The sequence below is a fragment of the Tetrao urogallus genome, assembly GCF_951394365.1.
Source record: "Tetrao urogallus genome assembly, chromosome: 1".
Taxonomy (NCBI): Eukaryota; Metazoa; Chordata; class Aves; order Galliformes; family Phasianidae; genus Tetrao; species Tetrao urogallus.
Window position 1 is genome coordinate 39469997 of NC_136813.1, and position 144179 is coordinate 39614175.

Below are 144179 nucleotides of genomic sequence, written 5' to 3' on the forward strand. Positions count from 1 at the left end.
TTCAAAACAGTATCAAACTTTGATATCAAGCTTTGCTGAAGTCCCAAGCAGACAACACCCGCAGTCTTTCCTTCATCAGTCTTGAATATCATTGGAGAAGGAGATCAGGATTGTCAAGTAGGAACTGCCTTTCATAAACACGTGCTGACTTGGTCCGATCACCTATTTGTCCTGTATGTGCTATATGATGGCACTCAAGATGATCATGACGGCTGAACATGAGCCAGCAGTGTGCCCTGGTGGCCAAGAAGACCAATGGCATCCTGGCTTGAGTCGGGAATGGTGTGGTGAGCAGGACTAGGGAAATCATCCTGCCCCTGTACTCGGCATTGGTGACGTCTCATCTCGAGTACTGTGTTCAGTTTTGGGCACCCCAGTACAGAAAGGATGTGGAGGTACTGGAGCAGGTTCAGAGAAGGGAAACGAGGCTAGTGAAGGGCTTGGAAAATCAGCCCTATGAGGAGATGCTGAGGGAGCTGGGGCTGTTTAATCTGGGGAAGAGGTGGCTGAGGGGAGACCTTATTACTATCTTCCGGTACCTGAAAGGTGCTTACAGTGAGAGCAGGGTAGGTCTCTTGTCACTGGTGACAGGTGACAAGACGAGGGGAAATGGCCTCAAGTTGCGCCAAGGTAAGTTTAGGTTGGACATTAGGAAACACTTCTTTACAGAAAGGGTGGTTAAACATTGGAATAGGCTCCCCAGGGAGGTGGTTGAGTCACCATCTCTGGATGTGCTTAAGAGCCATTTGGATGTGGTGTTCGGAGATATGCTTTAGCAGAGAGTTGTTAGGGTACTATGGTTAGGCTGCAGTTGGACTTGATGATCCTTGAGATCCCTTCCAACCTGAGTAATTCTATGATTCTATGATTCTATGACCTTCCCTAGCACTGAAGTCAGACTGACAGACTTGAAATTCCACTCATCCTCCTTTGTACTGTTCCTGTAGGTCACATTCATTAACCTTCAGTCTACTGGAATGTCCCCATATAGGCAGGACTACAGGGAAGTTATTGACAGTGACTTGGCAAGAACTTCCACTCACTCCTTCGGTACTCTTGGTTGGATCCCATCCAGCCCCATAGATCTACGTGTGTTCAAGTAGCATGGTAGGTCACTATTTCCCTTTGATTATAAGGGTTTCAACCTTTTCTTTGCCTCTGTCTTCCAGTTCAGAGGATTGAGCACCCTGTGAAGAATTATTAATAAAGACTAAGACAAAGAAAGCATTGAATATCTCAGTTTTTTCTTTTTTCTTCTTGTTATGCTTCCCCTCATGCCAAATAAAGGATGGAGATTTTCCTCCTTTTTTGCTTATGTATTTATAAAAACATTTTGTATTGTCTTGTACTGAAGTAGCCAAGTTAAGTACTAGCTGGGCTTCGGCCTTTCTGAATTTCACCCTACATAACCTCACAGCATCTTTGTAGTTCTTCTGAGTTGCTTGCCACTTGTCCAAGAGGTCATAAAGTTTCTTTTTCTTCCTGAGTACAAGAAGAAACTCTCAGTTTAGCCAGGCTGATCTCCTTCCCCACTGGCTTGTCTTTTGACGTATAGTGACAGCTGGCACTTGTGCCTTCATGATTTCATTGCTGAAGAATGTCTAGCTTTCCTGAACTTGTTTGCCCCTTTCCCCCTTGTACTGCCACCCAAGAGTCTTTGTCAACCTGTGTCACAGTTTTATGATTTCTGGTTATTGGTATTCATAACATCATGCAGTGCACTGGGAGTTAAAGTGTTAATGCTCCAGTTCCAGGCACCTGTCTGGAGGAGAAGAAGAACTGCATACCCAAGGGGGCTTTGCAGTCACAGAGGAGATATAACCTCCGGCAAGGTCACCTGATGTGCTCTTCTTCGTCAGGCTCTCCTTCCTTCTGCTCAACTGGACTGCGCATCTCACCTCAGTGTCATGGTGAGGCCTTTCCACCTTTCAGACACTCTCTCTCATTATATTTGATTTATTAGCTTCAATTCTAATTATATTGTATTATAGTGTGTTATCTTGCATTCCGATACTATATTTAGTAAGTTACTTTGTTTCTCCTCAGATCATTGCCTCTGTTTTTAATTATTTTGGGGTCCCCTGTTTCCCTTTTCCAGAGGCACGGAATTTGCAAAATCCCTCTGCCCCACTAGTCACAGAACTGGGCCGAACCAGCCCGTAAACTGTTGACAACCATGTTCCTAAACTATCAAAATGTGCTCTCTGAAAATTCAAAGTAGCAGTTCTGCTACTGCCATCCTCCCTTCTCCAAGGGTGGAGAACTCTATCATCTCATGATCACTATGCCTGTGGTGGTCCAGTGGGGCTTTCCCTGACTCTTACCCTGAGAGACTGAACCTCTTAATGACCATAACTAAACTCCATGCAGTCAACTCCATGCACTCTTCCCCATTGTAGAGATATACCCCATCTACTGTCCTTCACTGGCTATCTCTCTTGAAGGACTTTTAAGTCATACATTTTAGCATTTTAATTGTGTGAACCATCTTACCACATCTCATTGAGGCCTACAATATCCTAGGCGTGAGACTAGGGTAAAAATTCTAGTTCCCCTTACTTATTTCCTATGCTATGTAAGTTGGGTCCTGTAGTAAAACTGACTAAGTAGATGACATTCCTTTTTGCTGGTAATCAGTTGCTCTCCTGATAATATCTACTCCTTTTCCTCTCTCTGGGCAGCCACTGCTTGATGCTGCCTTCAACATTCTCCTGCCTTGGCAACTTAAGTTTAAAGCTTTCTTGCAAATGTTATGTTTTTGCTTTGGTCAACCTGATCTAGTGGAAGGTGTCCCTGCACACGGTCAGGGCTTAGAAATAGATCATCTTTGAGGTACCTTCCAAATGAAAACATTCTATGATTCTAAAATAAGTTATAGGTTTAATTAGGTTTAATTTTAAACGAAGTTCAGTAACATTTTTGGTAAAACCAATGAGCCTGTAGAATTAAGAAATGAAAATGGAGAGAATAGCTGGTATCCCTCTGGGACAGAAAATTAATTTGAAGAAAGTTGGTCTTGACCTACTGACATGAGTATTTATGTTGAGATGCATCAAGAAAATGCAGACAGTAAATGCTGAGGAAAATATAGGAAAAAAAATATATAAAAAACTAGGAGGAAGTCAAGAGTTACAAACCAAGAAATATAATTCAAACTAAATAAGACACCGCAAAAGTTACTCCAAGATGCAACAAAAGGAAGTCTTCTAATACAAAAATGAGAACATGGAAACAATGATGCATCCTATAGAGTTAGTACCTATGTGTCATTAACTAAATAAATACCTTGTTTTCTTAATAAATATAATGCAGCTAGCTGTAGTTTCAGAAGCCAGATGAATTGTGAGAATGACACTATAAACACAGAATTCTTACAAACTAGATGAAAACAGAACAAATAAGTCTCAGTGCTCTGAAGTCACATGACTATTTTCTCTCGTTCCCAGAACGTTAAAAGAGCAAGCATTTGGAATTACAGGTCCAATAGTGGCTTCTAACAAAAAATGGTATAGCTGAATAAGAAGAAACACAATTTATCAGGGGAGAAAGAAGGAGAGAAATCCATCAGGACAATTGTAAGTCTCTTAGTGGCTACTTTTCCTCCATGTTATAAATTCAGGAGAATATAAAGTAAAGCAACCTTAGGGATTTTTTATTTAAGCCATTTTAATTGCACTTGCACTTACCTAGGAATAATTTCTTCTCATCAGAGTAAGTGGAATTTCTCAAATTTTCTGAATCACCTGTGACTGCATAAATCCTTGAATCAATAACTTTAAGGTCATAAGAAACCAGTACAGTAATACAGTCTGACCAATATTCATGCAATTTCATCCATATTTTCTTCACAGAACCAATGACTTCTTTTTGACCTATGACAAAGATTTTTAAGCATATTGCTTAGATTGGAAGATTCTTGTTGATAGAATCTACATGTCAAGTATGTCACCATGCACCAAAGATATGTCAACACTGCAACAATGCAACCTTCTGAATAACATTAACTTCTTACCAGTCAAAAATTTCCCTTTGCTTTTGGAGACCTATTTATATCAGAGATGTGCAAATAATATTGCAATACCTCTGTTTCAACTCTGTAAATATTTATTATTCATTTACCAAAAGCATTACTTGAAGCTATCAACAGCATTAGTGACATACTCAACATGAAATCAGTTTTCACCTCTGTGCAATTGCAGCATGAGTCATTTACAGTCTTCTTCTGAATGTTGTCAGACACTTTTTCCTTTCATATTTGGATTTTGTGAAGCTGAAAGCTGTGAAACTTTTCAGAAAGACAAGCTAATGTTTAGACTGCATAAACAAAGTGTTTAAAGACGTTAGTTTTTCTTTTGCTTTGTCCTAGCAGGTGTAAAAAAAAGGAGGTTAAAAGTTAAGATTTGTTTCCTGTGGGGAAGCTGAAGAAATGTTCCATTATCTGTGCAGGGAGGCAGACAAATACAAGGAAATGTCACTAGCATAGCATGATATTCTTAAACTAAGTATCATCTCATCCAACAAAGCCACAGGAACACATTATAAGAAAGATCATTGAAGTAAAATAAAAAAAAAAAATTGGAGATAAATTTCTGAGGAGGGCATTTTCTTCTCTCTCTCTGATCTATAATTAGAGTCCTGCAAAGAACAGATAGGCCACCTTGGTAAATGAGGGCACCTTAATACCGTGCAGCATCCAATAAAGACAAAAAGATCTAATATCGAAATCAACAAAATATATATATGAATATTAGATATTTTCAACAAGTAAAAGATGGCTTAGCCTTTTCTGCTACTATTTATGCTATCACGTTAAGTTTTGTAGTGGTATCTGAGAATAGACAAGGCTTTTATACCATCAACTGAACATTTTTTTCTCATTTCACATTGATATCCCAGGAGGAGAGTTGTTGTCTAACAAACATCAGTTCTACAGTTAAGTAAGGCATCTATTCCCTTTTCCCCTCCTATTTCTCCAAGCAGAAACCTGGAACGGGAAAGAAAGAGGAATTTCTCAGTCAAGATTCCCATTCTCCTTCCTCAGTTACCCCTCAGTTTACCTCCTTCATGAATGCCCAGTACATATATTATAGGCTAAATTCTAATTTAGTCCAAGTAGGTCTAATTCTTATCTTTATACATCACATTTTGCAGTGTTTGGTATTAAAAAAAATAACAAAAGAAGAAAACAAAAACCCACAAACAAGATTGGCAACCAAGCAGTTGATCAAAAGCCAATAGAATCGTATTTATAATGTTTAGCTGTTAATAAAAATAAAATAAATAAATGAATAAGTCCTGTCCCCAAGGACCTCTAAGGACAGGCTTACAATGAGTCAGTGATAAATCATGTTCTGCTTCCGTGATATTAAGCAGGCCTGAGCAAGCCAGTCTCTCTGCAGTAGTTTTATCAAGACTGCTTGTTGATTGATAGCAAGAAGCTGAATAGTACTCTGCTTCCTTCTGTACACACAGGATGCCAAATATATCTCATTAAGAACATCTGCACTCTTTTCTCAAGAGAATGTTGAAGAGTGCAAAGCAGCAGGGCCAAACACTATTGCCTTGTAGCTTCTGCTGCCGTTACAGGTAGGCTGCTACACTGCATCAGGCAGTGTTTCTGTGCTGATAACAAAAATGTAGTTAATTGCAAAAGAATGGTTTGTCCATTAATCTACTAACAACTTCTCTTTACTCCACTACTTCCATACCAGACAGTCAGAGGATGATGTATTTTTTCCCCAGAAAGTGAATAACTGAATGAAGAAACTCTCAAGCTTAAAAAAGAACAAAGGAATTAGTTATGCCCTTTCTGATTATACTAACAATTAAAATGCTTGTGGCAGTAGAATTATAAGATCTTTGAAAATGATATGTAGCCACTAATTTCAAGCTGATGAATGATTTTGAAAATATGATGGAAATAAAGTTTTGTGTAAAATTTGGAGGTACCTCATTGTCTTTACCACTGTCAATTGAGATTCATCTTAAAAAGCATTAGGGGTTAGTTCCTAAAAGAAAGTGGTATGACTGTTTCACCTACAAACTCTTGAATTTAGTTTACGGTGAAGCTTTAAAGTAGACTTCAGCTTGCAAAAATAGTTTAGGACAAAAAGTTGGCATCACAACATGTTTATGCCAATTCTTCATAGTTCCTGTATGGTGAATAGATCTTACATGCTAAAAAAGAAAGTTCACATGCATAGAAGGACAGGGGAAGAGGAGATGGAATATTTAGCTGGTTACTATAGAAACACAAATCTAGGCCATCCCACTCACTTGAAAAGTTTATCATACATTTTCGTTAAGTATTCCTAATATATCCTGTCTTCTTGGCTTTGGAAATCCTAAATTCTTAGTTTTGCTGTGATTACTGTTAAAACTCATTTAAAGATTTCCACAGAATTCAGGAATCAGCAAACAAAAGAATCCATCAAAATTGCTAAGGCAAACTTGTTAGGGCATCTGTACACTATAAAGTAGCAATACTGATAGAAAAAGATTGGTAATTCAAGACAAAGATGTCTCACTTCTTCCATTCCATCAGCACTCCAGAAGTTTGTCTGAAATTCTAACAGTCCATTTAAGACTGTCTATTTCTCCCAAACACCAACAGTTTTTAAACTCACATTTTATCATCTCCATGAAGTAGGTGTCAATTTTCCTAGGAAATTTCAAAAATCCATTTGGAGAAGGACATGTAGCCCTCTGAACACTGAACAGAGATATTAGAGATTCGCCTTAAATTACTTCATTAGTATTTGCAGCCAGACAAATGATTATTATGCCTTTGTAGATAAACAAACAAACCAGTTTTGAACCCTGCTATGCTATTTCTGGATTAATGTTGCAGATACAATCAGATCAGATCAGCATGTGGAACTTATTAGATCTTCCATGTAGGAAAATAAGTTGAATTGGCTTCCCTAGCCATATTCTGTAAGCCCTCTTTAAATACCCAAAGGCTGCTATCAGGTCCTCTAAACAACCCTAGTTTCCTAACTGTTTTCATAAGAGAAGTACTCCAGCACCCTGGTCGTCTTCATGGCTTTCTTCTTGACTCCTTCTAACAGGTCTGTATCTTTTCTGTGTGGTGAGTCCCAGAGCTCAAGGTGGAGTTTCATGAGAGCAGTGAAGGGTGACAATCTCCTCCTTCAATCTTTATCAGTCTTTTTATGTCTTTCCACCTAATAAAAAGAAATTACGATTGCCCCATACAAGTTGCAGACCAGCTATTCCATCAAATACTAATTGATTTCAAATTTACACGTAAAACAGAATGACCTTTTGTTGATTCTGTTGCTAAAAATGGTGAATAAATTAGCTAGCTGACAAACTGAGAAATAACTGATATCTGCTGATGCCAATAGTATTCATTCTCCAGTGTGTGTATGGGAAATAATTTTCCCTTGTGTTGCAGTAATTGGAAATATTTCTCACTTTAACAGCATTGCACAGATCTTACAAGCAAATTTGACTTGTAAGTCTACAGTAAAAAAAAAAAAGCCCAACAAGTTTTAGAATGTCTTTGCAACTTCCACTTGAGCAAGCTTTGACTAAAATATGTATCTTCTTCATACAACAAATACTGTTACTGAAGCAGTAGCTCAAGTATTTATTAAGAGCTAGGAAGCTGCAGCACTTAATTATGCTCATTTCAGTATTTATTCATATATTGAAAATGCTATTGTACAGTTTTTAGAGTTAATCCATGGGAAACAAAGCTTTCCTGATCTAAGTTCTCAAAATGTTGCACAGTCTGGATAACATTTTAAAAGCAATACCATGTCTTGTCCTGTTAATAACTGCATAACTTCTTTGTGACACATAAAACAATTGCTTATTTAGCATATGATGCAACATAAATAGGAGATCACCTAAAAGATCCCGGTGGAGTTCAGTGTAGACTCATCAAAATATGATGAGAACATATTTAATGTATTGTCAGCATTTTAAAATGATATTTACATTTTCATATGACAAACTTTGAAAACTACTGAGCCCACAAGACAGACTTTGATGACAATTGCCTCATTCTTTATTACTTATGTTATAGTGCAGCTTCTAATACTTAAAGTTAGTGAGAATTAAATAAAAATCTAATTACTTTCTTTTTTATTTAATAAAATATATCTAATTTTCCAAATTACTAAATACTAGCCAATATAAATGCCAGAACTGTTAGAGGAATTCTCTCAGTTTCATAGAGATTTAAATGTTTCACAGCTATTTAGATTAAGCCAGTTGCTTACAGGATAACTGCAATCATGAAAAAGGTCCTGCATCCTTTTTCCTTTCTCTTTCTATCAGCAAAAAATAGACCCCATGCTTAGCAATCGAGTTTATTTTTTATTGCCATGCCCACGGCAAAATCTCAGATTGGGGTATGCAATCTCAGAAGACAGACAGATCTAATATATTTGTCACCTCATTGACAGGGTGAAAATATTGCTGAAATTCAGGTGTAAGAGATGAGCCTTTGTGAAACAGATGTAATCCTCACAATGAAATGTTTTTCATGTGCTCAGTCATCCATGTTTGATTAGAAAGCATAAGTGTTTGGTCTAATTGGTCCAACTGTGATTACCACATTCACTCCTCACATTCTTGTGTTTTTCTTACACTATTTAATCCAAAGTTATTTAGGCATTGCACCTTGTTTACTGACTTTGCTTAATTTTAAATAATTGCACCTCAAAAATAACAATGTATATTAAAAGTCTGGAAATTGAAAGGGTAAAATCCTTAACTGCAGTAAATTGCAGTAGTAAAAATATAGCTGTAGGCTGATAAAAATAGACTCTTTTTGAAGATCAAACATAGTGTCATGTTAGTATCAGGTAAGGTGTCCAGGGCTTCAGTCTAGAAACACATCTGTAATTGTCTTTTGTCTTTATTTTCTAATTCATATTTGGGGGCTTTAAAGATCTGTTGTAACAGGACTCTTGTTACATTTAATAAGTGCCATGTTGATTGGCGTACTCTAAGTAGGCTTTTCAGTTTGCCTGTGGGGAAATTTAATATAAAAACATTCAACATTCTTTTATTAGTGTTTTTTACTATTCCCAGTCCCATCAGACCTTTGGTGCAAGCAGTGTATTATTGAAAAGCTTATCTGTAAGAAGTGAGCCAAGGGGAAATTCAGCCTTTATTAATATTGACATCATGTTCCTGCACAATGGCTGTCTAAAGAAACTTTTCAATTGGATTTCAACTGCTTTGATGCAGTATAAATGGAAACAACTGAATGCATGATTTAACATAGAACAGTGAAAAATGTTGCACTCTATATGCTCTAACATAAAGCATGTTTTCAGAGATACTACGTGGCTGTATTCTGCAATGTTCCCAGCAAAGTTTTAGCTACAAAACCAAAAAAAGAGTCGTTATTTGCTTGAAGACAGAGTACATTTAAAATGAACTTGCATTCTTTCACTGTTAACAACAATGTTCTGTGGAGTTCATTGTATCAAGATTAGATCTGGGAACTTGTAAAAGCATTCTAGTCCTGTCTCAATTAAAAAACAGTGCAGATTTGGGCTGATTTTTTTATGGACTACATGCCCTGATAAAGCAAAAATTCCACAGGATTTGGAGCCGGAAAACCAGGTTTTCTAGACGAAGTTGTGCTAATGGACTTCTAAATAGCTTTGAGCAAAAATCACTTAAAAGGACACATGTCCTGATAGTATAATACATTTAGGAAAAACTGAGGTTAAATACTCTTTTTAATGTTTCCATAAAGCTAAAATACAAAAATCACTATAAATCTACAAATATGGGGAAGAATACACGCTGGGCGGACTTGGTTTTAGCACTGTTTTCTTTTAAAAATGACAAGAGAGGGAGGAGAGGTGAAAGTAACGTACCATTTAAAAGAAGACCTAATCCAATTATTTCCTCAGGTTAAGAAAGAATGGATAAAAGAAGTAAAGCAAAACTTCATACGCTGGTGCAATGCATGGACACTGTGACCTAGGACCCCCCTGCTGGAGATATGTCACTATGCAGTAATTAAATTAAGATTTACTGGGACAGAGACAGAGGATGTAATAACATCTTGCTCTACAGACAGCTCACTAAAGCACTGATTCAGAACTGCTTGATACTTGAGGCTACAGGTGGTTCTTTATTTTATCTAGTGCCCTTGGTAACTATTCTTTATTTCAGGCTTGGGCCATCCTAGGTTTTAAATTGTTGGTTTTTTTTTTTTCTTTTATTTCTATTTCATTAGAAGTGTTGTTTGAAAATCTGTATTCAAAGTAAGAGTTTTGCATTATGACCCACATGTGGTCTTTTATTTCAAAATTTTCTGATTTTGCTCCCATACAAAATGCATTATGTAGACTCTTTGAGGACTACAGCTATGATCATAGACAGATCAGGCACATGGTGGTGTTGGGTGCTGTGTACTGTAAATAACTACGGAGACACACATCTGAAATAATACACTAATATCTGGTGACTGTACAAATACATTTGACTGTTGGACAGCAAAAACACAAGTACATTTTGGCAGTGGAGCCATGTTATAAAATATTTTCATTACAGTGCAAACACGAAGGCCTGTTAATAGATACCAAATACATTAAAAGGAAAGATTATTTTATATGATTCAAGAAGACAAGCATAAACACTATTCTCTACCCTCTTACTTAATTTCTTTTATATTTTTCAGTGCATTACTGCATTTTTCAGTATTTTCAGGCCTCTAAGCTGTAGTTGTCTCAGAACAGTCATATGCTTTGGGAGAAAATGAAAGCTGCATGTTCTGAATTTCAAAATATTCAAGAGATTATGTCATTGGGCCTAGGGGAAGTGGAGAAGACCTAACACAAAATGCAAAATTTTACTCTTTAAACTTTTTTTCCTGTTTAGTATGCTCATATCTTTCTGAGACAGCTTAATTTAAAATAATGGAGAGTCTAAGAAGAACAGCAACAAAATGTATAGAAATAAAAAATATTAGAGCAGTTTATCTTGGAGAAGTCACAAGCCATGCCAACAATTATCTTCTATGCTAGCTATACAGTATGCCATGTGCAGGACATGAGAGTGGTCAGATGCTGCCTAGGGAGGTGTTTGGGTCTCTGTCCATGGAGGCGTTCAAGAAACACTTAGATGTTGCACTGAGAGACATGGTTTACAGGGAAATATTGGTGATAAGTGGACAGTTGGACTGGATGACCTGTGATTCTATGAAATGCAAAGAAAGAACATGAATGCAGCAGACAAAATTCTGATATTATTTTTTTTTTTCCCAAAGTATTGTAGGATTCAAGATCTAATACATAAATTAATATCAGCTGGAAATAATGTTTTAGAGAGCTCTTAGCCTACAAGAAAAAAAAAATCAAAAGAAAGATAGATCTAACTCATCTTCTAATGTGGATTTTATCTTCACCTAGGTAGTTCACATCTAAGAGTGAAAAAGAATTAGAGTTGAAAAATTCTGAATGCTGTTCCAACTCGAAGTAGCCCCCGATCACCTTGGTTCGCTGCTATGAAGCTGTCCCAGCCAGAACCACAGCAACTGACCACGAGGTACAGGGGGGTTTCGCACGGTTCCTTCATCCAGGGAACCCCGAGATAACAGAGCAGGCCGGCAGCTCTCACGAGAGTGGCTGACGTGAGGTGGGCGTTGCCAGGGCAACGGCTCTGCATCCAAGCACCTTACCTTAGAAAAAGCCTCAGAGAGGGCCACGATGCAGCAGCGCAGTGAGGAGAAGGCAGCATGCATGCAGCACCCTCAGTGTACTGCAGCAGGTGTGGTTACTTGTGCAGCAGGCTGCAGAACTGCTGTCTGTCCTTGCTCAGGAGACCAGCTTACCTATTGACAGTCTCCAAGACACCTTCTTGTGTCCGTCTAGGAAGCAGTGGGGGAGAACTTCAGATTTCTTTTGGAGGTTTGAGGGAGGCCCCTTCTAGACAGGTAGTGTGCCAGAAAGCCCAGCTGAAGTGCCTTTACACAAATGCGTGCAGCATGGGAAATGAATGGGAGGAGCTGGAAACCATGGTGTGCTTGGAAAATTATGATCTGGTTGCTATCATGGAAACGTGGTGGGACGACTGGTATACTGTGATTGAGGGCTACAGGCTCTTCAGAGGACTGAACAGGGTAGGAGGAAAGGGGGAGTTGCACTTTATGTTAGGAAGTGGATAGATTGTGAAGAGCTGTGTCTGAGAAACAGCCATAACCAGGTTGAGAGCTTGTGGGTTCAAATCAGTGACTGGTCCAGTAAAGGGCACCCAGTGGGGTCTGCTACAGGCCACCTGATCAGGAGGAGCCTGTTGACAAGGCCTTCTTGCTTCAGCTGCAGAACTGCTGTGCTTGTAGGCTCTTGTCCTGATGGGAGATTTCAACCACCTGGATATCTGCTGGAATAGTGGCATGACACATGGCAGACAATCCAGGAGATTCCTGGAGTCTGTCAAGGACAGCTTCCTGGTCCAGGTAATAAATGGACCAAACTCAGATGACGCCTTACTGGACATAGTGCTCACCAGTGCAAAGAAGAGCATTAATGAGGTTAAGATTGGAGGCAGCCTGAGCCACAGTGACCATGCCGTGGTGGAGTTTGTGACCTGAAGGAGTGCAAACCTGGCAAAAAGTAGAGTCAGGACCCTGAACTTCAGAAGGGCAAAATTCAGCTGCTCAAGGAACTGCTGGATGGGATCTCCTGCAAGAGTGTCCTTGAGGGCATTGGGACAGAATAGAGCTGGCAGTTCTTTAAGGACACTTCTGTTAGCGGAATCCCCAGTATTTATACAGACGGGGAAGACTTCCTTGAGAGCAGCCCTGCAGAGAAAGACTTGGGGGTCCTGGTGGACAAGAACCTGGACATGAGCCAGCAGTGCGCACCTGCAGCCCGGAAGGCCAACTGTGTTCTGAGCTGCATTAAAAAAGGGGTGGCCATCAGGGAGAAGGGGGTGATTGTCCTCCTCTACTTGGCTCTTGCAAGGCCCCATCAGGAGTACTGCGTCCAGACCTGGGGCCCCCAGACCAAGAAGGATGCAGAGCTCTTGGAACAGATCCAGAGGAGGGCCACTAAAATGATCAGAGGACTGGAGCACCTCTTCTATGAGGAAAGGTTGAGAGAACTGGGCTTCTTTAGCTTGGAGAAGGCTCCGGGGAGACCTCATTGTGATCTTCCAAAACTTGAAGGGAGCGTATCAACAGGAAGGGCGTACTACTGTTTTTAAGGGTGGATAGTGACAGGACAAGGGGGAATGGTTTCAAATTGAGACAGGGGATGTTTAGGTTAAATAGATAGGAGGAAGTTTTTCACGCAGAGGGTGGTAACACACTGGAACAGGTTGCCCTAGGAGGTTGTGGATGCCCCATCCCTGGAGGCATTCAAGGCCAGGCTGGATGTGGCTCTGGGCAGCTTGGTCTGAGGGTTGGCAACCGTACCTGTGGCAGGGGGGTTGAAACTAGATGATCTTTGAGGCCCTTTTCAACCCAGGGCATTCCGTGATTCTATGAACTCAGGTTGTTGGGCTTGGAATGTCTGTGAGGACTGTACTTGATAAACAGTATCTTAGAGCCTATGCCATTAAACTTCTCACAGCTTTGGCTTCTTGACATGATAATATGAGATACTGCTTGTGAGAGGAGGTGTAGGCGTTCATCTCTTCTTGAATCTTATTCCAGATTTGCTAAGGTAACCATCTAAAATAATTTGAATCAATCATTTTTGTAACTGCTTCTCTCCATTGCTTATAGAGAGGGAGCCTAGGTGACTAGCTTGGATTGTGTGACCACATGTAAACAGCTGAAGAGGTAGATATTTAGATGGCCAAAGAGATCACCCTAAATGTTTAACTAATCAAAAAGAGGAATTGCTTTTGCTGGAAAATAGACCCATTATTTTCAGATGCAAAAGCTTATTGACAAAAGACCCTAAGCAGAAAAGGATACTGTAAACAGTAACTATGGAGACATGCATTTGAAATAATATATTAATTTCTAGCGAGTGTAGAAATACATTTGACTGTTGGACAGCAAAGATACAAATGGATTAGGAGCGGGAGAAAGAGGTAGAAATTTCTTTTATGAACAGCAGCTCTATATAAGCAGGAAACTTGGCAGGTCTGATCACACTGTCATGCAGGTTGTGTTTTAAGAACATTCAGAAATTAGGTACTCTCTTTTTAAGTCTCCAAGGCATTTCTTCCTTTTTCAAAGCTCAATTATTTTACAGACTCAATAGATAATATACAATAAAATATCTCTCTTTTTCAAAATATCACCTCAGTTCTTCGTCCTCTGAGAAAAGAGTCCCTAACTGACTCTTTGATACTATCTCAGTGCACTATTTTAGACACTAAGATCCTTTAACAAGAGTGATAAAGGGGCATTGTTCTGGAAGATGAGGCTTGAATCCCTTTTACACGAGCCAGCTCAGGTTGTCACAGCTGTGTTGAACTTGAGTTAAGGGGAGTAATAAAGTAGTGTCTACTGCTAAATAAAAGCCAGCCTGGGCATAACCTAAGGGCTAGATTGAAGTGATCAGCTGTGCTCTTATTGCCTAAGGCTGACCCCACTAGACCACATTTTTTTGGAAAGTACCAGGCTGAATCCATCCTAAAAAAAGTAGGAAAAAATCTAGCAATTAAAATGTGGATGAAAAGGGATGAGTGCTTCAGCATCCTCTTCAGCCTTCTTTTATTTTAGCAGAGAAGACTTCCCAAATAACCTCTCACTGACTCTAGTGATCTTTATGTAGTTGTAAACTGCTGTCCTGTCTTTAATTTTGAGTATACATCGCTGAAACATCCATTCTGGCCATCCCAGAACCAGCTTAAATCACCAGTTTGTTTAGCCGCCCTGCCAAACAAAAGCTGCTTTACTATTTCTGGATCTAAGCTGGCTTTGGTGACAGAGTAACCATGTTTGCAGTTTTGTCTGAGCTAATAAATCCAGCCATACCCATGCTGTCACTGAGCAGAGTCAGCCTGAGTTGTGGCACTTGCAGCACAGCTAGTCCATAAAGCAGGTAAATGAAAAAGGAATGCGTCTGTCTGAAGAAACATTTGCACCTTCTGGCCTGATGTTGCATTTTTGCTTTATAGTCTGCAGTTTTTTGCTAGGAAAGAAACAGAAGATCCCACACTGAGATGAGAACACTTGGTTTCTCAGAATAAACATAATTATTATCATGTAGTTTAGAAAGCAATAATTTATAAATAGAACTTTAATACCTCACAGGAGAACTCTGCCTTTTACAGTCCCCAGTGTGAGTTTTATATACAGTTTCAAACAGAGAAAAACAATTTGTGGGGAAAAGAATACTCTACACTTTTAAGGAGCTCTATCATTTTGTTCTTGAGTTGTTCATAATATCCAGATAAACTTATTTAATGCAGTAGCGGAATGCATTGTCATGAGGGATCTCTAAAAGTTTGATATACAGTTATTATATAAATAGTAGCTATGAGAAATCAGTCAACTTTTCAGTGTGACACGTGAGATTCAGCTTGCTCATGGTCCACAGAATTTAAATTAAGGCAATTCAAAATCTGGCCTTTGTGCTTGTTCCACAAAAAGACGACAGGGATTTTTATTTGTCTTGGGACTTTTGGCAGCCTTGCCTTCTGTCCAGTCTAAAATAACATCCTCAGGTAAAAATTTGCCTTCATTAGATCAAAACTGAAAGCAGACTGCTGGCATATGTGGGGGAGAGAAGCAAGAAAAAGAGCAAGAGCAGATGAAGGGCAGTTTAAGTTAGGAACTGACATCAACAAACTGATAGGGACTAATAAAAAAAAAAAAAAAAAAGAATGCCAAAAAGTGCCTGAACTTGACCTCAAAGTAAACAGTTTTCACCTTGGCAATGTTTAAGTCAACATTCTTCCACACTTGTCTGGCTCTGGCTGTAACTCTAAGAAGCTAGTGAGTGTCAGTATAGTCTTGGGCTGGAATGAGCAACAGTACTCAGCAAAAGGGCTGTAATGTGCCTCAGCACCTTTTCATCATGTGATTCTTCTTTCTGATGGGCTTTCAGAACTGCTGTTTTGTCTGTGCCTTTAAAAAAGCCAGCAGGTCTGTGAAATTCTTTCTTTTCCATTGATTGTCTTCTTTGGTTTCTTATCTGACTTCAGGAAAAAAGATAGAGCTCTCTTGGAGACCAAATGATAGAGATTATTTAATGGGTAATGTGCAATTACCTGGACCCTGACACACCGTGTGAGAGAGAAAAGAGAGGGCAAATTTAAAGTACCAAAGAAGAAAACCAAGAATACAGACATTTAGAGTTTCTCTATTTATTTAGCAAAACACTGTTTTTTTTTCTCATTTAGTATTCCCTTCTGTAAAGTAAGAACAGTAACTTTAATTAACATGGTTACAAAAAATAAATGAAATAGAGGAATGTTCTGAAGTATTTTGTAGAACAATATTCAAGCTGTAGATCCTGATATTGCAAAAAGGAAAATGGGGCCTTCTTTTCAGAAGAAGACTCTTTTGCCTTGACAGACTCCTACTAAGTTAAAAAAAATTATACGTGCGCTCAAAAGGTTATCATTACAAAGTTATGGCATTGCGTTATGGTACAAAAAAGACTTAATGTGGCCAGTTGTGGCATGGAGTGCAGGATGCCTCTCAGAATAGAGAATACAATTTCATAAAAATGGAAATTTTAAGGACAATCTGAGAACATTACAATTTTACACTGCTGTATTTCTCAGAAGCTTAAACCATTGTTTTCTCAACCCTAAAAACCAGAACTCTCTTACTAGAAGGCAGTATTTGTGAAAAACAAATATATACAATTTTTAAGCCATGCACAGAAAGTTACTAATGAGGGTGCTAAAGCTCCTAGCAAATTAGCCTAAAGTTATTTTATTATATATGAAAGCATTCTGTTTAACTCCAAATGTTATCTTGGAAGAATGTTTTTTAAATCCCTGAAAACTAAACAGCAGTTGAAAAACTAGAAAGCCTAAAAACCATTACAGATTATCATAAAGCAGACTTAGATAAAATAGGTTAGCTCATAAATCAGAGCTATAGAATCTACTGCAGGATAACTAAAACAGCGGAAGCAGTACTGTTTGCAAAGGAACTCTAACTCCAAACAATGCATCTACCCAATAGAAAACAAACACATTAAAAGAAAGGAAATTAGTGAAGTCATTACACAAACCCAGCTGGGAACCCAGCTGTTTAAAGATGAAACAAACTCTCTAATTCTTGAACTTTGGGAGTGTCTAATTAGAATACAAACTAAAAAGTTGTTCTCTAAGACAATGTTAAAATGAAAGGTAAAAGAAGAAACTTTCAGAATTAGATTCCTCTGCTGTGACAGAACAAATTTTTAAAAGTCTGAAAAAACAAGCAAAACAGAAATCTTAAATAAAGGCTGCATACATGCACAATACTCTGAAGCATGTATGGCCTTTTTTTCCTTCTTCTTTTTTTTTTCTTACTTACCTGCTATGTTTTTACCCTGCTGTAAAAACCATTAAATAAATGCACTGCAAGCCTACGGTGTTGATCACCTTCCCTGAAGAAACCAATCAGTGAAGTATTGTGTTAAGAGTATAATGGCAAATTGCATTTAGGACTACAGACCATGACCTTTCCAAACAGGGCCAGCTTACCTGCAGGAGATACCATGAAATATGTTGGCTTAATTATTGAATTGTAGACCAACTGTGTAATTCTTTATTTTCATGGCACTACTTACTGGTTAGATATTGATAACAATACACAAAGGAATAAGAAAAGTATTACAAGCATAGAAATTACACTGACAGAGATAGACATGAGAGGAAAACGGAAAAAGGATTTGTAGTAATGTAATAAAGGTAAGGGTAGTCTAACTGAGGAATAAGTGACGTAGCTTCTTAATAGATCCAGCAGTTTTATTTTTGAGAAGATAAATGTTAATAAGCTTTTTTTTTTTAGGGTCTCTATTTTAGGGTCTTTGTCCCCACACATGTTCTAAAATGGACTTCAGTTTTTTTGTGTGCGGTGAGGAGTGAAATATTACAAAACCTATACTTATATAGTCAAAATCTTTTCATTGGTTTTATTTCTTTGTATTATCTTTCATCTACTGCAAAGGCACAATTTATATCATTGTAATGATCACATTTAAAGTGCACTTATAAAAAAATTTTACAATATGATTTTTTTCTAGAATGCCATTGAAATGACAATACAATCATCCAAAAAACTGAGAAGATGAGACTTAATTTTTCAGGTGGTTAAGTGCAGGGGAAGAATCTTGAGACATCAAGAATGGTGTGTTTATATATGCAGTATACTTATATTCAGTTCTGTGAAGTATGAATGTACTGTGAAGTTTTTTAAAAGTGTACTGACTTTTTAAGAATGCTCTGTTTACACTGAATATTAAGCCAGTGCTCAAAGCTACTGGTTAGTCTTTCAAAGACCATCTCTTTCTGTCTAATGTAGATGAAACTGTAGAGTAATTTGGTATAACAGAAGAAGCATTTGGGGGTCAATTTAACAAAAACATGTATCTATTACTAACCAGTTTTTCTGCAAGTTCAGTTAATTGAAAGTATTTCATTAAAACACCTCACCTGTACGTAATGATTTCATCTCTTTTTCCTTCTGTTGGTTCTGCTGTTCATTAAATCAAAATCTCCTTTTCTTCTGAATCTTCAGCACTTTCTAGCTTGGATTCAATCCACATCAAAAGCTGTAAGTTTGAAGAAAGCCTCTGACCCAAACACCTGGCAACATTCTATTTTTCTTTTCCACTGTATATGTAATATTCAAGCTGTTTAGCTTGCTGTTTCAGTCTCCTCCCTCTGATGCCTGCCTGTCTTCCAGGAAGAGAGATATACACATAATTTTCCTGGCAATTAAGCAGATGCCTTTGATGTGGAACTGTAGAGTGGCCATTTTTCCAGATTTCAGGGCCATGCTGTAACAGATTATTATAAACAAGAAAGATTTTTTGAACAACTTAGTCAAAATCTCTCCTGAAATTGCCCATTGTGGTACAGCCAGCCAGCAGGTACTCCAGACCTGTTCAGCCAAGGGAACACCTTACTTTGAGGCTTACCTTTCCAAAGTTCTACTGAACAATTCTGTAAAACATACAAATCCAAAGATAAAAATATAGAGAATAATATCTCTGGTTGTAAAAAAGTGTTAATCATTAGCTAACATTAACTGAATTGCATACAGTAATGAGCAAATATGGTGGGCAGAGCATCAGCCTATTTTTATGAGCTTCTAGCAAAGGAGTATTTTCTATTTTCTTGAATCCATCCACTGATTTCTTCTTTAACAGAACTCAATACTCAATGAAGAAAACATTTTGAAATGTAGAAGCATAGAAATCTTTGGGACCTATACAAAAAATAAAACACTGCTAAAGATGGAGTACGTGATATTTCATTTGGATGATAATTAGCTCTTCTTTTAAATTTTGAAAGAATTATCTAAGCAATCTGATTCTGCCAAGAGAGAAATAAAAGAGATCCTCCAAAATATTTTGTAATCTTAGACAGGTTGGTAAGTTTTTAATTTCTTAATAATCATGTAGCTCAAGTGATAGAAATTTCAGAGATATGAATGTCTTAGAAATGTATATAAAAAGAAGGGATTTTCAGCACAATTTTGCATAAGGAATTGATCTTGCTGCAACATAGCATGGCCAGTAAATTATACTTCCAGTTTGTTTTTTCTGATTATGTTGTTGTTGTTTGCTTTTCTGCCAACTATATATTTGGGGAGGTGCAGGGTTATATATTTTGCTATTTCTGTGTTCTTCTCTTCCACCTGTTTTAAATTGCACTGCAATTATTTGTCATTTCTTATTAAGAAAGAAATTTCTCCAAGGCAGGGAACTTGTCGTTTACTTTTCTTACAGTATTCCGTCTAAATATATGGTATTATGTAAATGATTTTAATTTTAAAATAATAACACTCTCCCATCAAGATTAATTTTTATTTACTCTGCTCCAAGTTGAGTATTTTTTCATACATATTCAAACCCTTACTTTTTCATATTGAGCACCTAAATTAATATAGTTTAATTTAAGCAACTGACTTTCTTATGAGAATTCCCAATTTTAGAGGGCAAAATCAGTTCCACTGCAGGTAATGAGAACTATTTCTTCATCTTCATAAGAGACAAGATTTCACCCACAACCTCAGCAGATAGTGCCGTAAACAGGTATTGTAAGACAATCTGTGATTCCAGTAGTCATCAAATGTGAAAGAGTTTTTAAAAATACTGTCCTCCTCCTTCATTTATTTGATTGTGTAAAATGCATTCCATTCTACTCAACACCACTTTCTTCAACTTTAATTTTTCTTTCTGGTCTCCTCTTTTCAGTTATGCTCATTTCTTTTGCAAGCAGAATGTTTCTGCATGACATTCTTTCTCCAGCAAATGGACCTCCTTTGTTGCTCTACACTTTGCTTTTCTTATGCTTTCTTCATCTCCAGTCTGTTTTCTACAGGTTTCTTTCTGCCTGCTTCCCCACTGATTTTTAGCTTTTCATTTCAAATATTTTACTTTTCTAAATCTTAATTATTCTAAGTCTATTCTCCTCACCCTCATGTTTTCTAATAACAGCATTCTATTGCTTTAAATTAAATAATGGGAAAAATAAAAACCAAAACAACCCCTTGGGAAAAACTAAATATTATTATTATTACCCTCAATTTACAAACAGGAAAGAAGAATAGACAGACAAAGTGATTGGATGAAGCAAGAATTGTTGTTTAGATCTGTGAACAGCACACAGAAAACAATCTGCAACTTATTCTGCAACTGAGATTTTCTTAAACTACTGGGATGCCCCTCCTGTGACCAAATGAATCTATTGCCTGCTAGACTGAAGCAGAGAACAGTCACATTGCTATCTTGGAGCAGGTTGAGCGTTTCTACCTGTGGATTACAGAAGGGCCTCCATGAAATCAAAGATCAAGTGTAAAGGTTGAAAGGGCTAAGACTGGTCTGGGGAGTTGCAGCATCCAGAAATCAAGAAGGACCGATCTTTACAGACCTCTGAATAAGTCTTTGACATACAGGCAATACACACTAGGAATTAATGCAGATTATTTTGTGTCTGTATAAATGAAATTTGTATAAATAAACATAACATAAAAATATAGACTGTCCTGCTATGTAATTATTTTAAAAATGAGGTTACTTGTAAGAATGTTTACAGCACCTTTTGTTAGTAATCGGAATAGAAAGAAATTCTAGTAATTAGTGTATGACTTCTGATGTATTTTTCTGGAAGCAAGTTTATTTAGGACTAGCACAAATGCTACTAAGATGATACTTTGGGAGGGAAAGGATGAATTTCAATAGAACTGAAGAAGAACCATTGAGGATGTTAACTTCTTTTCGACATTAAGCACAGCTGTTATAAAGTTGGCAAAGATGCGTGCCAGAAAGCTACATATCTGATACTACAAACTGTTTGTTTCGCCCTTTATTCAGTAACAGCTGGTAAAATGGTATTTAAGACGGGTTATGATTTAATCTAATGAGAAGCAATGTTGCTATGTACTGTACTGCCTGCCGAAAATAATTGGACAAACATTGATTTTTATGTTGCTATAACAGTTTCATTTTCAATAAATATGAATTTATATGCATAGTTATTTGCCACCATTCCTCTCTCTCTATACAGGCTGAAGATTAGCTTGCAGAAAAAAAAAATCACGCAGCAAAATAAACAAAACAAAACAATCTTGAAATGAAAATTAGTTATTTCAGAGCTTCCGGAACTGGAAAAGGCCTCTCTTAAGTATTTGTTTTTATATTCAACTGACATTAGACCAAGCTGTTGTCAAAGGGAACCAGACAGTGTGATCTGCAGGGGGCCAGAAAGAAATTAGAGCCAATCAACACCAACAAAAAAGGACAAACAGAAGACAGAGAGCATAGAGGATGATAGCATGTTTAGTTTTGTGCCTACACACAATATTAATTGCATTATTTTATGAATCAAATAGATCTTTAATACACTGAGGCATGGTAGCAGAAAAAATGTATGTACAAGGGTTCTAACTCATGACAGCTGTCTTCCTCCATTGATATGGAAGTAAACAGATTTTTGCTTAGTCTACATCATTGTAATTCAAGTGCAGAATTAGACATAAAGATGTATATTAAGAAAAAAAAAGATTGTTACTATTTCACACCATAACCAGCTCCATAAAAAATAAATACTGGGCATCTGCCTGAGAGTAATCGTTTAATGGATCTTTCCTGAATGTTTAGACCACACAGTGTTTTGTCTGTTCTTTACCCCTTATCCATCAGAAGTCCTCCCGTATTGTCCCAAAACGCTTTGGATTCTGAAGAACCCTGCCTGTCCTTATAGCATGATAGAATCGTAGAATAGTTTTGATTGGAAGGGATCTTTAAAATAATCTAGTTCCAACTCTCCTGCTATAGACAGGGATACCTCCCACTAGACCAGGTTGCCCAAAACCCCATTCAGCCTGGCCTTGAAGTTGGGTGGAAACATTCACAACCTCCGAGGGCAAACTATTCCAATGTCTCACCACTCTCACAGTAAAGAATTTAAAATCATTTAATTAAAACCATTAGTTTAAAACCATTAATCTTGCAGATGGCAACACAAGTCCTCACAGCGTTTCAGACCTTTCCAACTGAAAATACGTGCATGAAAATAGACATTTTGTAAAACAACCACAAGGATACCTTCTAGGAGAAAGATTATGACCAAGTCATAGAGAAGTTCACATAAAACAGTGTGCTGAATTAGCCCATACCATTTGGGCTAGCAATCAGGGATCAGACCTATCAGATGTAGCAGTGTAGGCACAGCTGTGGGTACCACCATGAAGATGGAGTTTTCCCTTGAGGTCTGACTGGAAATGTGAACACACAATGAAGCAGTTGCTGGAAGAGCAGGGTTTTTGATAGGTCACCTTTCCTTTAAATACAAATTTAATCCATATCAAATATGTTCAGCCTAAAATGGCTTTAATTCCCCCTGAATCTCATAATTTCTCCATCTCTTGCAATCCATGTTCCAAGACTTGCTTGTTGTCCAATACAGTTGTGTACACAGAAGAACAAGAATCATCATTAGCTACCAGAGAGAGACTGAAAATTATACTGGTTGCAGTGTTATTCTGATTATAGTGTCTTGATTGCTCATGCTTTGGCTGTTCTCTGACAGATCTTTACATTTAATGCCTTGCAGAATACAAATTACTTTTAAATATTAGTATCTAAGTCCTGTTCAGCCCACCTTTATACCATAACGGTCACTTCTGGATCTCAAAGCCTAGTGAGATGACATACCATTCAAAACACCATACTAGCTGTACACACCATTAAAATGTTTTGTAGTACCTTGTTTAATTTTATGTCTTCCCACTTATCCTCTCTTAAAGTCTGATCTTTCACCTTGTCCTAATGTCAGTTATGACTTCTCTCACCTCGTTGAACTGAAATTTTATCTTCTCACTTCTTTCCGTTGTTTTTAAAGAGCCTTCTCTTCTTTGGCACAATTTCTTCTGTTTTCAATGAATGCTCTATTCATTATCATTTTCTTTTCTGTTGGAAATGAGAATGACTTGCATTGCAGTACTTTCTCTTTTGAACTCAGTTTTCTTCTGGAGAAACACAACACCATGTTTTGTCCATACTTTATTTTCCCTTCATTTTACAGAGTAAATTGACTTTCTGATGTGGGAACATGTCATCTTATAAATGGAGGCAATGCATTTGAACTTGTTTTGGAAGCGCAGTAATCACTTTGTTCCTTTTAGTGCAGCTTAAGGAAACCTTTAACTAAATCCAAATTCCTTCAGGCTTTTTTTCTGATCGATTTAGTCAGGCTTTGTGACTTTTGCTACCCTGCCATTATATATGTGGCTCAGGTGCACACACTAGTTTAACATCATACATGTGTGGAACCAAGAGGAATGCAAGAAACCCCACATTTCTTTCACATATGAATTTTCTGTGGGCGATTTAAAGATGCCCATGCCTCAGGAGATCATGGAAGCTATTTGCAGAAACTGGCTTAGTAACACACATCATCAGCTATTTCTAAACTGTTTTACATATTTCCAAAGATACATTTTCCTCTATATTAAGAATGGGTTCTTGTCATGTAGCGATTCCCAGAATGAGAATGATTAAAACTTCAACTTAAGTTTACTGGGACTTTTCAGTGAGACTCTTATACAGGATGAAAAGCACTCATGACATCTGATACCTATTAATTTGGGAACTCACAATTTAAGACCTTCAGCGTTATGAGTGTCTTACTTATTTGTGAATACATTTCAAAGTGTGTTTACTTGTGCTTATAATGACATTATGCTGAGAATATTTTTCCCTCAAAGGAATTTATCATATTTTGTTTGCTATTACCAACATGTTTTTTGAGCTGTTAGTTTGAAACAAATATTTAGACAAGTGAAGGAAGTAGTATTATTATTTCTCCCACTGCACATTAGTAAAATGTAAAGTACTGTGCACCTAGATTGTTATCTGTTTCTGATGAAGCTTGTGATTATATTTTCTGGGTTTAGTTTGAAAGCTAAGACATCTGTTTATCTGGTGCATACAGAATAACTCTCATGTCTCTTCATCTCTAAAATTTTCAAAGGCTTTCATTCTGTTTTAAATCCTTTGAAGAAGCAGTAATCAAAGACAAAAATTATCAGAGGTACATTTTTGTTTTCCAAACAATGAAAATAACAACGCTCATCCTACTCCGATTTCAGGCACTTGCAATGAAACTTCAAACCTGGAGATTTGCCACACAAATCAAAAGTAATATGGGTAGCAGAAAACTCCAAAGTCCTGGATGGATTGCAGTTAATAGGGGTGCACCCCCCAACTTCAATTCATCATATAAATATAAACCAGGAATTTGAATAATAAAGACCAATAAGGCAGTGCAAAGACTTCAAAAAACATATCCCATCACAGCATGACAATGCATCAAAGTTTGTTCTTCTCCTTCTTTTTTATTCCGATGAAGAAATTGAGAATAATGGTGAAATGTCTTTGTAGCACAAAAGCATTCTGGAAACAGAACATTGAACAAACAATATTTTGCCATTCAAAGCTGATTTTCAAATTCAAAACTTAGGTTGAAGTAATGGTTTGTAAAAAGGAATCAAAGCATTCTCTTAAAGAAATTGGCATTACAGCTGAACTGCCTTAATTAAGATGGCTTATTTTTACCATAGCTACTCAAAGTACGATTTTACTTAGCACTTGAGGGGAAAATTAGCAGGGGTCTCTCTTGAAGTACTGAGAAGTTTGCTGTGTGTTTTTCTTTCACTTTTTTGTTCTCACGTGTGTCCATCTCCAATATGATCATGCCATTCAAAATAGACCTTTGACAGAAGAGCGAGAATATTTAGTAGAACTAATAAACAGTGGGAATATTCTTGCAAAAATTCGAATTTATTTGTGGTAGGTTTGGAATTCTTGGACAAAATGCCAAGTGAATTTGGAGTTCAAACATGATCATTAAGGACTTGTTTCTTATCTTTTTTAAATTACAAGTTATTGTGATAGATGATAGTTGCGAATAAATTCTGCAGTCAGTGACAGGATTTCAGCCATCCTGCTTTGAAGCTTTGCACTGTAGTCACCTATTTAAATTATCTTCCTTTACAGTCAGTGCAGAGAAATACATTTCCAGTTTACGATTCACCAGAACTACTGCAGTTTTTTGTTCATTCAGACAGCTGTTCAGTTGCTGAAACTGGGCTGAAAAGCCAGTTATAAGAAGAATGAAAAGGAAGTAAGACAGAATTGTTTCATACCCCAGGGTTTACTCTGAAGTACGCAGGGGATGCAAGGTAATTGTCCTACAAATTCAAAGCCACTCCTGAACCCTGCCCTTACAGCCATAATTGATGTAGGCTCCCATGGCATGCTGTGCCAAGAATGCAGTTTTATTGTGCTTCTCATCACTTTGGGTACCAGTTGCACAGATAGTATGCCAGTTTTGTCTTCACAGCTACGTTGGCCAGAAAGAGCTAACTAAAGGTAATGGTTGTCATAGGCAGAGACAATGATTTCTTAATTCCTATATTTTTCTGCCTTGTTTTTGGTGTGGAGTACATACTTAGCTAGCATGGAGAAATAAGAAACAGGCTTCTACCATGTATAAGAAGTTAGGGAATTGTACTCCATCTTTTTTTTTTAATGGCAATAGTATTTTGGTTAGAAATATCTTCCTTATCTTCAGATTTTTTTTATTGAACAAGCATAATTTGATTAAATCAATAATGATCAAAATAATCTTGGGCAGGAACAAGATTCAGTTCATTTAATTATTATGAAGACTGACTTCTTTGGGAAAGGGGGAGAGAGAGAGAGAGAGAGAGAGAAAGATGGGATTTTTTATCCTTAATCATTTGAAATAAGCTTGTTTTTCTCTCTTGCTTCAAAATGCTCAGTGCTCTCACAATACATTTTTGATATTGCAATGCAGTTTGAATCTGTTTGTTCAGTATAATAAGAACTGCAGCAAGTGCTGGAAGTGGCAGCTTTCCTCCATATTACCAGAGGACCACATCTTTATTGCCTGTAAGATACAGTGCTGCCTCAGACCTGTTGAACCAGGGCTGCATTCACAGTCCCGTGGGTGACTAAGACTGTGGCTTATCAAGAGCTTTGAGATGATCTAAGCCCAAGCTACTACTGAAAGTAATAATTTCCTCAACCTCTGTCTGTATATTCCCCCCTGCCTCCCTCTCCTATCAACATTTAAACAAAACAAATTGATCCAGCTGCAAAGTGTTAATATCAGGGAGGCTGGTTGTTGGATCAGTTTTTGGATCTAGTTTACAAGGTAACCATATGACCTCATCTCTTGGCACAAGGGAAAAGACAGCAGAGGATGGAAGGATGGAGTGATCATCTCTTTTAGCAGCACCTCGTGCTTAAGTTAGATTAAAGTGTTCATGAAACCACAACCTAATTTATTTCATATTTCCAAGGTCCTCGGTGTTTCCAAGATAGATGAACAACTGTCACACTCTCTGACTCTCACTTTTACCTCCTCCCCTCCATCTGGAAACAACCTCAAGACGCTATCATCACAGCAGCAAAAGAGCCCTCAAAAGCATATTTACCTGTCAGCTGGGTAGTTGCCTTCAATTAGAAGTGTGAGGAGTTTTGTCCTCTAGGTCACAGGTAGATTTTATAGCTAGATTAGGTTGTCTGACAAATACATTTGTACCTTGTGACCTTACCTGCATGATTTGCTTTTTCGGAAATAAATGTAGGGTCAGCTATGAATATTTTATGATGTTATAAAAACAAAGCTGTTATTATGATCTGCAGATTACAGTTACAAATAATAATAATAATAAAAAAAAAGGCGGGGGGGGGGGGGGGGGGGGAGGAGGGAGAAGTGGAAAATTGAGAGAATAAAAAGTGTTAGTAAGAAAGGTGTAATGAAACAGCCAAAATATATTGTAAGCCCTTCCCCTCCCATGGACAGGTATTCTATTAAACTTACGGAAAATATATCTTAATAAAATTCATTTCAGCATTAACTTCTCAAAATTGTTAAGAGAGAAAGTTGTGTATGCATGAAGGCTGCTCTGAAAGTAATGCCTCCTATTTATTATATTGACCCACAACATCAGAGACGAATGTTGGTGGTATGACAGATGGCAGCAGAGGCACAGTCTGACAAAATGGCATCTGGCATGGAAGTGCTTATGAGGTGCACAAAGGTGTGTCATTGTATTACTCCATGTGGAAAAAATGGCACCCGCTGACATTCATTGATGCTTGCTGAACATTTTATAGTGACAAAACAGTGGATGTGAGTGCAGTGAGGTGCCGGGTGGTGCATTTCAGCAGAGGCAACACTGGGCCACTTCTTCTGGTGAAGACTGTTACAAGTACAGCATGCAAGCTCTTGTTCACTGCTGGCAAAAATGCATAGCTCATGGTGCTTACTATGTTGAAAAAAGGCATGTTGTAGCTGAGAATTTGCTCTATCAAACAGTGTTCTTGTGATCTTTGTATGTGTTGTAGTTTCCATGGAAACAAGTAGGACGTACTACTTTCGGACAAGAGTACGTATTTGAATTTTGAAAACTTATCTGCTCTAAACCAAAATGCTTGTAAGTTTCCAGAGAGAAACAAACTGACAAAAAGGATGCCTGTATTAAGTCCTAAAATGGTAGCTGGCTTAACAATTATTGTTCCTCCAGGAAATAATCATTTATTCTTTTTTATATATCATCCAGTCATGTTGCTTTCTCTGTGTTGGCCATTTGCTCCTTGCTATACCCAGAAGAACATCCTATTGTTTTGTTATAATGTACCTGAACAAATCATTAACGCAAATACAAAATTGAGAGTATCTGACTACTCTTTAAGGAAGAAAATGCTTTGGAAAGGGAGCTAAGGAAATACAGTAATTTAAAAATAATTTTGAAAACATTAGTGTTAGTGTTTGCCTGATAGAATTAACAAGTAATACCTAAAACACATTCTGGATTCTGCACTACACAGCATTTTTCAGTGCAGTCTGTCCCATTTCTGATCCCCTCTGTCATGTGTGAGTTTGCCTCAGAAGAAGGGAAATCTTCTGGTTTGTTTAACCAGCCTCCAGTGTCAAATATTTTGTATCAGTGTAATGTCCCACTAGAAAAAATGGCTATAGCAGATATTGGAAACCATTGAGCTAAATACAAAAATGAGAAAAGGGCATTTTCAGTAATGGATTTGCATGTATATAGGGCTAAATCCTGTCTTGGAATAGGCTTATGAAAGTGAGAAAAGGAATTGAAGGGCCTATTCCATATGATGTTATTTTAAATGCCTTAAGCTATGTCTATGTTAAGAGACAATGAAAACCGAGATTAAGAGATGCTAAGGACCTGGTAATCACACCATACACATCTCACATTTTTTCACTTTGGACCATCTCTAGTCTGGTCCCTGAGAGAAAATATTCTCTCTCACTGTGTCCATGGAGGACAATTTACAGACTAGTTTCATTCTTAGGACGTCTGATTCTTGTGCTCTGCATCTCCTTTGTGATTCAGAAGATCCTAGGAACCAGAAGATAGAAATGGAGACCATGAAAAAATTTGTTTCAGAAGCGCACTCATGCTCCAAGTGAAAGTGCTTGCACAGATAATCACATCTGAGATGTTCAGACATACAGATAGGCCAGAGACAATGAAAGACCTGCATCTCTCTGAAATAATGCTTGGACAGCAGGCAAGAAACACTAGCACACCTAAAACAGCAGTCACCTCTGCCACTCCCTAAAAGAAAAGAGAACTGGATGAACGCATCTGATGGCAAAGTTAAAGCAAACTTGAGCCCAAAGAGTATGTTGCTGAAAACAAGCTCTTACAGCCTGTGAAAGCAGAACTCTGTGACAATAAATGAGGTATTTATAGATATTTACATAATCTTTTTCTTTTATCTTCTCTGTTTGTATAGGCCTATGAACCTCTGAGAATTATCTGTATTTATCTGCCTGAGTCATCCCATTTGGTTTTGTATCTCCGCAGTTCTATCTTTTCTTTATTTCCAGAAGTCCACATGGCAGCCTTCCAATTGTATTTATCCACTCCAACTAATTGAGTCACATAAATGCAAGTAATTTGAAGCATTATTGTGAGAGATTTCTGTTTGCCTCTTTAATTAAGCAGTTGTTCACAGGTGCATACAGTTACAACAAAATTAATTGATAGCTTTATATTGCTGTTCTCAAGTCTGCTGCTATTTGGTGTTTGCAAATAGTGCCATTGGATACAGTATGTCTTGTCTTGTTCAGACGGAACATTTCTCATCTTCTTTCAGAAAAGGTTAGGACAGATTGACCCATATATTGGAAAATCTATCTAAGCAGTACAGGTAATTTTGCTAAAAAAGAAACAGAGCAAATGTTTATTTATGGAATAGTTTATTACAGATGGGAACAGCTGTAATGCTGCTTTGCATTTCTGTATCTACAGCAAGTATCTTGAAGGTCAAAAATCATTGTTAGTGGAACCTAATAGCTTCTTGTGGAAACTGTGGGCACTCTATTTTTGTCAGAAGCTGTGTTACCAAACAGAATTGTTCTAGGATTATTAATACAATTTCAGTAGCAAGGAGAAATATTATTAAAACCCTGACATTAAGAAAATCACTCACAAATACCTTTTTTTTACCTAGGAAAATATTGAAAGTGCAAGCAGGAAGGCTAGCTTCATTCCATCTGACTCTGAGTACCTAGCTACAGGCTACTAGTACTAATGGGAAATAACAGACATAACCCAGAGGACAATTCAGCCTATTGGTATTGCCATCTTGAAGCAACAACACCTTATGACTTATCTATATTTTAGTTGTCAAGTTCAGTGGAAAGGCTGCAGAAATATCTTTATAACACATAGTTTTCTTGAAATATCTTTTTGTAATTTTATTTTCTGTCTACATCTTCACTTAAGATCAAAATAGGCATTCAAATTACCAGTGAAATACCCTTAGTTTGAATAAAAAAATGGAACAGAATCTGGTGCTCATTCTTTGAACTCTTCATGGCACAATTCTTATTCGTTGCAACATTTGAAAAGAAAGAGAAGATAATAGCAATAAATAAATAGATAGTTCAACACTAACTGTGATGGGAACAATAAAAGTTATATGCTTTTTACTGCACTTAGCGTCAAACTTCTGCCATATGCTCTTTGTGCAGACTCTACTAGTGACAGCAATAATAGAAGCAGTGTTTTGAAATTCTTCAGTATATTAATCATTTCCTACAAAGCAAATTCTGCCTAGTAGAGTCAAATGCAAACTTGCCATCTAGAAATAGAGTAGAAAGGTCACACGGAAATGACAACGAATTGTGCCTATGACTGAAAAATGACTTACGGATTAAAGAGGAGCAACCACCAATTGCTGCCATCCAGCGTGACGGTTTCTCTGAGTTTTTTAATATGATTTCTGCAGCCTCATTGGAATTGCTGGCATAATAATTATATCTCATCCAGAAGACAGTAATTGATTGCCCAAACAAACTTATTTTTCTCCATGTAGCAACAAAACAGGATGATGTACACAACAAGCAGTCATATTTCAGGAAGATGAGGCAGTGACTCACAGCTGAGGGAGAGGACGTATTGTGAACTTAGCATGAACATACAACTCCCCAAAATTTTCAACATGTGGACAATGAAAGAGAATACTTCATTAGAAAATATGTAGTAGATGAGTACTTTGTCCAGTTTGGCTGTCACACTTTATAGTTGCATCAATAATCTGAGAGAAGATCTGAGGGGAGCTACAAAAGAGATAAGTTAAACAGTGATAAAATTACAATGCTCAAGCTGTTTTATTCCTCTGGAAGAGTGATGGTATGATCATAGAAGGCATGGTCCTTATACACTGAGGAGACTTTTACAAGGAGAGCAGAGTCTTAATGTTGCAGAAGACTTGGGAAAAAGTTCATATTGGTGAAACCTGAATATAGACAAATTCAGCCATAAAACAAAGCATGTTGCCCTAGCAGAACTCACATGAAAATCTTCTATATTTTCTACTGTCACTTCAGTTGTCTGTATTAGTTTTGGATACCTTACTAAAATCTATTCTCCAGCTCACCTATAAATTATGAAAGTACATCCTGAATGTCAGACTGAAAATCTGTTTGTATTATTGTGTATACCAATGTAGACAGTTACTACTGTCAAGATGTGAATATATTAGTAGTGAATATGCAGATAGCATCTACTGAATTGAATATAAACCAGGAGATGACATGGTTTTTAATCCCCTCACAAGCTAAATATTGTTTAAATATAGGTGTAAAACTGTTCGTGTTACATTCAGCTCTCCATAAGATGAATCTGAACACTGTGGTGGTTACTGTTTGGTTGTTGAATCCTTTAGAGGTTATGAAGGTTCACAGAATCACAGAATTGTAGGGGTTGGAAGGGACCTCCAGAGATCATCGAGTCCAACCCCCCTGCCAAAGCAGGTTCCCTACACCAGCTTTCTCCTTGAAGCTTTCTCCTTGAAAATCTTTGTGTTTCTAGCTACCTCTTGGCACTTATGCATAAGTGCATACATATATATGAAATTATGTTCTCTGTGGTCTAAACCATTAACTAAGAGAATCCCATTGAGAAGTTAGTACTACTGATATCTCTCATGAACATTTACACAGTATTCATTTGCTGCAATATGTGTGAATTTACAGCAGAACTGGGCATTAAACCTCCTAAAAGGAGATCACCTTTATTCAAGAGAAAATTTGTTCTAATTTGTTACTGTTATAGTCTACTGGCATAGAAAATTATGAATGTATTCTCATTTGTTATTAAGATTTATTCTTTCAGTGGGCAGAGATAATTTCCTGGATAAAAAATACAGCAGTACAATCCATAGTTTTCTTGAGACTTCAGAAAGTTTACTTAAATAAAGTAGAAATCATAAAAATCACCGTGTGGCAAACAATCATCCTGTGGTGATTCATATTGCTGTTTTTATTACTGAGGGGGAAGCTGCAGCTCTGAAACCCACACTGCAAAAATGCATGGTAGTGTTCTTTATTTGCTTATCTCTGTGAATTTGTATCAGATTAGTTACAAAAATATTTTTCTTCTCAACTGCCAACCATGAAAACCTTGTTCTGGGATCTGAAAGTCACTGCCAACAGTGAAGTTTTCTCAGGCCAAATTACAATGATTGAGTAGACACCTTGTCTCCAATGAGGTGATGAAGGTGCAAATAAGGGCAATATTTGGCATTCCAGAGGGAAATTTGGAGATAAAATAGATTCACTGATGACATACAAGTCTGACAAGAACCCAGCTTACTCCCCTAGAGCAATTGGTTCAGCTAAGGGAAGAAAAAAAAACAAAAAAAGAGTAACGAGTCAAAGTCAAAACATACAATTGTTTCTGAAACAGATGCATATGACTCAGATAAGAAGGAAACTGCCTTCTTTCCTATGAGGCACTTTAAACTTGAGTCTACTTGACATGGTCTAGCGTCTCTAGTTTAATAAAATAGAAGTTTAAATTTATGCAACCTGGTACAACATTTGGGAATCTGCAATATTAGCTAGTCACAGTTAGGAGCTTACTTGCAGACTAATGATTACTTCCTAACTTGCTTAGGCATCTGTGCTGCTTTTGGGTCGTTGTTCATGGAGACACATAGCACAGCATTCAGGTAGTTGAGCATGCTAGTTGTTGTGGTTGACAGTTTAGCTGCCTATCGCCTTTTGAAAATGGAACTAATCCCAAAACTTTGTCCTTCGACCTTCAGTCCCTGCCATCTGGTGTTTCCTGTTCCAAACATTTCAGTACCTGAGACTAAATGGTAGTCTCTCAGCAACCATTTTCCATTTATTTCCTTTGTTACTACTGTTCCAGTTGAGATTATTCCTTGTTCTGAGGGAAAAATAATGATTTTAACATGGCCACAATGTAGGGAAATAGAAGGTAGCCGATGGGTTTTAGTAGCTACAACCAGACAAATAACAGGAATTTGTTTCTAGATGGAGCTTGGACAGAAAAACGTTTGAGCTATTGTCCTGTTTAAGCCCCCAGTGTTGCATTCCTTACTGGCCATGGAAAATGGGCTCATCATTTGTAGAATGAGGTACAGGGAGAAAAAAATTATGGTCAGCTTCCCTGGGGAGGTACAGAATCAAGTGCAGGTGTGAAAAGATTTATTTTTAATCAAGTGGATAATCCTCTTCCCTGTGTGATGGGAATTACTTCAGCTGTAAACATTGACCATTGCAACTATTAAATATGAGGAGATATTAGATTAATTATTGTGTAGATACAAAATAAATTGCTGCAGCTCTTGCAGTATGTAAAGACGACGATGAACAGAAAGTCTAAATTGGGTATTTAGCTCAATACACAGACAAATATTTTGGTTTAGTGATCACATGATTTTGAAAAGATAGTTACAAATTCAAGGTGAATATTATTGAATTATGTTGAATAATACCTAATTGTTCCATTTATCATTATTTAATGATGTGATTGGAACCTTCATAGCAGGCAAAGAGATCTGAGCTAAAACTCATATAAGGTTTAACTGTATAACTCCTCTGAATTCACTTGAGAATACAAATGCCATTACTATGTTTTTATTACTGATATTGCAGAATTAACAACTATGAAAAACTGATGTTAAATATTTTTATTTCAAAAATGTTTACTTTTTCAATCAAAATCAGTAAATACTGGTGGAAAATATCAATTTTATGAAAACAGATCTAGTATGATTATTAAATAATACCTTGTTAGAGGTAATAAATTTTCTTTGCTATTTTTTCTTCTTTCTTGACAAAACAATTATTATTTGGCTTGCAATTTCTACTTTTCGTATGGTTTTACTTAAGAGTCCCATTGATTTCTCTTAAAATATTTTTAATGGCCCAGAACACTTTGAACTGATATTTAGATAAATTTCATAATTATATATTAATTTTAATAGCTTTTAAAAGAACTTAAAATTCTACTGACAAAATACTATTGACATTTTTGAACCTAAGCACAGAAAGCCTTTGAACTTTTTAGACTGTGTTCAACAAAGATTTCTAATATAATCATTTAATTGGACAGAATGCCAGAACTTCAGAAGGGCAAATTTTAAAATGTACACCTATATTGAAATTGCAAACGCTCCACAGTACACACTGTAGTGACACCTCTGTGTTAGAAGTTAGTAAAATAAGATTGCATGTAATACTTCATTGAATTTAATTGCAGTATTTTGGAAAAAAATCCCATATTTACACCATGGCTGTATCTGCTGATTTCCACAAGAGATCCACAAAATATAAGGAGATTAGGACAACACATTTTTAACATAGTTTAAGAATTTTGTAGGAATGTATAAATATTATCTTGTACCTATAGATAGCTTTAGATCAAGGTTAATAAAGTTGAAATATCTACATCTGCTTTTCTTCTCACTGTGATGTTTATCACCTAATAAAAATGCTGAAGTTACCAAGAAAGATGTTTAATTTGTTCTTGCTGCTCAGTTGCATGTTGCATCCTATTTTGTAGTAAATGGCACAATGTCCCAAGTGGGCTGCCATACTGTCAGATACATTATTTATACATAACATTACTAGTTAATCAATGAACAAAAATGCAGGAGCCTTTTTTCCCCTTTTTCTGTGACATCCTTAAAGCTACAGCAGGGAAAAACAGTTTTTGCAATACATTATACTGTCATATACTAATGAAAATAGTTTCCTTGCACTGTTTGCACCATGCATCTGGCTACGTGGAATGTGAGTGCTAGACAAATGCAATAATGATCTGTGCAGAGCAGAATAATTCAGTTAGCTATGTAAGCTTTTTTTCTTTCCAGTTAAAAGTGAGCACAACACATTTCAGCAAATGTTGCTAACAGAATAAAGGTTTTCCTTTTCTTTAAAACTGTCATGAAAACTGAATACCTCATCACGATTTTTCATGTGTTTTATGAGAGAGACAGAATTTGAAACATCACTTGAATCCTAAGTAATTTCAGAAATCCACCCTCCCTGGAAAATTTGTATGTATATGAAGAACTGAAATATGAAAATGTGTGCAAGCAGGAGAAATCCAGCTGTACTGTGTCACAGAACTACAAGAGATTTTTGTTTGTACTTTGGCTTATTCTGTTGTATTTTGTTCATAGACATTTCAGATCAATACAAAATATTCAGCTCTGTTCCAGTGATTGAATATGAATACATTATGTGCATACAAAAATAGTGATAATCTATGTTGATACAATAGTTCATTTTGCATTAGTGTCCTAGATGGGACAATGTTAAGAAGCAATTTAAATGAAATTCATTTAAATGTCAGCTCTCATGCTTGCGATTTTTCTATAATTGGTTATTTAATTAAAATAATTCTCATAGTCATTAATTTAGACTAAAACTTGCTGTGCACTGACATGTGTTAATTACATGGTATTAACAAAATTGATATGCTTTAAAAAAGCATGGTTAAATTTTAAACAAGAATAAATTAGAAATCTCATAGATCATCTTACTTAGAGTATTTACAAGAAAAAATCAGTCATTTAAAATGTTTATTATAAACAAAGTCCCAACATTATTGTGCATGCATTATATTTGGTGTGCTTCAGTGTGAGGAGACTTTTATGTTAACACAGCACCGCCATCTTTGAATTCCTTTAACCAACACACAATAAATAAGGCAATGAACCAAATTAAATATTAATAGAAATCCACATAAACCACGGAAGACAGACACAGAACTGATGTTTGAGTTATACTACATCTTTGATATTATTAAAATAACATATTAATGAAGTTTTAAAGGGTTGAATGTTTATCTCCTTATAAGATGCAGATAAAGAATGAAAACAATTAAATATTTGAGTAAAACTACCTGAAAAGGGTAGAAGAAATGAAGTCTTAGGCACTGATCCTTAAAGGTAATCCATAAGCAAGGATTCACGTGCCCCTATGAAGTACCCTGAAGTCAAAGGAAACGCTTTCACAAATAAAGTAGGTCATCTGTTTTCAGGAACTGGGCTTATATTCAGGAGTGTTAGAATCAGAATTTTATTTCATTGTCTATTAATTAGACTAGCTCTATATTACTTTGACCTTTTTAATATTCTGTGATTTAATTGGATGATCAGTCTACCTCGGCCTACGATTGCCAATCATTCTGCATAATATACTTCAACTCCTTCTTACTTCAGTGTGTGCAGGATCACACATTAATGTGAAACAATGGTCTTACTGTGAATGGTTGGAGCCAAATTGGATATATGTGGATATATATATATATAGACCTATACTGTTTCCATAACAAGTTAACTTGTCAGTGTTGACTTTTCTGACTACCAGTGTCCGAAGGATATTATACTTCTCCCAAGCTCTTCTATTTTGATCCTCAGATTCCATAATCCAGAGTTAAAAGTGCTGCTGAAGACCGAGGCCTTATCCGGGCTTACATTACTCCACAAATTGATTTACAAGAGACTGTTGTAAAAATTGCTGCAGAAAGGCAACTTCTGGATGTGAACTAGGCTAAGTTTCTTACAGTCTAAAGACTGCACTAGATATCTACATCCAAGATCTGACTGCAGGTACTTTATAGTCAGTGAGGTGCAACAAAGCAGAAGTATCTAATTCCTAACACAAAACTGTATTTGGTTAAATAAACTGTGCTCTAAAAGAGATTATTGCTCTCTATTTGCTATAAAGAAAGGCTATGACTAGTTCAGATATTTAAGGTTCAGGTAGCTTAATTCCATTCTTCTCTGCCTGTTTCTTCCTGGATAGATTTTTTTGTTTTGTTTTGTTTTGTTTTTTGTTTCTATGTGATGAATACCAATACGGTCTGAAGTACTGTAACTTCTAAGTGTTTCACCATCTTTAAAATCTGTATTCTCCATACCTGTGTGAAGAGGGGAAGAAGGCAAGATCTGATATTTCTGTGAGATAACAGGAAAACAACTAGCTTACTGATGTATCACAGGAAGTCTCTGTAGTGGAACCAGAAGCAAGGCCTACCCCATTTAATCTACATTTAAGATCCTAGTACTGGCTGAATAACTCATACTTCATATTTTCTCCACTCTGACTTCCTTTCTGCTTTTTTGCTGTATTGGCAGCTTTTCATGTGGTAGTAGCACAGTTGTATTACCTTGTGAGCTCATGAGGATTCTAAATTCTCAGGTGGAGCATCCTATCTTACAGCTGTTGCAGTGAGGCTCTCCACAGGATACCTCTCTACAGTGAAATGAAAGTGAAATTCAGCATGTGTTAGCTAGACTGGACTACCATAATTAACATCCTCAAAAAATAACAGATAAAGCATAGAACAGCATATCAGAGATATAAATGTTGGTGTAGTTGTGATGATCCTTAGTTATATTCCAGCTTCCAACATGTGAAAATGCTACCTCAATTTTGCTGCTGCATGAAACAGACTAGCTAGCAAGGTTGTACAAGTATCTCCTACAATCAGTTTTTAATTTAACATTGTCAGTATACTATCTGAACTGTAAGTAACCCATATTTATGTTGCAGAAGAAGAGAACATTAGTTGGAATAGATTCAGTAAAATATTACCCATAACAATGAAGTCCATGGGCTATAGGATAGAGATGTATACTTGTTAACTTATTTCCATAGTAAATGAAGTTTGTGACAAGATTTTCCTGTGTTGGATCTGGATTTCATTTGCCCTCTGATTTTTTTCTTTTTTTTTTTTTTCCCCAAGATTTCTGCAATGTAAAAGTTTGTTCAAGTGTGAGTGTGTAAAATTTAATGATAGTTTTGCTGGACAGTTTCTGTTAGAGAAATCTTCAAAACTGACAATAATACACACTTTCAGTTTAAAATCCATATGTAACTCACTAGTGCAGCTTGCAATTCAAGCTTAGTAAGAACTCCTTTGTCAGTTTTCTTGCTTATCTTACTGATTAATACATTTCTTCTATTGGGAATGACTTCAGAAGTCATCTTGAAAAGTACAAGATAGTTGCTTGCCAAAGGAACTGTGGTTTTTTAAACAAAGCATCTCTTTCTAGGTTCCCTAAGTACAACCTGTCCTCATTCTTTCCGTCTCATTAGATTTTTTGACTGGTCAGAAGGTATCACATCAGCTAGTAGCCCAGAAAGAAATAAATGTTTTTCAAGTTTCTTAAAAGTCGTTAATACTAATAATTGGTCTTCAGTCAGCAGGCCAAATATGAAGTACTAGAAGTCTAGCTAGACAATTGAAAAAATAAAAGAAAAAATGGTAGCGAATATCTTGAAGTTAAGATTTATGATTAAGAATCATGGAATCACATGATATCCCAAGTTTGAGTGGATTTGCAATGATGATCAACTCCAACTCCTGGTTCCACACTGAATCATTCAAAATTTAAGCCCTATGTCTCAGGGTGTTGCTCAAACTCTTTTTGAACTCCAGCGGCTTGAGCAAGACCACTGCTCTGGTGAGCCTGTTTCAGTGCCTGACCACCCTCTGGTGATGAACCATTTCCTAATACCTCACCTGACTCTTCCCTGATGCAATTTCATGCCATTCTCTTAGTTCCTATCACTGTCACCAGAGAGTAGAGATCAGCGCTGCCCCTCTGCTCCCCTCATGAGGAGCTGCAAGCTGCCATGAGGCCTCCTCTCAGCCTTCTCTGCTCTGGGCTGAACAAACCAAGGGACTTCAGTCGCTCCTCATATGTCTTGCCCTCAAGACCCATTCCTGTCTTCATATCCCTCCTTTGAATGCTCTTTTGTAGTTTTATATCGTTGCTGAGATAGAATGTTAAAATTCAAAATCTTTCTTCTGAGACAGAAAATTGTCCCTATCTTTACAACAAGCATCCAGAGCATTTACAAAGTCTTAAGTTTGCATAGCCATGCATAAGACCAACATCTGTGTTTAGTAATTTGCTCTAACAGTGACAAAAATGCTGACTTTTTGAGTGCTTTTTTTTTCCTTCACAATAATATAACAAATAAACAAGGAGTTATAGGTACTAAGCATCTAAAAATCTGTAAAGTCAAATACCTTAAAGAAGAAAAAAGTTGAAAAGATAAGTCTTATTTATAATCTCTTTCCTTCTTCTTTGCAGAAGATTATGATTAGATTTTACTTTAGTCTGTATTTCTATGATATATAGGTGTTTAAGCTCTTATAATGGTCAATGGGAATTCAGCCAGTGCTGTCCTACAAGATTAGATAAATTCTGGCAACTGCATAGCTCTCCAGACTCTGCTATTGAATGGATATCAGTGATCAAAACAAGACTTCAGACTCTAAGGTTGGGAGAATCTTTGCAGGGAAAAAAGGAAGTCTTGGAGCTTTCATGACAGTAATTCTTACCTCTGTGTCCAGACAGATCATGAAGCAGATCCTCCTTGAAACTACACTTAGGCACATGGAAAACAAAGAGGTCACTGATGACAGCCAACATGGCTTCACTAGGGGCAAATCATGTCTAAAATGTTTGGTCTATGATAGGGTTACAGCACTGGTGGATAAGGGAAGAGCAACTAATCACAGAATCGCAGAATTGTAAGGATTGAAAGGGACCTCCAGAGCTCACCAAGTCCAACCCTTGTCCTAAAGCAGGTCCCAGAGAGTAGCTTGCATAAGAGAGTGTCCAGGTGGATTTTGGTTATCTCCAGGAGATTCTGCAACTTCTCTGGGCAGCCTGTTCCCATGCTCTGTCACCTTTGAAATAAAGAAGATATTCCTCATATTCAGATAGAACTTCTATGTTGCAGTTTGTGTCCATTGTCCTTGTCCAGTTGCTGGGCACTATTGAAAAACTCTGTCTCCAACAACCGCTCTTGGCGCCTGTCCTTTAGATATTTGTAAGTGTTGGTAAGACCCCCACTCAGTCTTCTCCAGGCTAAACAGCCCCAGTTCTTTCAGCCTTTCCTCATAAGATGTCATTTACCTGGGCTTGTGAAAAGCATAACTTCCTTTCCCTCAGGGGTCTTTGCAACTGAGTGGTTGCAGTGGTATGTTGAAGGGATGCTGTCCAGAAGGGCCTAAAAAGTCTTGAGAGATGGTCCTTGATCCGACATGATCTGACAATGTTCACTTGCAACCCAGAATGCCAGTCATATCCTGAGCAACATTAAAAAAAAAGAGGGGGTTGAGGAGGGTGGCAGAGCAAAGGAAGTGATTCTTCCCCTCTGTTCTGTTCTCATGAGACCTCTGGAGTATTGTATTCAGCCCTGAGGCCCACAGTATAAGAAAGACATACATCCGTTAGAGCAGGTACAGAGGAGGGCCATGAAGACGATCAAAGTTCTGGAGCACTGCAACTATGAAGACAAGAGTGAGTTATTTAGTGTAGAGACGTTTACATGGCCACCTTAGAATGGCCTTCAGGTATTTAAAGGAGGCTTACAGAAAAGATGGAGGTAGACTTTATCAGGGAGTGTAGTGGAGGACAGAACAAGGAGGAATGGTTTTGAACTAAAAGAGGGTAGGTTTAGATTAGATACCAGGAAGAAATTCTTCACTATGAGAGTGGTGGGCCCTGCGAAACCTGGTCTACTGGGAGGTGTCCCTGCCCCTGGCAGGGGGGTTCAGAACCGGGTGATCTTTAAGGTCTCTTCCAATGAAAATTATTCTATGATTCTGCTGCATTAACATAGGTTTTTAGAGGTATTCAGGTTTCACATTGCCTCTATAGTAGCATTAATTCATTATTTTTCTTTTGTCATAGTTACCAGGCTCCCATAGGTATCTCACTTACTGCAGGGAATCTCAGATGCATATGTTTGGGCTACTGAATTCTACTGATTTCTCATATAGAAAGACTCACTCACATATATAAGCTGAATTAGTTGTCTATGACTGCAATTGGATCCGAACTAAGAAATATTTTTGATTACTTTAAACAAAGGTGAAAATTGTGACAGATAGTGAAAGGAATGTGGTATGCTGAACAGAGCAATTAATCAAAAATTGAAAATTATATAATTGATAATTAACCTAAAATGTCAAAAATTTTAGTGCCTTTTTTTCCTTTCTGCTTTTTATTTTATTACAGTTTGCATTGATATCTAAGTACTGAATAAGATCTGTGATTTTTCAGAGAGTAGCCTATGGAGATGCTAAGCACACTGATATATATTAGGAAAAGCATAAATGTAAAGATACATGATATCATATATACTATAATTCCATCACAATTTTCTTGATCCATTGCCAACAAATCTATTTTGATTTCAGGTTCAGAACTGATGCTTTCTTTAGGAAGCTGGTCACCGTTATATGAATGTGTTATCCCCACTTCAAGTTTCATGCTGAAAAGAATTCAGAAATAGCCCTGGGAACATTTAGTATTTCCTTGAAAAAGCTGTGGATTGTCATTAACTGACAAACAGTCTGCTGCCAAGTTCTTGCAAGAACTGTATTTGTTGTCTGATGCCAAACAGCCTCTTTAAATGCTAATGAACAAAGTATGGCATGCATTCTGTTCTTGATGGATTATGCCTATACCTTCTGTGGTCAACAGAAGGGGAATTCCCGGCCCATATGATTTCCATTCTGGCACACAACTCTTTTCTCTGCTTACAAGGCAGTAAGCACTCAAATAGATTAGTCAATCTTATTTTTAAATTAAGTATAGTTTCTGCACCCTAACTCACATGTACAAAACCCAAGGGAACTATGCCAGGCTGCCTACACATTGCATGTGTTTTGTTTTCTTTAGAGGATTAAGCTCCTGACTTTAGTATCAGTGATGCTCACTGTATACTGATATGCCTTTTAAATCCAAACATGAATGTTTCATAAACAGCTGATTTACATGTTTGTCTTTACCACTTTGGAGACAGATTTAAGAAGTTACAGTTACATTTTTTAAATGTCTTCTTTAGCTGTTTTCATTATTTCCTGCTACCGAGAGAACTGGCTTGATACAGGTACACATTAAAGGACTATATATTGTTATCTTCTGTGTATGTAGTTTTCTATCCAGTAGGAGGTCCAGATTTGTACATATTAATCTTTGATTACACCTTCAAGCCCAGCTTTCCAAGAAGCATAAATTACGTTGCAAACAGCAAGCTCAGGAGTTGCACACTGAAAAATTGTTGTGTGATGTGATATTTTAATTTATTTTAATTGTCATTCAATAACTGCTGCTTGTCAGGCAATCCTAATAGTTTAGAATCTGCTGAAAAGGAAGGAAAAGTTACTGTAGGACAATAGCAAGCTACACATTACCCAGACAATGCTGTGTTTAGCTAAGATGAACAGCAGTAAGATATAAAATAAACTATGAATAAAAACAAAGAATAACAAAGTAGTATAGAAAAACTAAAATATATGCTACAAAATCCCAGGAAAGTACATTTTCATTTTAAGTGGCCTGAAATTTAGATCACTGAAGTCTAGAGTTGAAGCTGGGTCTGCAGTGTAACCCCATGTAGATCCTAACTGTCTTGTTTTTGAAAGCATATTCCAGTTTCTGGTATTCATGGAAATTTACAGACTTATTTACATAACTTTACTAGGTGACGTGGAATAAAAATTTACTTAGTTGGAGCTTTCAAGAAAATATGAGTATGGGAGAATCTGAGTGTTGCCTTCTCACTAGGTTTGCAGGATGAAAGACTGAATGTTTCTCATACTGATCCACCTCTGAAGATTGCATACTTCTGCACGAAGAAATTATGTTTCTAAGTGCTAGTGAGAAGTTTCATCAAAGCTAGTCTCTCTCTATGGAGAAAAAAAAAAAAAAAAAGAAAGAAAACAACGTCTTTTGACAGAACCAAATTTTTACAGGGAAAAAAATGAAACTGTCTCTAATTTGCTTGAAGTGCTGGATGTGCTCATGTGAAAATCATGTTTAAATCAAGATATGACGTCTTCATTTTATCAATAGAAAATGAAATGAATGACCATGCTTACAGGTATTAATATTACAAGAAAACAAATTTATTTTATAGCTTCATGCTTATTTGAAATGAGTAATTTCTTCTAGTCTTCTAGCTATTTTTAGTAAGACCTTTGTAAGATCAAACTAATTAATAAATTAGATCAATTTCAAGTTTTTTTCTTGTTCAGAACCATTTAATCATTCATTTTAGTAACATTTTAAAGGCCATGTCTAAAATAGATTTGCACCCATGTCCCCAGTGTGAATTTTTCACTCTTTGGCAGTATGCAAAAAGTAGTGTATAATGACCTTTTCTCTGTTTGGAACAGGGATTAGAATAATATATTTGACCCTTTTTACTCAGCTGGGAGTGATGCTAGTTTCCATGTTCAATAAAGTAAAATATGTCTCTAATGTCCCAAGGTTAAGGCCGTGACTTTAAGCTATTTAAGACAAACTATCAGGCTTATTCATCTCAGGCAGATTCTACAGAAGGGCTCTTCTTATTTTATTTCCTTCCTTCCTTCCTTCCTTCCTTCCTTCCTTCCTTCCTTCCTTCCTTCCTTCCTTCCTTCCTTCCTTCCTTCCTTCCTTCCTTCCTTCCTTCCTTCCTTCCTTCCTTCCTTCCTTCCTTCCTTCCTTCCTTCCTTCCTTCCTTCCTTCCTTCCTTCCTTCCTTCCTTCCTTCCTTCCTTCCTTCCTTCCTTCCTTCCTTCCTTCCTTCCTTCCTTCCTTCCTTCCTTCCTTCCTTCCTTCTCCCTCCCTCCCTCCCTCCCTCCCTCCCTTCCTCCCTTCCTCCCTTCCTTCCTTCCTGCCTGACTTCCTGCCTTCCTGCCTGCCTTCCTGCCTTCCTGCCTTCCTGTCTTTCTCTCTGTCTTTCTCTCTGTCTTTCTCTCTGTCTTTCTTTCCTTCCTTCTTTCTTTCTTTCTTTTTTTTCTTTCTGTCTTTCCTTCCTTCCTTCCTTCTTTTTTTTTTTCTTTCTAGTAAATAAAGGTGAATTATATATCCTTCATCACAGCAATTTCTTATGCACAGTAAAATTAAGGGAAATATTTTGCATTACAAACAAAGCAAGTTAACCTGGTCACACTGTGCATTATAGCAGAATTTATGGCTGCATAAATAGCAGTGTAAACTTACAGAAAGACTGGTAATTATAGTGCCATTGATGGTCTTTGTTGCTTTAATTCTGAAGCAGCCAGAATGATTAAACTGAATCTTAATCGACTTCTCCATTAAAAATGCTGGCAGAGGATCTCCTTTAACCTTTCTCATTGATTGAACACAACAATCACCATTCAATTATAATGCAAAAGGACATTTGTTATAATGTACAAAAGATGCACGAGCCATTTCCTTTTACTCAAGACAATCAATGAGATGACTCCTACCTCAAAGAAGGTGAGGTGAAGCTAGCGTACCTGGAATAGCGTTGAAGTCAAAGCTGAACTCAGGTGACTATAAAATGTACAATTTTTGTGCGATGTAATAATATTTCATTGTAAAATGAAACAAACAAGTCTTCATTATATGAAGAATTCTTTTTAAAAGATGTATAGAAATAAAGAACTGGAAGTAAATTCACTGAATATGACATTAATTTCCTGTTTTATATTGTTTACATCTCTCTGAAAGAAATACCTTCTATAACAGATATAATAATAATTATTAATACTATCTTAAAGAGCAAACTTCCAGATGCAAAACACCATTTTTCTATGTAGCCACCATCATTAGCTGATTCATGCGGAGTAAGTATTTCCTAACCACAGAAAGCTTGGGATTTTCTCAGCAACAGCAATTGCTTTAATTATATCTTTCATTCCTGAAATAAGCTACAGAGAGAAGGACACAATGCAGTTAGTGCATCACACAAATAATGAAAGACGGTTGTTTAAGGATCATCTTTCATGTGCTTTTTAGTGAGATTTATTTTTAAAGGTGGCGTATCCTATCCTGAAAATGTAATTCACTTTGGTCCAAAAGTATACCTTCGGAGCTGATGTGGAAACTCTTACAGAATCAGAAAATCATAAAATTGCTCAAGTTGGGAAAGACCTCAAAGATCACCAAGTCCAACCACAACCTAACCATACTACCCTAACTCTAACAACCCTCCATTAGATCATGTCCCTGAGCACCACATCCAAATGGTTTTTAAACACATTCAGGGTGGAATCAAAGGAGTGAAGAATCTTTGCAAAGAGCAGGACATCCAGATTGCTAGTACTGCATATTCCATTCACAGATGTGATGCTTGCCTCTGTTTCCATTTGCTACATCAGATCGTGCCCTGAATTTCTGTAACTTTGGTGGCGTGAGCTCTACTCCCAGAGGAATGCCAGCAAGAGCTAAAGACTATTGTACTTTTTCAGCTTTGGTCCCTACTTGTGCTGTTTCTGTCAGCACAGTTTTAGTAGTACTTGTCCATTCAAATTTTCTCTTATAGTCATGACCATTTTGCAGCTGTTCTTTGCCTTCTCCAGTAAGTCTTTGGGTTCATTATACATCAGGGACAGGATGAATGCTGGTTCAAAGTTACCTACGTACTGTTTGTTGCTTTCAATTTAGCTGTTCTGTCTTTGCTAAAACAGAAATATAGTTCAACTTCCATTCTCTGAAAAATGTTAGTGCTGCTGTTTGATTGTAAAAGCACCACAGTACTATACTTGTTTTCTGAATCCTTGAATGCATTTCCCAGTAGAAATCACCATCTGCTGCTGCTGTCTGCATAGTTGTTTCTTCTCTTACTTACAGTTTTTATCTTATTAGTGTAGCTAGCACAAAAAGTACATCCTTTTAATGCTGCTAATGCTGATAAATATTAATTGTTAAATTGATAAATAAAAATAATAACAGGAATGGAAGGTAGGGGAAATACACTGTAATAGTTCCTGTTGCTGTAGTACCTAGGAAACCTCGTTTTCCCTGTATCATTTTCTAACAGTACACTCTACAGAGCAGAGCCTATGTTTTCTCTGTTTTACAGATTGATAAGCAGTTTTCTGACAACGCTTTATTATGAATAGCCAGGAGACCAGTAGTTTTCTGCCAGAATATAATCAAATAGTCTTCTTGATCTTCTGTGAAGTTGTGATGAACACAGTTATTGCATAAAAAGCCATCTATAACAATGATATGATTTTTATAATTCACAAAGCAATACATTTTAATTTTGAAATTTTGTACTCTTCTGCTACTTTCTACCTTCTTTTATCTTAAAGAACATTATTTCCTCAGTGATGTTGGCTATGTCGGTAGTGATAAAAATAATAAAAAATAAGCTTGATTCTCTTTTTTTTTGTGAATGGTCAGACATCTGAATATTGGTTCCCAGCCTAAGATGTCATTTTACGTTGGACTCATTGGGTAAAAAGCATAGACAGTATTGAAAGCAGAGCCCAGAATTTCGATCTTTGCCACTATTAGAATGACTTCCTCAAAAAGCATATTGAGGATGCAGGAAGTAACAAGCACAGGGAGCAGGGCCGATATGGGCACTGCATCAATGCCTGAAGACTAGAGGATAGCTGATATCACTCTGGTCTTCAAAAAGAGAAAGAAGGAGGATCCAGGAAACTACAGGCCAGTCAGTCTCAGCTCTGTTCCTGGGAAGGTGATGGAACAGCTTGTTCTGGAAGCCATCTCCAAGCAATTAGAAGAGAAGGTATCAGGAGTAGTCACCATGGATTCAACAAGGGGAAATTTTGCTTGATCAACTTCACAGCCTTCTGTGATGGCATCACTGGCTGAGTGCATAGGAGAGAAGTGGATGAGAGAAGAGGATGTCGTCTTCCTTGACTACAGCAAGGCTTTGATACTGTCTCCCATGACGTCCTGATAATGAAGCTGAGAAAGTATTGGATGGATGAGTGGATGGTGAGAACTGGATGACTGGCTGAGCTCACTGGGTTGTGATCGGTGGGGCACAGTCTGGTTGGAGACCTGTGACTAGCGGTGTTCCTCAGGGGTTGGTGCTGGGTCCAGTCTTGTTCATCATTTTCATTGGCAACCTCAGTGAGGGAATAGTGTCCACCGTCAGCAAGCTTGTTGATGATACAAAGTTGATGATACAAAATGTGCTGCCATTCAGCAAGACCTGGACAGACTGAAAAACTGGGCAGCAATAGACCAGATGAGGTTTAACAAAAGCAAGTGCAGAGTCTTACACCTGGGAAGGAATAACTGCGAGTATCAGCACAGGTGGGAGTATGACCTGCTGGAAGGGAGCTCTGCAGAGAGAAACCTGGGAGTACTGGTGGATGACAGGTTGGCCATGAGCCAGCAGTGTGCCCTGGTGGCCAAAATGGCCAATGGGATCCTGGGGTGCATTAAAAGGAACCAGCATGGCCAGCAGGTCAAGGGAGGTGATTTTCCTCCTCTGCTCTCCCCTGGTCAGGACTCACCTGGAGTACTGTGTCCAGTTCTAGACTCCCCAGTACAAAAATGACAGGGATCTCCTGGAAAAAGTCCAGTGGAGGGCCACAATTGATAAGGGGCCTGGAGCATCTCCACTATTAGGAAAGGCTGAGTGACCTGGGTCTGTTCAGCCTTCGGAAAAGAAGACTCAGAGGTGATCTTATTAATATTTATAAACATATTAAGTATGGGAGACAAAGGGACATGGCCAACCTCTTTTCAGCGGTTTGTGGGGAGAGGACAAGGGGAAAAGGCCATAAACTGGAGAACAGGAAAGGAAGATCCGCACAGATATGTGAAAGAACTTCTTCATGGTGAGGGTGACAGAGCACTGGAACAGGCTGCCCAGGGAGGTTTCGGAGTCTCCTCTGGAGATATTCAAAACACATCTGGATGCCTAATTGTGCAACCTTGTGGAAGGAGCCTGCTTTGGCAGGTGGGTTGGATTTGATGATCTCTTCCAACCCCTGCAATTCTGTGATTCTGTGATTCCTCCTTCCTTCCCCCTCCTCGTAAGCCTTACATACTCTTTTGAGAAAGTAAGAAAATTATTTTTCTTCTGCCACCGTAGTCAAGAGTCTACTTGGCCTGTATTGAAAGGCAGCCTTGTTCCAGCGGAATTAGACCTCCCAAGGAACATCTAACTCTGGGAGAAAACAAGCACGTTATTTTAGGGATCAGCCAGCCAATCAGAAAGTAGAAGAAATAAGAAGATAAACATATTGCATAAGATTTCTGTTGGTCACAATTTGTCACATCCCTGCATGAAACTTAAAGAATTTTTTTTCTTTCCTTTGTCCAGAATGAACATCTGTTAGTTTGATTGGTCCTGCTCAGCATTACTGACAGCAGCATGTATGGATTTACTAATTCTTAAGTAAAGTCAGATGCACTAAAAAGAGTTCTGCAGGCATATTCCAAATGGGCACAATTTCTTCATACTGCATGGGAAAAAGAAAAAGCTATAAAATTATATTTTAATAAGCTGGAAATCAAAAGTAATCTAAAATGCACATTGTGATGGTATACATTTTAAAAACTACTTCTAGGCTAAAGGTGAGGTGCTCCGTAAATTGCAACCTCACCTAAACTGTAAAACTGTCACTAAGAAAGTAAATTGTACTTTGTTTATCTATTGAATTTTATATGTATCCTATGGCTTCACCTTATGGTCAGTTTTCTACAAGGCTTTTTCTGGGCAAGTAGATTTCTCTTGTCCATTATCAAAGAAGGTAAACATACTGAAAAGTGCTGCCACAGTGAATTAGCATAATACAATGGAGACTAAAGTTCAAGTGTTCAAGCATTTCAACAGTCCAACAGGATGGAAAGAATTTAGTCTATTAATACAAATACATTTGGTTCAAAAATACTAATAACCCAGAATTTGATTACAGCAGGCTCTTTTAGTCTACCTGGACTGTCTATACTCTTTTTGTAATACAAAATCAAGATAAATGCAGTTATGGTATATTGACACTTCTGCTTTCATTCTTGGTGGATGGTAAACAAAAATAAAAACAACAGCTAAGCAACTATGAAATATTCACTAGAAAGTAGCAAAATATAAATATGAAAATAAATATGAAAAATGAATATTAAACTAAAACAAGAAAACATTGCCTACAATTAATATTTTGACACTCAACTACAAGTGTGACTGAAATATAATGTAGAAATAACTGAGTTAGCTTTAAACAAATTTACTGCATCATGGAAACATCAGCGGGTTTAATGAAGACTAAGAAGGAAAACAAACAAAATGATTTCTGTTTAATTGTGGTTGACTATTGGTAGTCAGTGTAGACAGCAGAAGTCAGCTGCAGAAACTGAGTTCTGCTTGTCTCACCTCCATTAGCTAATCTAAAACTATCAACAGAAAGACCTCTGGTGCTACACCTTTTAATCTGTTTATCTGTGTAGGTGGACAACATGAGAGGGACTGGAGCCAGAAAGGATCAGGAGAATGCTGTGATTCACAGAGAGTTAAAAAGAAAGGAAGAGAAGGAAAATGTGAGGAAAGCCTCAGTTACAACCACACTAATAAGTGTGTATTCCTAGTAAGGAATATCAAATTGTTTGTTAGGGTGAAGAAAACAATGCCCAATATGGATAACTCTTTGGGAAGTTCACATAGAGAAGAAAGTTGCAATTTTCATTTGCAGACAAGAATAGCGAGAAGAATATAATTAAGGCTGAGAGAAATTCATCTAGAGCTCCATAAAAATCGTAAGGGAAGTGGAGATCTTTCAAATGGAAATACAAAGCTGTAAAAAATCAACAAGTGCATGTTAGAGGAGGTTCTATTTCAGAGGAGGAATATCTTATTTGGATAACAAGACAGAAAAAAAATGAAAATATATTTAAGATAAAGTGATTAGTTTTTACTAGTTCAGGTTTTTCTCTATAGGACTGATAGTGCAAGCTAGTTATAATCTTGCAATGCACTGTATTCTAACTAGCAAGAGATCATTTTTATTTCATAACTAGAAACAGACAAAGAAAACATACATATATATTCTTAGAACTCAACAATTGCTTTGAAACACTGAAATTATTTTATCATCCTAATGCTTACAGGCATCACTAAAGACAAAATATGATGAAAATTGGTTGAGATACAGTGTAATAAAATAAAATGTACTAAATCCATGTACAATCTCCTTTATTGTAGTATATATTAAATAATTATTGAAGAGTTGTTCAAGAGAAGTGCATTGGAAATAACTCCTCTACATGTACTAAAACATATTTTTTCCTCTAACTCTCAAAATTTAATATAATCAACCTGAGGCTTTGTGATTGACTTAGTAGACTTCTTAGTCCTGCTGTAAATTTCTTCTATATAAGTTTATTTTCTTTAATGTGACAATTGTTTTCATTAATTACTAATTATTTTGCATAAGCATGAGGGTATGTGTGCCAAAGTCTATGACATTCTGTGCAAAAAATGTCATGATGGTAATTGAGAAATATTTTACCAAATGAGAGTCGCATACAATCAGATAAATTTATCTGAAAATTTAAAAGAAATCCATCTTGTAGTTTGGTCAGGGAAACAATCAAAGAAAAACAAATGAAAAAACAATAATATTACATATAAATTTATTTCCAAGAATGTGAATGTATGTATGCTGATAAATTATATTCTCGTTTAGTCTATTCATATATGAGACCACCAATACAGGTAATAAATTCAGAATGGCACCAAGAAGTTCACTTACGACATTCCTTCTCTACACTGCCCTCATGAGGCCCCATCTGGAGTACTGCATCCAGGCCTGGGGCCCCCAGTGCAAGGAAGACAGGGAACTGAAGGAGAGGGTCCAGAGGAGGGCCACAGAGATGATCAGAGGGCTGGAGCACCTTCCCTATGAAGACATGTTGAGGGAGCTGGGCTGGTTCAGCCTGGAGAAGAGAAGGCTGTGGGGTGACCTCATTGCAGCCTTCCAGTATTTAAAGGGAGCCTTCAAACAGGAGGGGAGTCAACTCCTTAGAAGTATAGAAAACGGCAGAAAATTTACAAGGTGAAATGGTTTTAAGTTGAAGGAGAGAAGATTTAGGTTGGATATCAGGGGGATGTTCTTTACTGAGAGAGTCTTGAGGTGCTGGAACAGGCTGGAGATGTTGTGAATGCCCTGTCCCTGGAGATGTTCAAGGCCAGGCTGGATGGGGCCCCAGGCAGCCTATGTGAAGGTTGGTTGCCCTGCCTGCGGCAGGGGGGTTGGAGCTTGATGATCCTTGAGGTCCCTTCCAACCCAAGCCATTCTATGATTCTATGATAGAGTTAATTTCTGGATACTGTCTTCACTCATGCAACATTTAAGGGTTTTTTTTTTTTTGAAAATGTATTAATATCAAGAAGCAGATATTTTGCAGAAATTTTATGCAACAGAATGTAGATTAGATGTTACTCTGTTGTGGTGATACAGGATCACTGTATTTTTATGAGTGATGCAAACATTTGCTCAAATTCCCAAAAGTGTCCATTCAATCTTATTCTACAATATAACACGACTGTTACACTACATTTCTGATTAAACTCATCTCAACATGATATATAGACTATTAGAAGTCATGCAGAGAGGAAGTGTATGGAAAAAGATAAACTTCATTAATGGCAGATATTTTTCAGGGTCAGCTTCCTAATGTTGAAAGATTGCATAGAAAAGCTGGTCCTTAAATAGGCAGCCCAAATAATGCTGGAAATTTTACAATCAGTTTTGGCCATGCTTCCTCACACCTAAGTATACTGTATTCCTATTTTCTTCAAAATGTCTCTAGGTTCTGGTGCTCTACAGCCATCCCTCCTGTTACTAAATGTCTCAGACTTCTGCACGCCTTTATTTCTCATTTCCCTTCCTTCCCCCTCCCCCCTTTCATTCCCTCTTCTCCCCTTCCCTTCCCCTTCCTCTTTCCTTTCTCACTATCCTTTAAAACCATTCTGATGATCATTATTCACTAGTCAAAGGCATTAAAGGCGCAGTTCACTGATATCACACCCTGAGTTCAATAACTGAATGAGAAAATATTTGCTCTGCAAGTAAAACATGGTGAAGAACTCACTAAATTCAATATTATTAACATGAAAGACAAGACTTTTAAAGGTTACTTTTCATTCTTATTTTAGCTACCCAATATCTGGCCTTCCCTCTGATGCACTCCACATTGTTTTAACAACTAACTTCTAATTTATATAGAGTTTATTGGAGAAAGATTATTTTCACTCTTTCAGTTCTGAATGTCTCACAACGCTGTGTGACTAACGAGAGATAGTCTGGATTCTATCACGATAACAGAACTGACTTGATTATCACCTAGTTTATGGCTTAAGTATAGCTTAGGCTGCACTCTTGAGGACAGAACATTTCCAAATGCAATAGGAATACTTTCAGACTCAGCTTTCAAGATCACCTTGTTTTAACATAGGTGTTTTTTTCTTTGTTTTGTTTCAATGCTAAGAATTATTTCCATTATGAGATAGCTAACCTGAAGCACTGAGTCTAATTTGTTGATAGATCCTGGTCCATAATCCAAGATGCTTAGTTGAAATGGAGATCCTTAATCTCAATATACATTTTTAATAATCCTAAATCCTGCAATTATCGAAAAGACATTAAAAATAAATGTTTGTCCCTTTTCCAACCCAAATACATGGTGTTTTTTATGTCTTAAAGCTGATGAATAATCAGTAATTACAGCAGTATAGTCTTCTTCCTATAGATGTCTGTTGTTCTGTGCATTCATATATTCTTGAGGCAGATTTTCTTTCCTTATTCTACAACATAGAAGGTATTCTTAATTAAAATGATTGCTGTGGTTATGTTATTGAGCAATATTTTGGGATAAATATGTTCAGTGTTAGAAGTGTAATTCTACTTTTCATCTTCATGCTATGTAACGTTTATACAGTTTATCCTTGAACTGTCTAAAACTGGACTTGATCCCAACTGCTAGAAGCAAGCAGAAAAGTTTATATGAAGATACAGATTTGATTAGCATTCAGACATAACAAGTTCAGCCAGGCTGGATTGTGCAGTCTGACTCCAGTGACTTTCCACAGCACTGACCTTTTAAAGAGGGACTGTATTTTGTTACAACCTATAGTACTTTTGAAAGAAAAAAATAGGGTGATATAATATGCTTTGAGTCATAATATTTGGATTCAACCATTTAGCAGCCTCTGACAGACATCTATATTAGTGCCAACTTATTAACCACCATGAAAGATTTTATTAGTTATAAAGAAGAAATTTTAACAACAGTAATGACAACAACAAATTCCTAAACAAAATAAAAGCAAAATACAACATTTTTTCTTTTATAATGCCATTCTATGGAAATATCCAGAATACTCATCAGTTCAGTATCTCCCTGGAGGTGTTCAAGGCCAGGTTGGATGGGGCCCTGGGCAGCCTGGTCTTGTATTAGATGTAGAGGTTAGTGGTCCTACATGTGGCAGGGGGGTTGGAGCTTGATGATCCTTGAGGTTCCTTCCAACCCAAGCTATTCTATGATTCTGTGATTCCCTGTTTTAAAGACAATATGTTGAAGCATTAATGTAAGAATTCACATGTAAACCTGTACAGGACCAAAGCTAATAAGTCTTTTAGCATTACTATAGCATTTTCATAATAGTCTGAAATCTCTATTTCAACTATGATAAAATAGCCTTCATACAAAATATTACAGATTTCACTATTAATATGGTAGTACATAGAAAAATTGCAGACAGAAAACAGAGTAAACAAACTATAGGTATCTCAGTGTACGCTGAAAAAGCCTACCAGTGTGCTATCCAAAAATAGTGGAGACATTCTCAAAACGCACTGCTAGAAAAAAAAAAAAAAGGAGTTAAAAAACAAGTCTTAAGTTGCCTGTTAGAGGTGCAGAAAGCCACCTTTTTGTCTGTTTGAGATTAAACACTGTGAGTGTTGGCATCTAATCCTACTATATACCATAATGGAGCACCAGTGTTAGACTTATCTCAGTGTTAGATTGGATGAGGCTTTGAGCAACTCAATACAGTTAAAGATGTCTCTGCCCACAGTATCAGACTATGGCGGTGGAGTAAATGATCTTTAAAGTTCCTTCTAATCCAAACCATTCTGTAACAGAACTTCTGTGGCAGGAAAGAGAACAGATGTAAGATAATGACAGTTGTTTCTATCATAACCCATGTGAAAACTATGGATAATTATGCTACTGTACTCTTTGATAAGTTCAAATGGGTAGTATGAAAGTCAAATTTCAGTAATGGTTGCCACAAGATTCTTGCCCAGAGTTAAAAAGATGCAGAGAAGATGAGTCCAAGCTATTTAATTTCATGCCTCGGCTACTTCCTCCTTCACCCACCTACCCTTTCAAAAGTCAGGTCGTTGCTTTGATCTTGTCATTTATTTTGTTTTTATGTTGAATTCTGTTTATTTAGTTGTATTGAAAGAGATCTGGAAGCCCCATTAAAGGATTAGAAATGCACTATGTCAGTGCTACAGAAATACAAAGCAGGGACCTCGATGGGATTGTCTTTCTAATTGAAGCGTGTAAGATTTAAATACGTACATCTGACCTGTCCGTCTTCACATATACAGAGGTAGAAAACTATTCTGAAACACGATTCTCATTGTATATCTAACCAGTTCCTTTTGTCTACTTTAGAATGAGAAAATTTATTGACTAAACATGTTTAGTTCTCACCATTGACTGTAAATCAGTGTATTTCCATATCACAGAGGTGCGGAATGGTTAGTGTTGGCAGGGATCTTGAAGGTTATCAGGTCCAACCTCCTTCCTCAAGGGCCACCTACAGCAGGTTGTCCACAACATCCAGATAACTTTTGGGTATCTCAAGGAAGGAGACTCCAGTTCTCTAGAAAACCTATTCCATTGCTCAGTTACTGTCACAGTAAAGAAGTATTCCCTGATGGTCTGACAGAACCTCCTGCATTTCTTTTTGTGCCCACTACCTCTTTGTCTGTTGGGCATCACTGGGCATCACTGAAAGGAGAATAGTCCTGTCTTCTTCACACCCTTCCTTCAGGTATTTATGTACATGGATAAAATGACCCCTTAGTCTTCACCAGGCTAAATAGTCCTAGCTCTCAATCTCTTCATAAGAGAGATGTTCCAGCCCCTTGGTCATCTTGTTGGCCCTCCATTAGACTCTTTCCAATATGTCCAATTCTGTCTTCTAGTGAGGGACCCAGAACTTGACACAATACCCCAGTTCTGAGTAAAGGGGAAGGATCTGCTCTCCTGACCTATTTTGTCTGATGTCAAGAATATAATTATCTTTCTTAGCAGCAAGGGCATATTGCTGTCTTACATTCAACTTGTAGGTCCTTTTCTGTCAAGTTATTTCCAGATAGTTTTCCCATAGCATGTATTCATGCCTGGGATTTCCCCTTCCCAAGTTCAGGACTTCACACTTCTTGTTGAACTTGATGAGGTTTTTGTCATTTCCTCCTCTATAACATGTCCAAGTCACTCTGCATTGCTCCCTCAGAAGTCATACACTCACAGATGTCTTTACTGAAATCCTTGTGTTTCCTAAGGTTTTTATAAGCTAAATTCTTTCCATGAAATCAAGGAAAAAATCTGAATTGTTCCTTGAGAGCAAATAATGAATAAGAACTAAATAATACATGATAAGATCTAGATCATTAGATCTGTGGCTCAATAACTGAAAGTCTCATTCTGGCCCAGAAATATACTGAATAAGATAACACTAATATCAACATTGTGTATACTGCCTCTATAGCTCAGTACGGGTAAGAAACAAATTTAGATCAATACCCACAATTTGGCATCAATATCCCAATTTCTGTCAAGACATCAGCAGTAAGAATATTATTGTGTAGAACACTGACAATATGCTTTCCAAATGCACTATTGACAAAAGAGTGGAAAATAATAAGAAATTAAATGATGCTGAATAAATACTTGCATTGAATTTTAGACATCAAAAATGCATTAGTTGAAAACTGTAAGCAGAAGAAGCAGAAATATATCTCAGAAACCATTTTAGCATGCTTTATCACTGCATCATTAATTGGTGTGCCTTCTGCCCCGCAATGCAACACAAAAGGAAGAGCACTGGATGCCACAACTGTGAAAAAAGTGGGTTTATGTATGTATTTATTTATTTTTAATGACCTCCTAGTTTGTCATCATTAGATTATCTAATTTATGCATCAACATTTTATTGGCTTAGAACATCAAACCCATTATGTTCATTTACTAAATCTTCTAAGTTCCAAGTCGTTTTAAAAAAGAAATCAGTACAGACTCCAGAAAGAAAATTAAGGGATAAGAAAGGAAAAGTCAGAGACTTTCAGGGACTTGGAAGGAAAGGTTAATTGCAATAAGAATGGAGTAGCTTCAGAGGGTTAATGTTTTTCCCTAGAACAATACATGGACATCAGCTACTGTTTGAGATTTATGATGATCCAGTATTGTATGCTGAGGATTCTGGTTATTTTGATTAAACAGGTAAATGGAATTTTTTAAATTATTTTCTGGGTTATATATTCCAGGATAAATACTTTTTGTTAGTGAAGAAAAGAAAAACTCAATAAAGGCTTGAGCAATCACAAATTGCAGTCATTAACTGAACTTCTGTGTTTCCTTGCTCTATGTTTTCTTATAATCATCATTATTTAAATTTCATGTTGTGTAGTGCTAAAGGGCATTACTCTGTAACACCTGTATCTGTAAATATCAACTGCTTTTTAAAGATAGCTTTGTACACAGAAATTTTCCCACATCATACTGAAAAACTACAGGTGAATATTACAAGAATGGGGGAAAAAGCAGAGTTGTATCAGGAGTGGGTGTATCACCACTCTGAGGTTATCATATTTTCATCTTAACGTCTGCATCTAATATTAAGATTTCTTCTATACGGGAATGTTCTCTGTATAGAAACCAAAGGAGAGACGTCAGCAAAGTACAGTCAGATGGTAAAATGCTGAAGACTGCATATTACAAGCCTGATTCATTAGTGCTGTTCCAACCCATGCTTCAGGGTCCCAACAAGAGCACTAACCACAAATGACCTTGTGAGTCTAAAAGCATTTCAATTACAATTCTTTGGCAGACAGGTGTGTATCTATGGGGTAACTATACAAACAATGACTCAAAACACAGGGTTTGGTGGTTGAATTAGATTCACTTAATAAGTTTGTTTCAGCTCCCAGTGCCTCTTTTTTAAGACTGAGTCTTCTGGACAAAAGCAAATTTTCTTTTTCATGACATTGTTTCTGCATTAGTGTGTTACAATAGTTTATCTACAGTGCAGAAACATATCCCAGTTCCCTCATCATTTTCCCTGTCAATCAGAAAAGGAAGCAATGCGACTGACAGAGAACCTTTCCTAACTTGTGTATCTATGATCTGAACCAGCACAGTGAACTTAGAAATTCTTATTTAAAATGTAATGTTTGAAAAAAAAAAAAAAAAAAAAAAAAAAAAAAAGGCCCTTAAGTAGATAGAGGAAGATGACAGAGACTGGATCTGGAAGAACTTCTAAATTACATAAAGCTTCTGGGTTTAGAGAATGATAATCAACACCTTCTTTCAAGAAAATTTCCCAAACAAGCAGTTATTTGCTTTACTGCTTCTCTTATCTCTCACTTGTTGCTCCTAAGCCATTTTTTACTCATTTTATTAATTGCATACATTTTTATATTTAAAACTGTATTTTTTTAATTCCAAGATTTTATTACATAAAAAATGAGGTGCATGCTCATTACATTTTCACCGTTCATACCGATTATAAAATTGATCTCATACACCCCAGGCATTTATAGCTTAATTGCCTCAATCCCAACAAGTCAGTTTATGGCCCACCAGGTATGAGAAAAGCCAGAGTCACTAAGTTAGACCAGTACGATATGTACTCCTAACAATTACTACATCCACTCCTATGACTCTATTAGCAAACACATTTATTCAGGTTGAGTGGCACAAGATGCGTCCTCTCACACTGCTCAATGGAAGACTCATCTAAAACAGTTTCTCTCCATTCACAATACACTGTACTTATTAATGGGTGATCCCTATCCTTGTGCATTTCACCTGTGAACCTGGAACACTATTTTTCTCTTTAGTTTTATGTAGTGCACTAAGTCTGTAACAGTGTGAAACCTCTGTTGCAGGTTACCATGACTGTGTGTTTATAATAGAAAACTGAGGCTGCATTTCATACTTTAATTCCTGGCAGGAGAGCGTAAGGTTGTGTTTGAGGAAGAGTTTTGGAGCTGTACATGTCAAAGAGAGCCAAGTCTGGCTTGGTCTTGTCTTGTATAACTTTTGGGAAACATCCTGGCACAAACTAGCATTAAAAACCACGCCAATTTTAATTTGAAGGGAACTAAGACAATGGAATAATAGAATCATAGAATGGCTTGGGTTGGAAGTTTGGTCTGAGTCAAAGATCATCTAGTTCCAACACCCCTGCCATAGGCAGGGTTGCCAACCTCAAGACCAGGCTTCTGAGAGCCCCATCCAACCTTGTCTTGAACGTCTCCAGGGAGAGGGCATCCACAGCTTCTCTGGGCAATCTGTTCCAAGAGCCTCATTTGTCTTTGAATGAAGAATTTCCTCCTAATATTGAATCCAAATTTCCTCTCTTTTAGCTTAAAACCTTTCCACCTTGTTCCCTATAACAATCTGTCCATGTAAAAAGTCTCCCTCCTGTTCATAAGCTTCCTCTAAGTAATGGAAGACTGCCATGAGGTCTCCCCAAAGCCTTCTCCACACTGAACAAGCCCTGTCTTCTCAGCCTTTCTTCATAGGAGAGGTGCTCCAGCCTTCTGATCATCTTAGTGGCCCTCCTCTGGACCCATTCCAACAGCTCCGTGCATTTCTTGTGCTGGGGGCTCCAGGCCCAAATGCAGTAATCTAGATGGGCTCTTAAAAGGGCAAAGTAAGATAGTGGGGAAAAAAATTCAAGAGTAAACTACTGTGAATATCCAGGAATCTGACACCCCAGAGTGAAATAAGAAGATAATTTTTGATATTTGATTGTGTAATCTATTTTGAGATTTTATTCTTTAGATGTTGAAGGTGAAGTGAAATGGATCCTAAGCCTGATCTGACATGAAGATGAACACATACGAATTTCCTTTTTTTCTAGAATATCCTTCTACATATGAAGTAAAAGGATTTCACCATTGTCTTATTTTGGGGGTTGATTATGTGTTTATCCTTGAAATACACATTTGCACATTATGAAAATCAAATATCCTCAAGGAAAAATATCTGAAAAACCTGAAGTAGCATTTCAGGGGTTGTCAAAATACGTTGTACTGGATACTCTTCACATTGGGACTAAACTTGTCAGTGATTTTTAAAGAATTTCCTGCCTTAAATTATTATTTGATTTTCTTGTTATTCTCTCTCAGATAAGAAACCTGAAACTTCATAAATAACATTGAAAATCATAGAGCTTAAGCTATTTAGCACTATCAAAAATAAAAACTTTCTTTAGTAGTTTAAGTATTTTAAAAATTTTATCCACATTCAAGGCCAGGATGGATATGGCTCTGGGCAGTCTGGTCTAGTGGTTGGCAATCCTGCCCACAGCAGGGGGGTTGAAACTAGGTGATCATTGTGGTCCATTTCAACCCAGGCCATTCTATGATTCTATGATTCTATGATCAGGTCTTTGATCCAGAGATTGCATACAAAAAACGTAAGCATTAAAAAATTATAGGAGCTATTTCCTTAAAACCCACAGCATATTTCTCATTTTTTTTTTTCATTTGTACTCAGCCACAAACATATTGTGCCTATATTGTACTAATAGCAATAGTAACGGTAAATGCTGAAAATAAACAGTGGTAGAAGTTACCAGTGTCTTAAAGCCAACCAAACTGCATTAATACCTGAGTAACGTGTTTTGTTTTTATCACAGCTGACCATCTTTTGAGCAGAAAACTGGACTAAAAGGCTTCCTGAGATCACTTTGAATATGATCACATGATGTATCACATGTATCACATGATACATCACATGATGTATGTGTATGTGTGTATGTTTGGTGGCCCTGCTAGGCAGGGGGGTTGGAACTACATGATCCTTGAGGTCCCTTCCAACCCGGGTGATTCTGTGATTCTGTGATGTTACACACTTGAACTGCTTTCATTCATTCATCCCATTGCCTATTCCAAAACAAAAAAATATCAGAAAAATACAATTTCTGCTTTAAAAAATATTTTTATGTAGATGTGGATAGGAGATATGAATATATACAAATATACAGATTGCATCCTCTTTCTATTATTAAAGATTTCTAAAAGGTAATTATAGCCTTTTCAGTGTCAATTAGTATTTCTCACTATGACGAAATAAAATACTCAGTGTAAAAGAAAAAGAATATTTAAGAATTTCTTTCTATTGTTTCTAGTCCTGTGAAAATAAATTCACTATGTTTTATTTCAAGAAACAGAAATGAATCTTGATGAAAAGTTTATGTTTGGAAATCAGACAAGGTATTAATCAGAAACTACTAACAGGTATGCCAGCATGGGTTCATGAAAGGCAGGTCATGCTTGACCAACCTCATTTCCTTCTATGACTGGGTGACCAGACTGGTAGATGAGGGAAAGGCTGTTGATGTAGTCTATCTAGACTTCAGCAAAGCCTTTGACACGGTCTCTCACAGGCTTCTTCTGGGGAAACTGGCTGCCCGTGGCCTGGAGCAGGTATACCCCTCTTTGGATAAGGAACTGGCCATGCCCAAAGCGTAGTGGTTAATGGAGTTAAGTCCAGCTGGTGACCCATTACAAGTGGTGTCCTCCTGGGGTTGGTACTAGGGCCCATCTTGTTTAATATCTAGATGAAGGGACTGAGCATACCCTCAGTAAATTTGCACATGACACCAAGTTCGGAGGCAGTGTTGATCTGCCTGAGGGTAGGGAGGCCCTTCAGAGGGATCTGGATAAGCTGGATCGCTGGGCTGAGGTGAATGGGATGAGGTTCAACAAGGCCAAGTGCCGGGTCCTGCACTTTGGCCACAGTAACCCCATGCAGTGCTACAGGCTTGGGGCTGAGTGGCTGGATGACTGTGAAGAGGAAAGGGACCTGGGGGTGTTGGTTGATGCTCGGCTGAACATGAGGGCCAACAGCATCCTGGCCTGCATTAGAAATAGTGTGGCCAGCAGGAGCAGGGAGGTGATCATCCCCCTCTACTCAGCACTGGTGAGGCCACACCTCTAGTATTGTGTTCAGGTTTGGGCCCTCACTACAAAAAAGACATTGAGGCCCTGGAGCAGGTTCAAAGAAGGGCAATGAAACTGGTGAGGGGTCTGGAGCACAAGTCTTATGAGGAGTGGCTGAAGGAGCTGGGATTCTTTAGTCTGGAAGACAGGAGGCTCAGAGGAGACCTCATTGCACTCTACAACTTCCTTAAGGGAGGCTGTGATGAGGAAGGGTTTGGCCTCTTCTCTCAGGCAACAAACAGGACCTGTGGAAATGGCTGCAAGTTGTACCAGAGGAGGTTTAGATTAGACATAAGGAAGAATTTTTCGCTTTCTGTGATACCCTTCCCAAGAATAATCTTAATCTATGATTGTTGTTGTTTAGTTTTGAATGGGTTCAGTTCTGGTCATGAATTTTTCAGTGGTAACAAAGACTGAAAACTGCACTTTCATTTTGGAGTCATTCTTACTGTGGAATCAGTAAAAACAGATTATGTTCAAACTCAGTTTGTTTGGGTTTTTTTTTCCATTTCTGTCACAGTGTACGACATATTTTCTGCACATTTTCCATTTTCTGGTAGGATTGAAGAGAACAATTTTATGTTTGAAATATAAAATCAATCTTAATGTTAAAATTTAGCTATGTGCACTTTTTTAATATTTGAGAGCAATCACACTCTCTGAGGAATCTGTGTACAAACTGAGATCTGAAAGAAAATGGTGGTGTTTTTACAGTATGTGAACACAACCATCTGATTTATAGTTCAATCTGTTAATGCACTCTGTTATTAGGCCACCTGGCAGTTTTATGCATTGTGAATTTAAAGAGGAGCTCTATGTAACATAAGCTTTACAAGCTGGGGAAATATTATTGAAATGAAACATGAATGAGAACCATTTAAACAATAAAATAATGTGTGTAGACTGTATATTTTTCATTTTAGTAAATGCACAGCCTAGGTTTTATTTGCTGAAGTTCGGTGAGACTTTAAACTAGCTTATTTTTATAATACAGACAATCCCACAGGTTTTGATGTTCACATCAGTAAAACCATATCTCCATATCACACTGGGAGCCTGCAATTTGGAGAATGAAGTTCACAGTGTGCTTAAGGTAATATTTAACTATTAGATATGTTGAAGTACATTCATCAACCATTTATATATATATCTATAGCTCTGCACAAGAAATTGATAGACACAGGTTTACTAATAGCACTGTAAAAGGTTGTGAGCTATGACCTTGAGGAAAACCAAGATCATCTTAACAACTGATAAGTTAAAAATATGTGTGCATGTATGTATATAGATAATGTACATACACGCACATACACATACAAATATTTAATTTTATCTCTGCTTTCTTTTCAGGTCTTAAAAAATTTTGTTTTCAAGCTTTACTGTTAACTGTGATGCTAGAAACTTCCTTTTTCCATTCAAAATCAAATCTGAACACATTCACATGACCGCAGGGCTGGGACTTCAGTTATGAGTTGGCAGAACTGCATGTATAAAATAAGTATTCTACTGTTCTACAGAATAATAGGATAACCTCTCCTCACCTGGCACATATCTATGGAAACAACTACATTTTCGTAGGTGCTTATGGGCATGTCTATATTCTGAGCTGTCTTTCAATTAAATGTTAGTTGTTTTATCCAATGCACACAGGTAACTATCTTCATCAGTGTTAAGCAACAAAACCAAACCTTGTCTGTCACTTGTTTCTTTTTTAACAATGCTAAAATTGTAAAGTAAGAAGCGAAGTTAAGCTCTCTATTCAGGAAATCTTGCAAGTAAATTTAGTGATATGAATTTATTCATACCTACAAATATGCTCCAAAAGGCAGAGAGTACAGATAAACAATTTAGAAGGCAGTTAGTTAAAACTCTTGTGTTTATCTCCCTGCAACCCTGCTGACAGTATTTAAAGCATATCCAAGACTTTGTAACTAATCCTCAAATTCTCATGCAGGTGAGAACTTATTTTGGAAAGATCCGGAGTTTTTGGTGAGGGCAAAGTATACTTCCCAGTGGAGTGCACAACAGAGATTTCCAAGCAGGATATTTTTAGCCTACTTTCCATCTGTATTCCTATGTCTTTATCACTTCTAAACCTGAAGCAGAGCTGGGGTCCATGAGCAGATTTTCTTTATGACATATGTATTTCCCATTCTGTTAAATTTCTTCCATTGACAGTATACATAACTACCTCCATTTGGAGATCGCTGACCTACCTGACAGCAAGAAAATGGGCACACCTACCACAGGTTTTCTTTCCTGCCTGAACGAAATTCATTTTACAGGACTAGATCTAGTGCAAAATCCAGTTAGAGGAAAAAAATGACACCTAGACCCATGCTTGGATTGTGTCCTGCTATATCTGCATTGAGTGAATTCAGTGACTCCAATTCTTTCATTTCCCAGGTTGTTGTGTATTATGACATATGTTATTCCAGGTATTGTTTGAGTTGGTTTTTTTACATCTCCACAGTCCCAGACAGTAGCTCATTCAGTCATCTGGAGGACCTAGTTTCCTTATTTGAAATAAGATAAAGCAAGATTTTGTGCCTCATCTGATAGTACATGTGACTGTCTCAGTCCAAGCATCTTAGATGTTACTAGACACTTAAGTTTGTCCAAACAAATTGAGCCTTTACTGCTGGCCACAGTCTAGATTCCATCCATTGCTTTGGCAGACAACTTGCCAACACATGACCACATGTCTTTGCAAACCTAAATGTAGATGTACAGTTGGGAGCTAAACTTCACCTTCAGCAAAACAGTTCTAAATTGGTAAATGTGTGTAAAATATATACTTCTATAAGATCTTGTAATCTCTGTTGACAATCTATCTAATGCTCTTTAACGGGCAATACTACAATTTCGCATAGCCAGTGATGGAAAAACACGTTCTTGTCATAGAGATTTCACCAGTCTTGGAGTGCCAGCTGAATCCAAAGTGTCAATACACTGAATCAAACTGTTTGACCTTTTTGTGGGAGAGGTACTCTGATATTGTCCTATCCCTGTAAGCTGTGATTCCAGTGTTAATCTGGGTTAAGATAAACACTGAAGTGTCAAGGTTTAATCTCTTTCTTTAGTTTATTCTGACTAAAGAAAAATTAAAATTTGTTTTATCTTCTTCATGTATACCAAATAGCAAACAAATTCATTTAACCATTCCTAACCATGTGCCTAATTTCAGCGCACCAGGAATAATCCATGCCTCTAAAGCTATAAAATGGTAAATTTCTTGCTTATAAATATTATTAATTGTATACAGAAATCAGTTAACAAATATTCCTCATAAAGTCTCATTAGTGGCTGAAGAATAACTGGCATATTTTATTACTGTTCTTTTTGGCATCAGAGAAACTGTTCTGATTGTCTTTCTTACTTAATAAACAGTATTTCATACTGTATACATTCAAGAAACTTTCCTGGCGTCCATGAAAATAGAACACTCATTTGTTCAAGCAAATTATTTTTGACAATTCTTTACAGAGATGGAAGTCTTTGCTGCATATTTTTTAATCCTCATTCTGTTTCTGATTTGTTTTTATTAATCATAATACAGTACAAGAAAATAAATTATGTCTTCAAAATGAGAAGTGTTGAAATATCTATTGACAACCTTGTTTAATGTAATTAGGGCCCTATTTGTAAGTTTCTGGAATTAGTCAAGATACTGAATTGCTCACCCTAGGAATCTAGTGGTTTTGAAAGTTCAAGGTTGAAGTACATAGATAAATATGGGGAAGAAGACACTGAGCTCCTAGCATAATTCACAAACAAAGAATACAACACCTCCTCTATGAAAACAGAATATTTAAGTCTCTGCACTTGTGAGCCAGAGTCACCTTCCACAAGCAGAAAATTAACTCAGCAAGGCTCTTTAAAATCTTCTTTTCTTCAGCAAAGCTGAGGTTAGAAGTTTGAAATCAATGCCTTGTAAAAAGAAACCAAGTGGGTGGCATTTTCCAACCATGAGACATGTCATTACCATTGACCTCACTACTCTTCTTAAATAGCCAGAGAAGGGCAACAAAATTGTCAATTAGATTTGCAGTGAGCAGGAGTCAGCCTTACTTAACTTGTGCTTGCCTGCATAATCATGCATATCTCTCTTCTATATCAGGAGTTGTTCAAGCCTATAATAACTAGGGTTCAACAAGTCTGAACCATCTTCCTTTGCTGATGATATGGAAGTTGTTGATTTGCTACAGATTATTCAGGATTTTTGTATCCTTGACAGAGGATCATATTTTAAATTCCACCTCAAAGAGTTTGTGCTGCAGCTATCAAATAGGAAACAGTGGAAGGAATTGTATTATTAAGCAGAACATGCTTCTGTTTTCACATCTTTAAAGACCACAGCACATTTCTTTGTAATTCTGCACATCAGAAATCCACCATGCTAAATTTTGCGTGACCTGCAGTCACAGCATAGGACAGAGCAAGAATTGGAAAAGAGTGAAGATGAGAACCATTTACAGAACTATAGGCAAACAGTTACAGTTTGCCTATAAAATGCAACAAAGCTATAACCTCTTTAGCCACACAATCCTAGAGTCATAAAAGCACTATATTTACTAAAATGATTTTTAAATGTTTAAGTACGTTAATATAAAGCTGATGAAAATACTTATCAACTGTCACATCTGTGCAGTGTTTCTTCAGTATGCGGAATCCACTGTAGAAAAGTACTTTTTAAAAATCATAACTCTTGCAATGTTGGTGTCTGGCTGCCCCTTAAAAGAGAAGCCCTCTTTCAACATTGTGTCCTTCTAACCTTTCCTTTTAATAATAATAACCTGTTGCTTCATTAATCTGAGCAGAACTTCACTGAACTGTTCTAAAAATTCGTTGTATGGCTGAGCTGCTCTAACAATAACCTACTCAGTCATATCAAAGTTTATGAGGTTTTACATTCCAGATCTTGCTCTGGATACCACCATCAGAAAGCTTTGGTATGCTGAATACAGGTGCAAAGTAGTCTACTTAACATTTATGGCTATGTTACTAAACTGTTTGTGCAATGACAATGGTCTGATCTGACTTTTCAAAATTCACTTCATAGTTAGATCAAATAAACACAATTCATTACCAGTTTTATGCAGCTGCTAGATTAAGAACCACAAATATGACATTCAATTCCACTTTAATTTCTAAGATGTGGTTAAAAAGATGACTCGTTTTGGTAGGATTTGGATCCTCTTTCTCACCTACATCTTCTCTCTCTAAAATCAACCATGGAGGTTTTCTACCTTCCCGTTATCCAGATGGCTGATCAGTTACACTCTGGCCTTCACCAAACAGCTACATGTTAAGCGCTTTGCCACTTTCTTCCATGCCTTTTGAGAGGATCTTACTATAATCATCCACAAAGACATTTCAGACATCTCTTCTGTCCTCCATGATAAGCACACACTGGATCAGTATCTGCTGGTTTTCTTTTTTTGCTTACTTCTATAGCTCTGTAGTTAGGCTATGTTTGCTCCCCAATCTTTCAACACTGCAGGCTTGAAAAGACACTGATCTAGATACAAAACTGAATTCTAAAGCTCTCTTCAACTAAAACTATTTGTTTTAGTGATTTCACGGGGAAAAAAAAACTGACACGGGCCAAATTTTTCATTTCCTCTAGCACTACCATTTTCAGATATAATATTCTCTAACATATGTCCTTTTGCTTTACATATTTTGCCACAGATAGATTTTTAAAGGCCTTGTTTGCTACAAACTAACATTTTTCAAATGTTATTCCATGCAATTCATCACATTTGCTTAAAATACATTTAGAAAAACATAAAACATAACAAAATTAGTCTCAGTTATTTAAAAGTGTACAGCTATGAACTACTACATCACTGAAAGAAATCTCAATTAAGCAGAATTACCATCCCCATTAAGCAGTAGTCATTGCCATTAACTATCATTGGACTTAAATTGTTCCCAGGGAGACGTCCTGATTAAGCGGACTTCCAAGTTTAAGTGTATCTCAATTATATAGAATGTGCTGCATCAGCATTTCATTTTATGAATGCACTGAGAAGGCATTTGATTAGAATTTTGAAATGGTTTTTGTGATTGCTATCATTATTGAAAATTTAAATAGAGATGCGAAATTTTGGGAATTAGTATTTATGGCAATTCAGCACCTAGCTATTGGACACTTGTAATGTTGGCTTCTTAAGATATTAGGTGTGGTTTGTATTGATCAGTTTGGTTCTCTGTGGACATGATTAGTTGTACTTACGAAGATCTGACAAAACGTATGGAGAGTAAATCTAGGAAGTGGTATGAACCTAGTCTTGAAATCAATTAAAGCTTAATCAATTTGATTTGCCTTCACGGCTCCAAAGATCTGGTTTTCCTCAGATGAGATTTAATGCTGTAATGCTTGTTTTGAAATTGTCAGTGTCTTATTTCTGTGTAACTGATCTCACTCATTTTTGTACCTAAGATGGAAGCATTCTCTCGATTAAACCCTGAAAATAAAGTTGAGCCATAAACCAGAAAGTTTCATTGTGGGACCATATTTGCTTCCAATCAATCTGTATTTCCAGAACAGGAATAGATTTTTTTCCTGCTTTTTTATAGCCATTTCTTAAAAATAGCTAGGTTCTTATTGAAATAATTCTCATTTCAGTCAAATAAATATGGGATCCAGCATAACACAAAGAGAAAATGAGGGTAAGAGAATTATTCTTTTGGGAGAGAAAAATGATGATGTGGATATTTCAGTGGTATAAATGACTCATTTTGTAACTTCTATTTCACAAGACTTTATTCTGATGTACTTACTTTATGACAATAGGAGTGAAAGGAAATCTATTTTTAAATAATGTTGTTAATATGAGAGAAATGGGGGACTACTGAATGTCATAACTATCTCTTCATATACCTTCTAGCCAAGAGTGTAGAGAGATGATGCCACTTAACAGTGTTTCCCCATGAGTTTGTGTAAAACTAACCATCCTTTGAAAGCTATTGACAGTTTATTGTGACGAGATAATCACAATAGAAGAATAAATATATTTCAGACATTTTATTTTTGCCTTCTGCATTTAGACACTGTACTGATCTTATGTACAACCATGTTCTGGTCACACAGATGAAGTCTATGTCACATTAGAAAATGGGAGTCTACTTATCCACTAATGCAAGAAGGTATTTATCTGCTTAATTCCCATTAGTATTAATGGGAGTTACATGATTAATTCCACTCAGCATTGGTGAGAAACGCACCTTAAATTTTCAGCTGCTTGAAACAGCAACCAGTGCAACCACACATAAGAGATTATAAATAACAAAGCAATAGAAACAAAGCAAGCTCCTAAGAGGTACCAGCAGTGTGTAGAGAGAAGCAGACAATTTTCTCCTCAGCGAGCTTTTCTGCTTAAATCATTTTAGTAAATAAATATTTAACAAGTGACAGAACCTAATTGATGTTTATATTTACACAGCATTTAATTTATATTCAGCAAAAGCTGAATCCTCCATCCACAATAATGCTTTATATCCCTCCATGGTGGCAGACACCCAAATAGCACAGTTGTGTTTTTGAAGAAAACCATAATAACAAAAAAATACACTACTCCAAATACCATATAAGTCATTACATTTTTTTTCCTTTCTTCAGCTGTCAGATGTATTGCATTATATTATCAGTTTGATAGATCTAGTGTTATTTCAACATTTACCATTTTACAACAACAAATAGAAAACATATAAGGAAGCTTTGGTAACAAATCTTCCTTAATATGTATGTGAAGTAGACAGTTAGTCTAAGGGAAAATATAACTGATGACAGATTTCATTTCAATCTGCTGGTGCTTATTAAGATGTCTACAAAGAAAAAAGCTGTATCTGAATGCATCTCTTTCTGCAAACAAAGGAAAGTTTTAATTGCTTTAATCAGCATTTGCTTTGTCTTTGCAGTGACATAGAAAAACAAGTCAGGTATAATCAGCATGTCTTCTAAAGGAAAATTGTAAGCAGAGACTTTAGGTATTCTAGGTATTTGTGCCTAGAATACAGTTGAAGTCTAAACTACAGACACAGTAGATTTGAAAATTCTTACATTCTCCTTATAAAACAGATTTTTCTTGATTTTATTTTGTATCACTTAATAAACAAAAGCATGTTGGCATAAGACTGACTTAACTAAAGGACAGCCCAAGGAAACAAACTGCATGTTAAAGAAGATGTGCAGCTAAAAAACTTGTAACCAGACACAATCTGTGTAAGCTAACACTGTTTGGAGAAAGTAATGGCCAAAATTTGTTATTTCTTTCAGCTCACAGATTTAATGATACATGCCGTTCACTCCTTCACATCAGAGTGAGGGTCCAGGAAAGATCCCTCTTACTGTTAAAAAAAAGAAAAATAGAAAAAAAATATAGAAAAAGATAGACAAATAGAAATCCCAAACCCCAAACCTCTCTTGAGGAGAAAGTGGGAGTTAGATGCATGAGATAAACAGTATCTTCAAGATTGAGTCCCATGAAGGCTGCATTTTTCAAATTTCGAAATTGGTTTGATGAAGTCTCAGTTCTGTAGAAGGGATAGGCCATTCCACTCTTCATTTGATTTTACCCAGTGTCTCCAAATTTAGGTCTTGTAAATACGTAACTGTTGCCCAGCTCAGAGGAATGTGGGAGATAGGCAAGGCTCATGGATTTGTCCCTTTCTGAAACCAAAATAGGGTTACTCAGTATTACGTCCTACGTGTGTTGTTCTTAACTGTAATTTATGGAGCATTTCTAGATGTGCCAAATAATGTCAGTGTTTGAAAGCCTCTGTTGGTGTTCAAGAAGTTATACCTCCTACAGAATACAGATTGCATTTGTAGAGATTTGTGTTTTAAGTTGAATACTGATTTTAAATGTCTGTGGACTCAGTAACTTGAATAGACCTCAGCATGGGCAGCAGCTGTTATACAACCCCCACATACTGTGCAGTGTGCCTGCTTAGGTTAGTGGTAGGTTTGGTGAATGCTTGGATTCTGTCTAATTGGTATGACTTCCTTTATGATTTATCATAAATCATACATACATACTCCAAAATGTCTTAAATGGAATGCTTTCAGTGCACTACAGCACAAGAGGCCCTGGCAACCTCTCCAGCTCTGATTCTCAGTGTATCACTGAGCTTAATGCTATGGCTTTCTTCAGACTTCTAAGTAAAGAAATGTGGCTGATAAGAAGACACCAACCTTCATTTGGTACTTTCAGGGCCTTCTCTCTCTCTTAGCAATGAATTTCTCAACCTTAACTGAGAAAATTCACTAATTCTACTTTCAAACTGAAGCAAGGGCAATGACATCCCTGCTCAACTCTTTATGGATATGATGTTCTCCAGTACACAGCCAAAGTAACCTGGCTGGGCACACTATTTCTATGATCTAAACTCAACACCTACCTGAGGTTTGTGATCTTCCCAGGCCACCTATATGTACAGCAAAGCAGAGAGAAAAGCAGGCTTCTTCAGAAGGCACTTTGAATAAAGAGTTTAACATGGGTGCTCTGAATCACTCTCTTGAATGGACCACGTAACCCATCTCTCACTAAATTCTGTGACCTATGCAGAACAAGGAAGTCCAGTCTGGACACATAATTTGGGCACTTAAAGTCACAAACAATTCATTATTCTCTCAGTAAACAGCTTTGTTACAAGCAAAGCACCTGATTATTCTAATGCTGGTCACCAGTAGAGAATCCACTTTAGCAAAATAATTTATGTTGAAAATCAATGACAAAACTCACACTGATTTCAACAGAGACTGTCTTTTAGTCTGTGTGATTTTGTATCAGCCACAAAATGGGTATTGCTGTACTACTGTCATTGGAGCTGTCATTTCATCCCTAATTCAGGCAGTAACTTTTTCACGTTAGGTCTGAGATGGACAAATTCATACAGAAATAACCCTTCAAGGATAAACACCCTTTGTAAAATCATTGAAGATCTTGAGTGAGACTTTAATCACTACCACAGACTGGCAGGTCATTTTTTTTTGACACTTGCACACAGTTTTGAAAATCAGCCAGAACTGACAGGTGCGAAGTTTCCACACTCCTATTATACACAATAATTGAGTAGTGAATGGTTATATGTGGCCTTTTATATATATCTGTGTATATATACCAGAATTGTTCTGGCGGTAACAAGTGCCCAGAACAGATGAAGACAATACACAACTACAAGAAAACAGTAAAGAACACTTTAACATATTAAAATTATTATGTTTTATCATTATTACTTTCTGCAGTACTTCTTCTTTTAGTGCTGGTGGTGCATTTAAAAATAAACAAAATTAAATCATTGTTTCCATAATAAAATTATCCCTCAAAATATTTACTTCTGAAAACACCTACAAGAAGGCTGAATTTCTGAAATTTAGTTTTCTTAGGTAAAGGAAGGGAAGCACATGCATATTCGCTGGCTCACAGTCTATGTGAGCAATGTGTATGCAGAGATCAGCCAGAAGGGAAAAGTTCTAGCAAAGGCCTTCCAGCCAAATTCTCTAATTCTCCAAACTTCACTTGCTTCTCCTCACACTTTACCTTGTCTGCTCTTGAGTTATCGAAGAAATATTTCCTCCCATCACCCCAATCATTTACTGTAATACTGAAATTATGAATGTTTATTTATTGACGTTTGAACTTATACATAATATCATAATTACAATTAACATTTTACATTATTAATATGAGTAAATTAAAAGATTGATGAATATCTGATTTTTGTGTGCAAACAACTGACCAAATTCCCTACTCACATCTGCACGTACTTGTTAAATAACAGAATTAATAACCATCAAATTAATTCAACCGAGAAATCCACTTGCAGATATCAATATTTCTCACAAACACAATGTATGCAAAACACAGAAGAAGGCAGAAGCCTTTACAAAAGCCCAATGAAACAATAATGGCAAACTGGAAACTTGGAAGAAGTTGCTGAACTAACTGTAGAGATCTTGAGAGAAAATACCCTTTTCTCATTTCTCGTTTACGTTTGGCACTTTCTTAAGACAGCAGTTGACATACTTTTGCTGTAACCTACCTCAGTTTTTCAAGAGTACTTTCTAAAGAAAAATCAAGTTCATTGATTTCAAGTAGTCTTTAGTGGTTCCTGTTTTGCACAAAGTTTACTGTATCAGACTTTCGGACCAGAATTTCAACTCTCTATTCTTGGACATGACACTAGGCTTGCTCAATGTGAAGAAGAGAAGGCTCTTGAGAGACCTCACTCCAGTACCTAAAGGCAACTTATAAACAGAAGACAGACAGGAGAAAGACAGACTTATTACATGGCAGATAGTGATAGGACAAGAGGGAATGATTTAAACTAAACAAGGAGAGATTTAAGTTAGATATTAGGAGGAAACTCTTTACTTCGAGAGTAGGGAGACACTGAAATAGGCCACCCAGAAAAGCTGTGGTTGTCCCATCCGTGGAGGTGTTCAAGCCCATGTTGGTTAGGACCTGGGCAGCCTGAGCTAATGGCTAGTCCATGGCAGGGGCGTTGAATCTGGGTGATCTTCAAGGTCTCTTGCAACTCAAACCATTCTATGATTCTATTAATGTATGTATACATGTTTTAATAAAACATGATTTTTGTTGCACTGATGCCCTGTGGCATGTGCAGTTAGAATATTAACTCATGAAAACTACATTAATTTTTCTAATATGTTGGTAAAATACAAAAATTTTTTATAAAAGCTTTCACATCTGTCATAATCATACAATAATCTCCTCCTAGTTAAGGGAATTACTTGTTAGCTTCAACTGAATTAAAAACATTTGTTATATATCTGACGACAAGTTTTCAATATATTTCTTTTGTTGTTGCTCTAATCTAAAAAACAATGCAATCATTATCCAAGTCACCATTGTAGTTCCTCTGAGAGAACAAGTCAGACAAAAGGTGGATAGGTTCTATTAAGCTTCTTGTACCATTCTGCTGAATATTTTATCTTTTTTATCATAATATTTAAGGTATTTGAATAATTGTGCATGAGGTGCAGAAACGCAATTTTTAAATTGATGTAAAATGACTAAAATTTCATAGAAGAAGATAAAACATTTCCATAAAATAAAACTTTGGTAGTAAACATGAGTAACTGAGGGGAAACAAATAATTTATTTAAATTATCTATTTTAGATAAAAACAGAAAGATTAAAATAAGGTCAATGACATGTTATCTTAATATTATGAATTGTATCTCCATTACACTGAACTATAACAAATAAATGACAGGAAAAATAATCTTCTTGAAATGAATGTCACACAATACCTTGCATAAAAATTTAAAAATATTCAGGATAAAAATCCTCAAATTATTATGCTAAACATCTAACAAATATCAATTGAAAAATGTAGGCTATTCACTACATGAACCAAAATATACAAAGAAAAACAAAGGATGATAACATTTCATACCATATAATTTTATTTATTTAATCTTCTCTCTGGCGCCTATAATATTTAAGTGGTATACTATTACGACAGTACAAAGCACTAAAAACACTGAGGCAAAACTCAAAAAGCTCAGATATCTAGCCAAGAGAACATCAATCAAACTTCCCATCAAAGAAATCAATTACTCAGGTACAAAGAATAGGAAGAAAGGGAATAGCAAGAATGACTTGTAGGCTAAAGAGGGTGAAGAGTGGTCAAGAATAAGCCAGCCCAAAATCATGATGGTTTTTACAGTGTTGTTTGTGTTCATGGTACTTTAGATACAAGAGAAGGAAAGGAAAAAAAAAACCAAACACTAGAACAGCAGATTTCTAGCATGAATACTGTCAGGACTCCAAGAGCGATGAGATAGGAGGGCCCAAGATGACTGAATAAAGTTAAGCACAAATAACTCAAAACATATATACAATAAACACTAAGACATGGTTTAGTATGCTTACCTTTTAAGAACAAGACCACATGCGTGCAAAGAGATCAGAAAAGGATTTAATTTTTTAAGCATGACACATATAATCCATAACCCAGATAATTTTCTCACAGACATTTGAGAATTGACCATAAAGTGTGTAAACTTTGCTGCAAACCAGAAATGAGTAGTTTGTTCTTCTCCAGAGGTGCAAATGAGAAGCATATTCCCCACATAGCTGGGCAACCTATTCCAATGCCTCACCACCCTCACTGTAAAAGATTTTTTTTTCTCACATCTGATCTAAATCTACCCTATTTGAGCTTGAAGCCATTTCCACTTGTTCTATCACTGCAGACTCTGCTAAAGAGTGTCTCCTCCTTTCCTGAAAGGCCGCTATCAGGTCACCTCTCAGCCTTCCCTTCTGAACAGCTCCAGCTCTCTCAGCCTTTTCTCATAGGAGAGGTGTTCCACCCCTTGGATCATTTTTGTGGCTCTCCTCTGGACAGCCCAACAGGTCTGTGTCTCTCCTATACTGAGGACTCCACATCTGGATGCAGTACTCCAGGTGAGGCCTCACCAGCACAGAGTAGAGGGGCAGGATCACCTCCCTTGACCTGCTGGCCACACTTCTTTTGATGCAGCCCAGTATATGGTTGGCTTTCTGGGCTGCAAGGGCATATTGCTGCCTTATGATAGCTCATGATGGGCTCAAGATAACTTTGTGTATTTTCTAGCTATCAACCTATCATACTTCTCAAACCCATTTCTCACAATATAGCACTGCAACCAGTCTGAGTATACCTATATTCATAAATTTAAAAAAAAAGGGGCCAAGGACTAGTGCCTGGCTGTGAGAACTCCAGGCTACGAATACCAGAACAGTAGATTCTATATTCATTAACAGTAGCAGCCTATAGAGTACATTTACCCTCCAGGAAACAAAAAATGTGGTGTAAACTCAACATTAATCTGAGTGGACCACAAGTATTCAGTGTTGAAGCCTGCTTTACCATTATCTTTTGTTTAAGAGTACAAATCTATCTCCTCTAAGGGAGGAGCATTACTCAACCTCCCTGAGAATGTTTGCAAGAGAGAGGTAAGGACAGTAAGAACAGGAAATACATGTAAGTTGCTCCAAAAATAATGCCTCCTATTTATTTCCATGGAAACTACCACAGATTACAAAGATCACAATAAAACTATTTGACCTGAAAGCTAAGCTGAGCTATGAAACACTATTTTTCAACATAGTCACCACCATGAGCTAAGCTTTTTTGCCAGTGATGAACAAGAGAGCCTTCATGCCATGCTCCTAAAAATCTTCATCAGTGGAAGTGACCCACTGTTTCACATCTGCTATACTGGCATTCTTGCTAGGAAAATGTCGCCCATGCCATCCATCTTTCATGAGTCCAAACAGTAGGAAATCCAAAGATATCAAAATCTGGGCTATACAATGGATATGGTAGGACAGAGCAGCCAAGATTGGCAGTGCGCTCCATGATCTTCAAAATGGTATGGGACCTGACCTTACTGTGTTATCAGAGAAAGATTTTCTTCTTCTCTGACTCTGGAATTTTGAGCTTTCAGCTTAGTGTCACATGGTAGAAGTCAGAGTTGATGGTTTGTTTAGTTACAAGAAATCAAGAAGGATCATCCCCTTCCCTATCCCAAAAGGCAGTGCACATTATTTTACCTGCTGAGTGCAGCTTTTTGAACTTTTTCTTCAATGGAGATTTCACGTCGCCACTCCATGAACAGCCATTCTCAAGACACCACATCTTGTCACCAGTGATGATGCAATTCAAAAGACCTTATCTTCAGCTTTGTATTGGTTCAACAGGACCTGAGAAAGTTGAACACAGTGTTTTTTATGCTTCTATGTGAGAATCTGTGGGACCCACCTGGCACAAACTTGGTGTTATTCTAATGCTGCGCTGTTATTTCCAATGCACTGAAGATGATATTTGCCTCTTTATACAGTTCCCTGGTCATAATCTGATTCACTTGAATAACTGATAGAGACATTCTTCATTTCTTGGTGTGATAGGTGTGCATGGCTTTCCAGAACATGGCTTGCCTTTCACATCACTGTTGAAGTGCACTACCCACCACATCCACTGTTTGATCTTTATAAACATTCCTCAAACAATGCCAACAGGTCCAATTTTGTCTGCACGGAGGAATTCAGTTACACACCTTTGCTTCATATACACTTCTATGTCAGACACCATTCTGTCAAACTGTCCCTCTGCTGCCATATGTCACAAAATGTACCAGAATATTGGTGGGAAGATTCAGCCTCTACTGCCATACCACCAACATCTATCTCTAATGTTCTGGGCCAGAATAATAAATCACTATTAGAGTAGCCCTTGTATTGCATAACATCAGCTGACTGAAATGCAGAAAAAAGCTTTTGAGACACTTTTTTTTTTCCTGACTTCTGTTGTAAAAATTTCAGTATTCAAAGATAAATGTATGCTGGATGAAGTTGAACCTGTTTGTAAGATATTCCAACACTGCATCAATGCAGATTTGAGATTCATTGGGCCAGAAAGAAAAAGGGAGTATGGCTTTCTCGCCCAGTAAGTACGGATGATTGCCAATTCTAAGGTCTATCTTCCATATCTCCCATATTTTGGTATATTAGTCAATGATTGTTTCATCTAATACTCAGCAACAGTTCTACAATTAGGGGCAAGAAACCCACTAGAATAGATGCTCTAGACATTCATACTTAGAGGAGATGTTAGAAAATGTTGCAGACCAAGTGACCAGAGCCTTCTCCCAAAAGCATATGAAGGAAGTACCTATATGACTGCTCTAGTGAGTGTAAATAGTGGAAAAAGATTATGCTCATTCAGGAATGTTTTACCTTGTGTTCTGTGAGGAACTTGGTAGTGCTGAGACAAAGTCTCAGCATGAAGAAAACTTAGAGAAAGGCTCCATTTTTCAAATGAAAGGAAAGTAAGCAGAAATTAGAGCACTGGTGGACCTCCTGCTGTTCCTGGAAAGTGATACAATAAGGTACCCAATGAGCAACAAATATGTTTGAGAGCTGCTTTGATCATACTTCTTCCTAAGTCTCAACATTGGATGATTAAATCTAGGCTTGTGACTAATACTGATCCAATAATAGCATCGCTCAGGGTGATGATGGACCATCATCATCACATGGCTGTGCATCTGAAGTAGAACACACATTCTGTGTTCTACTGTAACCTCTGCTATCAGTTTTTAGACAAAATTATTGAGTAAATCACATTGATATAGTCTCCTATCATTACCTAGCTCAGATGTTATTACTACTCATCACCACTGAGGGGACAGAAAATGTGAAGATTTGGCAGTCTTGGATGGCAGGCAGGCTTTCTTGAATTTAGATGCTGTAGTCACAGTGACTAAATACTCTGAATAATGTGTACTTTAATTCATCATTTACAAAATAGACAATTGATATCAAGCTGTGCTAAGCAGTGTATACTGCTAGGATAGACAAAAGATCTTAATCCATGCTAAATATTATAATATTATATTATTATATATTATTATATTATAATAACTTCATGAATGGTGAGTAAGTAATGAATACCTGTTTTTCATAACATTTTCTTCACCACCCAAGTAACCCAAGTTTGTGATGAGTTTCATCTAGCATTTATTCTCTTTTGGGTCAAGCCTCAGGCTCTGAGTCAGACCTGACAGTGATACAATCTCCAATATCTTCATATGATACCATTCCTCTAGCAGATGCAACGAATGACAGTTTCCTCATCAGTGAATAATTAAAATTGTCCAATATGGAAGTACTGTACATACAAACAATGAACTACTAAGCTTAGTCAGAAAAGTGCCAAAATCCAAATCAGTTTTAAACAGAGGAGCAAAAAAACAAAACAAAATGAAACAAAAAAACCCCCCACCCTGTTGTCTATGTATACTTCCTACAAGTTTATTGTCGTTTTCACTTTGACCATCACACTAATAATAAAATAACTATTGGGGAAATAATTGACTGCACAGAAAAACAGTAAAAGAAACAGAATAATCAGAGAAATAAAAATTTTCTTTTAGTTGTTTCTTGAAACTGATCTGAATAAGTATCATGTTGGAAACAGTAACTAGAATAATGCTGCATATATGAAGATGGCTTAGATTGTGCTGAAGATTAAGATTAAGGTGAATATACGTGAATTAACTCTCACTGGATCCTTTAAGAAGATAATCTCTACTGAGTACTTCTGATGATATGAACTGCACATATTATTCCTGCCTTTGTGACCTTCTGAGTAATACAAGTGTTGTATCATCAAATCATAGAATGGCTGGGGTAGAAAAGGACCTCAAAGATCGAGTTTCAACCCCCCTGCTATGTGCAGGGTCACCAACCACCAGACCAGGCTGCCCAGAGCCACATCCAGCCTGGCCCCAAATGTCTCCAGGGATGGGGCATCCACAACCTCCTTGGGCAACCTGTTCCAGTGCGTCACCACTATGTGTGAAAAACTTCCTCCTAATATCTAACTTAAACCTCCCCTGTCTTAGGTTAAAACCAAGACATACAACCTTAAATTCATATTTGTACGTGTTTTTTGCTAATGGATTCTCATTTTGTTCAGTATAGAGCGCTGTATGTTATGTTCAGCTACAAGATCTTTGACTTCTTTGATTCTGGAAAGGGCTTGTTCAATGATTCCATGTTCTATCACGAGATCGTTCCATTTGTTAAATGGGGTAATATTTTTTGCCTATGTGGTGAATTGCTTTGGGGTTTGCAGAAGAAACGAGCACATTTATTTTAACAGTTCAATGTTAAGCCTCTACATGAAGTCACAGTAATTATATCTTGCACTCTGCTCCTATCTAAGCACACAATATATATGTATATAAATAAAATGGAATGTAAATTTGGCCTTTAAGCCTTGGCTCTGGCATATCATATTACTTTATGTCAGCCCTGTGTAACAAGATACATATCTGAATTCTGGTATCACTAGTTCAGTCAGAATCAGTGTTTGTTTTACCATCTTGAAAAAGCAATAACTCTTACAGCTGTCTAGATAGATAGAAATCTCACCTGAAATATTCAAAATGAATCCTAAGACGGTTTGCTGGCACCCAGAAGGGAAACTGTAGAGCTCTTGCTCCATCCTATCGAGGCCTGAACTCTGAGAAAAAAACATTTACAATTGAGTGACTTTCCGAACTGCCTAACTTTTCAGTTGTGTGTTTTTTATATGTTAAATATGGTTCAGAAGATTAAATTCTTCATTTTAGGCAAAGAAAGGAAATAATGTTTCCTGTCCCATTTGCCAAGCTAAGTGAACAACTGTTCCAGCACAATTAGAATTGTTAATTGATTTGAAAACATAGGGCTTTGAAGGTGGAAAACTGCTGACATTATTTCAATGGGGAAAAGCACTCCTGAGAGAGAGCACTGCAGTACAATTTCTCTCCTTGTTTTGTTGAATATACATCTATAAAAACACTGTGAATCATGCAATAAAAACTGCTGTGCTGATATCATAAATCTCTGATAATAAAAATTTCATTGTTGAAACAATAAAATAGACTTTTATTATAACACAGAGTATCCACCTAAACATTGTCCTTTTAGCTTCTTCGAGTTAAATGTATGCACAGTTTTACAGTCTATAAACAGATCTGGAATAAAAGTTAATAAATGTCAAAATTTGCATTTCAAAAAATTCTTGCTGCATTTTAGGGAAGATCAATCTATGAACCTTTCAACATTATGTCAAATGAAATGCTAATTGTACCTTTAGGAATTTCAGAGACAGTGACAAGAAACTAAATGCTCTGTTCCTTTGCATCAGCAAGTCGAGGATAATTGTATATCTACTCTTGTGAACTTCTAAGAAAAAAAGAAAAATACTAAGAAAAAAGGGTTTTCTATTCTTTAACTCAGGAGGGTAAACTCCTTCAGCCACCCTTCATCAATCTACCTTCAAATAAAGTGTGTTAACATGTTGACAATGGACAAATCACACAGAGCTACATTTATTCATTTTATAATAGGTTTGTCAAATGAGCTTTAGCTAGAGATTTAAGAGTGAGAAACATTTTCATCTGGGGAAGACTGACTTATTCTGTTCAAGTTGCTGGAACGATTTGCAGCAGGCATTTCTTTGGGGGGAATGATTATCTTACTCCTCCACCCCAATATTAGTAAAGTATTCCCTCTTTGAAAGGTGAAAACACTAAAATGAAAAAAGGAAGAGGCATAAGAGGTTTTTTATATCCTCTCTAGGCAAATCCATAATGCAAGACTTGTTTTGTTTAGTAATCAATCTTAACAGTTTATCTCTAAGCAATACAAATTATATACCATGGTTGTAAGTGCAAGAACACACTCGTGCAATAAGCAAGGCTAGCTGAAAAGTAGAACCTAATTCAGGTTTGCAACATTTTCCTTGCTATTATCCTACCCACACTATATTGAATATATTTCCTACAGCTACACTGAGACTGTTGAAACATTCACTTACTCTGCAGAGATTGAGAGACAGAATAAAGCCAGGGGAGTGTTTATGCTCCTGTTAACCTATTCAGTCAGCTTTATCCTGCTCAGGCCTGGACTATGCTTCTTCTAACTCTCTAAATGCTTTTTCAGAAGAGAGACTGTGGTTTCCAAAATAGAGACTGCACTCATCCTGCCTTTCTGGCTGATGGTCTATCAGTCTGTATTTGTGTGTTTTAGGTAATTCAGTATAAAACTGTTCCAAACTTTATTTCATTTGGAAGTTATATAACTCAGACATATATAAGAGCTGAAATTTGTACTTAGGGAATCTATTTCTATTTGTCTTGCCAGCACATATCTAAAACAGAAACTGTAGATCTTCTTGCATTTGAACACAATTCAGATGTCATTAAAGTGAAAGATAATTTTGTCTTTGGCCTGTAATTAGGTTGCATCTTCTTATTCTTAGGTCCACCAGAGTATCTGATGTCTGGCGTATTTTTAATTTGCACTAAGTACATGTAAAATTATACACTCAGAAGTGATGCATTTAAGTAATTTCAGCACCACATAACCATTTTTTTGCTAGAATACAAACTACTCACTGGTTCAAATGATTTGGAATATTTAATATTGCTTTCCATCTATTCTGTTTTGAAGAAGCTAATCTTTTTACCACTTCCATGTTGCATACTAGCTAGATAATCAGAATATATGGTACACATAGACCACAGTTATCTGTTATTTTTCTTTCTGAATGCTTGATTATTATGTGTTTGGTTTTTTTTTTTGTTTTTGTTTTTTTTCCAGTATACATTAATTTTAGATCCTCCATTTCCACAAAGCATTATTTACTTTCATATTCACCATAAAATTTCATTGGAGAGAGAAGGTATACATATTTGAAAGGATAAAAAATAAATAGCATGATATGCTGTGGACTCAAGTAGTGGGTCCAAACAGTTAATAATGCTGTACTACAACATCTTGAAATAATTGAATTCCATCATGCCAGTCAAATTTAAACCATAATTTCAACATAAACTGAATAGATTCAGTCAAGTCTCTGGGACCTGTTCTCCTCCAGTTTATCTTTCAAAACCAAAAAGATTACAAATACGGATTTTCATTTTCACTTGATGCCTACATGAGGAAGAACAGATATGAAACAGACAAGACTTTCTTAAGCATAATGCTCATCTTTTTTTTAAGAGTCAAAACTGCAGGCTAATAAAGACCATTTAAAATAAAAGGGACCATTACTCCTCAGTTTTATATGAGCTTACATGCTTTCATTGTGCAAAGTGTGTTATTAATTTAACATGCCAGATTCATAGGTTTCTGCAATATCAGGTTTGATGTATTCATTATCGGCACTCAGTACATTAATTCACGCTGAAGTCCGGTAAATCAAAATTATACCATCTGGCTTCCTGTTCTTAATGATGAATTTGATGTAGGGGTGATTAAGATTGTTAGGCTTTTGAATTTTAATGTAAAAATTAGGGGATTAAAAAGGCATTTAGAAATGACCAATAGTTAGAATAAACTTACTGACAGGATCTAATTTGTGTACTTGCTAGTAAAGCTCCATTTTAATTAGCAGCCACAGTCTTTCAGCACAAGCTCAAAGAGACAGAAGTTTAGTGATTAAGAAGATGAAGCTGTTAAATTGATAAATTGACCTTGAAATACTTGTAACTGTGGGGGATGGCCTAGTAGCTGTATGGTTGGTATGTTGTGCTACCACACGGGGGACAGAGTTTAGGGATTGACCCTGGTAATTCTGCCTTTTTAGCTGATTGGCCAGCTGAGGATGGGAAAATCCTTGGGTGGTAACCCACCCAATGCCTAAATTCAATTGCTCATTTTCATTGTTATTTTACACTTGCTGGGAGATAGCCTGAAATATCACCTCAGTTCTTCAACATCTTACTCCCTCCCTTTGCCAGAAAGAGGTGCTAAAACAAGGTAGAAAAGATAATGGGGTTGAAATGACATATTAAGGTGAATAATGACCTTTCAGCCTCTGTTGAGAACAAAACAGTGAGGGACAAATTTGGTTCTCACTTGTCAAAGGTTCTTGATAACAGTCAAGCAGGCAAATATCTTGACAGGAAAATTCCATTGTACCTATGAATCTTACTAATCTGAAAAAAGGCATTGCACATGTTACAGGGGAATTGCTAGAAATCTTTAATGGGACAGATAAGATATGTAACAGCTATAGGAGGTGAAGAAAAGATAGCTCTTCTCTAGGTGTATGAGCTTGTCAGAGCCATGTAACATCACATGGTAGCATATGAGGGTCAACAAGCTAAGGCAACTCTAATCCACATACATAGTAAAATTGAAAAGAAAAAAATCTCGCTGCCCTGTTTTGGCAATGTTCCAGTTATTTGTTCCATCTCAGAACAATGCAATCATGTGTTAGGTTTCACCTTCCCTTTAAAATTCATAAGGATAGTCACTAATATTGGTACACCATTGTGGGTATAACTTACAACAGAAGGAAGTACATTTGTACATATCAACAGTTTGAAGGATTCTTATTCCTTGGCAAGTTGGGGAATATTTTAAGTCTTATATTTTAGAGGAAATCGAATCTTGACTAACCACTGCAATTTATGTCATTTTAAATAAGATATATTTGAATAAGTATATTTTTCATGCCCTAAAAAGACTGATGTCTTCTTTTATAAGCTCATCCTGTGACACACTTGAGTAGGTAGGTATATTGATTTTTTTCTTTTTCTGATGGCAATGAAGTGTAAATGGAAAATATCAGACTTGGCAATCACTTAAACCATGTGAAAATTTCAGAGTGAAGGCTATTAGAGTCACTTTGTGATCTCCCTAGATGACCAAGGAAAAAAACATTTCTACATTTCTTCAGATCCTTTGTGTGACAGCTAAGGAGAATAACATTTTTTCTAATATGCCAGTTTTAGTCTCTAGTTGAGAATAACCTCAGTGCTTTCTTATGTCACTAGCTGAGAGAAGATGAAAGACCCAGCCTTGTGTAAATGGCTTTGTCTAACCATCAGTCTTTAGCTCTGCATGGCAGCTGTACTATTGACATTAGCTTGTGCACTGGGTGAAATTGAAGTGAGTTAAATGTGACCTTGGCTTAGTTGTTGAAGTAGAAATGAACTCTACTGGGAGTGAAAAAAAATAAGACCAGTTTCTCTAACTTCATTTTTTCTTTAATGAGTTTAACAGCACTCTTAGGATTTGATACATTTTATAAAAAAGCTTTTATTTCCTTTTCTATTATACAGTGAGTAATCACCATTAGTAAGGTTAGCTTGCCCTTTTCATATAAAATCCTGATTTTAGGTGTTTATATCCCAATTACTATAAAAAGCAAATCTCTCCCTCTAAAAAAAAGCCATTGCCTTTTCTCTGCATTGTCCACAGTAGCATTTCAGAAAAATAAGTTAAGCACAATTATTAATTACAATTAAAGCACAAAAAGTATTGCAAAATGTTTAATGTTTCTAACAACTTTGCATTGTCAATTAGGCTTCATTGAAATTTGCGGTTTGTAAATCATGTGCTCAGAATGCGAGAAGCATGCAAGTAAGTGATGATACTTTGAAGTCAGCCCAGGATTTTTGTCTCGTTTATATTTTGTGTTTCTTCCATGTGTACACGACAACAATAGATATCCAAAAACGAACAAAGGAGCCAGGAATACTTGCCACATTTTCATCCACATATTTGGCTCATTGTGATTAGGGTTCATATCGGAAGTGTACTGGGATGTGTACACCACAAATTCACCAATTCACAAGTCTATGTCATTGGAATAAAACAGTAGTGTAAATCTTAGATTCACAATTGGGACAATAAAACTCAACAGAAGAAGAAAAGGAAAAACATTCAGAGAAGACACACAGTTGACGAGGGAATGGAAAGAACAACCATTATGGGGCTATGTGACCCCAGGACATTTACAGGAGAAAGGAGGCTAGAAGGTTTCAGATGAAGAACCAGCCAGTGAGAAACACATCTCCTCCTGTCTTCAGGGACACACATTTCCTAACTCCTACAGAAGGAACTCAGTGCTGCTATGTCAACTGAAGGCACACTGGGATTGTGGATAATCTATTCCCAAGTGCAACGTTCCCAAAAGTGAGTACAACCCTGGACAACTTGTTCCTGGGGAGCTACCCATTAGAGTGGTATGGTAATGAGGTATGAAGAGATTAGTTGTAGAGTTAGATACAGCCTTCTAACAAAAGACTGCCTGAATATTCTGAGCACTGGGGGAAGCATTTGTTACCCAAAAGCTAAACTGCAGTGAGCTTGCCTTCACTGAATTGAGCAGTATAATATAATAAATTGCATGACATTTTCATTAGAGTAATCAGAATGCTGGCTAAAAACAAATGAAAGCTACCTGTGTTATGTCATCTTTACTTTTTATGGAGACTTATGTGTAATTCTGTTGATCTCAAAGAAATCTCCCTCATGAAAGAATTTAGTCATCAGAATTTCCTTATTTGGTATTTTTAACCCATTATTTGTGGGGTTTATGCCCAGTAAAACAGTTTTCTCAGCCCCATTTCTGTATCAGTCAAATAATTCTCATTCAGTTACATTTCACAAGCCTTCCTATGTGGTCCTGGTTTCACTTTCTTACAATTTACTGCTTATAAGCAATGGGTTAAAGGCTTTCATGATATATTCCAATACTCCTAGATTTTCTATATTGCTGTTTGAAAATTGAAAATCTTTCTTTTCATCTTCGGTTTCTTTGTCTTACATTTTTCTGTATTATTTCATAACTATATATCTGTCCTTGATCTCAGCCTTCCCAACTGCTCTTTATTTTAGTGTCCACCTTCTTCATTTTGACTTATTTTCCAGTTTTGTACAGTCATCAAATTTCAGCCTGTTATGGCACATTCTGTGTTTCAGGTTACTTCTATATAAGGTGAATAAAATCTGTCTTAATAGTGATACTTTGGCCTTATACTTGTCTGACACTTCCCTTGTTCACAACTGTTAGAACTTATAACTACCCTTTATAATATACATGTCAATTCTTAGAGCATTAAAGTAACATACTGCCAGTACCATATATCATCAGACCTGCAGCAAACTTCTCTTAGATTGTCTCTGAAAGAACTTTGCTAGTAAGTCAAGATAAAACTTTTCCATAGTGTTAGTTTCTTTTAATCCATTTGAATTTCTTTAAAAGCTTTTTTTTTTTTTTTTGCAAGCTAAGCAAAATATCTCCTGATTCCATAGGTATCATAGTTGCTTTTTTGTTGAATTTAATTAAGTTCATAAGACTTCTGGATTAAAGGCTTACATCATAGGAAATTCCTTTGATAAAATCAGAGATGAGTGAAAAGTTTGGTGAGCTGCTTTTTTATAAGTTTTAATAGTTTTACAATTCATGTTTTTATAGAAAAGTTTTGAAGCAACAGAAGTTTTGCACTGGGAATCACAGTCATTTCAAGCACCCTGCAGGTGCACATTGCAGGTATAGAAGAATGTGGATTAAAGAGACAGTACTTGTCAGTGTCAGACTCAGCCCTAGAAAAGGTACATGGCCAGAAATAAAGACCTGGATAATAACTTGAAATACTAAAAGCATCTCCATGAGACTATATGGTTGCATATGTTTATGAGCATTTTTTCAGTCTTGTCAAATGATTATATGTTCCCAAGGCTTACTGAATGGCAAATTGCTCAATTACACTTCCCAGCCTTGACACAGTCACAAAATCACAAATATACGGAGGAACTTCAGAAGAGGAGGAGCAAAACTTACAATTTAGGCTTCTGGTTTGACATCTTACAGATTTTTCTCTCTCAGAGGATGTGATCCAATGTTTTCAATGCCTTTTCACTGTTAGAAGTGCATAGTAAAGTCTCCAGTGTTTATGTATGCTAATACTGATCACCTGTCATATCACAGAGCTCATTAACAGAGAAAGAGCACAGAACTTTAGAGCTTGAAAGTGTTAGTAGATAAATAAACATTCATATGATTTCAAGATAGAACTGTGCTTCTGAATGATTGAGAAATTCATGTGTGGCCTTGTATAGTTTTAGAAAATCTGTATAATTAATTTATGTCTTTATCTTTTAATATATTTGGTTCACCTTTCATCTTTCTAGATTTTAGTTAGATCACTTCTTAAATATGTGTTACTTTGCCCTTTTCAGTTCCAAAGAGATTATAAATAAATTTGCAAAAGGTTTCCCAGTCTCTTCTGGGACGCTTCATCAAATGTGTACCTTATGGTCCTTTGGTTTTGTCAGTCTTTAAATGTTCTAATTTCTAGGTCACATCTTTTGGCACGATCTTGGTTTCTTCAGTATGCCTTCCATTTCTGCTGTAAAATTTATGTCTCTTTCTGGCATCTGTTCCCAGTCCTCCTTTGTGAACAATGAGGCTCAGAATTCATTAAAACTTTTATCAATGCCTACCTAGAATATCAATAAACTACTATCTTTCTGAGGCATTACTATTACTTTTGCTGATGTTGTGCTCCTATAAGTCTGTTTACCCTAAATTAATCCTGTTTTGTCCTCTCTGTTGTAACAACATAACTTGGAAGTCACTGTAAAAAATAATTGTAGGAACAATGCAGGAAAGGATAGTGACCATCGTTTTTTCAGCCTTGCTCCACTTTTTCCTCTATGCTCTTGCCTAGCTTGTGTTCATTTTACAATTTTCTCTGGTCCACAATCTGATCTAAAGAAGGGAGTTTCCCTTAAGCTTTTCTCTTCTCTCATGTCACCTAAAGATGGTATGCCTTCCAAAGATATGTTTTTCATCAATTTTTTAATTCATGCAAATTATGCTGGAAAAAGGTTTTGAAACACTTGCTTTGCCTTTGAGTATCAACTTCCACCAGACCTAGCTCAAGCCCATTGTTCTGATGAAGTGGTTCTGGACTGGTAACTTTTCCTTCCTGCCACACGCTGTTAACATTTTTGAGCAAAAATATGTACATTATAAATGAATTCAAAAACTTTTAATGATGTAGATAAGTTGTAGAACGTTATAGTCCACTGAAAACTAGATGCAGCTGTTGTCAACTACTAACATCTGCAAATCAGCTTAACCTATCTGTGTAATGCATTTGTATGGTGTAAACTAAATGTTGAAGATAACACTAATATCTGTACAAAGAACATCATTATGTCCTTCTATACCTACCTACACATTCTAAAAAGCAATTACACAGGAAACAATTTATTTGCGTGTATCGTCTTAAAATTTCAGTTCATTTAGAGCTTAAATTTCCAAGCAGAATCTAAAAAGATTTGCTTGTACTTTTCATCTTTTAGTGGTGTATAACTCTAGATACAGTGATAAACCAGTCATCAATTTTTTCAAACCATAACTTACTATTGATGTTATCTTTGCTATTCTTCTTGAATTTGCATATACACATAATAGAAAACCCATGAGTACCTCATTATTTTCAAATATTTACCTGAATTTACTCCTTCAAATATTGAGTTCTTTTTTCTTTTTTTTCCCCTTCTCTCTCCTTCTTTTTTTTTTTTTTTTTTTTTCTCTCTCTCTAGGTATTTTGTGGTGTGTTTTATTTTCTGATATTACTGTCACCTTGTCCACCCATTTGCCTCTTCAGATTAATTCTTTCCCCATTTTTGACAGGGCCTGTATAATGTTTCTCACACACTTGGTTTTTCTCCTCTCTACTGGTTTAAACCCTCCCTCATGTTCCTGTGTATCCTCTTAGCATCTGGTTTGAGGAGCTACCTATTCAGGAATAAACTTCCTACTACAATATAGTGAAACTCCAGATAGGCTGGGGTGAAGCTACAGTAGACAATAATTATTATTCAGTGACTGGTGCAAAAACCTTGTACATAATGAAAGAGTCTATTGTTATGCATATACTCATGGAGATACTGTGAGGGATTTTGAAAAAAAAAAAAACAACTTTAGTTTAGATCTTCCAGTTAAAATCTAATTCTTAATGTTACCCTGATGTAACTTTTGCATTAAGCAAAAAAATGATTAAGCTTTGAGATACAACTTCTATAATAATTTTCCTGTTCATTTCCCCGCATTACTCTGAGAATGCCTTTTACCTTTATTTACATACTTCAGCCAACTAGGATTAGTTAATAACAACATAAGAACGTGCAGTCTTATACAGACCAGCACATCTCCCTTTTGTTTTTTGCATTAGTATTTTTTCCTCCTGAGGCAGGCATACCTACTTCTTGATCTCACAGATCTTTCTTCTTTAGAATCGTAGAATGGTTTGGATTGGAAGGGACCTCAAAGATCATCTAGTTCCAACGCTCTGCTGTGGGTAAGGCTGCCAACTGTTAGATCAAGAACTACATCAGCTACCCAAGGCCCCATTCTGCTTGGCCTCCAGGGATGGGGGTAACATTTTTCCCCATTGTTGTTTTATATGCAACTCTTTGCATTATACTATGCTATGCTACTAGAGTTACTTTAATGCAGCTCCTCTCATCAGAAGAACACTAATGTAATACTTATTAAGATATATAAAATATATATAATACATATGTTATATATGTATGTATATATATTATATATATATATAATATTCATTTGCATTTATTCCTGATATACACCACATGCTTTGCTTCAAGAGGACACTCTTATTTGCCTCACAGAATAAAGAAGAGCACCATGAATGAAGACTGAGTGAAGGAATTTTACAGAGTGGTTTCAGAGAAGGAGTCAGACAATCTTTCATGCATACTATGCTTTTCCTGTGCTCTGTACACCAGTAAGCACGTACATTATGTGTTTCTATTTACTTGCAGACCCACTGCTTGCCTTATGGCTTTGGTGGTTCAGCCTTCCTTTGCTTCAGACACTCCTTCCTCATCATTCATTGCTGCTGGGAAGAAAATTGATACCCGTTGTTTTTCTGTGTGGTACATAAGAAGAGTTGGAAGTACCTTCTATTAGTCATTGCTTGCCTGATGTTAAAATCACTGACAGCTTAGAGGACTTGTTTGTCTTTGTTTAAATAACTGTTTATCTATCATCATAAACACTACCTTGGTCCAATAAGGACAAGCACAACAGATCTAAATTCCATCTGCCTGACTACCCTTGGCAGGTCTATACACCTTCTGCCCTGTAAGGAGTGGAATAAGCACAAAAATGTATTTATTTGAAGTTTGTGTCCCCTTTCTAGTCATACAACCTAGTCTGGGAGATCTAGACAACTGCTCTTCAAATACATTCTTAGTCCATGTGTTTAATCCTCTTCTTTCTTCCTTAATGGGATGAAAAGCCTATCTTTACATATCTTTTGTGTTCTGCTAATATAACAGCATTTTGTCCATTGCCCTATTATTCTTGCTGTTCCATGACTTTACCTAAGCAATTTATCTCTGGTATAGAAACTTGTCAGTTGCCTTTATAAAATATAAGTGTAGTACATGCATTGAATTTCTCTTATCTATCATGGCGGTGATGTCTTTAAAAAACTCAGTAAAAAAATTCAGTAATCTGTTTGACCAGTCTAGCCTGAGTCCACGCTCATTATTATTCTTCCAGGGAGGTCTCTTTCATTAAAAAACAGAAGGTGGTTATGAATATTACGGCAACACAAATAAATTTAATTCTTATTTCTTAGTTTGCTCTTTGATACTTTTTAATAATTCATAATTTGATAGCTGTTTACATCTAAGAAATATTAGAAAATTTTAGCAGGCTTCTTTCGATGAAAAAAAAAGTGATTACATTGAGATTACATTAGCAAATTTATTTGGACAGAGCATATAAAGATATTTCCTTAATTTTATGTATATAGCAAATGTTGGGAGTATGTTGACACAAGTCTAGCAAACATCCTTCTCTCTAACTCACTATTCACACCCAAGCTAGTGAACATTTTAATTTAATACCATGAATTTTCTTGCACCCCTGTGCTTTCCAGGTAATCTTCACAGGAAATATGGAAAAACATTGTATTAACAACAAATATGTTTGTTAAAGCTAAAATGTTTTGTCAGTAAGTATGGACTTTTAAGAGTCTCTGAAACTTGCAAACTTTCCTTTTGTTTTAAAAATCAATACCTGCACTGTATGCTTTATCTTAGCGTTCCTGTGCTTTCTCTAGGCCTTTGGAGATTCCGGAGTTGCAAGAGAGACTTCACTGCTTTGGCTAAAGGAAATAATAAGAACATGCAGCCCACTGACCATTTGTTCACACTTTATCAGACATGGACAGTTTAAAAATCTCTGCTCTTTTAGCTTTTCACATTCACTACTTATTTCTTCTTCTCCTCCTTTTGAGCATAATCAAAGGAAGACATGAAAGTAATGACCACCATGGACTAAAGATAAATACTGTATTTGGAACAGAAATGATGATCAAGAAACAGATAAGAACATGTTTTTAAATACTCAGAACACTCCGAATGTGAAATCGGATGTCAGCTTATCCTCTTAAAAAATACAATCCTGCCATTAAATCTGGTACAGTAACATACTCTCCTGTGCTGAATTCACTAATGGAGTATATTATGATGTGGAGACAAGCAAGTGAGAAACTTTGAGTTGAGCTGAAAATGTTGTATGTGTGACTAAACACTTCAAAGTATTAATTTTCCATACCTTCACTTTTTTTTTCCTCTCAGTAGTACTTTTTTTTTTTTCTAACAAATTCTCCTTCCATTACTACTCATTTAAAATAAGCCAAATGCCACTGAATGCAATGGAAATGTATAGGATAAGCCTGACACTAGTGAAAGGAATCAGGCCCATCATCATCTGTTCTACTGAATATTCTATTGAACTGTTTGGAATGACATCCAGAACTGAACCGATGATAGCTGCATTTTATAGTGATTTAATATTATTATGTTTCTGAATGGGGCATGCTCATTATGCCCAAATGCCAGAACTATTACTGAGAAAAGATCCTTGATGTGGAAGGAAAGATGAGATGATAGGAGTGAACAAGGAGAACAATATAACACAATTGTAAGGAGAGACAGAAAAGCACACAGTGGTAAAATTGGAGCCAAGAGGTCTCATGATGAAGAGAAGAGAAACAATAACTATTTGCATTTTTTGCAGTACCTTCAAGTCAAGAATATCAAAACACTCTTCAGCTTAGCTTAGCTGTATCTGTTGCTATAAATAAGTACAAGTAACCTGTCTTATGAGTGGCCAATAGAAAACTGTAAGTGGATGCCTTAAAGAGCAAGACCACAAAAAAGCTGAACATATTGTTCTGACTCCTAACACTTTGCCAATAAAACACGTCCCTATGAAGGACATGGAAATATAAAGTAACCAAAGCGGAAGAAATGAAATGATGTGATGAGGCAGGGATACAGCCTTCACCTTAGACTGTCATGGAAGTCTTGGCTCATTCTTTCTCAGCTGCTCTTACAGCACATCCATAACTCCAAGCATTTCGGGGCGCAGATGAAGCACAGAGGGTATATAAATCGCTGTGTAGTTGCAGTAAACGCCATTTGCTCCTCATCATATTGGTGTCCATGTGGCTAATGGCCCTAGCCAGTCACTAGTCCTAAGCGGCCTGAACCCTCAAAACGGGAACAACAACTGGGATCACAAAATCATAACTTGCTATAGAAAGTAAGTGTCATCATCCTTTAGATCAGGCAAATGAGCACAGCTCACTATTTTCTTTTTGGAAATACTTGCTAGCAAGTTTCACTTTCTCTTATACCTTATTGGTTGGAAGATTCACCAGACTTAATCACCTCTTCAATTTGAAGACATTTAGAATAATGATACCAGGATTGTTATTTTGTCTTGTAAGTCCAGTTGGCAATCAATTTGAATCAAACCAAGAAAAAGAAATTCTTCTCATCTGCCTAAAGGTTTTCTTTTTCTCTTACTTACAAAATTGCAACATACACAGCTCATGTGTTGGCCTAAGTAGTACTGTAAGGCCTGACTGAACATAGAAAGGAATAAGAAGCTGTGAAAGTGACAAAATTTCCCAAGGAGGGCATGCTACTTTTGGGAACATTAATTCTATCATTGGCTAAAACATTCAGACTCCTGCTCTTTCATAATCTCTCTCATTCTCCAGGTCCCCTTGATTCCTTCAATATTTTTTCACTTCCTCAGTTGAACGAAATGCTAGTTTTGCTTGAAGGAAAAAAATTCTGATGGGAAGAGGGAGCAACCTTGTGTGACTGGGTGTAGGGGCAGGAGCCCATGACAAAAACAAGACAGTAGCTTGATTGAAGTTTAACAACCTTGGTTCAGTGTTGTATCACCCACTTTCTAACCAGGAGGTCTGAGGCTGCTGTGGGTGGGAGTGTCCTCCACTCTCTGGTTTAAACTTTTCTTTGGTGTAGTAAATGATTCTGTAACTGAAATACAATGAGATATACATTAAAACATGTTTGTGAATGTTCTAATTAATGGCATCGTATCACATAAGTCTACATTGTTACTATGAGTATAAATGTTTATGGTGTCAGTGTCAGAATAGTGAGCTAATCAATGCACTTCTTTTAAATCTGTGTACTCAAAATATGTGAAACAGCAAAGTACAAAACCGTACTTATCTTGGGTTTAAATCGATCGCTTTCTTGCTGTATGCTATGGATGGACATCATCCATTTTCCTTGATGCCTGGGAGATTCTGTTCAATGGATTACAGGATATTTTGAATGTGGATAATGGTTCTTGTTGCCTTCATCTGACTTTGTACACAGCAAGGCATGCACTGCAAGAATGCCTAGCTCTGGTACCAAGAGGGTGAAAAGTTTAATCAGCTGACCGAAGAGTCAATTTTCATTCTCCTGTTTTTCATCTGTTACTAATTAAACACACAAAAAAAAGACAACTCCAACAGAAATACTGGGGAAGATTCTAGCCTAGAATCGCAGTTAAATCAGTAGACAAGACTACCATACTGGAGGCAATCTATATATATATTTATATTTATATATTTAAATAAATATAAATATATATATTTGTACTACTAACTAAAACATTTTGGCCCATCCAGAATTGTGTCTCAAAAGGACGGCATTGCTAGTGACTGTAATGGAGAACAAAGCAAAGATATTGAGGAATGAAGCCTAAAGGAAGAATATGAGAATTAGAAAAAGTCATCTTTTCAGTATGAGCATCTGGATACTTTTAAATACAACTGAAGTCTCAACTCTTTCATCTGATTTATCTCAAGCTGGACATATACATGCTGTCTATAAAACTTTTTATAAGAAAACAAACATGCTAACAAAAAAAAAAACAACAATAAAAAATAACGAAAACCCCACAGTAAAATCTGTAGGAAACAGTCTAATATGATATCTTGAAAAATATGCCATAATAATAGTGGAGAGCAGAAAAGCACATTTGCTTCTGTGGAGTCAAAAGGAGGATTACTGGGTAGCAATGTGAACTGCTAAATTTCTTTCCAAAAATTAAACAGTGAGAGTCTGAATCTGAACTCATTTACATAGAAGTAAATATATTTACTTTAGTTGATGGAATTGCTCTGAATACAACTGAGATTAAAATCTAACTTAATGTTCTCTTCCTACAATCAGACCTAATTTAACTGTAGGAACTACACAGGACTTCAACAAGATTAGAAATTAAACTGTGCAGTAAAATTATATAGTGAAAGAATAGAGCAACCTCACTGGCATATCTGTCTCTGCTGCTGTTGCTTTGACAAGTATTACAGAAACAGCAAACCTGAGCCTCAGTTCCAATGAGGATACCGCATATGAAATCTGACTTGCCACATCTTACAGAAAATTTTCTGCATGGTGACCTTTTGTAAAAATAAATTGTATAAAGTTGCTGGCGTTTGCAGGTAGTTGGCAGTTTGCTGTCCAAAGCAAACATAGGAGACTCAATGTGCAGTGGCAGTTATGAAAACTCTTGTGTCTAAACGAACTAATCATAACACAGTTCCTGAGACACGGTGCTTTATAAATTATTTGTTTAAGGAGTGAATTTATGGAAAGAAACATTGCATGATTCTGTTATACAAAGGGGAGAATCCATGCCAAAATAAAATATAATTGTTCTAAATCCATCTTGTTAAAATATATAGACATATATGTAAATACATGTACAAAGAGTGTAAAAAAATTTATCTTCTTGTTGGGGTGATATCAGGAACAAAATTATGGCTCTGCTTCAGTCAATGTAACATTCTGCACTGACAAGGACGAGATTTTTTGAAAGTTTTGATGGGAAAAGAAAAGAAAGAAATAATGGCTTTAGTGCTTTTGGGTAGTACTAGTATTTTAATTAAAAAGAATGATGTATTGTCTGGCAAAAGTCCCAGTAAGGCCAAAATGACTTATGGACCATTTAGTAGTATAACAAGTGAAGATCTCCCCAATATCCCATTTATTTTCAGCAAAAAGCTTACAATGGATTCTCAATATTTTACTTTTCCCAAAAGTCCATCCTTAATTTTTCATAAAGCAACAACAAGATATAGCAATTGGATATAAATCAGTATTTCCCATTATAATCACAACTTCAAATACAGGTCTTCATTCTTAGTGTGTCATCAAGAGTCCATTTACAGTTTTCAAGTTTTTTCAGCTTGTGGATCTCACAGATTGTCCCAAAGCAGTATGAATCCTCATGTCAGCAATTCTTCTGGCAATAGGGTTGCTTTTTTATTTCCCTTTCTCAGATCAAAAGTTGAGAACCACCTATCTCTTCATTAGTCTTTGAAGAGATAGATACTATTAGAAGATAATTCATCCAACAGACCTCAGGTTGGAATGAATTACTCTCCAGAGGTATCTCTCCTTCCCTTCATTGTAGCTAGAGCTAAGACTACAAGCAAATGTAAGTGGAAGTGAGTTTGAAAAGTAGCATCAAAAACATAATAAAAAGCCATGTTCCTTTTTAGTACTTGGTATTTAAGGTTTGCTGCATTTTTATTTCAAGTACACATTGAAGAATCTCATCTGATATTATTTGTTGTTCAAATCATAGTAAAATTTGATCACAAGTCTTAGCAGACTCAGATATTAAGAGATTCAGATAATGCTCACTTTCAAATATTTGCAGTGGAATGTAATCAAACAAGTGTTAACATGACAGATTATCATTTTACCCTTTCTGGAAAATTCAAGAGTTTATAAAAGTAAATGTCTATGTAAAGCAGCATCTGGGTCTCACAATTAAGCCAGTGTGTCATTGTTATCTATATGACTAGAGCACTTTGTGTAAATTTAATTTAACTTGAAGCATTGGGTATTACATTCCATCTTTTAAATTTTAGAGAAAAGTTACAGAGCTACAGTTTGTTAATAAACATACAAAGACAAGAAATCTTCCTCAGCATTTCAAGATTTGTTGGAAAACAGTTTACATCGCAGGAGAATTTTTTTCTATTTCAGGGAGGTGGCTGAGTCACCATCCCTGGATGTGTTTAAAAACTGTTTGGATGTGGTGCTCAGGGACATGATTTAGTGGAGGGTTGTTAGAGTTAGGGCAGTATGGTTAGGTTGTGGTTGGACTTAATGATCTTCAAGATCTTTTTCTACCTGAGCAATTCTGTGTTTATATGATTCTAAAGAACACAAAATCTCCAAATTTTCAAAATTATCTATGAATAATACATTTTGATAAGCATATAATTGCATAAACATCAGTACATGCTGTTTCAAAAAATAATATCTTGCAAGTTTTGCACCTGCATCCATTTAATGAGAGTAAGACTCATGGACTGCAATATCTGAGCAGTCTTGGAGTCACATGTTGATTGGAATATTTATGTTGCAGTGAAAAGGTTGAGAAGGAAAACAATTCAAATGCTCTCCAATCACTCATTTTAGTTGTTTTTTCTCCCCCTGCCATGGTTTTACACAATTTCAACTAGCTCTCACAGGCAAAGGCTGGGTCCTTCTAGGGACAGTTCAACAGACAAAACTGGCAAATCTGCATCAGGTTCATCTCCCTCTACCTTATCTAGTCCTCCAGTATCATCTCAATAGATCTTGCTCTTTTGAAAATGGAACATGATCTCATTTCAAAACCCCTCATTTTTTTTTCATGTAAACAGCACTGTACAGAGCTGTCACAAAGATTTACAACTATTTCAGATACTATGAACTGAAACACACGCACATTGCACCTGCACATCTGAGTAACATAGGCCCACCAGCCTGAGACAGAGATAGAGTATAGATGGCAAACATTCTGGATTATTTGGCAAAGGATCCCTCCTGGCATTTCTTACTCAGATTACAGGCACCTCTCAGAGTTTGAATGCCCTGTGCTGCAGAAGGCCAGGAAACATGAATGTTCCCCTCCCACCTTGAGACTATCCAGAAACTCTTCTCTAAGAAAATTTTAAAATAGATTAGTCAACTGACAAACCAGGAAATCAGGAGTAGAAGATTTAGGCCTCGTTGTGTATATCACAGCTGTTCAACGTCTACAAGATCTCAAAGACACTGTTTTCCATTTTGAGAAAAAAGAGAAAATATTTTGGCTGATAATAAGGAGAACTATAATATGCTTCTTATCTTGCAGAAAAGAGGCCTAAGAAATAGATGTCAGAATGGCCACTTTCAAACTTTCTGGCAAGTTCTTATTTTGGAAATCCCAGCAGCTCACTTTGCCTTAAAACCAGTGAACATATCCAATCCATTAAGGGACAGTTCGAGATTTTCTGGAGGAAAAATGCAGACTGATTTCTAATGTCAGGGAAAAGCAGTTGCAATTGCTTTTCTGGGAAAACGGTCATATTTGGTAGCTAGTTACACTGAACACAGCTAGTTATTTCTTATGGATATATCAGAAGATACTGTATTGATCCACTGTCAACTCTGAAGAAAATTGTTTGACTTCAGGAGGGCACTACATATTTCTTGAACTCCACACTTTCTGGTGTGGAGAGCTCTTATTTACTTGTGTTTAACACCAACAATCTCCACTAATCAACAGTAGAATACAAGCAGAATTCCAGCTGGCCTTGGCAAAAGGCTCTGCTGGGAAGTAACCCCAGACAGCTTCACTGTGGCAATTAAGCACTCATTCATTAGTAGTGTGAAAATATAAAGGCTGCCTTATGAAAACAGACTTATATCACATCCAAACTTTTGAAGGAAGAAATTCTGTGTTAATTTCACAGGTTCCCTTGCCCCAAATTAATTTACTCCAACCCTCTCCAACCCTGCAAGAGGTGAGTTGAACTGTAAATAGTGGTTTGTGAAATCTAGTTTCAGTTTTCCTAATGAAAAATGTCACTAAATAACTCTCAGGAATGAAAGCAAACTCACATTTCTTCTGATCTATATACAGTCTTCCAGTTCAAAATTTCCAGGAACATGTTTTAAAGAGAATTAATCCAATGTCACAGATAGATCAAACCGAACTCCTATTGCAAATTGCTCACGATGTCTTAGAATTAAACTTCAACTAATAGAAATTTGCATTTTTTGAGTCTTATTTGTGTTTAGAGCTCAAATACTATGGGCCAGACCTCTAAGCCTAAGTAGGAAAGCATCATTTACAGAGGAACAAGAGATAGGGTATGACCAATGTATGACCAATTTGAACAAGTGCCACTGAGTGCAATTTTGGTCAGCCACCCTTTAAGAAGGATATGTCTGCTCTTATTCTAACGAAGCACCTGATGGTAAACAAATGGGCTGCATTTGTGGTTATTCTTATGCTGTGACTCAAGAGATGATTAATCTCATAGGCTTTAACAAAAACTTAAATGTTCAATCACAGGAGATGCACATAAGTCCAGATATTTTCCGGCAGAGATTTTATATCCATTCAAAAGGAAGGGAAAGGGAAGAAAGAGCTAGGGAGGGGGAGGGAAGGAAAAAGGAAAAGAGAAAAAGGAAAGGTTTATTACTATTGAAGTATTTTCCATTGTAGCAATTGTTGATGGAGAATAGTGGAAAGGCAAAAAAAATAGTGGAAAGGCCTGGTTAAGACCCTTTAATTCTTGCAGAAGTTTGAAATAGTTTAAAGTAGGCTGTGGTTTCACTAGTTGGCACAAAGGGCCAACAGGCCATTAGCCAGATGAAAAATGCTGCAATGTGACAGATGTTTGACTCCATTTCTGCCTGGAGGCTGGTGTAAAACAGTAACATTAGTTCTTTGCCAGCTGGATAATATTTCTAGATATTATCTCTTGCTCAGGTAATTCAGTGACTGTCCATTCCTTGTTAGCCACTGGAATGAAGAAAAGAATCAGCCTAGACAAAGGGTAATTAATCTTATTAAAACATACCAAAACAAACAAAATAATCAAACCTGGAACTCACTGTTCTAAAACAATATTGGGCTTCTGGTCTCGGTTTAATTTATTGAAGATAAGTGTCCAGAACTAAGCACTTTTATCCCTGTGGTGCATTTATTAAATTTCTTAAGAGAAAATCTACAACTGAGAATCAGCAGTAAGTCCAAACAACTCATTTTAACCGTGTAGAAGCACGGCAGGTCAGCATTAATAAATCTGACAAGGCAGGGTGGAGAAAATTGTGCTAGAATGTATTTGCTCTGTAATAAGTGAACAAACGATTCTATGAAATTATTTGGGAATATCTCCTAAGCCAAGTACTCTTCACTTGAAGTAAAGTAATGAAACAAATTACGTGCAAATATTTTAATAGACATGACTTTCCTGAGCAAAACTCTATTTTTTATCTTACATCTCAGTATTATGGTGATGTATGTAACTTGTCAGTTACATTTAAAAGTATGCATTTTATTGCTCACTGTTTCTCTCTGTAAAATAAAATTTAAAAAAATTATTATAGTTTTCAAATTCTTTCTTCAGAATCTGTCTACTACAAGAGAACCTCATATATATCACAAATGTATTCCAACCAATCCATTCAAATGAAACACTGGAAATATTTAACTGAATCCTGCTGTAACGAACTAACAGAAAAATCTCCTCCTCATCCCCCAATGGCCATATAAACTAAATTATCTGATTCCAAACCTCATTCTAGGTGATTTTGCCCTCAAGTTCTCCAAAAACTTAACTACCCATTTGCAGTCAAAAGTAACTTGTGCTCACTGGCACAGAACCACAGTAATTTTCAAACTACCAGGCACATGTGCAACTACATAAGCTATACAATTATAAGGCTGTTCTTTGGAAAGTAATATTTGAAGAGTAACAAATCTCATAGTTTATTCGACCTGCATATAAAACCATTGAAGTATAATACATTTATCATATTAAAAATGCATCATTAAAGTTTAAAAGCAGGTGCAGTTACTCAATAAGCTAATGGCATAGTCTGAACACTCCACTCAAGATTGTATTGTTGAATTCCCATTGGGATAAAACAGAAAAACAGAGGGAGGGAATTCAAGTGACCTTGCACCAAGGTGCTAGTGCCTGAGCCTGATTCTGGTAGGCTGTGGTTGAGCTCCACTCTGAGGATCTTTAAAGCACTGCATTTTCAGAGCTGTGAATGGATGAATGCTACAAGTGAGCATGAAAAAAAGCAACAGCCACCGCAGAGAGACGTGCAGATGACTTTTCATGTGTGTTAGAGCACAGCTCTTCACTACAGTAAGCCCTAAGCAGTCTGCTGAAGTAAGAATAAAAAGAGGCATATCAATAGGAAAACATTAGCAAGAGAAAAATTCCCCTCACATTTAGCACTCACTTTCTATATACAGTGAACCTGTATGATCCCTATAGAAGTTGAATAAAGTAAGGGATTTCTAATTTGTGCAATGTAGAAATCAGTCAACTTCTGAAAACAATGTGTGTTTTAAACAGCTCTGCGATTTTTGCTGGTTCCAAAGCAAATTTATTTTGTAGCATTTAACAAATCTGTTCTGATTTCTGAAAACGACAGTTTATTCGGCTTCCCAAATACAAAGTGGTCATCCAAAGGAACGTGTCAAATCTCCTCTTGCCTGTGTTTGTTTTATCCAGGAGTTCATCACAACAGGAGCAGCTAAGTAGATCAGAGAAGTTTTTGCTGGAAGATCCCTACTTGAAATCTATGTGTCTCATCTTGTGATTGGGCTTAATCTGAAGATCTTAACTATATTTCCTCACCATGAATACAAATTTATGTCTATCTAAAGAGTGTGTTTGATGTATACTTCAGCTGAAGTTCTGAGTTCCCTCTGAACAGTCTCTGGCTTGTTCACAGCATACCATGTTGCAAATGGACCCAAAACATAGTAAGTGGGGATATTTGAGGGACTGACCTCCATATTGCACTAGATCCTCATCAATATAACCATAACTCTTGACTTCAGTAGGAGGCAACAAGCAACACCGAGTGTGTCAACATTCAGTTGGATGGATTTAAATGGTTATAAATCCTCTAGTGTCTTCAACCATAGAAAATTGAGGAAGCTTGTCTTTTATGTTATGGTTTTGAAGAAATGTATACCCAAGCTAGGGGGGACAGGAGAGCTACCTGGCAGGTTTCTTCAGAGAAAAAAGATAGAACCAAAAATCTGTAATGGAGTTGAAAGCCTCATTTCTGTTCTGCCTGCATTCAAAATATAGGTATTTAAACACTTATGGGTTTTCAAGGTCTTCCTTAAGACATAACTGATGTGGCCAGTTAGTAATATGTGACTTTTATGGTTTTATTCACAGTTATAAATAATGGAGTGGCCAGCGCTGAATAAATGAACGAATGAATGAATAAATAAATAAATAAACAAAATTTTTAAAAAGTGTAGATGTGTGTTCATCTTCACTTCGTCATTTTTTGAATTGGCATTTGATGAGAATCATGAATTTTTATTTATTTATTTATTTATTTTGCCAAAAGGAGGTGAAGCAGATAGAAGAAAAAAATTTAAATATTGCCTCAGTACTTCTGATGAAAATTATTGGATATCAGTGATCACTGAAGTTTTATCTGACCCCTTGATTCAAAAAGCTTTGTAATGTTTGTAAAATGTTATGAAACATGAAATGTATTTGAAACTGGAAGCTCCTACAGCTTCTAGATATATTTGCATACTGAGACATTGCTTTGGAAGTCATAAGCTTCAATGAGAATATACAAAAGGCTTTTGACAAAGATGGTGCTAGGCTGTCCACTAGGTCACAAAAAAAAAAAAAAAATCACGTTCCTCTCCTTCCTCTGACACCTCTGTACTTGTGAGAGAGGATAAGTTTTCTGGCTCTTATTCTTCAAACATGCTTAAACAGGAATGTGCAGAAGTAGTAAATAAATCATAAAAATGCATTATTCATATTTATGTATGTATTATAGAAATTGTCTCCTTCAGTGAGCAAAGCTTTGCGTCGAAACGGTTATAGATACACACTTTGAGAACATAGACCACATTTCACCAGGTTATACTGAGTACAACACAATCATACTGTAGTACGAGACAAAAAACTAAGGCAGATTTTATATACTAAAATCATACTGCTGAAAAGTAGTGTATTGACTGTCATTTAAGTGAAATATAACCCACGAACTTGCACAGAAAAATATTTTAGAAGTACAAATTCTTTAACTATAGTTTGCCTCAAGTGCAAAAGCACCCTGAGGTATACATTTATGAAGTATACACCGTGTATTGACATATATGTGCACTCAGAATTTCCCTAACAATTGCACGCATTGACATTCATTGATGCTTGCTGAATGTTTATGGAGACCAAACAGTGGTGGTGAGCACAGTGAGGCAGTTGGTGGTGTGCTTCAACAGTGATGATAGCGATGTGAAAGATGAGTCACATTCTGGATGGGAACGCACAGCTATCGTACCAAGAAATGAAGAGCATCCAGATCAGAACCAGTGAATTACAACCAGGGAATTGTGTACGGAGTTGAATATCATCTTCAGTGCACTGGAAATGATGGTGGTAACATTGGAATATCTCAAAGTCTACGGCACATGGGTCCCAAAAATGCTAACACAGAAACAAAAAGAGCACCATATGCAGATTTATCAGGACTCCATACAGCTTGAAGACTGTGAATTATACTGCCAGCCTTGCCTGGACTGTCCCAGATTCAGTACCTTCTGATTTTCATCTGTTCAGTCAAATGAAAGACGAACTGCATGGGCAGCATTTTCTTAGTAACAGTGCTGCCATAGCAGCTGTGAAGAAGTGGGTCACCTCTTCTGGTTTTATTGATATGGAATGGTTACAAGTGCGGCATGCATGCTCTTATTCATGACTGGCAAAAATGCACAGCTAATGGTGGCAACTATGTTGAAAAGCAGTGTTTGGTAGCTGAGAATTTGCTCTGTCAAATAGTTATTAAGCTCTGATGTAGTTTCCACGGGAATAAATTGGAGGTATTACTTTCAGAGCAACCTACACAGAAGTTAAAAAAAATCACTAGAATATTCAGTATACATTTGTTTCTTTCACTTCCCTGGACAAGTACACTGCAAATTAGCCCAGAACTTACAGCTTCAGACGCTGTACTTGTTATTTATTTTCTGACATTCAAACATGGAAATTTAGTTTGGTACATTTTTAATTTTTCTACCAACACAAAATGAAATGGTTAATTTTTGTTGCTCATTATTCACTGAAGAAAATTATCTATTTTATGATTTATCACTGATGTTCTATTTATGTACCATGAGTGGCTGTCAAGGTTTGTTTTTCATCTTTCAGAAATTAAGATGAACTAGTTATTCTGTTGTTATCCGCAAATGAAGGAAATGAAAACTAGTTCTTCAGGTTTTTGTTCCACATTTGCAATGACAATGTATTTCACTCTGAAGAGAAGTCCCCTTCATTGTGAACTTTGCTTGATTCCTGGTTCATGGTTAATACCTTAGATAGTACATTTTGGAGAACACTATAGAAATTACTGTGTGATCCAGAAAATTTACATTATTTTATTAATATGCTTGCAATAAAGTTACATACCTATGAGTTTCTAAATCCTTTCATCATGGTTTTCCAAATTAGAAGCAAGGATATAGAGACCTATATTCAGAACTCAATTTTCATAATTACTGTCCTTTTAAACTTCTGAGTGTTGTCTTTACAACAGTTTTTAGGAAAAAAATCCAGAAGGGGCTCAAATTTGTGAACACTAATAAATTTTGCAGTGCATACAGAAGAATTTAGTGAACATTCTTACCACATGATGGTGTCCATATGTATGTCCATTAGCCTGAAGATATACAGAAAGCATCCTATGAATGATACTATGGGAGAGGTGCAGGTGCCTATTCAAGTGCCTGAAAGAATATGGCCAGTGACATCTTTGATGTCTTAAACAATACAGATAGTCCACACAGAGCTGACAGATGTGATGCAGAAAGTATAGAAGACTGCATCCTTTCTGAGCTGTCATAAAAGGAAGGGATACTCTGAGGAACTTAAAAGGCTTTATTCACAGCTGTCTCTAGGATATAAAATCTTCCCTCTCATATTTTTCATTGATGATACAGAGTATTCTGTCTTTACCAATTCTGCTTTTACATTCTAAAACTACCAAAGAGCACTTTCAGATAGATGTGTAAAGATTTTACATGCTCAAAAATAATAACAATTATCTGAGTTCAGTCAAACGCAAAAAATACCGAAATTGGTTTTGAGTTCACATCAGTAGATTCATGCAAAATCTACACTGTTTTATGTACGCATTATGTGGATCATATGAGCATTGAATCCCAAGAATAAGACCACCATAATCATGTTTGTCACACCCCATCTATTTGATCACCACCTATGGTGTAGAAAGGACTAGTTTGGCAGGAGGTTCACTGCCCATTTCTTAATTCCTATCTAAAGAGTAAGGTGAGGCTCCATCCAAATTAGGACTCTGTATATCAGATTATATAGCTCACTGTTGTCTCAGAATACTTTGTTCACTGACAAGGTGTGAAACTGCACAGTGACTGACAAACATTGCAGCATCATTTTGGTATTTTGAAAATGACATTTAGGGAATGATTCAAAAGTTTGACATTGTATTTAATTAGTATGGCTGATAATCAGTGGTAACACCACTAAAACGCCTCTTCTTTGAGCTTTCAAGGTGTATGGGAGTTAAGCAATCAAAGGATCTGTTTCAGGAAGTTTAACTTCACAAAAATGGGGTCGCAAGCAAAAAGGGAAAAAGCAATCTGCTAATACCCTAGATTTTTGGCAGCCAGCCCAGATCCATATCCATATCTTTACTTTGAGAGAATTCTTTGCAATGAGCAACTGAAATAAATGTTAATGGAAATGAAAAAATATGGATTGTGATATGAAAGCTTTTTATTTGAGATCCCCAACTTTTTCCTTTGAAAGCAATGATACCTATTTCACAGAATCACAGAATCATAGAGGTTGGAAGGGACATCTGGAGGTCATCAAGTCCAACTCCTTGCTAAAGCAGGTTCCCTACAGTAAGTTACACAAGAAAGGATCCAGGCAGGCTGTGAATATCTCCAGAGAAGGAGATATCATAACCTTTCCGTCCACCCTGTTCCAGTGCTGTGCCACCTTCACAGTAAAGAAGATTTTCTTCATGTTCCATTTTGTGCCCATTTCCCTTTGTTCTGTCAGTGGGCACCACTGAAAAGAGCCTGACCTCATCTTCTTGACTCTTGTCCTTTAGATATTTATAAGCATTGATAAGATCCTCCACGCCCACTCCCCTCCCCCCCCCCCTTCACTAGACTAAACAGTCCCAGATCTCTCAGCCTTCCTCATATAGGAGATTCTCCAGGCCCCTTATCACTTTTATGGCCCTCTGCAGGATTCTGTCTTTCTTGAAGTTTCCTGTCTTTCTTGAACTGGAGAGCCCAAAATTGGACACAGTATTCCAGAAGTGGTCTCACCAGGGCAGAGAAGAAGGGGAGGATCATCTCCCTTAACCTACTGTCCAGGGAAGTTTCCATGGTAACTCATAATTGCAACCATTGTAATTGCTCACAGTCAGTTTAGTAACAAGTTAGGGTATCTCTGCTTCAATAAACAGCGAAACAGCCACAAAAATAGCACATTCATTAGTTTCTAGGGTGGTAAAATATTATTATCTTCAATTCTATTGTGCATTTACAGTATTATTTCCAAAACAACTGTATAGAACACATACAAGACTCATTTTGTAATGCGTGGAATTTCTTCTTGAAAATCACAGTACAGACTTACCCATCCTTAAAGAACTAGTTTAACTGGATGCGCAGTAAAGGTTTCACAATATGGGTATTACAAAAATTAAAAACTCAGGAACATCAAATTCCATACCGTGTCAAATGTGTTTTAGAATGTCACAACACAGATTCCAGAGTGAGTTCAGCACAACTCTGTGCGGTACAAAAGTACCATAGTAATCTTTCCCGCAAAAGTAATTGGCAATAAATGTATCTTAGCACGTCTTGCAGTCCTGATGCAACACCATGTATTATTTGGATTGCAAGCATTGTGCAGTAACTGTGGCACACCCTCTGTCAGATTTCTATGGTTACATTAAGGATAGATTTTTTTTTTTATTATTATTATTTTTTATTTTTTATTTTTTTTTGAGATTTTCTCTGTAAGTAAAGGCTCCTGTTATTGAGTTAAACCACAGTGTCAGAGGTGGATGTTGGTGGTATGTCAGTAGGAGCTGAACTGTCCCACCCATATTCCATTGCACACTGTTGCTGTGCAATAGATGGCAGCAGAGGGGTAGTCTGACAAAATGGCTTCTGACATGGAAGCACATATGAAGGAAAGGTGTGTCATTGAATATCTCCATGCAGGAAAAGTTTACTCATTGACATTCATTGATGGTTGCTGAGCATTGTTGGAGACCGAACAGTGGACGTGAGCAAAGTGAGGTGGTGGGTGGTGCGTTTCAGCAGTGGCAACAACAAAAGTGGTTACCTCCATTGGTGCAGATTTTTGTTAGTGTGAAGCGCAGGCTGTCTCTTGCTCATTTCTGGCAAAAATGCACACTGATGGTAATGATCATGTTGAAAAGCAGTATCAAATAGTAATAGTGTAATCGTGGTCTTTGTAGCTGTTGTAGTTTCCGTGAAAAGAAATAAGAGACAGTATTTTAAGTGACCTACATACATCAGGGGTGGCTTTCCCTTGGTAAGGCTTGATACCAGTCTTGGTGGGCTGCATGATAATACATCTTAACGATCTGAAGGAAGAACTACTCTGATCTGAAGTGGTGCCACCACAGACTGTGAAAGAAACACAGTGCAGACCATATTCAACTTGTGGGTGAAACACAGACTCTACCTTCCTGATTTATAGTAAAATAATGACTGTAGTGATTGCTAATGCAGTTTTGGAGCTCCTTTTATTTTTATTATAGTTTATATTCTATAATTTTCTAATAATTTTTTCTAATATTTTTTTTTGTTGTTTTTGTTTAGTGGCTTTAGGGTTTTTGTATTGACTAATACTCTTTCTCTGTCTGCTTATTTTAAAATGTTTGTAAATTCATTAGAGCTGGCAAATTTCTTTGCAGTTCAATTTTGATAAATGGTGTCCACAGTGGATTTTAAACAATAAATGGAGAAGAAAACTTTTTTATTAATTTAATCTATTTAATTAATTTTTATTTATTAATTTAATTTTTATTAATATAAATTAATTTACATTGATTTAGATCTGTTAAATAGGTAGTCAATTTTTAATAAAATTGTTGATAACATCTAATTCTACAAATGAGAGGAATTGATGCACTTTCTACTTATTCTGTTTCTAAAGCATTGGAGATAAGAAGTAAAGGAGCGTATATGGAATTTAAGGTTTTTTGTTGCTTTGTTTTTTTCCTTTTTTTTTTTTTTTTGGCAAGTGTTTTTTTTCTCTATACTTGATTATGCTGTTTTCTTTCCCCTGGAGCTGTATAATATTTTTGTACTTACCCTTATAGTGCCAAGTAAAGACATACTATTGCCTCTGTTGTATAAATGAGGAACTTAGGCAAAGAGAGTGATAGAGAGATTTGTTCAAGGTTACTTGAGCAGTCTAAAATGACACTGGAAAATGAATTTTATTAGTCCCAAGTTAACAAGTTATTAAATCACAATTCCTCTTGGTGTAGCATTACACTCCAATTCGAATTTGGGAATCCATCAACTTTTTTTGCTATTTATATTTTGAAGGTATGCAGGAAGATATTAACAACGAATAAAGGCCTTTTATTACTGCTAAGTTGAAAAGAGCCATGAGCATCTCTGTCACATGACAGATAAGGCAGGACTTCCTGATAATACATTATGGTGCAGAGCTTCTCAGTGCAATAGAAAAAATATTATACCCCGTTCTCTAAGGGATGGTGCCAATTTGTCTCTGTTTACTACCAGAAAGAAAGAAAGAAAAACTTCCCTTGTGGTCTGACATTTGGTTATCAACATTAGTCTAGGCATGTTTGTGATCCACGTTCAAAATAAGGGAGTAAATTATGGCAAACATAATACTATTGTTCTTCGATAATGAGACCTTATTCAAACATAACAGAGCACATGAAAATGTATGGATGTGAATCCTCCTCAAAGAGGCAGCAGATCAACTCTCATTCCCTAGCTCTTCTTCCCTTTACAGGAATGAGGACTCACCAACAAACTGACAGTACATTGGTAATATATTGCGATTGCCAAATCTTTTCCAAGTATCCAGAGGATAATCAAAGAACACACAAACTTTTCTTGTTATACTTAATTATGTACTTGTAACAAATGTCCAGAAAGGTATGGATTTGGGTGGAAGGAAGAGCATGTGGATCTTTGTACATTAAATATTAAATATTTTAACACATTTGCATTTCCTTTGTGTCTTTCTTCTCATGTCATTTTTTGTGGTGCTGTGAACTGGATCTGAGGTCTTGTCAAGGCCTGTCTATGTTTCTGTGTACATACAGTAGATTCTGTAGGTGCTTCTTGAAGAGATGAGATTATTTATCCTCCTTTTCTTGGAGGAGAAAATATACCCTAATTCTCTTTCAGGTTTGTTTTTGTGATTTAGGCCTAAGTTCTACCTTTGAAGAAAGTGAAAGAAAAAAAAAAAGGGGAGAGGAAGAAGTGCAAGGGGAAAGGGGAAAAGAGGGGAGGGGAAGGGAGAGGAAGGAAAAGAAAAAGGGATAAAAGAAAAAAAAAGGAAAAAAGGAAAAAAGGAAAAAAGAAAAAAGGAAAAAATTAGTTTGTTTATATGAATAACTGGGCGCTTAACAGCACAGTTCTGATTCCAGTAAAAGAATAATTCCCTTGAAGTCACTGAAGTGGTACTGGATTTACCTCAGGGCAGAATTTGGCCCCCCACTAGTAATACAGCTATTAATAGCTTTGCATTGAGAAAAATCATTGAATAAAATAATTACCTGTCTTGTCAGTGGAACCATTTTTTTAATGTCCTACATAAAATTCTTAGACCAAAATTCAAAGCAATGTAGAATAAATTAATTAATTGGGGAATTAATTGGGCCATGTTGCCTTTTTTAAAATGAAGCTGCATTTTAGTTATATTTTGTTATGTGCCCAGAGGCTCCTGGGCATAGATGTTCTACAAATACAAATGGATAAAACACTATTTTTAATAATAAAGGTGGCACAAAATGGTTTCACTGTTTTGCTTTTTTTTTTTTTTAATATATATCTCTTAGAGCAATTACAGTTGAGGGGCAGTGAAGAAACAGACTGGGCTGTGAGAGAATGCTGTGGAGAATATTGTTTTGCCAACAGTGAGAACTATGATTCAACTCATTGTTCTTCCCTCCTCCTTCACCCTCCTCCCCAGTCCTTCACAGACCTTTCATCTCTGTTTGTGCTTGGCAGCATCTGGTAGCTCCCATTTCCGCCCCACTTGCATCCCCTCTGATGTGATTCCTTCAGGAGCTGAAATCAGGCAGCTCCTCCTTCCAAGTTCCAATCTTCTCTCAGGCCTGAAAACCCTCCTGTCTTCATTGCTTAACCCCACTCCCACCACACATGCACACCATGTCTGGAGTGAAATGGAGCTGCAAAGTGGAATGTATCTTCCATTCTTTTCTCGCTTCTTCAAGCAAGGAACTTTATTTTTATTGGAATTTTTCCAGACTATGAAACTATATCTTATAAATTTTTTGTAATACTTAAAAAGAATCTTTTGACTTTACCAATTCTTGATGTAAAAACCCTCCTGGCATTTTGACAGCAAATGATTAAAAGTCTTTCTCAGTATGTTACAAGCAAATATGAATTTTAACAAGTAAACTACAGAAATGAAATATTCTATTGTTGTTTAATGCTGAACTAGCTGTCAAGACAGAGACATTGCAGTTAGCATAAGGAATGGTTAGAATGAAGGTAGGTTAAAATGAAATACAGATCCGCTTTTACCTATGTGTTGCAGATATAAAATCTAGATTTATAGATTCTTTGGATGACCCTAGCAATAACATGGTGATTCTGTTCTGAGTTTTTACATTCTGCTCCACTTTGTATCACGTGCCTCTATTTATGTTTTGAATACAGCAGTTCTCAATAAGCTTTGAAGCCACGGTAGGGGAGATTTGTTAAAAACAGTCGTTGTACAGACTGCAGTAAATAGTTCAAAATTATTTTCTACAATTTTATAGGATGAGACAGTGAAAGAAGAACAAATGGATTTGAAGTGTCAGCTGGGGAGAGAAGCTGAGAGGTCAAGAACTTTAACAGCTTTCTGATGGGAATGTGGGAAAGGAAGGAGGGATGGGCTACTGCTTAAAAAGGCAGATAAAAAGAATAAAGCAAATGATTAAATGGAGGGTCCTGGATGAGCTGTCACAGGCACACTGTGAATTTGTAAGAGACAGTGAAGCCTCTTCACCTCAGCAGAGGGAACAATGACAGAACGTGGTTGAAATAGCATTTATATTCTTCTCTCGCAATCCCTCACTTTTTATCTGCTTTCTAATCACTGTGAAGAATACTTGCATCCTAACTGTCACTCAGGCCCATAATCCCAATGTCACTGATGACTAAAGTATCATTAACCTTCTAGCAATGTCTTCAACAAGACCAGCAGTTTCTTGTTGCATAATATTTCTAATGTACAGATTTTCCACCCGTTCATCTCTTTTGGTTGTTCTCATTGCCTTAATACGCACAAAGTCGAAAGTCCTCACCACTGATCTTGTCAAATGCTTCCTTGGCTGGTGTGTGTCCCTCCAAACCGATGTGTTTACCTAACTCAGCTGTTGGAATTCTTCAGTGACTGTTCTCTATTTAATGAAAGTTTAAATATTTCTTTTCATCTCCACAGTCTTCTCTTTCGTTTAAATCTCAGAGGTGGACCTAAGTTGCCAGTTCACACTGCGCTATATTTTCTAGAAAATTGCTTATCATACTTACTAGTATTGTCTTGTTGCTTTCTTGTATTCCCTGATCTGTCAGGATCTGTATGTAATCCATCTATATTTTGTAAGAACTATTTGGTGGGACTGGGATTTCTTTGCTATTTATATTTGTAGTACTATGTACCCTGAAATTTTAGGTGGTATGTTATTATAATATTCATACTGTAAAATATGGTATAATGTAGTGTCATAATATAATATTTAAGACAACAGTCCAATACAAAAGCAAGAAAATGAGAGCAGGAAGGGAAAAGGCTGAAAAATTATCAGTCAGTGAACAGAGCTATTCTGGAGATCAAAATTAAAGGAAGTTTGAGGGGGGAAGGAAGCAAGGTGTTTATGGGCATTCTTGCTTGAGGTGGATGAACAGAAGATTTCCTTCAGAGATAGCTCTCGTACAGAGCAGCCTTAAGCAACAAATGGTGTCACCAGTAAGATTTAGTTCTCTGCAACAGATCTTAAGAGCTGAAGTAGCAAACTAGACAGTGAAAAAACATAACCCATTTGCAGACAGACTGTTCTTAAGATGTGCTTTTCTGTAATGCTGTTTTAGTAATTTAATCTCTGTACCTGCGAAGGAAGCCTGTTATGGACTGGAGGATTACCAATATTCACTAATACTAAAGTGTTATGTGACAGCACTTTGATGAGACCAGGTATTCATCACTTAGAACTCCAAACATATCAGTCCTATGCTCCAAATGTACCTTAACATCAGGTGATGTTTTGAATCATATTAGCCTCATTTAAATGTTAGTCTTGAACAATGTCTTGAACAATCTAATGGGTTCTGTAATAACAGTGGATTTTCTAAGCTTCCATTTAATGTTTAAGGCAGGACAACTGAATTCTTTACTCCTTTCAGATACGTTTTGATGCATAGTCATGTCAACTCATCTTCCTGGACAAGTTCAGAAACCAAGCCAAATGAGAAGCCAGGAGTAAAACACTATGCATGCATATGGGGCAGTTTGATCTACTAAATTTGTTGTTATTATCTTTGTGAACACGGAAAATTATTTTCTCTATTATAAACCAAAAACATCAAAACAATTTATGCATTAGACTTCTAGGTTGCCTTATGAGGTATTGGAATTCATATTCTGAAAACAGCAAAATGAAAATATCAAGATCATAGAGTCATAGAATCATAGGATGGCCTGGGTTGAAAAGGACCACAGTGATCAATACAGTGTGATGAATGAGTGCATGTATGAACACACGGAAGTCATTTCTTGGTATTTTTTCTTTCTGAAAGGACATTATATGGGCAGTTGAAGTCCATGTTCATGGAACTGAATTGAGACTATCTCTGACGGTTTGGTTGAGTTCACAAATCTCAGATAAATTTTTTAGATTTTACCATTAAGAAGAGCTGGAATGTGGTATATCTCTACAACACTCTACTGCAGGGTCAGTAGTCTGTTTTGAGAGCTACTGGTGCTATCCCATGGCAAAAGGGTTCAAAATCAATGGGAAAAAAAAAAAGAAAAGAAGAAGTCAAATGTCTCAGTACCCTTGTTATTATCGGAATATGTACATCAAACTACTAGAACACATCTTTTCCCAGAACTTCTCTGCATCACAACTCTACTTATATTTTCAAAACCTCAGATTTTTTTCTCTTTAAAGAAGAGATAAATGTATGTGAAGAGCAAAGTGGAACATTGTCTTCAGACTGGATTCAAACTCATGTTTGCCCTAATTTTAGTCTAGAAAATTCCTTTGAGAAGCTAACTAAAATTTAATATGTGAAGGTGTTTATAGCCTACTACTGTGAAGAAATTCAGCATTACAGATGGTCTGAGTTAAGAAAGATGCATACAATAAAAATGTTACCTAAGTGATTAGCATAAGTAACTGAAAATATCTGATTATAAGAAAGTAAAGTAGTTTAACACATGACCACATTCATAAGTATGAAATATTATAATTCTATTGTCTATTCTTTCTGTGAAAAGTTATCTCCTTCAGGAATGTCTTAATGAATAATAAAACCGACTTGATTTTCCCACTGCAGTCAACTTTGCTGTCAGGCTATTAATGATTCATAATGACTGTATGCTTAATAGTTTTATGCCAGATAAAAGCCATCCAACAGAAGCGAGTAGCCAGTGTCACTCCTGCAACAACTCTCTTGATATTTTCAGTAATACTGGTAAAAACAATCTCTAAAAATGCAGAACAGCTGAGTTACAATGGGAAAATGGTTTTAAATCACTCAATAACATCAGCGCTGAAGTCATATAAAATTCTTTATTACATTACTTCTGCTGTAGAAGAAAACACAGAGGACTAGATTGCATGCTATTTGTAAAAAATGGCATATTTTCCTATTCGTATCATTGCATATTCTTGAACACTCTATTTTCATAATGCAGCCATTTGGATAACAGAACTAGCCAATGCCTAAATCAGAATACAATGTGTACTCTGAGAATAGCTGAGCAGAATAGTGCTCAAATCAGTTCTGCACAAGATGATAAACACCCGGCCTGCTCTGAAGCTGTAGGAGTTTATCTACTGTATATGTAAATGTTTTTCTTTGCTTTGAGGAAAGCCTTTGCAAGAACAATGTCCTTTAACAAAGGTCTAAAAATGCATGTGAAAGCCAAACATAATAACATTGTTATTCTGCCACTTATTAACAGAACAACGGTTCTTACAACAATTAGATATGAATATTGCAAACTGAATTTAATATTAAGCTGTCTTTGAAATGCCACTTTGCAGCAGGTTTTCAAATGCTTAAAGCACAGCAGGAGGCTAACTCCATCTTCAAATATTAAATCAAAACCTTTTCCGAACCTGATAAATCTTTCTGAAAATTCTCCTATTTAAGAGAGAATTATTAAAGTAGCCAGCAAGAAAACTAAACCTCTGGCCTATTCTTGGCTTATGGCATGCACCCACAATGATGAAAAACAATCATGAAAAGGATTAGCAACATTTTAGGGTAGTGTCTGAGAACATTCTTAACCAAACACAGGTTATAAACTGCTAATAAGTCCAGTGAATTGGAAATAGCACATACTCAAGCATGTTTTTTTTCTCTCAGCTAGAAATTTCATGTCAAATACAAGTCACTCAGCAATGTTGCATTCGCTGATCCCTACAGCCAATCTCATGCCATTGAAAAGATCAAAGATCTCTAGGAAATGGTAAATGCAAGGGCACATCGCTTAAGGATGTCGTAGAAAAATCACAGAGACACATTCTGTGCTTGAATACCTGTTCCTAATAGCAGCAGGAACTGTATGCAGTATTGATATATTTGGCCCATGTTAGTGACAGAAACTACTTATTAAGCTATATAAAACAATACATCTCACAGATTTCTGTCCAATCCTCTTTGTAATGTCTCAAGTGAAAAAGCTTCCCTTGGAAGATAGCCTAATAGAGACAATTGGCAGGAAATATACCTGGTTATTCTGCTTTAATTTATCCACTTTTCCCCCAGTCTTAGTGCAGTTGCGCCAGGTTTGGGATCAGCCAACTCTTTTCTAGCTCTGGAAATTGCAGGATATTTTTCACATGTTATGTTCTTCCTTTAAACATTGCTACCTAAGTCTCTGACATTTAGCTTACTAATTTCCACCTCCTCCACCCAGAGTCAACAATATCTTGTTATCTAATTACTTTGGTTCTTTCCAAAGCACAGTTCTGATAATGAGATAGCCAGGAAGGAATGCACTGCCTTAGACAGAATCACAGTGGAGTCCCAGTGAAAAGAACTGCTATCTTCATACTCTGTGATGAAGTACTTTCTGCAAAACTGAGATGGCATTATTTCATTCCTTCACCCCACATAAAATTGCTTTAGTTGCTGTCTTCCCTTCTGAATTGGTATTTCAGATTATTTTTGTTTTGCTGCTTCTCATCAGCTCAGCACGTAACTGACATTCCTGTTTCCTATCCTAATTTCTCTGGGATGCCTTTTGTTACTCTTCTGTCCTTGTCATTAGTTTCCTTAATGAATTTACTGTCTCTTCCAAATTATTAATGTAAAGTTTAGATAGAAGATAAAACCTGAAGCCCACCAATATTCCATCAGCTACTTCCTCAAATCAGAATAAAACTGACATCAATTAATTGTCTCACATAATTTTCATGCAGCTCATAATTCATATGATGATGTTCCTAGCTGAAAATTTTTTCTGTGCTTTTTTTTTTGTGTACAAAACTAAAATTTGCATGCATTTCATCTGTTGCTCTCTTTTCTTTCCTTTGGACTGTTTCCATAACACTAAAATATTTCTCTGTGATTACTCTGCATGTGTGACCTCAAGCAACCTAGCGCTGTTGTTTCCAAATTAGGATACAGGCAGGCACACGTCTCAGAGGAAGGGAGCGGATTCTGATAGCTGCTGTATCCCAGGTGAGACTGGTACTGACTGAGGGGGTTTTAGTTTTGTTCCAGAGAAGTTTTTGTACAGGGAGGAACAGCCTCAGCTGAACAGCTGTGCTTTTAGGGGCCACATACCAGCAGAACCTGCTGTGCTGTTGTCTGAGTGCTTCCCCTCAGCTGCTCCAGCTTTAAACTCACTTGCCTTACAGCAGGATGGAGCAAGGGAGATGCTCCAGCAGCCATGAATGATCTCATCTAGGGGAAGTGGAAATAAAAGCAGCACGTTTTACAACTCTGTTCACACTGAATAAATATCAATATAAAATTCAGCTTGTTTTCACATGATAGAGATCTCATGAGAAGGGGCCCAAGAGCATTCAGGATCCTGGAAAAGGACTGCTATGCTCAGGACTTAGAACTTCAGTAGGTGCTCCTGTGCATACATAAATAAACTTGCAGTGCATGCACACTAATAATATTTAGAATTTGTAAGCAACAGTAAACTACATCCCCTCCTGGTATCAGTACTAACAGGTATATTTCTCTGTATGCATATTTAATCCCATCTAGTAACAGTATTGCATGCTCATGAATAGGCACAGGAGGCTGCTAGGACATTAGTGTCTTCCCGTCGTATATTAGTGTATGTACTTTCTCTGTAGCATATCATTGCTTAATGTGCTTTTATAAACCCTGTGTATTGCCTTTGAAATTCCCTAACCAGGATGAATATAATGTGTACATTTAGTTTCAGCTTTCTTTTTATGTTCTTACAAGTGTCATGGACAGTCTCACAAGAGCTAGGCCAGCAGTTTTAAGTTCTTTTGTCTCTCGTGTTGAGATCTACAGCAGAAGCTCATTATCATTATATCTTTCTATGTATTTATTGGTTGCTAATAGCTTTATGCAAAAAGTGTTGCTGTAGCAGTGTTTCTGAAACTGTGGCAACTAGTATTGTGTTTTGCCGTATGTTCTTGTCCAGCATCTCCTCTTTTCACCTCCTCACTTGAAGGGACACATATGAGAATTATTCCAGACTGTTCCAGCTGTGCCCACCAGTTCAGAATTTATAAATGTAATTAAATTGCTTGTTTCTTACAGAAAATACAAATACATCAGTTCATTGATATTTTACTTCTTTCAGCGCAATTCCATCTTTTACCATACTTTTTTGCATAAGAGCCTTACACTGCATGCAGCAAGAACCCCCCAGAAAAGAAAGACCTGATTTTAGAACTACCACCCCCACTTTCTTCTTTCAACCAAACCAAATCATAGCAAACAAAAAATATTCTTAGAAAACTTTAACTTGTAACAATTCCTTTAATATTCACTTAAACTGAACAACAAGAAAGTTTATTCCACATCCATAATTTTAATTGTCTACCTTGTATAGTCATCAATACTAACCTCTCCTTTCTCTATTGTTGAACAAACTGTTAGACGGCTGTGATTCTACCTTCCACATGAACAAGAGCATTCATTAATTCACCTATGTAATTCTTCTTTTTCTAACTTCCAGCCTACACTGCCTTTCTCCTAGAAGCAAGGTACTTGGCAATCAAAGGGATATATTAAATCCCAAAGAAGTCACAAATAACATATTAAATGAACCAAAGTATGAAATGGGAATTAACATAAGCAATGTTATTCTTTCTTCTGTTAGGGAGAAATTGCAGTTTGTGTCTTTTGAATCATTTGTGGTAGTGATATGATATAGACTTGGATAAAAATGGTTTTAGTCAGTACTCCAGTTCCTAGTCAGTTTATTGTTTGATAGCTTTTATGTTGCAACCACAATGCATTTGAAATAGACAGTGGTGATGGACTTCATTTGAGTGGGAGATGTGAGTTCCAGCATCTAAAATACATCTAATGACACTGATCCTTTACATCCTGAACACTTGTTTTAACGCTCAGGGTATTATATATTCATGGATAACACAACAAAATAGCATTTTAATTATCCATAGTTAACTTTTAGTGGGTCTTTAGCCTTTTAGCCTACATGACTAGATGAATCTTGGTATTGTTTTATAGTGAATAGAAGAGAAACCACGCACATCCAAAATACAATTCCTTGCATATGCCATGCATGAAGGACAAAATGAATCATCTTCCAGAGATGCTCTCCCCAGAATCTAACTTTTAAAACTGGAGGAAATAAACACCACAGTACAAAAAAGAACTTAGATGTCTGAGTGGGGAAGCTATTCTTTTGCACAGGATTTAGTTCAGAAACATGCATTTTTCAATACTATGAAAAAGACCCTTAAAATAGGAAAATGACAAAATCTCATGTATCTTTCCTTATTGCCTATTGTGTGCCTTGGAAATCCTCCTACACAATGTTTTTCTTGTGTTACTCTCATATCACCATCTCCAGCAAACCTCTGCTTTTCCTAGGTGCAGACACTGAAGCTTTGGGCGTTGTAGAACCCAAAATAAAGAGGTACAGTGCAGCTGGAGATCCAAATGAACAAATGAAAAGGTTGAACAAACAGCCATTAGAGCAGTAAGCCTGCTGCAGAGCTTGTGAATATTTCAACATTACCAATACACCTAAGTGAATCTTCTTTTTTAGTCCAGGTCAGTTGCCAGCAACCATGAGCCACATTAAGTGAGGAATCTGCACTTTTACTGAAGGTGTTACACAAGGACAGCCCTCACCTGTAAAGACCGTAACCATTACTGTTTTACCATCTATGGGTAGAGAAGTGCAGGTGCTTAAGAAGAGAATTAGTGGTAATACAGACATCTGCTTGGTTGGGTCTCCTGAAAGCTCTCTGTAAGCCTGTTGGAACACACAGTCAAGCCTTGAGCAAACATTTCACTGATGCAGCCAAGTGACATCTGGGGATTCAAAACAGTGAGTAAAGTACATTGGACTGAGAAATATCCTTACTTCAGCAGCATTTGTTTATAACTTAGGCATAATATATGACGCAGTTTCTGAGCTGTGTGATTTATCCAAACATCTAAAAGAAAGACATAACATTGCCAGAAGCTTATTCTGGGGTGTCAAAGCAGATTCAGGGTTTTGCATTAATGGTTGACAGTGCTGGCTCTTTTGCTGAAGAAGCTGTCTGTGCTTTTCAGAGGATATTCTCAAAAATAAAAATAATAATAAAATCTCTGCACTGGAGAGATTTTATCTTAAAAGCAATTACAGAGAGGCTTCTAGCAGTCTTGAAAATAACATATATTGCAAAACATTGTTCATAAGAGCATCGAAAATTAGCACTGCTGTACATAGTGTTTCTTGCAGAAAATCATACAACATGATTACATACCTCTTGATAGAAGGTGTCATCTCCTGTGTTATGACCAAATTTTAACCTGGATAATTACCTTCTGCTTATCTAAATTCCCCTCACAATTTCAACTGAAGAACCCTAGAATGCTGACAAATGCAGTGTTAGCATACTTCTAACTACAGGTAGTTGCATTTGGCTATTACTTTTGAGAGAAGTTTCTCTTTCACAGAATATTGGTTAAACTACCTTTATAAAGAAAGTGATGTCGAATTTTTGCTACTTTTTAAAAATTTTTTATTAAAAAAACATTTTCCACAAAAGCTAAATAAATTTCTGGTAAAATCTCTCCAGGGCTATGATAGAATCCCTGTTGCTGGAGGTTTTCAAGATGCAATTGGACAGTGTTAGATAATGTCTTAGATAAAGTTAGGTAAGTGACTTTTTACTTTAAGTAGGATGGAACTTTTTTACATGGTCTGATAGTGATGGGACAAAGGGAAATGATATTGAACTAAAAGAGGAGATATTTAGATAAAATGTTAGGAATAAATTCTTTACTCAGAGGGAAAGACACTGGAACAAGTTGTCCCTTCCCTGGAGGTGGTCAGTGCCATATTAGATGAGGCCCTGGGCAGCCTCATCTAGTGGATGGAGGTTAGAAGTAGATGATTCCTTCCAAGTCAAGCCATTCTATGATTATGATTCCATTCTTCTATAATGATATCATCCAGGCTCTCTTTTCCCATGAGAGATTGGACCTGATCATCTTGTGACATCCCTTCAATCTGGGCTGTTCTGTGATTTGTGGTAGAGATTTGAAGTAATGATATATAAGCATAAACCCTTCAGATACATGAAAATTTTCATTTCTTGATTTTATGAAAGAAGCTATTGAAAACAACAAACAGTTTTTTCTGAAGTCATACTCTGTTCCCTGGTTTAGGTCTTTTTCCTTCAATCAGCCCAGATTTCAGATAGTTGACAACAAATTCCTGTATATACACGCATTTGTGCTTCATTCTCCTATCTTATATGATGGTTTTTCCACACCAGTTCTGAAAAGCCAGAGGTTATCAGATGAAAAAGATGTAGGAGAGAAAATGCCATCCATCATGTAAATAAAAATCAGGACAGACTTTAGAGTGCAGAAGGAGACTGTGCTTTGGCACTTCAGTACGCTACTTCAGTTTTAGCCACAGCTTTACATATATTTTGAAATAAGACATGTGCTATCGAACTACATATCTTAGCCACGTTAGTACAATCATCAGTTGAACTGAATCTCGTATTAAGAAAAAAGTTTATTTATAAGAAAAGATGTAGCACCAAGAATGTTTTAGAGAATGTGACTTTGAACTCATAAATTCAAATAAATTAAGAAGCAAACAGAAATGCATCAGAAGAAAATGAATGTCTCCTTTAAAGCAAATAGTCTTAGGTCTGGCCACCACAAAGTACGGAAATTAAAGGCAAATTATGACTGCTGAAAGCTACCAATTATAAATCAACTACTTTAATGTGTTTAACAAAATAGGAAAGCATCTCTGAATTATGGTCTTAACTCGCAAAAGGCATTCTTCAAATTTCAAAATGCATGATCTTCCATCTTCACATGTTCTAAGGACCAATGTTTTAGGACAGAGTTACATGAACTTCATTCACTTAACTTCATTACCCATGTCAAATGAAGTAAAATCTCCAAAGATTATTATAAACTTTAAATATAGTCTTCATTTGACTTTGTTAACTTACAATTAAGTTTTCTATAATTACATGCTGACAGGAACACACAACTTAAATACAAAGGACTGGAGAGTACACATGGAATACTCAAAAAGACCCACACAAAGGAAAAACAAAAGAAAAATATTTAGGTACATTTTAGGACATTCATTTAGCAACCAATGAGCTGTCAAAATGTATATTCATAAAACTTTAATGTTGTTCTGTGATCATGTATCAGAGTACAATTCTTTCAATTTCCTTGCAGAAAAGCCAAATGTATGTGGTAGATTTGGGTTTCTTGGTTCCACTTTCCTGGGATAACATAGCAATGCAATAAGTTACATATGGAAGGGAGCTCTTATCCATATGTAGCTTATTCTTGATGAGAATGTAATCTTGATTGCTAATCTACACCTGGATCTACTCCTATTGTTTTGTTGTTGTTGTTGTTGTTTTTCCCAGTAAAGAATCTCTCTCGTGTATTTTCTGCCTCACATTCTGAATTTTGACAAAGAAGTGGCCTCCCTTAAATTATTTTAATAAAAATAAGAATAGCTCTCTACTTCTCATGTTCCTAACTGATTAGTAGTTCAATTTCATCCCCTGACTTTTTCTTCACTCATCTGGCTATGTTTAAACAGACTAAGTTGTACGACATCTCCACAAGAGCAAGTCAGGCTAATAATTTTATCTGTGTTTAGTTGTTTCAACTGTAACAAATTTCTTTGCCTTACTGGGACTCTTATAAAGATGCATTAATTTAACATTTCTGAGATGCTGAGAAAAATGAGTTGATGAGTTGCAGAGGGAAAACAAAACAAAACAATACAATACAACAAAAACAAATCAACAATAACAAAAAAAAAGCAGAGTGCACGAGCATTGCTGATCAGGGCTTCTTATACCACTCCACTAGCACTGCAGAACTGAAAGTTATACTGTACAAACAGTGAGGAATTATATGTACCATATTCTTTGCTGTCACTCACAGCTAAATTCTTAAGCTCCAATAACTGCTCTCATCTGCATACTCTCTACAGGGTCAGAGTGATTTTGCACAATTCTTAATGACAGTTTCATAAACAATCCAATCTACTTTCATATCTCAGAATGAATGGGTTGTGATCTAGTAGTTATGGGTTTCAGCAGCACATAAGTGAAACATTATTTGTTGTTTATAGTTACTTTTCTGTTAAATGGAAAATTATACATTCGGTAAAAGAATAAGTTGGTGGTATTCCAACTCAGCAGTGACTGACATATGCCAATTTACTTGTCAATATCTTCAACATATGATTATTAACATTTTCCTAACTGAATTAGAATTTTTCTCACAAAACAGGATTTAATAACATCTCCTCAGTGCTATGAACATGTCTTTACTACAAGATAGGATGAAAAAAAAAAAAAGAAAAGAAAATCTACATTTATTCATTGTCATATATATAATTTAGCTTGGGTAAACTGGAAAATGCTTTCAAGAATCAGCTAACATGAAAAGCATTCTTGATAAACGTGAAGCCTCTTCATAATATATACTGTTGGGTTTTGTTTGTTTGTTTGTTTGTTTGTTTGTTTTTTCCAGCACTCTGCAATGTGTTCTGACATAGCAGACTATGTTATGATTTTTTTTTTTTTTTTTTAAATTAAAACAACCAAACAAACCTCTATCAAACGAGATCCTCCAAAAAGATAGAAAGCTGTTGAAACACAACTGAAAATGTTTGGTAACTTAACTGCATATCCAAGTTTAAGCTATGGAAAGCAGGCATAGTAAGTACGCACATTTATTAAGCTTTCTAAACTTTCTGAGTGTCAGTCACATACTCTCTTTAGTAGATCCAGCAAAGAGGTAAAAACTTAACTGCCTACTTCTGAGAATCTAAGAAAAACAGAGTTAGGAGCTTCAATGTCTTTTGGTTATGGAGCAATACACTCAAGAGTTTTTTAAGCTGTGGAAAACAGGAAGGTAAAGGAGAACGAAAGGACTTGGAAAAAGTGTATACACCTGCACATTTTTACTCTTGTGAGCACTTCCCATCTTGCAGAAGCTGAAATATTGACATTTGATTCATATCTGGGAAGGGAACTAACACTTTTTGTTGAGGTCAGCTGTCTTCAAGGGATGCAGAAACGCATGCAGGTCTCCGGGCTACAGGTTAGAGGAACAATTTTGTTCAGCCACTGTCAAAACCACTTGATTGGCTGTTCTGTGTAACCTCACCTGCTTGCTTACATGTAGCAGTGTGCGGCCAACCTATCACCATGCAAAATATTAACAAGGTCACAGTAGTTTAACACACTCCTATAACTCAAAGATTACAAAAGACATTAAAATTCTGATGTCCCATTCATAAGGAAAAGATTGTAATGAGAACAGAGAATGGCACAACATTAATTCATTTTGTGACAAAGAATATAATGAGAATGGGAAATAGTACAAACATAACTCATTCTTGTTACAGCTTTAAGATTGTAATGTCATGGTTCATATCACATACTTAGGAAGAAAAGTATGGCAGAAGAGTTGCAATGTTAAATGTAGTTAATCTGAATTCTGTACACATTGTTATATATGCAATATTAATACGCAAAAATGAAACATTATTTAGAAACGATTTGCTAAATTGTTATAATTTCACCGTAAGTATTTGTGAACACTTTTTTAGTACTGCTTATGTGGAAAGCTGCATTATGTCTGTACTTATTAACAAAGCTCAAAATCTTTTAACTCATATATATCTTTAGAAATCAATTACAATTAAAAATAAAAATACTGAGGAATAGATCTGTGTATCTCATGACACACATTATTAATCTGCCAACACAGTTATGTTCAGGCTGTACAATGTCCCCTTTAGTCCATACAATGAAATGAAATAAAACATCATATAAGAAGTAGTATATTTTCCTCCGGAAATTACTGGATAATTGTTGTTATCATAGAATCGTAGAATTGCTCAGGTTGGAAAAGACCTTAAAGATCATCAAGTCCAACTGCAAGCTAACCATATTGCCCAAACCTTATCATATTGCCCATTATTATTATCATTATTATTGCTCCTCTACTTGGCACTTAGCGATGTGCAATGTCCTATCTAATGCAGCAGACTTCATATAAGCATTTAACTTATAAGACACTAAAATATTTGACCATCTGAGAGCCTGCCAAAACTCAGAGCGAATGTTCCATTCATTAGGTGATAGTCGAGATGAATGTATCAATGAGTTTTGTTTTGATTTTTAAAGTAAAACATTAGCTTTGAGGTCATTTCTGTTAACTGAAAACTGAAATTTTCTCAAAGACATTCCCAATATATTAAAATTCAGAGCCAGTGAGTCATTTCAGTATAGCAGTAATATCACTAGACTTTATCTACCTACTTGGAGAGAACTTAGAGAGATTTATGACAATAAAAGTGAGATTTCATTTCTTTTTCTTATCTGTAAAAGGGAAGTTGTAGAATTATATGTATCTGTGAAGTTGTACCACATGAATTAGATTATTTGTTTGTTCAGAAGGCCACTCTTTCTCAAAAATCATAATTCTGTTTTCACTGAATTGGCCAAAGGATAAAGGAAATTGCCTTTATATGGTTACTACTCTTTCTTACCTGGGTAGATATATTTGATTCTATATTTATATATGTAAGTACTTTCCAAAAATTGGTAAATATGTTTTTATAGGGCTAGCTACATTTTAGTGTCCATATTACAACCAAGTACATTGCCAAAATGAGATGGGTGTAGAGACAGGGAGCAGAGGAAAAAATGTGATTGTTTGAGGGATGTTATGATAGTTCTGTATGCATAATACATGCATCCCAGGAGGCAATTGTGCATCTGTTACATATATTTATGTATTTCTACTTGTATTTTTGGAGATATTTAAGATTTATGGTGATGGATTCTTTCCCCTTAAAGACAATAAAAAGAAAATATGCAACAAGGGTATGATTTTGTTAGTGAGTGAAGTGAACGGTGTGCGAAAGTAAGCTCTGTGAAGGTTAAGAAATTTCTATTTTAACACTTAGTTGCCTTTCTGCAGTGGCTTTGAAAATACTTTCAAAACAAGACTCTAATATATTTGATCTATGTGCAGCTAAAGTATGTTTCTGTTCATTATAATGACTGAAGGAGGGTAGGAAAACAATTGCTAGATATTAAAGACTAACACAGAAATGATGAAGACATTTTGTGAGCAAAAAGAAAAATCCTGAAGTCTCAGGGATTGAAGAAAGCAATGATAGATGAATACAACACACAAGGGTAAAGAGACAGAAAAGATAAAATGGCTTAAGAAGATAGACAATTTTATACATCTAACTTAAAGAAACAATACGCTGTCTGGTACTGTAATGACATCTCCTGACCACTGCATTTTCTATGAAGAGATAGATGAGCCTTCTACTAGCTTTCATTATACGGCATGTATTTCTCAGTCTCCGTTACACAGGAAATTTGAAAAACCACCTTCTTCAGAAAATTCTTAGATTTATTTGGAGGGCAAAGGGTAATATTTCTGCTGTTTAAATTTAACTCTTAGGAACGGTGACTTCTGTATAGCTTTCTTGGAGCTTAAAAAGACCACTTGCAGGAAAAAAAAAAAAAATAGCCTGTTAGAGACAGACTCCTACACCAAATGAACTGCTCATCTTATCTGGGATGTCAAATGCTATATATAAATTTAAAAGGCACCAAAATTTCAAGATAGATATGGAGTAGATCCTAAAAGTGAAAATATAAATTTGATGTACAACATGTTCTTCTTTTCTTCATTATTTCAAAGTAATTTTCATTTACCTGAAGAAAAGAATTAATTGAAATTCTTAATGTAAGTTGATACTCCAAAAATGTAAGTAAAAATACTATTTCTACTATGGGATAAAATCATATTTTCATATACTATCATTGATGAATCTCTAATTACTCAAATTTACCACAATTGCAAAGAAGAAGGCAAACAGTTAACAAATTCTACTTGATTGACAAAATGCAGTTTGTAAAAGAGATCCATATTCAAAAATAGGATAACTCTTACCAATAATGTTATACTGCACTGAAAATTACATTCACAAATAGTGTATAATTGCACATTCACCAGTTTAAATTTTTAGTACAGATCTACCCATAATTTCCTAGCTACTTCCAGAAATGACGTACTAATATTATGCATTTAACAAAAAATATGTAACAAATAATAACTTTGCTATCAAGAAAAAGCAATGCAAATACTTTATTGTTATACCTCTTCTCAAAACCTGGCAATATATGCTTTATCCTTATAATCCTTAGTGAACTATAACCCTTAATTAATAACTTAATTTAAAAGAAAATGTTTTAAACAACAAAAATCAAAATATCAACAAAAGATATTAGACAAGCTTGTTAGCCACAGACAAATGTATTATTCTGAGCTGAACTAATCATTTTACTCACAATTTTTGTGAGCTGCAGTCCTCAGTATTGATACAGGTTTAGTCCAGCATTATTTTATGCTTAATGAAATAATATGTGTCAACATTTATTTTACAGAAACAGGTAAATTCACAAATATTTGAGGAGATAACTTGAGGAAGAGAGAGGAGCATATCTTTGCTTAGGCTTACCAGTTGAATTTCTGACCACCTAAGAAAATTCTCTCTACTGGAATAATTATGCACAAGCAAAAGCCCTAGAAAATCAAATATTTTTACATTAAGCATTTTCATATAATTTCCTTTGGTGTTGTAATGAGAGCTTAGGTCATTTTAAGTTAACAAAACAATAGGAAATTTACAGACTTGTAATTTAGCAGCTTTTTTGAACAGTTGTGCAGGTTATATATATGTGTGTGTGTGTATATATAGCTTTGGAAGTGCTACAGAAGAACAGTATTCTCTGAAGATTCTACATTTTGTGAGGGGTCAGAGGGAAAAACTAATTTTGCCCATTATGTAGCTCCATAAGCAGATCCAAGTTAATTTTGTTCACTTTGAAACTTTGATTTTTCCAGCATTTTTTTTAAATAGCTCCATTCATCAGTAGGAAGTAAATCAATGGGTTGCAGTTGAAAATAGCTATTGAGGATGTTTAAGCCATACACTTAATTGGCATGTTAAAAGTTAAAGAGTCAGAGTCAACTCCAGTACATAAAAATGTATAAGCACATAAACCATAGCACTCTACTCTGTGGCTCAAGAGGCATCATGCCATCTACTTCATCAATCGTGTGCATGCCCCAAGTTTCAACACTTGATGGTTTGCAGCCATTCTTTGTACTTGCTCAACTATAAGAACATAAAGGTCTGTCTGCAGTTAACTTCTGAATTAAATTAAGAAATTTATCTCAATTCTGAAACATGAATTTTTCTGGGCCTTCTTGCTTATTTTAGCAGTCTCAAGTTTTCTTATTATGTAATCAAAATTGGAGCTCCTGGCACAGTTCAAGCAACAGTTGAGAAGGATAATTCTGGTATTCACAACAACTGTACCTCTATTATAGTTAACAGTTATGATGGCTCTTCATGAAAGAAGACATTTATTCATTAGAAAACAAATTAACACCATACCTAATTAGTAAACTCTACAACATTCATGATGCAGAAATAAATGACTGTGCATCAACATTAAAAGGCTATTTAAAGTAAAAAGTGAACACCAGTGGAGAGTTTTAGCAAGGATAGAGACAGAGAGAAGGAATGAATGAACGAATGAAGGAACAAAGGAGAGGAAATAAATTCTCCAGATGTTCATTTTATTTTTTTTTTCCCAAGGAAATAAAATCTTGATCAACAAATGCTGTTTTTGAGTTAAGAGGGCCATACATCACTTCCAAAAATTCTACATTCATGTGTGTATCCTCAAGTGTTTTGAACATAGAGGGGATGAAGTATCCCCCACCCTCAATATCCATGGCAGTATGAGAATGTAGCGTACTGCAGTGAGAAGTAAATGATCAGGACATTTTGGTATGAAATCAGTAGTCACTTGGCAGGCAGTGAGACTTTAGTTTCATTTCCTTGCACATAAAGATCTGCTGTGAACTAGAGAGACTAAGAAGGTTAATACCATTCATCAGAAAATAAGAATATGCTTTATTTACTATCCTATACACTGTTCTGAAGATTGCCTTTTTCCTTTTTCTTATAGTAGCTATACTGTTTTCCTTGTTCCATTTTTGAGAAAGAGGATCTACCTAGAGGGACAGAAATCTCTCATTTGGCGTGAGGAAGACAAGATTGTTTTCTTCCATCTAATCGGGATGTGCCCTTTCTGCTGTATAAATCTGTCCAAATGGAAACAGTCTTCCTCATCTGAAGGTAGGTGATCATCAATAGCAAGTGTTCAAGATGTCTAAAATAGGTGACATTGATCTAAACCAATAATTAGGCCCTCAATCACTTGTTAGACTGTTTACATATTTTATCTAATAACTATTTCATACAGAAAAAAATCCCTCTACTTTTAATTACTAACTTCGATTCCTTGTTCTATCTCAGCTAATCCTATTTTCTTAGAAGCTCAACAGCACCCTTCTTGAGAGTCTAGTTTTAAACTTTCTCATATTTCACCTGCACTGGGTGGGAAAGGTAAATGCTCCATGACTGATCCCAGGGATCTGAAGTGATGTATTTCCATCCAAAGTAAGGTATTGCATAGATTCTTTTTTCCCTGGGAGCCCCAGGTAAACAGGACAGGTTTTCAGAGGCGAGCTACTACAACAGCAAAGGAAATTCTAGCTGTTTGGCATTTGTAACTCATATGACCTGATGCTTTACATCTGATTGGCAAACATTGTGAAGGGTTTGCAAAGACTACAAAGACAGCATTGAAAATGGTTAGCACTACTGTAGTTAGGAAAATACAAAGCACTGCAATAATCTCTGAGCAGTGACTGAATGAATAGTAGCTCTGGCTAATATAATACCGAGAATCAGATGTCTTCTTAAAATCCATTACGATAGTATTCCCCTTAGAATAGTAGTTAGTTTCATCAATTCATAGCTTTATGACCTAGCCAATTAATGTGAGTGATATCCTGACTTCCGCTCATAAAAACAATCTTTCTCTAATGCTAGTATAATTTGGAGATATAATACTCAAAGAACTAACTTTCTGATCACCAAGGATGATATTCCATAAGAGCTTATGTAGTATTACACAAAACCTGGATCTCAGAGGTGATGAATTTCTTTTTGAAGACATATATTTGAATAGCACCCACCAAAAATAGATAAAGCACTTAAAATACATAGGGAAATCAGCATTCTGTAAAATACTCTGTACCCAATTTCTTCAAACAAAGATGGTGATACTGAGATCTCCAGTTTCTCTACATATTGCTGTAATTTGTTATACATTGCCTTGGTATAGATTACTTTGGAAGAAGGTACTTCAAGGACCAAAAGGATACCAGTGGGCTTTTTGTATAGCTGCCTTGGAGATGTAGGCCATTGAACAGCTGTCTACCTTGGCAGGTCTCTCAAAGAACCCTTCTGTTTTGGGGTTGGAGTAGACAAACAGTGCAACAGTGGCGATATCCCACTGATCAGGACTCCTCTATTCCCATTCATCAGATGATTCATCAACTGGAGAACTAAAGATTAATCAGCAAGACTCGCTCACACTTCAGTAGTCCCATATGGCCAATGCAAAATCCAATGGAGAGTGAAGATTAACAGTGGACTATCGAGGCCTGAATGAAGTCACACCACTGCTAAACGCTACTGTACCAGACATGGTAGAACTCCAATATGATCTGGAGTCCATGGCAGCAAAGTGGTATGCCTCAAGTGACATCGCTAATGTATTTTTCTCAATTCCTCTGGCAGCAGAGTGCAGTCCACAGTTTGATTTTACTTGAAGGGGTGTCTGGTGCACATGGAATCGACTGCTCCAGGGGTGGAAGCACAACCCTACCATTTGCCCTGAAACAAGAGGAAGTAAGGTCAAGTGACCTAAACAGGAGATCCAGTTATAAGGAATAAAATGGTAAGATGGACATTGTCAGATCCCCATGGATGTGATCAATAAAATAACTGCTAGAACTCCAACAACTAATAAAAAGGAAACAAAAGCGTTTTTAGGTATGGTAGGTTTCTGGAGAATACATATTCTGAATTACAATCTGATTGCAAATCCTCTCAATCAAGTGACTTGGAAGAAGAACATTTTCACATGGGGCCCTGAGCAACAAAAAAGCCTTTAACCAAATTAAACAGGATAAAGTTCATGCAAAAGCTCTTGGATCAGTCCAGACTTGACAAGATGTAAAAAATATGCTCTGCCCTGCAGCCAGGGTGACTGGTCCCACATGGAGCCTCTGGCAGAAAGCTCCTGGAGAAACTTGAGGTCAACTCTTATGGTTTTGGAATCAAGGATAGAGAGGATCCAAGGCTTGCTATATTCCAACTGAAAAGGAGATATTGACAGCATATGAAGAGGTCCAGGCAGCTTTGGAAGTGGGTGCTACCAAAGAGTAACTCTTTTGGGCACCCAGACTGCCTGTTCTGGGCTGGATGTTTAAAGGGAGAATTTCCTCCATGAATCATGCACCTGAGTAAGTGGGTTGCGCTGATCACACAATCGGCCCGAATAGGGAATCCCAGCTGTCTAGGAATCTCAGGAGTGATTATGAACTGGCCTGAAGGTAAAGATTTCAGAACATCGCCAGAAGAGGAGGTGACATGTACAGATGAGACTCCACTATACAATAAGATGTCAGAAAATGAAAAGTGTCTAATTTGCTGATGGGTCCTGTTGCATAGTGGGAAATCATTGGAGGTGAAAGGCTGCCATACCAAGTCCCACATGATGAGCTGCAGAAATTACTGAAGGAAAAGTTGAATCAAGTCGGTTTGTAGATGTGAAAGTCACCCAGCTGGCTAAAAAGCAGTGCTCTACCTCTACACTGACTCCTGGATGGTGGCAAATGCCCTATGGGGTTGTTTATAGCAACGAAAGAAGAACAACTGGCAGCACAGAAGCAAAACAGTCTGGGTCGTTGAATTCTATGTGAGCAGTTTGAGCAGAGAGAGCAAGGAGGAAGACTATCTCTGTTCACTTGGGAGACTGACTCACCTATCAGCTGCCTCCCAGACAAATCTAGCCATGGTCTCCACTAGGCAGAGAGATGTCACAAGAAAGAATGTGGCAACTCAGGCAGAGTGCCTGCCTAAAAATGTGGTGGTTCAAGTCTCTGGCTGCAGAGAGTGCCTAAGCCTGTGAGTGCTGGTGAAAGGTGGCAGGGATTCCACCTGCATCAGGTGTGAGCAGCTGGATGATCTGCTCAGTGTGATGAAGCTCATGGAGAAGGTGGAGAGAATAAGGAGTACTAGAGAGTGTGAGCAGAAGATAGATTGCTGGAGTAACAATCTGCTGAACTTGAAAAAAAGACACTGGGGGGATATACCCAAATGGTGGTGGACATCCTCCCTTGCCACTGTCAAGCAGAGGGACGCAATTTAAGGAAAGAGTGAAAGCAGGTCCCAGATCAGCATCACAGGCAGCTCCCATTCAAACCTACCTTGGTTCCCCAGGTTCCCTATGTAATAGGTTTGAGGTTCTGAAACTTGAGGGAGAGATAAGTGAAGATGTGGTGGGAGGCCCACCCTTGAGGTTGTCCAGGGTGAGGCAGTCTAGTCCATGCCTCAAGATCACCTCCACCAAGAAGGACAGAAGGGTGACTGTCATAGGGGACTCCTGGCTGAGAGGAACAGAGAGCCCTGTATGTCAGCCTGACCCTACCTGCAGGGAAGTGTGCTGCCTCCCTGGAGCTTGGGTCAGGGATTTCTAGAAAACGTCCTGGTCTGATTCGCTCTCTGATTATTATCCTTTATTTACAATTCAGGCTGGCAGTGATGAAGTTGCTGAGAAAACCCTGAGGATTATCAAAAAGGACTTCAGGAGACTGGAGTGGGTAGCTGATGGAGTGGTCATGCAGGTTGTATTTCCCTCTATCCCTTCAGTGGTAGGGAAGGATACTGAGAGGAGCAGGAAAACGTATCTCATAAATGTATGGCTCAAAGTCTGGTGTAAATGCAAATTTTGTTGTTTTTTTTTTACCATGGGGCAGTTTACTTGGCACCTGACCTGATTGCTGCAGATGGGTCTCACCCGTCCCAAAGGGAGAAACAGATCCTAGCCTAGGAGCTGGCAGGGCTCATTGAGAGGGCTTTAAACTAGGTATGAAGTGGGAAGGGGATAAAACCAGGCCTGCGAGACATGAGCCTAGCGGAATAATGACGTGACTGGAGGTGAGATGAAGTATATCTACAACCACTACACATAGCATGGGCTCTAAATAGGAGCAGTTGAAGACCAGTATGGCAGGCAGACTATGACTTTAGCTGTCATTGCAGAAATGTGGTGGGATCTCTTCCACGACTGGAATACTGCAATGGATGGCTATAAACTCTTCAGAAGGATCAGGCAAGGAAGGGGGAGTGATGATGTGGCTGCCTGTGAGAGAGCTTTGACGTTGTTGAGCTTGAGGCTGGGAATGATAAGATTGAATCTCTATGGGTAAGGATCATTGGGAGGCACAACAAGATGGATATCCTGGTGGGGTCTGTTATAGGTTGCCTAACCAGGGTGAAGAGATGGTTGAGGTGGCAGAAGTTGCCATCACCAGCCCTTGTTCTCATAGGGGACTTCAACTTCTCTGATACATGCTGGAAATACAGTGCAGTGTAGAAAAACAGTCTAGAATGTTTCTAGAGTGTATCGAAGATAAACTCCTGATGTAGCTGATAAGAGAGCCTGCCGGTGGAGGTGCCCTGCTAGACCTGCTGTTCACAAACAGAGAAGGACTGGTGGGAGATGTGAAGGAGCCATCTTGGACAGAGTGACCACAAAACAATACAGTTCTCAATCCTTGGTAAAGTCAGGAGGGGGGCCAGCAAAACTGCTACCTTGGACTTCCAGAGGGTGGACTTTGAACTGTTCAGGATGCTAGTAGGATTCAGTCATGAAGGGTAAAGAAGGCTGGTCACTCTTCAAGAAGCAAATCTTAAAGGCACAGGAGCAGGCTGTCCCCCTGTTTTGCAAGACGGGCAGGTGAGGAAGGAGTTTTTCCTGACACTCCAGGATAAAAAGGGAGTCATTTATTTTCATAATACTTTTTACTTATTTTTATTTTGTTGTGGTTTTTCTGAGAGAACTCACAATGATATAAAGATAAAAGGTATCAGAGGTACAATATCAGATACTGGTGCTAACTGTGCACTCAGACTTAAGATTTCCAGTAAGAAAAGTTGGGATTTTCTGTTCATGGAAGATCCAGAGTTTGTAGCATTGCTGAATTCCCTTGAAGAGGAAATGGAGAGGCTGCTGAAGTGACTGCTTCCACCAAACTAAGAGTCAGACTAGGAAGTGCTTTGCATCCTGTGTGTAGGGTTCTAGCACTTGTGACAATTTAATCTTGGACAATATGAACACAAAGCTTTCTGAAACTCAACTAACATTTGCACTGTTCTGACCAGTGTCTTGAGTAGAGAAGCAATTTTTTCACTACTGTTTCTAAACAAATGTGTTTGGAAAGAAAACTGTGATTTGCTTACAACTGTGTCATGGTTTACAGTTCATCTTTTGACTATATGTGGGTTAATAATTTTGGATGATGGAGACTGACTTCATGTGGACCTGCCATGACCTCAGGGTCGGTAGGGACTGGCACCACCAATCACTCTCCCTCACACTCCCTAATACTTTTCAGCCTCTCCACCTCCTCCTTCAGGTCAACCACTGAGCTCAGTTAACCATTCAGCTGGTTGCATCTCATACAAGTGCTGTCTCTGACACCCTGCACCGCAGGGGCCAGGCTCTGGCACTCACTGCAGCCATAGACCTGTGCACTGGCATCTCGTTGTGGGACCTCAGTCTGGGTCTCCACATTTTTGCTGGCAGTAGCCTTCCACTGGGGTGCAGCCATGGCAAACCAGCAGACTCACCAGCACTAAATGAAGTGTGACTGATCTGCTCTGCCCTGTACTGGCAGCGCTGGTTCTGCCCATGTCATGTTTCCAGCCTGTTAACAGGTGCCCTTGCACTTATCACTTGCTGCACAGTGAGACAACAAGCCTCCTCGCTGTGCAGTCGTGTGAATGGGTGGCTTATGGTTTCTCCACGTTTGAACAGCCCAGGTGATGCACACACACTGACTCCATCCTCTCTATCGCCTGCTGCGCAGCAATGCATGGTGGCTCTCCCTGAGGCTTTTGGTGGGGGCATGGGTGCGGTCACTGTTGCCCTGGCAACATGTAATCTGCCTCATGTCAGCTGCTCTCTCCAGAGCTGCTGGGCAGCTCTGTTATCTCAGGGTTTCCCTGGTAAAGGAACCGACGGAAACCATCATGTACCTCGCAGTCATTTGCTGTGGTTTTGGTTGGATCACAGACCTCAGTGATCAAGGAGATCTCTGGATTGATGGTCAAAGGTTAACTGTATGAGTTTCAATAGGGCCAAGTGTCAGGTCCTGCATTTTAATCACAACAACCCCAAGCAACCCTACAGGCCTGGGGAGGAGTGGCTGGAAAGCTGCCTGATGGAAAGGAACCTTGTGTATTGATGGACAGTTGGCTGAATATGAGCCAGCATCCTGGCTTGTATCAGGAATGGTGTGGTGAGCAGGACTAGGGAAGTAATCTTGTCCCTTTACTCAGCACTGGTGAGGCCTCACCTCGAGTACTGTGTTCGGTTTTGGGCACCTCAGTACAGAAATGACACTGAGGTGCTGGAGCAGGTCCAAAGAGGACCAAGGCTTGTGAAGGTCTTGGAGAATATGACCTATGAGGAGAGACTGAAGGAACTGGGGCTGTTCAGTCTGGGGAAGAGGAGGCTGAGGGGAGACCTTATTGCTCTCTTCAAATACCTGAAAGGTGCTTACAGCGAGAGCAAAGTTGGTCTCTTCTCACTGGTGACAGGATAAGGGGAAATGGCCTCAAGTTGTGCCAGGCTAAGTTTAGATTGGATGTCAGGAAACACTTCTTTACAGAAAGGGTTGTGAAGCACTGGAATAGGCTCCCCAGGGAGGTGGTTGAGTCACCATTCCTGGATGTGTTTAAAAATGGTTTGGATGTGGTGCTCAGGGACATGATTTAGCAGAGGGTTGTTAGAATGAGGATGGTATGGTTAGGTTGTGGTTGGACTCAATGATCTTTAAGGTCTTTTCCAACCTGAGCAATTCTATGACTTCAATTAAAATTCACAATTAAGGAATTGATTTAGTTTTGGCAAATATTTTTTTCTGGGAAAAAAATAAAAAAAAAATAAAAAAAAGAGGAAAAAGTACCTGATGAAAAAAATCCCGAACTCACACCAAAATAAAGTAAATGATTGTGGAAAATAATTTAAATTGCTTTGCTGTCTTTTAACAACTTTCCAGTCAATTCTCCCATTTTTCTACCTTGCATTGAAGTTTATCATTCTGCATTTCTCTGAAAGTAGCACCTCCTATTATTCCCATGGAAATTATAACAGTTACAAAAAGCACAAGATCACTATTTAACAGAGCAAATTCTCAGCTACAAACCACTCTTTTTCAGCATAGTTACCAGCATTAGCTATGAACTATTGTCAGTGATGAACAAGAACCTGCATGCCAAGCTTGTAGGAATCTGGATGTGGTTTGCCTTGTACAGTACTGTACCCTGCTGAAATGCACCACTACTGAAACATCTACTGTTTTCATATTCACTGTTTGATCTCCATAAGTGTTGATCAAGCACTGATGAATGTCAGTGGTGCCATTTTTTCTGCATGGAGGAATTCAGTGACACACATTTCCTTCCTATGTTTACATGTCAGATGGCATTTCATCAAACTGCCACTCTGCTGCCATCTCTCGCATGGCAACAGAATGTAACCAAATGTTGTTGGAAAGGTTCAGCCTCTACTGCCATACCACCAACATGTTGCAGGCCAACATAATAAACTAAGAGGCATGACTTTTGGAGCAGACTTTGCAATAATCTGAATTGTATTGTAATAATCTGAAGAAAAGAGCTATGGAGCTATCAGCAAATGAGCTTATTTAAACTTCTCTTTCTTATCTGTACCTTTCTGTATTAAGTTCCATCCTTCCCCTCTTTCAGAGAGAAGCGAACCCAAAGGAGCTAGCCAAACATCTTTGTAATTCTGCCAGGCAGAGAGGGATATGAAATATGTTTCTGATAGAAGAAATAGCCAACAGTAAAATACAAAATCTTTACAGAGGTTCTTGTTAGTTTGTTTTGTGTTTTAAGTTATTAAAATGGAAATCTGTGTGCGGGTAAGGCTATCAGGAGCCTCATGGTTCTTGCACTTGACCGCATCATTTTGCAGTTTCTCACACAACTATGTTACTTAAGTGCAAAAACAAATTGTCTTATTCTTTCATTTTCCAAGACATATCTGTGACTGATAGAAGAGAAGGCAGTTCTTCTACCCAAAATCCGTGAATATACAGACTTTTTCTTCCTCCTCTGAGGGTTTTTTCTTTTTTAAATATGGGTGGATGGAGTGCTTAGAGAGCATATCTACCCAGATTTACACATTGAAAATATATTAAATATGTATTAAAAAATGAGTACTTTGAGCCTGTTTATTTCTCTATATGTTCACACGAATATGTGTTTTCCTACCTGCCTCTGCTCTGACAATTTATTTCATTTTCAGATGTATCTGATCTAGTCCACATGGGAATCACCAGACATCACAGAAGCTTCCTCACCTCTTGGGAATCTGATTGCCTCTTTTTCTTATGCCGGTTCACTTTGTCCTCCAAGTAAGAATTCAAATGTCAATCATTTTTTGTTCAATTTCATGGGGAAAAATCACAAAAATGGCAACCAATCCAATTGCAAATTACTTGATGAATCTTCTTTGAAGAGTTGCCAATAATGCTAATCATCAAATGGTTGAATCCAGCTCTGTAGAAATGCATTTGTGAAGAACAGCAATCTCTGTGACTTTGACAAAGGAACTGCTGACTTGCCTCACTGTTTGTCTTTTGATGTGAAAGAGCAAATCGATTTATAGAGCTTTTGCTTGCAGATGTAGGATATGATTAGTATGCAGAAAGACCTTTCTACAGTGTCATTTGTTTATTTAGCTGCCTCTGCACTCAGCCCTGATTGTGTATACTTAATTAATGTATACAAAGCCAAAAGAAGTAAAATCCTGGAACCGTGATCATAGAATAGTGTACCGCAGGTCATTCGTCACCATGAAAATGCTATTTATATTTTATTGGCTACAAGGGAGAGAAATGCATACATTTAAAAAACTGTTTCAAAAAAGCCTTTATGTTTGCCAAAAGCAGTCAGTTACAGTTACACCAAAAAAAGTCAATGAAAGCTGTTCGATTTAGGTAGGAGGTTCTTTTTTTCCCAGTGTTTAAATTTTTATTCCAAGCAGTCATCGAGTCTTTATAAAAAGTATCTCTGATGCCTTCCTGAGGTCAAAGTACTCTGTAAAACATCCTGAGAGACCTGAATCATCCCGTTCTTCAAGGCCTTCTCATTCTGTTGTTTGGAAATTTTAGCTGAGAAAGAGTTTAAAGAGGAAGGCAAAGGCACTAGAGACCTTCATGTCAATAATGAATGATCAATAGAAGTCACACACTAGAAAATTGACATTCAGTCAGCAATTCTGTGTTATTCATGCACATTTTACATTGTCTATTCAGGTTTGTTGTGGGGAAAGTACACACACATAGAAAGGCAGAAAAAAAGATGGAAATAGAATATAAAATAATGGAATCCAGAGTGACATCTAGTGACATGTTGCATTAGAAGCATGAACATTTAATTGCTTAAAAATACTGATTTTACTAGTCAAACTAATTACAGCTTTCCAGAAAAGTTACTTTTAATGGTGTTACATAAGTTTCTACCAAATTGCTTTCTATATGCTTACAAGACTGTGTTCAAATTATCATTAAAATGTTTGCCTCTGTCGGTTATAAGCGTCATCTCAAAAGGCAAACAATTTTTCCAACAAAAGCACTTTGTAAAGTTAATGTCACTAACGTTACAATGCTTCTTGGCACAGACTTACCTTATCAGTAACTTCCAAACCTTATCTGGAAGGTCTCACATTCTTTTATCCTTCATCCATGAACACTGACTCAAAGTCATGATCTACATTTTCAGATCTTTGTGTCATTTCTCAAAATGGCTGATCGCTGTCTTCAAAGCAAATTGAACTTAGCCTTCTGCTCTAAACTTTCCCATTGTGTTAACTAGGAGATTCTGATCCCTGGATGTGATGGAAGAAAGCAAATTATTACAAAGCTGAAATCCAGAACATTCTGTCTTTAGTTCAGTCTTCACCAAATACTCAGACAATGTTCTTTAGTTCTGTGGAACAAATTAGTAAAGGCAATTCACATTATTATTATAAGAATGAAAGTGATCTGCAAGGAATGTTGAATAATACAGTGCTGACAGGAATTGTGTACAAACCCCTAAATACACTTTTTAGACGATGTTAAAATGCTTGGAGAAGTCATTTGAAATTCACTTTGTTGATATTATGCTTCATTTAATAGTAAATAATGGAGATCGTTGCATGTGATTAAAACCCTTTTTTGGGTTTTAAAGTGAATGAATATAGAACAAATCTTAAGCAAATGGACTAAGTTAAATCCTTTCTTTTTCAACTTGGGTAAGAAATATTTTTGCCTTTTAACTGGAATTACTGTAGCACAGAGAAGAATCAAGAGAATATATCATGTATTTAAAAAAAGAACAAGGGCAGGATAGTTGGACAAAATAAAGCTGTATTTTTTGTTATGGGATTATCTGTTTATCTTCTTCATAGTTAATGAATTAAGATAAATTGTCTTACAAGTATATTGCAATTATCACAAAATGTTCCTATAATGAAGGAATCTTAGATTTTAAAACTGATACATGGTACTAAGACCACCAGTACTATTTTCTCTGTTATGTTATGACTTTCTACCTTATTCTGTCCCTACCTACTGAGATTTTTAAAATTTAACTTTCTTCTGGAGATAAATACAGTTTTCCTTAGATGTTCCTCACAGTTATTCTTACACACTTGCAAATCTCAAAGGCGGGAATACACTATTAGTTTGTGTAAATGTTCAACTGCACAAATAAAAATTCTCAGACATTACTTTTAAAGAAGGTAATGCTAAGTAACAGCTCTTATTTTATAAAGTAACAGTCTGTTACTATCCTTTGGTAAGACTAAACTTCAACGCTTTTTCCCAGCAAGCTCAGGAAAAAATGGTTCACTCACAGGTAAGATGGTGAGAATATGATTCCATCAAGAAACAAGAAAAAAATGATGATCTTTTCAGAATTCAATGTATTAATTTACCAAACAATCTTAAAAAGCATGTTTTTAACTCAGAAACAAGAACATTGCAATTTTATCCACACAAACTAACACAATTGCAGATCTGTTCAAGCTTACCTATGACCTTCCTAACATATAAAATCTTTCCCTTCCAGACTGAGCTGCTGAAGATGTCATGCTGGTGGAAACACAACCACAGAAGTTGCTTCTTTTCATCTAAAAGTCCTGAATATCTGTTGAAGTACTGTGTTACATATTGACTTCACTTTCTCCCTTCTTTTTTCCTTATAATTTTTTCAGCCTTCTCTACTATTGTGTTCAGAACTTCCTCTTCCATCCTCTTCATTCCTTTCTCATTCCCATCTTCCTCAATTGCTTAGACCATGTTCTGGCAATTTTGTCCTACCTCCCTTGTCTATTCCAATTACTCTGATTAGTGCACATAAAAACAAGGTACATAGGTTGCTCTGAAAGTAATACCTCCTATTTATTCTCATGGAAATTACAATGTTTACAAGGAGTACAATAACATCATTTAACACAGCAAATTCTCAGCTATGAAACACTTTTTTTCAACACAGTTACAGCCATTAGTTCTGAACTATTGTCAGCAATGAACAAGAATCTACATGCCAAGCTTGTAAAAATCTGAATGGCCATTTGGAATGTAGTTTGTCCTCCACATTGCTGTCACCGCTGCTGAAAAGCACCACTGCTGAAATTCCTCACTGTGTTCACATCCACTGTTTGGTCCCTGTGAGCATTGAACAAGTGTTGATGAATGTCAGTGGGTGCCATTCTCATCTACAAAACAATATTTTTCAATGAAGTCTCTGCCATTAGCTGTGCTTTTTCTCCAGCATTGAACAAGAACATGCCATGCTCATAATTATCTGTGCCAGTGGAAGCAAACCATTGTTTCACAGCTGCTATGATGACATTTTTGCTAGGAAAGTATTGCTGTGCTGTTCGTCTTTCATCAGCCTGAGTAGATTGAAGTCAGAAGGCAATAGATCTGGACAATATGGGTTGCGGCAGGACAGTTCAGCCGAGATTGGCAATGTGCTCCACAGTCTTCAAAGTGATACGGAGCCTGGATTTATCTGTTGCAGGAGAAGAGCTGTCTTCTTTGCTGATCGGACTCTGGAAGTTGAAGACTTCAGCTTAGGCAGCATTGCAATGTAGTGGTCAGAATTAATGACTTCTCCAGATTCCCGGAAATTGAGATCACCCCTTAGCTATGGCAAAAGACAACACACAAGACTTCATCTGCTGAGGGCTGTGTCTTGAACTTTTTTTCAATGGGGGACTGACATGTCACCACTCCATAGGCTGCTGTTTTGACACCAGCTCGAAGTGGTGACACTATATCTCAACACCGGTAATGACGTGATCCAAGAAACTGTCACCTTCAGCCTCATATTGGTTCAATAGGTCCTGACAGACTTGCATATGGTGTTCCTTCTATTCATGTGTGAGTATTTATGGGATCTATCTCACACAAATATTCCAAATATTCCAGTATTGTCATCATCATTTCAAAAATGCTGAAATCAGTAGTCCTCTTTTCTCATTTTTTTCTCCTTATGCTTTTGAATTTGAGGTGAAAACATCTGTGGCTCCTAGAAATTGTGAGGTGTTTGTTTCTCAGCTTCAGTATTTCCTGTATCACTCATTCTTATACTCATTCTAACCACCAGAGTGGGAACTAGTTTTGGTGAAAGGTACTCCTATTGCTTTGTTAAATGGAGCAAAGAGGAATCCAAAGGGCAATATCAAAGAAGCAGACCAGAATAATTTTGTTCCTATAGAACAGTGTTTAAAGCACTCTTATAGGATTGCTAATCAGCAAGGTTGCTGTTGACCTTTTGTTGGCTTGTTTGTTTTTTCTACTTCCCACATTTTTTGTTTCCCAGTGACTTTTAGGATTCTCAGGAATGCCATTTTTCCACATCCGTTATGTAGGAGAACAGTTTTGTAAGCATCCTCTAAACAAGGCTAATGTGTATGCACACTACTTACTCTTGAAAAGAATAGCATCCCACAAAACACAACAGTAACTACTTTGGTTAAAACTGTTTTCAGAAAAGTTGTGATTCCCTTTTCCTTTGCACAACCAGTTAGTAAAACTTTTCTGGAAAATTTTATAATATTGTGATGAATCAAGACATCAAAATTCTCAAGACTAGAGAAAGATTATCAAAGTTAATAGGAGTGAGGAAAATGAAGAGATCAGAAATACTAATGATAACAAAATGAGAACTAAGAAGCCAGTCCAGGAAAATCTAGAGACTCTCATGCCAGTAATTAGTCTGGTCTGTAATTTAAACAAGTGAAATGATTCCATCAGTTTGTTGTGCAAACAAGTTGAGAACACTCCTCTTTTGGATTGAGTTTTATAACGAACCCCAAGGCTATTAGGCACCCAAATCCTATTAATAATTCCAGTATTGCTCTACACCTTTTCAACATCTGAAAAATAATAAAGGCACATTGAGCTGGTATTTCCTGTTTAATGTTCATTATACGTTGAGGAGGTATTGAGAAATAGTTTTTCTCCTGCAGTTATGAAAGAATTATAAAGGTCTTTCCTGAGTGAATGAAATAAGTGCAGATTTTGTGAGTCTATGCCAAAATCTATTTAATTAGGTCATCATTCTTAGGAAAATAATGCACCAGCAGCTTCAGAGAAAGCACAAGGCATGACATATTTGAATTAATTCTATTTAATTAAAGGAGCAACTTCTGAGGGTCTCAGATTTCAGGGGACAATTCGGTTGTTGCTGTAATTGCTGCTGCATATATCTTAGAGCTCAGATTTCTTGTTGCACTTGTTATTCTGCTTTGTGTTAGAAATACAAGGGATGCTCTGAAAGTAATGCCAACCATTTATAATGTCAGCCCACAACATCAGAGGCAGATATGGGTTGTATGGCAATAGAGGCTGAGCCTTCCCACCTATATTCTGTTTCAGTTTGTTGTCAGGTGACAGATGGCAGCAGAGGGGCAAAATGGTGTCTGACGTGGAAGTGTGTATGAAGCAAAGGTGTGTCACTGAATTACTCCATGTAGAAAAAATGGCATACGTTGACATTCATTGACACTTGCGGAGTGCTGATGGAGACCAAACAGTGGATGTGAGCACAGTGAGGTGCTGGGTGGTGCACTTCAGCAGTGGCAACAGCAATGTGAAAGGCAAGCCATGTTCATGATGGCCATGCAGATTTGTAGGAGCATGGTGTGCAGGGTCTTATTCATCACTGGCAATAATGCACAGCTAGTGGTGGTGACTGTGTTAAAAAAATGGTGTTATGTAGCTGAGAATTTGCTTTGTCAAATAGTGTTATTGTGCTCTTTGTTGTAGATTCCGTAGAAATAAATAAGAAGCATTACTTGCAGAACAACCTACATAATTTCTGTTTGCTGCAAAAACAGTGTGTATGTTTGTAAGGCTGCACTTACTTCTGTTTCTACTGATCTATAAGCACTCTCACTGTCTTGCTTTGGTGTCTTTGGGAATAGTAATAACAGCTGTACTGAAGGAACCAAATGTGGCAGCACTTACACTTACTCCTGGATAACATATATAACATAAATATCCCTTGTTAGAGTAACTTTTGGAAATGACAAGTTTAAATGCTTTTTCACATAGCAGGATGGAAGTTTCTGAGTTTTGAATAAAAGACCAAAGAAAGTACAAGAAATTGTATTAGGAGTAAAAATTAAATTGCTTATTATTTAACTTCTTACATATCTTCACAGCAGGGTTACACACAGCAGTCTGCATGCAAGTATTTTGGTGGTTCATTTTCTCCCATTGGCTACTGCAGCTTGGCACCAATCTTCTCTTCAGCACAGATTTGGCTCAGCATTCTCAGTCTTGACCAGAAAGAAAGCAATAACTTCTCTCTATATTCAATTCACATTTTTTAAAAAACAGGACCATACAAAGAATGAACAGTGGTGGTTAACAATCGGAAAAAATATCTGAATATATTTCAAGAAAGGAAAAACAAGATTTTCACAACAGACAGAACATTTCTGCCGGCCGGATAAGTGCCTCCTTGGAATTACCTGACTTTTGACATCTTGTAAAGAGCATGAATGTAAAAAGGAGTTATTTGCCTTATCGTATGTCAACAGGAATAATAGCTTTTAAAGCAATATATGTTGTTCTCACTAATGGACTATTTCTATATGATAGTTTTATTGCTCAAACAATGAAATTACAAGCATTAAATAGTACTGTATTTAAGAACAAGACAAGTCATAAGGTTTCTAAAACAATAATTCTTTTATGTGGAAATGATAACAGAATAGGTTACTCTTACAGGACAATTTTGAAAGAACAGAATTCCCCATGTAGGGTTTTTCTTTTTCTTTTGAAGGTATGAATTTAAATACAAACAAGCCAAAAACAAAGAAAGCAATTTAAAAGATGAGTTCAAAGCAGGCTGCTAGACAATCTGAGGTCTTCCTTTCCAATAAAAGTAATTCCAAACTTGGGATTTTAAGAGCTGGTCTTACTGAACTATATCCAGAAATACTGTAGGTACTCCCATGATATTGTAGGCTCCAAATTAGAGACAAGAGAAAAAGTATTGAGTAGTGTAATGGTGCCCTCACTCCTTAGATTTTATCATTCATTTCTTCTTCTAAATGTATAAAATTACATTTCAAGATGTTCCTTAGGAGAAACTCGGTGTAATTGCTATGATCCTGTTTAATAATGCCATGAGAAACAAAGCAACAAAACAAAATAAAATATCCCTCCTTAAACTATAAGTCAAAGGCTATCCACATGGAAGACTGAAAAATAATCAGATTTTGCATTCCATCCTTTCAACAATACAACTGCTCTTTCAAATATGCTTTGTTGTTTTCTTTTAATTCACAAAAATTAATCTTATAGATGTAGATGCCAGATTTGCATTAATTAAAACTCCACTGTAGAAGCCAGGCTTAATTGCAATCAAATTTGCTTAATTATGCATGGCAAGAGATTCCCAAATGAGAAAGGTTTTAGTAAGGATTTTTGTTTTTTATACTGACAAAATAAATTGAAATTGTCATTTTTTGTGTTTTATGTAACACTTGTAAATAATTTGTGGAGCACCTTAAGTCTTCTATGTAAAGCAATGTTATTGCTTAAGTAATTATAACAATCTGCATTTTTCATTGTTAATTGTGGGTGTCAGCCTCATTAATTTTAATTTACAGCCTGTAATGAAATTAAGAAAATTTTGTGCTGATCTGCTGAAACTTGTCTTACAGAAAGTTACTTAATAAAACTGAAGTTCAGAAAAGTAAGGAATTCATTCTTGCACTGTCAAGACAAGTAAAAAAATGTTCATTTTTCTCACAAGTTTCACTTCTAATTTTAAATCAATATCTAATAAAGCAATTTGTGTCAGAAAGTTTGAGCAAGTTCAGTCTGCAATTTTTTTTACTTCAAAGAGCAATTACATAGAAAGTAGACATAAT